Raw genomic sequence first — 122731 nt, 5'->3', positions numbered from 1 at the left:
GTGGCAGTGAGGTAAGAGTGGTGGTGGTAGTGGTGGCAGTGGTCGTCGTCGTCTTGGTTGTGTGGTGGTGTCAGTGGTAGTGATAGTGTTGGTGGCAATAATTGCCGCCCACTTCGTTATGTCGGTGACTGTATGCTGGTTGTGATAATGGTGGTGGTGGTGGTGGTGGTATGATGTAGGGGATGGTTGTGGTGATCATCGCCGTCGTCGTTGTCATCGTCTTAGCATCGTCATATTTATAGAGGTGAGATTGGTGACAACAGGTGAGAAGAAGCAGACAAGTTCACAGATTATAGAATGCACACGGAATTGGTATTTTACGAGGAAATGATTGACAGTTAAACCAAAGATTTAGCTTTGTGGCCTTTATCGGACTGTAAATTACTTTGGCTTTCCAAGTTTTATATATAGGCTTTATAATTCGTCTAGTGAAAGGAACAACGTAACTGCAAAGTAGGGTAAGGAAAACTATTAACATAAAAGGACAATTAGACATGGGACACATCTCGTCAGCTATGGAGTCTCAACATAGTTTCGGCATTTGGGGAGATTTTGCCCACAGTATCACTCTTCTGGATGTGCCGAGCGGTTATAAACATCACTGAGGTTGAGGACATTGCACAGAAGAAAATGTTAGAACTCGGAGGACTATAACATATGATGTGTGTGTGTGTGTGTCTTTTGTTGAAACTGAAACTGAGTTTGTCTCACGACTCGAAATCCACATCACAGCGACCCACAGGCGAATCTTTCAATGAAAAAAAACCATATCCTCTATAAGTATTGAGCAAGCCTTTCTCATTCGTTCAACATAAAGCAATACGTATATGTATGTGTATGGATTTATATATGTGTGTTTGTATGTATGTATGTATGTTACGTATGTATGTATGGATGGATGGATAGAAGGATAGACAGACATAGATAGATAGATAGACAGATAGGTAAAGTGTATTTATGCATTGATGTATACATATGTGATTATACAGACATATACACACACATATACATGCATATATAATATTTATATATGTATAGAGAGAGGGAAATACATACATATATGTACGAGGGGCGTTCAATAAGTAATGCCCCTGACCCAATTGCAGTTGTTTGATCTAGCTGAAATTTTGCACGTGCAATTATTTATATCTCTATAGATTAAGTGGCAAATTACAGCTCTGAACTAATTGTGGTTTCTGATTTACAGGTGTTTGAACTGAGTCAGGTGTGAAATGGAGCCTGTTGAGTGTCGAGCAGTGATCCGGTTTTTGTATTTGAAAGGACGCACACCACGGGAGACTTTTGATGAAATGAAAGTAACTTATGGTGATGATGCCCCATCCTATGACCTTGTAAACCGCTGGCTTCGTGAATTCAAACTTGGTCAGAAGTCTGTGGAAACAGCTCCCAGATCTGGTCGCCCCCCTTCTGCCATTGATGAGGCATCTGTCCATCAAGTTGAGGCTGCCATTTTGGAAGATCGACGCATGCGGCTATGAGCTTCTCCCCCATCCCCCTACTCTCCTGATCTTGCACCCTCTGATTTTCACCTCTTCCCACCCATGAAGTTGTGTTTGAAAGGAAAGCGTTTACCAGATGATGCAGCCTTGATTTCTGAAGTCACGTCGTGGTTGGAGGACCAAGCTGGGGTCTTCTACAAAAACGGTATCCAGAGCTGCATCAAACGATGGGAGAAATGCATAACTCTGGGTGGTTCCTATGTAGAAAAAGACTAATAACTGTGCCGAGTTTTGTTGCTCTACTACTATGGGAAGTGGGTCGGGGGCATTACTTATTGAACGCCCCTCGTATATGTATACACACACACACATATATATATATATATTCATATATATACGTATATATATTATATATACATACGTATATACATACGCACATGCATATATATGTATCTATATACATACGTATATATATATATATATATATATATACATATACACACACACATACACAAACACAAACGCACACACACAAACACGTAATACTGAAATAGTGGAGAAGATATGATATTGCTGTGGGGTCGCCCTAGGCAAAAAGTTTAAGTAAGGCATGTGTAAAATTTGAATGAAATTGGTTGCGTAGTTCTCAAGTTTTAGGGAAACACACAGACAGATAGACAGATAGACATTCTCAGTTTTATAATATATATATATATATTATATATATATATATATATTATATATATATATATATATATTATATATATATATATATATATATCAACACACATACTTATACATACATAATTAGTTAACATTTGTCTTCATGCATCCCCTCCCTCTATCTATCTTTCTCACACTCATTCATATAATGTTCTGTGGCTGTTTTCGTGTTTTGTATTTCTTCCCGTTTCTGCACAGATTGCACGCTGAAGTGACAGTTGCATATTTTTAGAAAAAAAACTAACAGTAGCAGGCGGGGGGGAGATGTTCTTCCACCTTTAGTAATTTCTTTGCTGGTTGTTATTCTGCTTTTATTTTTGTTATCGTTTCTTCCAGTTTTCTCTTCTGCTTTTTTTTTTTTACGAAATAAACAGGTGAAAAGTTTCACATGTGTCTTCCATCCACCATCTTTTTTTGTGCACATGTGAAAGATGGGAAGAGGAAGATATCATAAATACACACACATATATATAATACTGCGACAGAGAGAGAAGCAAGGAATTGATCAAAAGGTTGTTACTACATGATTTTTCAGAAGGTCTCGTCTGTTTGCATAACTGACAGAGATTTTCGTTGTGTTCTGTTTTTGTTTTTTGCTTTACAGCTATTTCAAGAGCTGTAGAGTTTTGATAATATCTGAGTAATAATAACAGTAGTAATAATCTTTTCTATTAGGCGCAGGAGTGGCTGTGTGGTAAGTAGCTTGCTTACCAACCACATGGTTCCGGGTTCAGTCCCACTGAAGACCTTGGGCAAGTGTCTTCTACTATAGCCTCGGGCCGACCAAAGTCTAGTGACGGAAACTGAAAGAAGCCCGTCGTATATATGTATATATATATGTATGTGTGTGTATATATTTGTGTGTCTGTGTTTGTTCCCCCAACATCGCTTGACAACCGATGCTGGTGTGTTTATGTCCCCGTAACTTAGCGGCTCGGAAAAAGAGACCGATAGAATAAGTACTGGGCTTACAGAGAATAAGTCCTGGGGTCAACTTGCTCGACTAAAGGCGGTGCTCCAGCATGGCCACAGTCAAATGACTGAAACAAGTAAAAGAGTAAAAGAGAGTAAGAGTAAAGGCACAAGACCTGAAATTTATGGAGAGGGGAACTAGTCGATTAGATCGACCCCAGTGTTTCACTGGTACTTAATTTATCGACTCCAGAAGGATGAAGGACCTCGGCAGCATTTGAAATCAGAACGTAAAGATGGACAAAAATGCCGCAAAGTATTTCGCCCGGTGTGCTAACGATTCTGCTAGCTTGCTGCCTAGTAATAATAATGGTTTCAAGTTTTGCCACAAATCCTGCAAGGTCATGCACTGTTTATCTTGATATGAGATCACCATGTCACGCACACATGGTTGTGATGCATGTGCCTAGTGTACCCATATCAGACGGGTAGTCATGATGGGTATACTGGGCTTCTTATATTTTACCCCAGTGTCACTTTGATGGCATGCACTGCTCTCTCACTCAATAATAATAATAATAATAATAATAATAATAATGAGGAGGAGACCCCTTTGGTCATAAATGACCATGAGATTGCACCTAGAAAGTTACCCTCCAAGGCACAAGTCAGGGCAAGATTGTTTTGTTGAGGGCTAGCAGTCGCCCATGCATACCAGCCTTCCGTCTCCACACCACCGATGTTATCCAAGGAAAAGGCAAAGGGGCCGATACAGCTTGGCACCAGTGATGTCACAACTCATTTCTACAGCTGAGTTAACTGAAGCAACGTGAAATAAAGTGTCTTGCTCAAGAACACAACTCGCAGCCGAGTCCGGGAATTGAACTTACAACCTCACGATCGTAAGCTGTATGCTCTAACCACTGAGCCATGCGCCATAATAATAATAATAATAATAATAATAATATGATAAGAAGAAGAATAACGAAACCAAAGAATAACGAAACCAACCTTCCAAAAAACTATCGGCCTATAACCTGTCTATCCACCACGTATAAAATCCTAACATCTATCCTGGCGGAGAAAACATATGCATTCATGAAGAAGAACGATAGTTTCCCCATTGAACAAAAAGGGTGCCGCCGAGGCTCTTACGGATGCAAAGATCAACTGCTAATCAATCGTATGATCCTTGAGAACTGTCACAACAAGCGCAGAAATCTCAGCACCGCATGGATTGACTATAAAAAGGCCTTCGACAGTATACCGCATCCATGGATCTTGAGATCGCTGGACATCTTCAAATTTCCCCTGTGATTTCAAACTTCCTGAAGCACAATATGTCATTGTGGAATACGAATCTCCAATTATACCACTCTAATGGAGTACTTGCCTCCAGAAAATATAAACATCAACTGTGGAATTTTTCAAGGTGACTCACTTTCACCTTTAATATTCTGCATAGCCCTAATACCCCTTACAAGTGAATAAACAGACAGGGTATGGGTATAAAATTGCCAATAAAAAAATAAGCCATCTATTTTATATGGATGACTTAAAACTTTATGGTAAAGACAATAATGAACTTGAAGGCCTATTGCGCACCATGAAAGCATTCAGCGATGACATCGGGATGGAGTTTGGACTTGAGAAGTGTGCCAAGGCCACTTTCCAGAAAGGGAAAGTGAAGACCACAAATTCAGTCGTGTTAGATGTTGACACAGTCATAAGAGAGCTTGAGCAAGAACAAACATACAAATATTTAGGGATAAATGAAGGCTCTGGTATTCAGTATGCAAGCATGAAAGAGAAGATCAGGAAGGAATGTTATAGGAGAGTTCGTGCAGTCCTGAAATCTGAACTAAATGCACGTAACAAGGTGTTAGCTATAAATTCCTTAGCAGTTCCAGTTGTTACTTATAGCTACAATGTGTTGAACTGGAATATGAGTGAAGTAAAGAATATAGATAGGAAAATACGCAAGCTGCTGAGTTGTAATAGGATGCACCACCCAAAGGCAGACGTAGATCGCCTTTACCTTCCCAGAGCCCAAGGAGGTTGAGGCCTGATCCAATTTGAACTAGCTTACAAAACAACCACAATTGGACTGGCCAAATATCTCAAAATATCGAATGACTGGATGCTAAAGCTCGTGGAAAATCACGAGAGACGAAAGAAGCTTCATTCTATTATAAAGGAAAGCAAAAAATTTGCTATTGATCTCGTGCAGGATACCCAAACTGAACAACCCGAGGGAAGTACGGCAACTATTGTTGCAAAGAAGGTGAAAATGATGGCAACAAAAAAAGCGCACGAGCAATTGGCTGATAGGTGGGAGGAGAACCTCTGCACGGCAAATATGTGACCCGCAGCAAACAAGCTGATGTGACCAGAAGCAAACCCATCAGTGGCTACGGAGCTCAGGGCTAAAAGCAGAGAGCGAAGGTTTCATCCTGGCTGCTCAAGATCAAAGCCTATTAACCCGGAACTACCAGGCCAATGTGATGAAAAATGGAGCAGACCCAAAATGCCGATTCTGCAACGACATGATTGAAACAGTGGACCACCTAATCTCTGGATGTAAAGTCTTAGCACCAGTGGAGTATAAATTAAGACATGACAGAGTTGGCCAATATCTACACTGGCTAATAAGTCGGCATTACAATATCAAAACTGCCGACAAGTGGTATAATCACCACCCTGAGGCTGTAACTGAAGGAGAAAATGTAACCATTCTGTGGGACTTTCCAGTACATACAGACCGAACCATCAAGGCCAATAAACCAGATATTGTTGTGAAAGACCAAAACAATAAAGTTTGCTTATTGATTGACATGAGCATCCCCTGTGATCATAATATCTCAGCGAAAGAGTTTGACAAGCTCAGAAAATATAAAGACCTACTCATTGAAATTGAGAAAATGTGGCATCTCAAGGCGGTTACAATACCAGTGATCGTAGGAGCACTAGGAATGATCAAGAAGGGAACCGAAAATTATATGAGAATGATCGTTGGCTTACCATCCCTGCAAGAAGTGCAAAAGATTGTCTTAACTGGTACATCACACATATTGAGAAGAGCATTGTCGATGTGAGAACTGTTGCTGCTCATGTATTTTAATTTAACTTAAAAAAAAAAAAATTTTTTTTAAATGAACCAACTATTGAGTTTGGTTTAATGGCCTACCAATGTATACTATGAGTTTCTTTGCCCTAGGAGTCGGGAAGACACTCGGCAAGAAATGGAAGCAAATTTGAAAGAAGAAGAAAAAAAAAAAAAAATAATAATAATAATAATAATGTGTATGGAAAACACTCGGCGAGAAACGGAAGAAAATTTGAAGAAAGAAGGAAAATAATAATAATAATAATAATAATAATAATAATCGTTTCTACTAAAGGCACAAGGCCTTAAGTTTTGCGGGAGGGGGCAAGCTGATTACACTGACACCAATGTTTCACTGGTACTTAATTTATCAACCCCAGAATGATTACAGGCAAAGTTGATCTCAACAGAATTTGAACTCAGAACATGAAAACAGACGAAATGTCACTAAACATTTTTCACAGCTTCCTAACGATTCTGCCATCTCGCCATCCTAATAATAAAGAAGGTGGGGAGGAAGGGGATCCAAATTCCGCTGGGGACGATTTTTGCCTAAAATCCGTTCGGGGGTCAATAAGATAAGTACCAGCTGAGTAGAAGGCGTTGATGCAATTGATTATCTCCCCCTTTCCACAAAATTTCAGACCTTGTGCCTTTAGTAACAATGATTGAGCAGGTATTCAAAACTAAAAAAAAAAAAGGGAGAGAAAGGAGAAAAAAAAGCAAATTTTTTATTTATTTCTAAAACAAATAAAATAATATATATAAAGGATATAACAAAAATATTAAAAGGTAAATTATGAAAATATTTTAAAAGATGAATTTACACACATCAACACATACACACACACATATATACATATAAACAGATACATATGCACACACACATACCATCATCATTTAACATCAGCCTTCCATACTGGCATGGGTGGGACATACATACACACACATATATATATATGTAAACATAAACATACACATATATCAAGATACACACATACATAAAAACAGACACACACACATATATATATCAACACACACATCAACACACATTTCATCAGAGACACAACAGGAATTCAAAGAGCCACATGTTATGAAAATATGAACTTGTATATAAAATAGCAGGTAAGCAGTGGACAGGTGGAGAAATAGTTTAATTTATGTGTGTGTGTTAAAAGGTAAATTATGAAAACAATTTAAAAGACATGAATTTACACACATCAATACACACACACACACACATACATATAAACAGATACATATGCATGCACACATACCATCATCATCACCATCATTTAACCCATATATACATATACATATATATATATATACATATATATATACATACATGCATATATATATACATACATAAATATATATACATACATAAATATATACATACATACATATATATATACATACATATATACATACATATATATATTTATATATTTCAGGGCATTATTTATATATGTGTGTGTGTGTGTGTGTGTGAGAGAGAGAGAGAGAGAGAGAGAGAGAGAGAAAGAATCCGGTTTTGTAAGTACTTACATTAGATAGTAATCTCAGACACGCAACTACACATACACAGAATATATACATGTACATAGTGATTCTTACACGTACATACATTTATACACGTACATATATTGTACATATACACATACATATGCACATAGACACACATATGTACAGGTTCTCATTGACAAATATGCACACACATACATATAGACACACATGCACACAGATGCAGACACATACACACATGTACTGGACTATCATTGGTAATAATATATATATATATATATATATATACACATACATATATATACATATATATATATACACATATATATATACACACAAATATACCTATATATATATACGCACAAATATACCTATATATATATACACACAAATATACCTATATATATACACACATATATACATAAATATATATATACACACACATATATACATAAATATATATATATATATACACATATATACACATATATATACACACACATATATACATATATATATACGTATATATATATATATACACACACACACACATATATACCAACTGCAAATACCAACTCTGACAATCTCAAACTAAGGGTGCAACCTATCAACAAGCAGATACGGTATATATGGGCAGAAAAAGAGAGCAACAGCATCTGACAGCAAACAGAGCTGTCCCAACAAATTTCGTGTGTCCCACCATACAAGCTTGGATGTTAAATAATAATGATGATATACATAATACACACACACACCATCATCATCATCGTCATCCAAACAAACATAAAATTCATACATTACACCTGCACATTCCATACTTAAATGCAATATATATAGTAAGTCACACATCTAACGATATTTCAATGAGAATCACCAGGTGAAAAACACAAAAGTGAATCAAGCAATAACAGTATTTTTTTTTCTTTTTCCCCTCCCCTTACCCCACCCCACCAAAACACTTATTTCAACATGCTTCTGTGATTAACAAACTCCTGCAGTGAAAACATAAAGGCAGCCACAAAAGGTTCTTTTATCTCCTTCCTTTTAAGAGACCAATGTTCTATTTCGCCCTCAGCTGACTCAGGTTCTCTGTGAATAGAAAAACAGAAATACATACCATAAATCCTCGGGTATAGTCCGCCCTTGAGTATAATACACAGGGGATTTTTAGGGGGCTGTACCTCTGAAAAACCTAAACCTTGTATATGATATGCACCCCTTCTCTAACTTGAGTCAAAGAGGTCTCTATAACGTCCTTGATTTGTAAAAACGTATACAGTGCACTAAGTAATCATCGTATTCGAATTTCGTTCACTTTTCAATGAATAACAGGCTTTTTAGATAGAGTTTTCAGAAATCGTTCCCAGTACTTACGTTTTAAAGTTTGGAACTTATTCTATTGATTACCGTAAATCCTCGAGTATAGTCTGCCCTTGAATATAATATGCAGGGGATTTTTAAGGGGCTGTACCTCTGCAAAACCTAAACCTTGTGTATAATACGCACCCCTTCTCTAACTTGAGTCAAGGAGGTCTATATAACGTCCTTGGTTTGTAAAAATGTATACGGTAACGTCCTTTATTATTATTGTATATATAACATAATTCAAATGTGTAGCTTTTTTGTGCATTTTGTTTGCAGAACATAAAGAAATAACAGTAATAACGTTTAACCCTTTAGTATTTAAACCGGCCATATCCGGCCAAAATAGCTAATCCGTTTTATGCTCAAACTGACCAGATCCAGACTCTCACACCTACCCCACAATGTTATTCTACATTAATTACACCATCAAGATCTTGAAGATATGAGATAATGCATGATTAATTCAAATCAATGGGAATCAATAGGCATTATGTTTGATAGAATAATCTGAACACTAAAGGGTTAATAAATGTTGCTAACTGCAAGTTATGGATGATTTAAGGTATTTTTGTGCCTGACCTCACAAAATGCCCTAACCACTGGGCCATTGCACCTCCACAAATATATATATTAAACAGTGAATAACAAACTCTAAAATATCAGTTTGAAAACCACTTCTATCAGAATCACTTTTGTAAACTTATAAACATCTGATTATTGAAGTGGAAAAATTATCAGAAAAACCATTTAAAATACTAATTCTTGCACTTCAATAATTAGATGTTTATAAGTTTATAGGAGGTGGCTCTGATAGGAGTGGTTTTCAAATTGATATTTTAAAGTTAGTTATTCACCGTTTAAATAGGGAGTGTTATATTACAAACATACATACTAAACCCACACACACATACATAAACACATAGAGCGATGTACACACATACATATACACACATAAGAACATAGCACCTTACACATAAATACACACAGACAGAGAAACACAAACACACATATACATGTATTCATTCACAGATATTCATACATAGATATATACACACAAAAAAAAATAGGGTGAGAGGAGAATTAAGCAGATCAGGAATTTAAAAAATGGAATTTTTTGATGTGAACATTTTGGTATGAAATGATTTTATTTATATATATATATAATATATATATATATATGCATAGACAGACAGATAGATATTCAGATATACACATTTTTATACAGGACATACTCACCCACTGAAACACACACACATATATATATACACACAATATCCATATACATGCATATATATGTATATGTATATACATATGTATGTATATATGCATATACATACACATACAGAGTGTGCGATTGGTAAATTGTCGCCATTTGATATTTTTATTTTCATGCATGCACATCGTTTGTTTTGATTTTGTCAATTACACTGTATTGGGCACTGTCTGTGAGAAAAACAGCACCATGACGCAATTCATTCTGCCAGAAATTTGGAAACGACATGCTGTACTGTTTGGCATTCAAACCAGAAACTCTAATACAAACATTTCAGAGTGGTTGGGTGTCAATCTGAGGATAGTGAAGAGGATTCGGAAAAAGGTGAATGAGTCTAATAGTGATAACAAAGGTACGGCAGATTAGAAAATTCTGATCACTCTGATAAAAAAAGAATTCCTGAATTTGTTGGTGAGATCCAGGCCATTATTGACAACGATCCCTCCAAGTCAGTCAGATCCATCGCCAAGGACATGGGAGGGTCTGCGTTTCTTATCAGGCAGGTAGTGGATGAAGACATTCGGTATTCCTCATACAAGATGAGAAAGGGCCAATTTTTATCCCAAGCCATCAAGGACAAAAGGAAAGACAGCGCGACGAAGCTTTTGAACAAACTCAAGCATCCCCTCCGACTGAACATGCTTTGGTTTGTCTCAGAGAAAAATTTCTGCCAGGATCAGATGGTGAACACACAGAACAACCATTGTTACAGTATTCCTCGTGTTCTGTCATCGGAATATGCCTCCCCCAACAAATGTCAAATCGTTACACGCATCCATAGGCTTGGTAAACTGCTATCATGTTTATGTCCCAAACATACACAAAACAAGGGCTCCCCTAAATGAGCTGTTAAAAGAGGATGCCAAATGTAACAAGAAGTGAGAGAAGATACAACTCCCACCAACGGCGGTGGCGGCTGTGCCGCCAATGCCACAAAGAATGAATGAGAAAGTGTGTGAAAGAGTGACGGAATGAGCTTCAATACTAACCAAGAACTTTCTTATAGATGCTTCTGATGTTTTCATAAGAATTCAAGTCTTTTCTGTTTCCCGGATCCACAGTCAGTTCATAACTCGGTCCATAAGTAATGTAATACTAAATTAACGAGAAAGAGAGAGAGAGAGAGGGAGAGAAAATTAAAATAGAAACACATTGTCAGAAGAGAAGAGATTTCGGTAAAATAAAAGCAAAACTTGCTTCCTTTAATTCAGTTCCCATGTTTGTCCTCCTCATCTATGATGATGACTGCAAACTAATAACCAAAAGAGCCTAATTGAAAATACAAGCAGCTGAAATGGCCCAAGGATGTTATGATAATATATTGCAGCTCACTGATGCCATATGTTATTGCATCATATGATATGTATCATTTCAAATCAATGAATGAAGACAGGTCATCTTACAATTTGTGCAATGGTCCATGGCAGCATTATATGATACCAGCTTGCAATGTGATGTGGTGGAGACTCCTGTCATAGATGACATGTGAGGGACATTCAATTTCTTGCGAAATAACCAACACAGACGATTTGTTTATCATCATCATTATTATCATTATCGTTTAACGTCCGCTTTCCATGTTAGCATGGGTTGGATAATTTGACTGAGGACTAGCGAACCAGATGGCTGTACCAGGCTCCAATCTTGATCTGGGAGAGTTTCTACAGCTGGATGCCCTTCCTAATGCCAACCACTCCGAGAGTGTAGTGGGTGCTTTTACGTGCCACTGGCACGAGGGCCAGTCAGGCGGTACTAGCAATGGCCATGAAAAATCGAGCTTTTTTTTTTTACATGTCATCTGCACACCAGCATAAACCTTTCATCAGAATTCCATGTTAGCTTATGCTCCAAAACTTAATAATGACAGTTATTTTACTGAATTCTTCATCATTTTCAAAATTTATTGCAACAAAGGTCGAGTATTTCAACAGAAATAATATAATAATAAAATACTTGTGCTATTCATTAGCTCACATTCACCTTCGAAATGACATTCCTGAAAGGTAGACAAGTGTGTCATTGTCAGGTGGAAATCTGGTCAAGGAAGAACATGAAATGAAGTGTTTTGCTCAAGAACGCATTACACCATCCAGTCTGGAAACTGAAACCACAATCTTGCAATCCAGTGTGGAACACTGTAACCACTAGACCATGCGCCTTCACAACATCGATAACTCGACAACATGTTGATGTTGTTAATAATAATAATAATAATAATAATAATATTAAAGAAGTCTCTAACAGCATGTCAAATTAACCACCAATGCTGGTCAGACCTGGCTGCAGACCGTGATGTCTGGCGCCACATGATCTTCAACGCAGTCAGCAAGTTTGAGGAACTTGGAAGAGACGCACTTAAAGACAAGAGACGCAGGAGGAATGCGCGAACCGCCTCTGACACCACACCGGATGTTACCTTCGTCTGTGGACACTGCTCATGGACCTGCCTTTCCCATATCGGACTTATCAGTCATGAGCGTGCATGCACGTGACGTGGACAGCCTTCCTGATCTTCGTTCGCGAAGCCAAGCCATGATGATGATGATGAATATTATAAGTAGTTGTGGTTGGTGAAAAAGGTGGTAGTAGTAGTACCAATAATTGTCAGAGCCCTGGGAACAGTGAGTAAAAATCTTGAGAAGTACGTGGAACAAATAGGGGTTGCAATAAGGGTGGAGCACTTGTAGAAAACAGCACTGCTTGGAACTGCTCGAATATTCCAAATGGTGCTCGAAAAGACATCACAAGACATCAACGAAATGAGACAATCATATGAGAAATTTAAACACTAATTACCTTGTGATCTGGTATGTTTGGAGACAGCTTCTTGCCAATTACTGCAGCAGTAATCAAAGTCCAGGTCTTTGATGTATTACAAAAATTATAACCTCCTGCAATTAGATAAATAAAGCAACCATCATTATCCTTTCTTCTATGGGCACAAAGGCCTGAAATTTGGGTGGAGAGGAGTAAGTTGGTTATATAAACCCCAGTGCCCTACTTGCACTTATTTCATCGACAACCTCAGCATAATTTGAACTCAGAACGTAAAGAGAGATGCAATGTTGCTGTGCATTTAAAGCAGCACACTAATAATTTTGCCACCTCCCCATCAAAATCATCATTATCATTTAAGGTCCACTTTTCCATACTTGCATGGGTTGGACAGAGTTTAACAAGGCAGATTTTCTATGGTCAGATTGATGCCTTTCCTATCACCAACCCCCTAGTGGTTTCCAAACAAGATATTTCCCCCATGGTCAAACATGTTTTTGCATAGAATGTAAAGACGGATGATATGCCACTAAGCATTTTGACCAGCGTGCAAACGATTCTGCCAACTCGCCCCCTTAATAATAATAATAATAATAATAATCCTTTCTGCTTATAGGCACAAGACCTGATATTTGGGGGGAGGGGACCAGTCGATTATATTGACTCCAGTGTTTTACTGGTACTTAATTTATCGACCCGAAAAGGATGAAAGGCAAAGTCAACCTCAGCGGAATTTGAACTCAGAACATAAAAGCAGATGAAATACCATTATGCATTTTGCTCGGTGTGCTAACAATTCTGCCAGCTTGCCACCTTAATAATAATAATATTATAAGCAGTTGTGGTTGGTGAAAAAGGTTGTAGTAGTAACAATAGTTGTCAGAGCCCTGGGAACAGTGAGTAAAAATCTTGAGAAGTACATGGAACAAATAGGGGCTGCAATAAGGGTGGAGCACTTGTAGAAAACAGCACTGCTTGAAACCGCTTGAATATTCCAAATGGTGCTCAAAAAATAAGGGGTGTTACCTTAGTTCAGAGCAAGTGAACAGCTGGCCCCATAGTACATCTCCAGTGTTAGAAGTTGGGCAAAAACAATAAATAATAAGAGCATTGCTGCTGCTGTGAATCTTCTTTTGTTTTCATTCATATTTTCTGTTTTCTTTTTTTCCTTCTTTCTTCCTTTTCTTTCTATCACATGACTTTGTAAATGAATAATCTGGAGTGTCTATTTTAATGGCCAACCAAAGTATACAGTGAGTTTCTTTGCCCTAGGTATTGGGAAGACACTCAGCAAGAAATGGAAACAAAATTGAAAGAAGATGATGATGATGATAATGATGATGATTTTAAATTTTGGCACAAGGCCAGTAATTTCAGGCCGGGGATACGCCAACTGCATCAACCCCAGTACTCAAAGGTACTTATTTTACGAACCCCAAAAGGATAAAAGACAATGTCGACTTCAGTGGGATTTGAACTCAAAACATAAAGCCGGACAAAATGCTGCTATGCATTTTTCCCAGCATGCTAACGATTCTGCCGGCTCGCCGCCCTAATAATAATAATAATAATCATCATGATCACGATGAAATGAAACTAACCTCCGCCCAGAAGCAACAAAGGAACTTTAAGCGTGGTGAAATAACGTACACAGCTCGTCAAACTCTGTGGGGTTAGGTTGAAGGAGTTCATTGGATCCCCAGCAATTCCGTCAGCTCCACATTGGCAGACAATAGCTTCCGGTGCAAAAACATCTATCACTTCAGACATTATCCTGTAAGAATAACAGATAAAAAGAAATCCTTCACAAGAAAAATGAAACCAAGTAGAGGTGCAGGAGTGGCTGTGTGGTAAGTAGCTTGTTTACCAACCACATGGTTCCGGGTTCAGTCCCACTGCGTGGCACCTTGGGCAAGAGTCTTCTACTATAGCCTCGGGCTAACCAAAGACTTGTGAGTGGATTTGGTAGACAGAAACTGAAAGAAGCCCGTCGTATATATGTATATATATGTGTATATATATATATATATACTTTATTTTAAGCAGCAGAAAATTCAACAAAATCTGTTACTCTGAGTTTCTCGTTGCCGTTCATCAGACAGTTTTTGCTAGAATGGAACTGACAAACGCTACACCTTTAAAAAGAAATGGACTTGTTTGATTGGCCCTTTAGAAAAAACGGTCAATCTTCGAGCGATAAACAAAAAGGTCAAAGATATATGTATATATATATAAAAACTTATAAAAATTATATATAAAAAACTTATAAAAATTATAAAATCCGAGGAAAAAACCATTGACGTTAATGAAGACAGTGCAAATTAATGCATAGAAATTAAACCTGTTATAAATACTGCAATACATATTTATATTAAAATCTACATATATATATCAACATACACAAAAGGATGCGCGTAAACGCCATACATACATATACAGACGTATGAATATAAATTTAAATATACACATAAAAGCATGTGTACATATATTCACGCAAACCGTCTCGCACGCAAGCTAAAATTCATCTATGTAGCAATTCTCATATACTGGGCAAGGAGGGGGAACGAAAGAAAGGGAGAGAGAGAAAAAGGAACGAAGGAGGGGTGGGGAAAAAAACGAAATAAGAAAAAAACCGCCACGAACGGATGGTGCTTTTACGTGTCACCGGCACGGGGCCAGGCGAGGCTGGCAACGGACACGAACGGATGGTGCTTTTACGTGCCACCAACATGGGGGCCAGACAGAGCTGGCAAACGGCCACGAAACGGATGGTGCTTTTACGTGTCACCGGCACGGGGTCCAGGCGAGGCTGGCAACGGACACGAACGGATGGTGCTTTTACATGCCACCGACACGGGGGCCAGACAGGGCTGGCAAACGGCCACGAACGGATGGTGCTTTTACATGTCACCGACATGGGGCCAGACAGGGCTGGCAACGGACACGAACAGATGGTGCTTTTACATGTCACCGACATGGGGGCCAGACAGGGCTGGCAAACGGCCACGAACGGATGGTGCTTTTACATGTCACCGGCACGGGGGCCAGACAGTGCTGGCAAACGGCCACAAACGGATGGTGCTCTTACGTGTCACCGGCACGGAGGCCAGGCCAGGCTGGCAACGAACACGAACGGATGGTGCCTTTACGTGCCACCGACACGGGGGCCAGACAGGGCTGGCAAACGGCTACGAACGGATGGTACTTTTACGTGTCACCTGCACGGGGGCCCTGATGTTGATCGACCTCAATTTGGTTTGATCTTGATTTTGACTGTTCTCACTGGTCTTGCCGGGTTTTCTCACGCACAGCATACCTCCAAAGGTCTCGGTCACTGGTCATTTCCTTGGTGAGACCTAAAGTTCGAAGGTCGTGCTTCACCGCCTCGACCCAGGTTTTCCTGGGTCTACCTCTTCCACAGGTCCCCTCAACTGCCAGGGTGTGGCACTTTCGCACACAACTATCTTCAGCCATTCTCATCACATGACCATACCAGCGCAAACGTCTCTCTTGCACACAACAACTGATGCTTCTTAGGTTCAACTTTTCTCTCAAGGTACTTACACTCTGTCGATTATGAACACTGACGTTACACATCCATCGGAGCATACTAGCTTCATTTCTTGCGAGCTTACGCAAATCCTCAGCAGTCACAGCCCAAGTTTCACTACCATGTAGCATGGCTGTACGTACACATGCATCATACAGTCTGCCTTTTACTTTGAGCGAGAGGCCTTTTGTCACCAGCAGGGGTAAGAGCTCTCTAAACTTTGCTCAGGCTATTCTTACTCTAGCAGTTATACTTTCAGCGCACCCGCCCCCGCTACTGACTTGGTCACCTAGGTAACGGAAACTATCAACTACTTCTAGCTTTTCTCCCTGGAAAGTGACGGAAGTTGGTCTCAGAGCATTTTCAGTGTTAATTGTTCCTGAGCATCTGCCACATACAAAAACCATCTTCCTAGTTAGCCTTCCTTTGACATTGCTGCACCTCTTATGTGTCCATAGCTTACACTTGGTGCATCTTATAGAGTTTCTACCTACACCTTTTCTACAGATCGAGCAGGGCCATCTACTTGAAGGCGTTTGTGATTGGTCTACCTTCCTACTTATTAGGACTTTGGTTTTGGCTAGGTTGATTCTAAGGCCCTTCGATTCTAAACCTTGTTTCCATACCTGAAACTTCTCCTCTAGTTCTGATAGAGACTCAGCAACTAGAGCAAGGTCATCAGCATAGAGGAGCTCCCAGGGGCATCCTGTCTTGAATTCCTCCGTTATTGCCTGGAGGACTATGATAAATAGGAGGGGACTGAGGACTGAACCTTGGTGGACCCCAACCTCTACCCTGAATTCTTCACTGTACTCGGTGCCAACCCTCACCTTACTAGCAGCGTCTCTGTACATGGCTTGTACAGCTTTCACTAACCATTCATCTATCCCTAGTTTCCTCATTGACCACCAGATGAGGGATCGGGGGACCCTGTCGAAGGCTTTCTCCATATCAACAAAAGCCAGGTATAGGGGTTGTCTCTGGCTAGGTATTTCTCTTGCAGCTGTCTTACCATGAAAATAGCATCAGTAGTACTTTTCCCTGGCACGAACCCAAACTGCATCTGATCTAGGCTAACTCTCTCTCTAATTAGTTGGGCTATAACCCTCTCCGTAACCTTCATTACCTGATCCAGCAGCTTGATACCCCTGTAGTTATTTGTATCTAGGGCGTCACCTTTACCTTTGTAGCAGCTGACTATTATGCTGCTACACCAGTCATTGGGAATGACTCCTTCGTGTATCACCTGGTTAACTATACGGGTGACTAGGCTATAGCCGACACTACCAGATATTTTGAGCATCTCTGCAGTAATTCCTGATGGGCCTGGGGCTTTTCCTGTCTTAATGCTTTTAATTGCCTTATCTACTAAAGGAACTGTCGACTCGGATTGCTGGTCCCTCTGTTGGGTCAACATTCGGCAGACTCTCTTTATCCCATTCATTTTCCTCATTCAGCAACCTTTCATAGTGGCTTCTCCAAACCTCTCTCTTTGCAGCCTCATTTAGCGCAAGTGAGCCGTCATCCGTGCGAACACATTTTTCTCCTACCACGTCACGATTCTCTCTCACACACTGTCTTGCTATACGAAATACCTCAAGTCTTTCATCCTCACGGCGCAGGACATTGGCAAATTTTTTCCTATCTGCTTCCCCTCTGGCTAAATAAACCTGCCTCCTAGCTTCCCTTCTTGCAGTCTGATACACTTCCCTGCTACCACCGTTCTTCCAGTCCTTCCAAGCCTGTTTCTTTTGTCTAATAGCCCTGTCAACAGTATTGTTCCACCACCACGTTATTTTGGGTCTTGTGGGGACTTTGCACCAGCCACAGATCTGGTCAGTGGCTTTCAGCAGGTTGTCCCTTAGAAGCGCCCAGTTATCTTCTACCCCATGTGTAGCTATGCCCCCTTCTATTTCGTCGAAGGCTTCGAGTAACATGTCTCTAAATCTCTGTCCATTAGCAGGGTCTTTAAGCTTCCAGACCCTTCTTCTCCATGTTGGTCGTCTTCTAGTCGTCCTCTTAGTCCTGATCCTAAAGTCACTGACTACCATTCTATGTTGTGGGGTACATTCTTCGCCTGGGAAGGTTTTGGCATTCATAAGCAGCCATCTTTCCCTTTTTCTGGCAAGGATGTAGTCGATTTGGCTAGTATGCTGGCCCGAACGGTAGGTGACCAAGTGGCTTGTTGGTTTCCTGAAGTTAGTGTTGCAAACCATAAGACTATTCGCATCACAGAACTCCAGCAGCCTGGTTCCCTCCTCATTGCGAGAACCATAACCATAGCCTCCATATAAATATATATATATATATAAATATATATATATATATATATATATATATATAAATATATATATATATATATATAAATAAATATATATATAATATATATAAATATATATATATATATATATAAATATACTTTATTTTAAGCAGCAGAAAATTCAACAAAATCTGTTACTCTGAGTTTCTCGTTGCCGTTCAAATTTAAAACTCGCTAAGAAGGTTTTGAAACCACCTGAAGAATGTCTAAGATGTGCTGACACGAAACAATCGTAGTGGTTATTCATATGTTAAATTTTAATTTATATAAATTATTTTATGTATTGGCTTAAGTCTTTCTTTGTTTGATTTGCATAATAGTGGTTTTGTCTCTAATTTGATATAATATAATATTTTACTATAAAATTGGATTCAATCTTAAATCTGATTTTTCCTTGTAAATTTGGATTTATTCCGATAGAATAAGTACTGGGCTTACAAAAGAGTAAGTCCCGGGGTCGAGTTGCTTGACTAAAGGCGGTGCTCCAGCATGGCCGCAGTCAAATGACTGAAACAAGTAAAAGAGTAAAGAGTATATATTCAACGAGCACTCCTCTTCAGTTATCCCTATACTAAGCTAACATCATCATCCTACTCGTTATCATTTAATGAATATGTTCTATGCTGGTAGGGGCAGGACAGTTTGACAGGCTCTGATGGGCTCAAGGGCAATATCATAATCCAGTGTCTTTGGTATAGTTTTTACAGCTGGATGCCCTTCCTAATACTCTTTACTCTCTCTCCCTTTTACTTGTTTCAGTCAGTTGACTGCGGCCATGCTGGAGCACCGCCTTTAGTCGAGCAGCTCGACCCCGGGACTTATTCTTTTGTAAGCCCAGTACTTATTCTATCAGTCTCTTTGCCGAACCGCTAAGTAACGTGGACATAAACACACCAGCATCAGTTGTCAAGCAATGCTAGGGGGACAAACACAGACACACACACGCATATATATAAATACATATATACGACGGGCTTCTTTCAGTTTCCGTCTACCAAATCCACTCAGAAGGCTTTGGTCGGCCTGAGGCTATAGTAGAAGACACTTGCCCAAGGTGCCACGCAGTGAGACTGAACCCGGAACCATGTGGTTCGTAAGCAAGCTACTTACCACACAGCCACTAATGAGGTTGAGAGGCAGACCCCAAAGAGAAGAAAGGGAACTTAGTATTCAGATTATTCTGGCTAATCTAATGCATATTTATCCACCTTGTTTTGAATGAATCGTGCCTTATCTCAGTTCTGGGATTTCAATGATGTGGTTGTTTAATTTTAGAATGACATTGTTGGGTAGCTGTGAAAGGCCATATCTGGTTGACTTGACTATAAAACAGGTAAAATATTTGGACCTGATATCATCATCATCATCATCACCTTTTAATGTCCACCTTCCATGCTGGCATGGGTTGGATGGTTTGACAGGAGCTGGCCAGGTAGAAAACTGCCACAGACTACTGTGTCTGTTCTGGCATGGTCTTTATGGCTGGATGCCCTTCCTAACACCAACCACCCTGCAAAGTGGACTGAGCGCTTTTTGCAAGGCACCAGCACAAGCGAGGTCAGTTTTAGCATGATTTTTACAGCTGGATGCCCTTCCAAATGCCAACCACTTCACAGTGTTGACTGGATGCTTTTCACATGGCACCAGCACTGGCAGGGTCACCAAATAACTTGCAAGACAAGGAATTTCGAGAGGCGGGGGGGGGGGGGGATTCATTGAAGGAGGTGATATGGCTGGTTTAAATGTTAAAGGGTTAAAGTTAGGAGACTAAAGAGTAGAGAGGGGTGAAGTATGAGAGAAAAGGTCCAGAGCAGAACAGGTTTCTTGCTGTTGAGAGGAACATGGCTACTCACATTTAGAAAAGGGGGAACAGGAAAGTGATATTGTTTCAGTTATTTGACTGCAGCCATGCTGGAGCACAGCCTTAAAGGCTTTTTAGTCAGAGAAATCAACCCCAGCACTTGTTCTTTGTAAGCCTAGTAGATGTTCTATCAGTCGTTTTTGCCAAACCACTAAGTTACAGAGACATAAACACACCAGCATCAGTTATCAAGTGATGGTGGTGGGGAACATACACAGATGCAAAGACACACACACATACACACACACATAAATATATATATATATATGACAGGCTTCTTTTTAGTTGCCATCTATCAAATCCACTCACAAGGCATAGTGGAAGACACTTGCCCAAGGTGCCATGCAGTGGGACTGAACCCAGATCCATGTGGTAGGGAAGCAAGCCTTTTACCACAACAGCCACACCTTCACCTAAATATTAAGAAATGAAAACAAAAAATATCTTTTTTTACATCATATCTCATTAGTACTTGAATGCAATTTAGACTAGTAATTAACACTATAACTAATTGGAAATTTACACTACTAACTTAATTAACAAATACCAAGAGTCTGTCATTTGCAGCAGTTATCATGATTATTTTTTAACATCCACTTTTCTATGCTTGCATGGATTAGACAGAGTCTATTTGAGGGAAATTTTCTTACAGCTGGATGCCCTTCCTGACACCATGCAAGGTCATATTTTTCCATGGCCAGATATCAGACTATGGATGACTTAATTACAACAGGTATATAGCCCACTGTCTGTATTATAGTGCATTGTTGTACCATTCAAAACTTTTTGTTCTTTACAAACAATACACAATGCTTCATGCGAACTACAATACTCTCCTATACATATATATATATATATATATATATATATATATATATATATATATATGCCATCATGAAAGGCAGACGTTAAATGATGATGATGATAGACACAGGTGTGGCTGAGTGGTAAGAAGCTTGCTTCCCAACCACATGATTTCAGGTTCAGTCCCACTGCATAGCACCTTAGGCAAATATCTTCTACTATAGCCTTGGGTTGACCAAAGCTTTGTGAGTGGATTGGAGTAGACGGAAACTCAAAGAAGCCCATTGTATATATACATATAAACTCAACTCAACTCCGTCTGTCAGAAATGACCATGGGTGCACCTAAGGGGTTCCCCTCCAGAGAACAAGTCTGAGTGGAAAGTTGCCTCACCAGCAAATGCATAATCTAGGGTTGTTTTTATTGAAGACTAGCAGTCGCCCATGCATACCAGCCTCCCCTCTTCATGCCACCGATGTTGTCCAAGAGAAAGAAAAGACCCATATGGCCTGGCACTAGTGACGTTGCAACTCATTTGTACAGCTTATTAAACTGGAGCAACGTGAAATAAAGTGTCTTGCTCAAGAACACAACATGCTGCCCAGTCCAGGAATTGAACTCACTACCTCATGATTGGAAACCTGACACTCTAACCACTGTGTGTATGTATGTATTTGTGTGTGTGTCCCCACCATTGCTGGACAACGAATGCTGGTGTGTTTTAGTCCCAATGACTTAACAGTTCGGCAAAAGGAATGAATAGAATAAGAACAAGGTTTACAAAGAATAAGTCTTGGGTGCAATTTCTTCAACTAAAACCCTTCAAGGTGGTACTCTACCATAGCTACAGTCAAATGACTGAAATAAGTAAAAGAGTAAAAATAGTAAAAAAGTATATAACATAGGCTTCTTTCAGTTTCCATCTACCAAATCTACTCACAAAGCACTATAGTAGATGATACCTACCAATGGTATCATGCAGTGGGACTGAACCCAGACCCATATGGTTGGGAAATAAGATCCTTAACCACACATCCCAGTCTGCCCCTATTGTCACATCTGTGTCTATAGCCACCTTGGCATCTTGTATATTTTCGTTTTTAAACAGAGGAAAGAATACACGTTTGGTTCAATTGGAAAACTTTTACCTTTTAAACAAGGCCACAAATTCTACGTCTTTTATTCCATCCATCAACGGAACATTGACACAATGATGAATTCCTTTACCAAAACCTACGTCGTCTATGCTGCCAGTTCCTGGATTGTCAAAGAGAAGAAAGGAAAAATATATTTTTAAAAAAAGCTCTAAAAAACATGGTAAAAGAATGGTAGTACACTCCAAAGTTTGTGGTTTCAGATGAAAGTAACTCTGAAGAGGAAGAGTCTATGTCGTTTGGGTGGGTGGGTGGGGAAGCATATATAGTCGGCAACTTCAAACAGATGGTGGTGGTGGTGGTGGTGGTGGTGGCAGTCTGGCTCTCCATCGGTTTCAACATCGAATGTTCCATTTAATCCAATCTACAGCTTATGAAATTAATGTGCAACTGGCTGAGCACTCCACAGACACGCGTACCCTTAACACAATTCTCAGGGAGTTTCAGCATGACATAGTGTGTGACAAAGCCGGCCCTTTGAACTAAAGCAACGGGAAATAAAGTGTCTTGTTCAAGGACACAATGCATCATTGGGAATTGAACTCACAACCTCGTGATTATGAGTCAAATACCCTAGTCACTAAGCCAAAATGTGTTCATTCTCCATAGCATTTCTCTCTTTCCACTTCTTACTTTTTTTAATCAGATTGTGTCATTAACGCAAAAAGACTCAATAAATTACAGTATGGTAATTGCTCTTCTTTCAGCATAACATAGAGGTGGCGAGCTGGCAGAAACGTTAGCACGCCAGGTGAAATGCGTAGCCATATTTCGTCTGCCATTACGTTCTGAGTTCAAATTTCACCGAGGTCAACTTTGCCTTTCATCCTTTCGGGGTCAATAAATTAAGTACCAGTTACGCACTGAGGTCAATATAATCGACTTAATCCGTTTGTCTGTCCTTGTTTGTCCTCTCTGTGTTTAGCCCCCTGTGGGTAGTAAAGAAATAGGTATTTCGTCTGCCACTATGTTCTGAGTTCAAATTCCGCCGAGGTCGACTTTGCCTTTCATCCTTTCAGGGTCGATAAATTAAGTACCAGGTACGCACTGGGGTCGATATAATCGACAATCCGTTTGTCTGTCCTTGTTTGTCCTCTCTGTGTTTAGCCCCTTGTGGGTAGTAAAGAAATAGGTAATTGCTCTTCTAAGCACATCACTCCGAACGGTAAGTCAAACTGTATGCAAAGCGATCCTTATCATCTTTGATCTCTCTGAACAAATCAGGTGGGATGGCACTGAAGTGATGATGCCCCCAGAACGGCAATTCTGCTGGCACCAGCGCAAGGCAGATATAATGGCCTGACAGCATGTGTCTTGAAGTAGAGAAGCTTTTGGAAAACAAATCAGCTCCGTCTATGGTTGCAGCTAAGAGGCGTTCAGCCATTACCTCTTGGAGGCAACCTAGTACTACTGTCCAGGCCATTGCTTTGATCCCACAGTTCCTCTCATGCTGGACAAGATAGTTGTAGCCAAGTTGACATTGCCAGCACCTACCTCAGGTCAGCAGAAATGTTGGTGGCAATGGACAACAAGCGAGCATGCTGCCACTGTGCACCAAACCTCTGACAACTCAGGGTACTAAGTTAATGATGGCTATGGTGGTAGTGTTAATGGTTGTAGTAGTGTTGGTGGTGGTGGTAACTGTAGCAGTAGTGGTGGTACTGGTCATCATGTTGACCATGGCAGTAGAACCAGTAGTAGCAGTAGAGTAGAACAACTGACCAGTCACATGACCCACTCACTGCTGACCAACCATAGTTAAATGCTATTCCTTAGAAGACTATAAGGTGAATTAAAAATTATAAATATAAGAAAAAAAAGAAACAAAACCATTTTCCTTAAATTTCCAAAATATGAAAAACAAAAAAATCTTACCAGGAAAGAACCCAGGCAACAGTTTATGAAAAGACACTGTAAACACTTTTGATGTGACTGCAAAAGCTTCTTCAACACCTGGGGAAAATAATAATAGTAACACTCGTTAAGGTCATCTCTACAGATTTTCTATAGAAATTAAAGCCAGAGGTCAAATGTAAATAACAATGGGATCGAAGATAAAAAATGGATAATGAGTGTATATGGGAGGAGTTTTCACTCCTTCATCAGCACCCAACCAACCCATTAATCATCCATGAACTCATTGCTTAAATGACCACAACATATACTCTCTCTTTTACTTGTTTCAATCATTTGATTGCGGCCATGCTGGAGCACCGCCTTTAGTCAAGCAAATCGACCCCAGGATTTATTCTTTGTGAGCCCAGTACTTATTCTATCGGTCTCTTTTGCCGAACCGCTAAGTGACAAGGACGTAAACACACCAGCATCGGTTGTCAAGCAATGCTAGGGGGATAAACACAGACACACAAACACACACATACATATATATATATATATTATATATATATATATATATATATATATATATATATATATAATATATATATATCTATATATATATATATATTATATATATATATATTATATATATATATATATATATATATATATATATATATATATATACATATATACGACAGGCTTCTTTCAGTTTCCGTCTACCAAATCCACTCAGAAGGCATTGGTCGGCGCGGGGCTATAGCAGAAGACACTTGCCCAAGATGCCACGCAGTGGGACTGAACCCGGAACCATGTGGTTGGTTAGCAAGCTACTTACCACACAGCCACTCCTGCGCCTATGGCAGTACAACATTATTGGATATCTCCATTTTACATATTAAACACATTTCTGAGAGCTGGTCTGTAAATCTTAATGACCCGTAGGGACATGATATTTTGTTACGTAACCATGATATACTACAAAGTGTAATAAACAATTTTATAAGTCGTTGCCATGTTCTACTGTGTTAGCAGTGCGCTCTACATCACTTTTTTATTCTTTTATTTGGACAGCTCCCTGGCTGGCCACCGTCTGTCAAACCGTCCAACCCATGCCAGCATGGAAAACGGATGTTAAACAATAGTGATTCAAAACCTGTTGCGAACAAAGTTTTTGACCATTGTTGGCATACCTTTGATTTCACTAAACTTTTCTACATCTTATAGAATGTATTGAGTACACTACAATATCGTTCTATAAAAACTACCGAAAAAATTTTTATGAAATTTAAAAAGAAAAGAAAGAGAAATCAGAAATATAAAAATATCAAAATTCTTACCATCTCCATGATGCAAATCGAGATCTACATAGAGGACGCGAGTGAAGGTTTTCCTTAATTCCAGAATTCCCAGAACACAGTCGTTGACGTAGCAAAATCCTGATGCAGAATCTCTGGAAGGGATCAAGAAGGAAAGAATTGACATACAGCAATCATCACCATCAACATTGTCAGTCGTCATTAGTCATCATAAACAATCACCATCACCATTATCATCAATCATCATCACTCACCATCCTTGATCATCATAACTGTTTTATCGTCCTCTTTTCAATGCTTGCATGGGTCAGATGGAATTTGTTGAAGCAGATTTTCTACGGCTGGATGTCCTTCCTATCTTCAACCCTCACCTGTTTCTGAGTAAAGTAATATTTCCTCATAGCCAGACATACCCCCAGAAGATTTGAAATGAAAGAGAGTGTTGACTGACCAAAGCTATGACCAGAGAATTTTCAACCATGACTCTCTCTTGATACACGTTGCTGTCTAAGAATACATTATGCAACATGTCCATAAAAAACACTAGTGTGTAATTTTAGCTATATGCAGCTGCTATTTCTAACAGCTAGAACAACCACTAAGAGGCTCTCATGCTTTGCAGATGATGGCAAAACAATGTATGGTAACAGTAGCAAGAATTACAATGATGCCATCATTATTGTCATCATTTTAACGTCTAGTTTTCTATGCTAGCATGGCTCAACCAGAATTTGTTTCTGTCACCAATCCTCACCTGTTTCCAAATCTCTATATATATAAAGCTGAAGTTGTCTGTGTATGGCAGATTTGGTAGCCTTCAACTAACACTATCTCCTCCAAGACCCTGCGGCGCAAGTTGACCAAAATTGAGAGTATGATAGAAGGCTTGCTCTTGCTTCCTTAGAAGAAAAAATTCAAATCAGACCATGTTAACACCAAAAATTATTTACATCAAAAAGGTGCTTTTTTTTCTATGAAAATCCCTATTTTTTTACAATTTTTTGACTGCTGTGATGCCATTTTTCGATGTGTTTCAACCAGAAAAATGTTCACTTAAAGAGAATAACAAGCTACATAATGCAAAATTTTTACTTTTCAAAAATTCCAAATTTAAAGGGTCAAAACAAACCCGAGCAACGCCAGGCGATATTGCTAGTAAGGGAACAGTTCTATATAATAATAATAATAATAATAATAATAATAATAATTGTGTACAGTGCTCAGGTGCACTACAACTCATCTAAAGTGTATATATAATCAGGTGTAGTTTCGGCGGATTTCGGAAAGCATGAGGGCCTTAAAGGATGCAGTGTCATGGCAGTCAACAACTGACGCAGGCAGTTTATTCCACGCTTCAGCAACCCTGAGCGTGAAAAAATGTTTCCGAAAGTCATGGGAGCTGTGTTGTTTTCTGACTTTGTAGGCATGTCCACGTGTGTTAGACACATGGAGATCAAAAAGGTGTTCAGTGTTGTTGTTGGTGAGGTGGTTGATAACCTTGTGGGTGTACAACCCTATACAACCCTTCGTTCAACCATTGAGCAAGTACCTCTCCATAATTTTCTGGTTATAGCTGGTGATCTGAATGCTAGACTAGGACCCGATGAGACCAAGTTTACTTTCAACTCTAAAACCAATCGGAACGGAGAAATGCTCAAAGACTTCTTGGAGGAATTTAATCTCTACACCTCCAACAATTCTTTTATGAAACCAAAAGGTCAACTTTGGACATTTGAGTCCCCACTTGGTGATAGGGCACAAATTGACTACCTCATCTTTCAAAAGAAATGGCGCAATAGTGTTAAGGACTCAAGATCCTACTCTTCCTTTAGTTCTGTCGGCTCTGACCACAGAATTGTATCAGCTACCGTTAAGCTTAGTCTTCGCTCATCCAAAAAACTAAGCCTCACCCGATCAAAATGATCGACTGGGAGGAAGTCTTATCTAACCCCGATATGTCCAAACAATTTACTATTGAGGTCTATAACAAATTTCAATCTCTGTCTACTTCTGAAATAGATGCTGAGAACATTGAGGAAGTATACAGCAGCCTCATCAAATCAACAGAGGAAGTTGCACTGGCTACTCTTCCCAAAAGGAAGAGTAGGGGCCAGAGCAAACCTTCTAATTCCCCAAATGTCATCGAAGCCAGAAACCATCTAAAGTCTATATCACTAGCTTACCACCGTTCTCCATCCCAGTCACTGAAGATCCAACTCATAGCTGCCAGGAAGAATCTTGATGAGGCTTACTTGAACGCCGAGGTCGAATTTATCAATGGCAAAATTAGTAAACTATCGAAAGAGCACATTAGTAAAAAACACCATCTCGCCTGGAAATCCATCAAAGACCTATCAGGCAAAAATTCTGGGTCATCAATTAGAATTAAAGGGGGATCAGCTAAGAAGCGTTTAGAAAATTGGTCAACCCATTTTAAAAACCTCCTTGGGAAGAATGCTAAAATCCCTGATAACCCCACTCTCCCAAGTGTGCCTATATCAGACACGCTGGACATCAACACCTCCCCTTTTACCATATTTGAACTAACAGCAGCCACCAAGCAACTAAAAGCCTCGAAAGCATTTGGTCCCGACAACATTCCGGCTGTGATTTGGAAGGATGATAGATTTCACACACTTTTGCTTAACCTCTGCAACCACACACTTTCCACCTTTGTCGCTCCAAAGATTTGGTACCAATCTCAAATCATTCCAATACCCAAAAAAGGCGATTTGTCCCTCGTCACCAACTACAGGGGCATATCTCTAATGTCAATTGCTGCAAAACTGTACAACAAACTGATCCTAAATCGTCTTGTCCTTTTTGTTGAACCTTTGCTCCGAAAGAGCCAAAATGGATTCAGACATGGGCGCTCAACGCTGAGCCAGATACTATGCCTGCGGAGACTTATTGAAGAATCAAAAGCATTTAATCGCGATCTTGCAATGGTATTTGTAGACTTTTCTAAAGCGTTCGATTCTGTAGATAGGTGCAAGATGTTTGAAATCCTTAAGCTCTATGGGATACCAGACAAAATTATTTCTGCCATCAAGGTCCTCTACACAGATACGTCTTCAACCATCTTAACCCCTGATGGAGAAACATCATCTTTCTCGATCGAGGCCGGAATACTGCAGGGAGACACACTCGCCCCATTTCTTTTCATCATTGTTGTTGATTATGTGCTACATATGTCAGTTGATACCATCTCTGGCAAGGGCTTTGAAATAAAACCAAGAAGAAGTTCCAGACACCCAGCTGAGTACTTGACAGACACTGACTTTGCTGACGACATCGCTCTTATCAGTGATTCTCTCTCCAATGCCCAGTCTCTTTTACAATCTCTTGAACAAGCCTCAAATTGTGTAGGTCTTTACCTCAATGAGACCAAAACTGAATACATAAACAAGTGCCTGTCCAACAGTGATTGCATCATCCACACTCTCAACAGTGCACCTTTAAATATGGTTTCTGATTATAAATATCTTGGGTCATACATATCATCATCTGGAAAAGACTTTCTAACTAGAAAGGGTATGGCCTGGTCAGCCTGTAATGACATGCATAAGATCTGGTCATCAAATCTAAGTAGAGACTTCAAACTTGAAATATTCAAAGCCACAGTCGAACCAATCCTACTATATGGCTCAGAAACCTGGACGTTATCAAAGAAGCTTGAGAGGCGGTTGGATGGAACCTACACTCGCCTCCTTATGAGAGCTCAAAATCTCTCGTGGAGGCGCCATCCAACTAAAATGCAAATATATGGGAAATTACCACCTGTGTCATCTCTTGTGAAAGGTAGGAGAGTCCAGTTTGCTGGACATTGTTGTAGAGCTGAAAAAGAAGTAATTTCTACTCTTCTCCTCTGGAAGCCATCTACTCGCAACACCAGAGGGCGCACACTCTCCTACCCTGATGTAATCTCCAGGGATACAGGCATGCAGCAACAGGACCTCCGTAATGCTATGATGGACCGTGAAGTCTGGCGCAACATGGTAAATTCCATTGTCTCGACCACGGTCGAACAATGATGAATGATGATGTGGGTATTTCTATGAATGAACATGATAGTGGCACTCTTTTATGACTATCACGCAATGGCAAGACAAAGAGATACAGATACACACACACACACATATACGAGAAGATGCTGAAAATTCCTGGCTTTGGGTAAAAGAAAATACAGGGGGGTCAGTTAATTATGATTTTATTCAACATATTCTCCTTCACAGATTCACACACTTATTGCAGTGTTCCTTCAGCTTTTTCAAGCCCTGTAAAAGAATTTGGAAGGTTGGGCCTCCAACCAGTCCTTTTGCAATGGGAACTTTTCAGCCCACCATGTATGTATGTGTGTGTACATATATATATATATATATATAGGGGGAGAATTCACAAAAAAACAAAAAACAAAGACAGGTGGTGTAGACAACAAACAGATGTATTAGTATAACGCTTAGGAAGTGAAAAAGTCTTTGTTTTGAGCCTGTGCTCTTCCAAAGGAAGGAACACAGAAAGAAACAAGGAGAGAAAATAAAGAATGTGTAGTGGCTAGCGATCTATCATGACATGTGTGTGTATATATATATATATATATATATATATAATATATATATATCATCATCACTTAACATCGATTGTCCATGCCAGCATGGGTTGGATATTTTGACCAGAGCTGGTAAGCTGGAAGGATGCACCAGACTCCAGTCTGATTTGGCATGGTTTTCAACACTTTGATGGCCTTCCTAACGCCAACCACTCTGAGAGAGTAAAGAGTGCTTTTACATGCCACTGGCACGGGTGCCATTTGCGTGACACCAGTATTTACCACAACTGCGATTGTGCTCAGCTTGATGGGTCTTCTTCTCACACACACAAGAAACTTTTTTTCAGTTTCCATCTACTAAATCCATTCACAAGGCTTTGGTCAACCCATGGCTAGATAGTAGAAGACGTTTTTCCCAAGGTACCATGCGGTGGGATTGAACCTAAAACGATGCAGTTGGGAAGCAAACTCCTGAATCACAAAGCCACTCCTGCACCTATATATACGGTAAAAGAGATTCACCCAGCTGTAGAAACATTGCCAGATCAGACTGGGATTGGGGCAGCCTTCTGGCTTCCCAGACCCCAGTTGAACTGTCCAAGCCATGCTAGCATGGAAAGCGGACGCTAAACGAAGATGATGATGATGATGATGATGGCATACTGTGGGACTGAACCCCACACCTCATGACTGTGAAGTGAATAAAATAGATCATTCAAGACAAAACCCTTACCTGTGAGCATGATGCCAACCTCCAAACCAGTTGATTGCTATTTGGCAAGGATTTTCTTTATCCACAAGACAGCGGGCCGCTTCAATGGTACTACCAGCGATGTGGCTCACGTAGTTGAAGACACCCTTCTCGGTGGGACAGTCATAACCTACAAAATGTGAAGGAAGCAAAACAAAAAAGTGTGATGTCTTCTGATTTGACCATTAATACAAAGGGAAATAATGTAAAGTATACTAGCCATCTCAATATGGCTAACCACTAAGGGTGGGTGTTACTGTAGCTTTTAGCCCCAGATCATTGTCACCAGCTGGCTTTAGGCACACTTTCTAAAAGCTACAGTAACACCCACCCTTAGTGGTTAGCCATATTGAGATGACTAGTATACTTTACGTTGTCGAGCGGTTACTGTTTACATTTCGTACGGAGATTTATTATTACAAAGGGAAATAGCTTTCAACAAACAAATTGGAAAATTTCTATAAGAAATCATCATCATCATCATCATCGTTTAACGTCCGCTTTCCATGCTAGCATGGGTTGGACGATTTTGACTGAGGGCTCGCGAACTAGAGGGCCACACCAGGCTCCAGTCTTGATCAGGCAGAGTTTCTACAGCTGGATGCCCTTCCTAACACCAACTACTCCAAGAGTGTAGTGGGTGCTTCTTACATGCCACCGGCATGGAGGCCAGTCGGGCGGTACTGGCAACGACCTCACTCGAATCTTTTTACACGTGCCAGTAAAGCGACGTTGGTAACGATCACGCTTGAATGGTGCCCTTTTACGTGCCACGGGTATGGAAGCCAGTTGGCTGCTCTGGCAACGATCACGCTCAGATGGTGCTCTTGGCACCCTACTAGCACAGGCATAAGTGCCAGTAAGGCGACAAGCGGTAACTATACCGAGAAATAATGCTTGTTGTCACTTCAACATGATTGTTCTGTACAAATCGACATTACTGCCATTTTTTAGCCCCCAAGAGGACACCACCTCTAGCTGGTTACCAATGTAACTTTCTCTTCACTATGTTGTTGTATTTCAGGATGGTCATTTTTTTTTTTTGCCAAATAAACACATGCACTATATATTTGTTCTTCAATTGTTTATTACTGAGAATAGAGTAAGTGGAGCAAGAGCACACACGAAAACAAAAAGTGTCGCCAAAGAGGTCACAGATGTGTGATGCAAGATTTCCGGACAGGAGTTAAAATAAGAACAGTAATAAAGGAGAGAAGAACGAATATACAGTGCGTGTGTTTATTTGGCAAAAAAAAATAGAAATAAAAATAACCATAGGCGCAGGAGTGGCTGTGTGGTAAGTAGCTTGTTTACCAACCACATGGTTCCAGGTTCAGTCCCACTGCATGGCATCTTGGGCAAGTGTCTTCTACTATAGTCTTGGGCCAACCAAAGCCTTGTGAGTGGATTTGGTAGACGGAAACTGAAAGAAGCCCGTCGTATATATGTATATATATATATATATATATATATATATATATGCGTGTGTGTGTTTGTGTCTGTGTTTGTCCCCTAGCATTGCTAGTCAACCGATGCTGGTGTGTTTATGTCCCCGTTACTTAGCAGTTCGGCAAAAAGAGACCAATAGAACAAGTACTGGGCTTACAAAAGAATAAGTCCCGGGGTCGAGTTGCTCAATTAAAGGCGGTGCTCCAGCATGGCCGCAGTCAAATGACTGAAACAAGTAAAAGAGTATCCCAAAATACAAAAATATCTGTTTCAACAAACAATTTCACATCAGGAATCTTGCAACACAAATTTCTCTTCACTGTAATCCTAAATTACCCTTATCTTTGTTCGTTTTCATTTTCCCTATTCATCTTACAGTCAAGAGTTCACCCCTCCTCCTCCTCCTCAACCCATGTCAATCCCATCTTTTATTCAAACATCAATGGTCAATCAACATCAATGGAATTTGTAGCTGTGATACCAGTGCCAGTGGCACATAAGAGAACCATCTGAACGTGACCATAGCCAGCGCCACCTCGACTGGCCTTCGTGCCGGTGGCATGTAAAAAGCACCATCCGATCGTGGCCGTTTGCCAGCCTCGTCTGGCACCTGTGCCTGTGGCACATAAAAAGCACCCACTACACTCTCGGAGTGGTTGGCGTTAGGAAGGGCATCCAGCTGTAGAAACACTGCCAGATCAGACTAGGCCTGGTGCAGCCTTCTGGGTTCCCAGACCCCAGTTGCACCGTCCAACCCATGCTAGCATGGAAAGCGGACGTTAAATGATGATGATGATGATGATGATAGTGGATAAAGTTCCTCTTCCAGGCACAAGTCCAGACAAGGTTGTTTCCGGAAGACTAGAAGTCGCCCATGCATACCAGCCTCCCCGCTCCACATCACTGATGTTATCCAAGAGAAAGGTAAAGGCCGATACAGCTTGGCACCAGTGACATCACATCGCAACTCATTACGATCGTGAACTCCCACATCATAAATAACAGCTGAAAGTTCTGCCACCTCTTATTGAACAACCTGCATGTTTGATTTCTTTATGGGGATCTTTTCGGTTTGAACGGCAGTTTTTTCTAGCGGTGTCATATGAAATTGTCACCCATAATTATGACCTTAGTATCAATCTATTGCATTTCAATCTGTTTTAGGGTTAGGGGTGGGGGAAGGATATCTTTTTTTCTTCACAAATGTAAATAAACCCAATCTGTTTCTTAAACGAGGGACATATTGATACGGCACAGAATGTTTTCACCTCAATAGACGTCAGTGATTGGTTGAAATTACAGAAATTGAAGAAAAAAACAACAACAAATGTCTTACAAACTATAGAATTTTCCCAATAAAGCCAAGAGAAAAAGATGTTTTATAAACACATTCTACCAGTATACGAAGTTTAAAAGTGTTTAGTTACGTGGAAATTATGTTAAAAACTGCCGTTCAGACCAAAAAGATCCCTTTATCATCATCATCATCATCATCGTTTAACGTCCGCTTTCCATGCTAGCATGGGTTGGACGGTTCAACTGGGGTCTGTGGAGCCCGAAGGCTGCACCAGGCCAGTCAGATCTGGCAGTGTTTCTACAGCTGGATGCCCTTCCTAACACCAACCACTCCGAGAGTGTAGTGGGTGATTTTATGTGCCACCGACACAGGTGCCAGACGAGGCTGGTGAACGGCCACGCTCGGATGGTGTTTTTTATGTGCCACTGACACAGGTGCCAGACGAGGCTGGCAGACGGCCACGCTCGGATGGTGTTTTTTATGTGCCACTGACACAGGTGCCAGACGAGGCTGGCGAACGGCCACGATCGGATGGTGTCCGTTACATGCCCACAGCACGGAGGCCAGTCGATGCGGTACTGGCTACGGCCACTTTCGGATGGTTTTCTTATGTGCCACAAGGATACAAATTCCATTGATGTTCATCTATTTTGATTTGGTTTGATTCTCACTTGCCTCAACAGGTCTTCACAAGTGTTACAAGAAGGAAGGTATGCACAGGTGGACTGACTACGTCCCAGGTAGGGGCCACGGGTTATGGCCTCACTAGTCTTGCCGGGTCTTCTCATGCACTGCATACTTCCATAGGTCTCGGTCTCTAGTCATTTCCTTGGTGAGACCTAAAGTTCGAAGGTCGTGCTTCACCACCTCGTCCCAGGTTTTCCTGGGTCTACCTCTTCCACAGGTTCCCTTAACTGCTAGGGTGTAGCACTTTTGCACACAACTATCTTCAGCCATTCTCGTCACATGACCATACCAGCGCAGCCGTCTCTCTTGCACACCACAACTGATGCTTCTTAGGTTCAACTTTTCTCTCAAGGTACTTACACTCTGTCGATTATGAACACTGACATTACACATCCATCGGAGCATACTGGCTTCATTTCTTGCGAGCTTACACATATCCTCAGCAGTCACGGCCCATGTTTCACTACCATGTAGCATGGCTGTACGTACACATGCATCATACAGTCTGCCTTTTACTCTGAGCGAGAGGCCTTTTGTCACCAGCAGGGGTAAGAGCTCTCTAAACTTTGCCCAGGCTATTCTTACTCTAGCCGTTACACTTTCAGCACACCCAACCCCGCTACTGACTTGGTCACCTAGGTAGCGGAAGCTATCAACTACTTCTAGTTTTTCTCCCTGGAACGTGGTAGAAGTTGGTCTCTACACATTTCCAGTGTTTATTGCTCCTGAGCATCTGCCACAGATAAAAACTATTTTCCTAGTTAGCCTTCCTTTGACATTGCTGCACCTCTTATGTGTCCATAGCTTACACTTGGCGCACCTTATAGAGTTTCTACCTACACCTTTTTTACAGATCGAGCAGGGCCATCTACCTGAAGTCGTTTGTGATTGGTCCACCTTCCTACTTATTAGGACTTTGGTTTTGGCTAGGTTGATTCTAAGGCCCTTCGATTCTAATCCTTGTTTCCACACCTGAAACTTCTCCTCCAGTTCTGATAGTGACTCAGCAATTAGAGCAAGGTCATCAGCATAGAGGAGCTCCCAGGGGCATCCTGTCTTGAATTCCTCCGTTATTGCCTGGAGGACTATGATAAATAGGAGGGGACTGAGGACTGAACTTTGGTGGACCCCAACCTCTACCCGGAATTCTTCACTGTACTCGTTGCCAACCCTCACCTTACTAGCAGCGTCTCTGCACATGGCTCGCACAGCTCTCACTAACCATTCATCTATCCCTAGTTTCCTCATTGACCACCAGATAAGGGATCGGGGGACCTTGTCAAAGGCTTTCTCCATGTCAACAAAAGCCAGGTACAAGGGCTTATCTTTGGCTAGGTATTTCTCCTGCAGCTGTCTTACCAGGAATATAGCATCAGTAGTACTTTTATGGTGATCAAATGTTATTGTTTACATAAGCTCGCTCCCCTCAGCAAATCAACAAGTGTGCCACATGTCAGATGCCAAAGTGAGCAGAGAGGAGAGTGAAACAAAGTATTCTGCTCAAGATCATAGCATCCCAAACCAAAAGACCATACTTGTTCACTCCTGTTTTTTATTCAGTCGTCATCACTGCTGTCACTGTCTTCATTTAATGTCCACTTTCCATGCTAACATTGGTTGGATGGTTTTAGATGAAAGGCAGTGAGCTGGCAGAAACGTTAGCACACCGGGCGAAATGTTTAGCAGTATTTTGTCTGTCTTTATGTTCTGAGTTTGAATTCTGCTATGGTAGACTTTGCCTTTCATCTTTTCGGGGTCAATAAATTAAGTACCAGTTACACACTGGGGTCGATGTAATCGACTTAATCCCTTTGTCTGTCCTTGTTTTTCCCCTCTATGTTTAGCCCCTTGTGGGCAATAAATAAATAAGAAATATAACCAGTGGTGATGAGATGACCAGTTGGGTCCTCATCCTCAACATACATCAATGGGTAACAAAATTAGGAGTGGTGGGCAGCAGGGGAAGACTCACTTAGTCCAAATTGTTCAGCTTCTTCACTGTATTTCTCTTCGTCATCGAACTTATTGATAGACTCCAGAAACTGCAGGTAATTCCGACAGTGAAATTCGGCCATTTCATCAAACGTGGCTTTCTTGGGAGAAACAATCCTGGCAAATAAAAATAGAAATAAGTACATTTGGTATCCTTCTTCATTTGGAGAACAGTTTAAAATATATAAGAGTTTATATGCTTTTCAATATCATCGTCATCATTTAACCCTTTCGTTACCAACCTGGCTGAAACCAGATCTGGCTATGAGTACAAATATCATGTTTTCATAAGGTTTGAATTAAAATCTTCCACCAAACCTTAGTCACAATTTATGTTCCTAACACTAGCTTAATGAGAGCTAAGTTATTTTACTAAATTCTTTGTTATATTGAAAGTAATTGAAAGAAACACAGAGCATCATCATCATCAACGTTTAACATCCGTTTTCCATGCTATCATGGGTTCGACGGTTCGACCAGGGTCTGGGAAGCCAGAAGGCTGCACCAGGCTCCAGTCTGATCAGGCACTGTTTCTACGGCTGGATGCCCTTCCTAACGCCAACCACTCCATGAGTGTAGTGGGTGCTTTTTATGTGTCACCGGCACAGGTGCGAGGGGAGGCTGGCAACAGCCACGATCGGTCATTACCATTTTTCTTTATTGCAATAAATATGACTTACAGCTGTTTCCAGGAGTCATTATAGGTTCGTTATTGATAGGTTTATTCAATCAGCCACTTGATCAGTTGAGAAAAACTGAACGACCTTAAAAGTAAATGCCACTGTCATCAGAGTCATTTCTGGTATATAATATATATATATATATCATCATCATCATCATCATCATCGTTTAACGTCCGTTTTCCGTGCTAGCACGGGTTGGACGGTTTGACCGGGGTCTGGGGAGCCAGGGGCTGCCCCAGGCTCCAGTCTGATCTGGCAGTGTTTCTACAGCTGGATGCCCTTCCTAACGCCAACCACTCCGCGAGTGTAGTGGGTGCTTTTTACGTGCCACCTGCACAGGTGCCAGAGGGGTCTGGCATCGGCAACGATCAGGTGGTGCTTTTTTTTTTTTTTTTTTTTTTTTTTTTTTATATATATATGTACTAGACAAGCCATGACTCACTGTAGAAATTTTGCCAGATCAGATTGAGCCTGGTGCAGCCTTCCTCAGTCAAACCATCCAACCCATGCCAGCATGGAAAGCGGATGATGATGACATACATGTATATTGGGTTGGCAACTAAGTTCCCGCCGTTTTTTTTAATTAAAATTTTTTAAAAGGTTTAATAAAAAATAACAACTAATTAATCAATAATGTATTCACCGTTGCTGTTTACAACTTCTTCCCAACGTTTAACAAGATTTTCAATACCTTGTTGGTAGAAATCACCCAATTTTGGACTCGAAAAATTGATCCAACCAAGCTCACAATTCTGCATAAGTATTGAACAAAACTCTGCGCATAGCATTTGAAAGAGATCAAAAGAGGTGGAAATCCATTGGTGCCAAATCAGGAGAGTACGGCGGGTGTGGCAGCACTTCCCAGCCATGCGTTTGAATGGCTTCCTTAGTCATATTGGCGATATGAAGGCGAGTGTTGTCATGCAGCAGAAGACTCCATGCTGACGATTAGGTCTTTTCTCTTGAATAGGCATGTTGAGCCGTTCAATCTGTTGAACATAGTTCCGCGTTGACCGTTTGGTTCCTTTCAAGCAATTCATAATAGATAATCCTTTCCCAGTCCCACCAAACGCACAACATCGTTTTACGCGGATGAAGATCTTGTTTCACGTATGGTGTCACTTGTTTACCGGGGCTAAGCCATTCCTCATGCTGTTTCATATTGATGTAGAGGCACCATTTTCCATCGCCAGTAACAATTTGGTAAAAAATCGTTGTTTGTGTCCATGAGTTGAGTGGTGACGAGCAAGCAAACCAGTGGAGATTGTGGCTCGTTGATTTTTGTTATTGTCACTTAAAGCATGCGGAACCCATGCTCGATACTTCTGAACCTTTGCCATTGAGTGTAGATGCTTCTCTATATCAGTGTGGGAGCATTCCATTTTCTTTGCCAGTTCCTTCATTGTTTGACAAAAATTTTCGTGCAAAGGTTGGTTTAAATAGCTCTTCATCAAAATCAACTGGACGGCCAGAATGAGGTGCGTCTTTGAGGTCAAAATTTCCATGTTTGAACTTGCCATGCCAATCAGGAGCGGTTCTTTCAGCTATGTCACCCTCTCCATACACAGCAGCTTTTACGACCTTAGAACCTTGATTAAAAGAAGGTGTCGGAAATGATCGATTTTCTTAACTTGACATTCCATTCTAATGATCTGAAAATAAACAAAAATTAACTAGAAAAAAAACAAAATAGATTCAAAAATGATTCAAAAATAGATTCCTAAATTTAAAAAAAAATGGCAGGAACTCAGTTGCCAACTCAATATATATATATATATATATATACACACACATACCTATGTATATTATACATACATACATATATATATATATATACATATATATACATACATACATATACATACATGTATATACATACATATATATACATAGATATATACATACATATATATATACATACATATATATACATACATATACATACATACATATACATACATACATATATACATATACATACATACATATATACATACATATATATACATACATATATATACATACATATACATACATATATATACATATATATACATACATATACATACATATACATATATATATATATATATATATATATATATATATATATATATGAACTTGAGTTTTATTGTTTGTCTATGAATACTGCCAAACGCGAGTTTTCTTTTCAGGTTCATGATGCTACTAGGTCCATGGCCTCCCACTTCCTCAGGGTTGGCACCCTCAACGTTGGCACACTGAAAGGCAGATCTGGTGAGATCGTCGAATTGCTTGAACGGAGGTGTGTAGGTATATGCTGTATTCAAGAGGTGAGGTGGAGAGGAGGTTCTGCTAGGTTCCTCACGGGTAAAGGACAGAGGTATAAGATTTTCTGGGCCGGGAATACTGAAGGGGTTGGGGGAGTGGGTATGCTTATTGCCGAAAAATGGGTAGATAAGGTTATCGAGGTAGTCAGAGTATGTGACAGAATACTGAAGATTAGATTAGTGCTCCATCATAGTTTAGCAACTATTATATCGGCCTATGCCCCTCAGCCAGGGTTACCCAATGGACAGAAAGACCGTTTCTATGACACCCTACTGCAGACCATCTCATTGACGAACAACAGGGACCTTCTCTTTGTGGCTGGTGACTTCAATGGGCATGTTGGACGATATGCTGAGGGCTTCTATGGCGTTCATGGAGGCTATGGTTATGGTTCTCGCAATGAGGAGGGAACCAGGCTGCCGGAGTTCTGTGATGCGAATAGTCTTATGGTTTGCAACACTAACTTCAGGAAACCAACAAGCCACTCGGTCACCATCCGTTCGGGCCAGCATACTAGCCAAATCGACTACATCCTTGCCAGAAAAAGGGAAAGATGGCTGCTTATAAATGCCAAAACCTTCCCAGGTGAAGAATGTACCCCACAACATAGAATGGTAGTCAGTGACTTTAGGATCAGGACTAAGAGGACGACTAGAAGACGACCAACATGGAGAAGAAGGGTCTGGAAGCTTAAAGACCCTGCAAATGGACAAAGATTTAGAGACATGTTACTTGAAGCCTTCGACGAAATAGAAGGGGGTATAGCTACACATGGGGTAGAAGATAACTGGGCGCTTCTAAGGGACAACCTGCTGAAAGCCACTGACCAGATCTGTGGCTGGTGCAAAGTCCCCACAAGACCCAAAATAACGTGGTGGTGGAACAATACTGTTGACAGGGCTATTAGACAAAAGAAACAGGCTTGGAAGGACTGGAAGAACGGTGGTAGCAGGGAAGTGTATCAGACTGCAAGAAGAGAAGCTAGGAAACAGGTTTATTTAGCCAGAGGGGAAGCAGATAAGAAAAAAATTTGCCAATGTCCTGCGCCGTGAGGATGAAAGACTTGAGGTATTTCGTATAGCAAGACAGTGTGTGAGAGAGAATCGTGACGTGGTAGGAGAAAAATGTGTTCGCACGGATGATGGCTCACTTGCGCTAAATGAGGATGCAAAGAGAGAGGTTTGGAGAAGCCACTATGAAAGGTTGCTGAATGAGGAAAATGAATGGGATAAAGAGAGTCTGCCGAATGTTGACCCAACAGAGGGACCAGCAATCTGAGTTGACAGTTCCTAAGTAGTTAAGGCAATTACAAGCATGAAAACAGGGAAAGCCCCAGGCCCATCAGGAATTACTGCAGAGATGCTCAAAATATCTGGTAGTGTCAGCTATAGCCTAGTCACCCGTATAGTTAACCAGGTGATACACGAAGGAGTCATTCCCAATGACTGGTGTAGCAGCATAATAGTCAACTGCTACAAAGGTAAAGGTGACGCCTAAGATACAAATAACTACAGGGGTATCAAGCTGCTGGATCAGGTAATGAAGGTTACGGAGAGGGTTATAGCCCAACTAATTAGAGAGAGAGTTAGCCTAGATCAGATGCAGTTTGGGTTCGTGCCAGGGAAAAGTACTACTGATGCTATTTTCATGGTAAGACAGCTGCAGGAAAAATACCTAGCCAAAGACAAGCCCCTATACCTGGCTTTTGTTGATATGGAGAAAGCCTTCGACAGGGTCCCCCGATCCCTTATCTGGTGGTCAATGAGGAAACTAGGGATAGATGAATGGTTAGTGAGAGCTGTACAAGCCATGTACAGAGACGCTGCTAGTAAGGTGAGGGTCGGCATCGAGTACAGTGAAGAATTCAGGGTAGAGGTTGGGGTCCACCAAGGTTCAGTCCTCAGTCCCCTCCTATTTATCATAGTCCTCCAGGCAATAACGGAGGAATTCAAGACAGGATGCCCCTGGGAGCTCCTCTATGCTGATGACCTTGCTCTAATTGCTGAGTCTCTATCAGAACTAGAGGCGAAGTTTCAGGTATGGAAGCAAGGTTTAGAATGAAGGGCCTTAGAATCAACCTGGCCAAAACCAAAGTCCTAATAAGTAGGAAGGTAGACCAATCACAAAAGCCTTCAGGTAGATGGCCCTGCTCGATCTGTAGAAAAGGCGTAGGTAGAAACTCTATAAGATGCACCAAATGTAAGCTATGGACACATAAGAGATGTAGTAATATCAAAGGAAGACTAACTAGGAAAATAGTTTTTATCTGTGGCAGATGCTCAGGAGCAATAAACTCTGAAAATATGCAGAGACCAACTTCTACCACGTTCCAGGGAGAAAAACTAGAAGTAGTTGATAGCTTCCGCTACCTAGGTGACCAAGTCAGTAGCGGGGTTGGGTGTGCTGAAAGTGTAACTGCTAGAGTAAGAATAGCCTGGGCAAAGTTTAGAGAGCTCTTACCCCTGCTGGTGACAAAAGGCCTCTCGCTCAAAGTAAAAGGCAGACTGTATGATGCATGTGTACGTACAGCCATGCTACATGGTAGTGAAACTTGGGCTGTGACTGCTGAGGATATGCGTAAGCTCGCAAGAAATGAAGCTAGTATGCTCCGATGGATGTGTAACGTCAGTGTTCATAATCGACAGAGTGTAAGTACCTTGAGAGAAAAGTTGAACCTAAGAAGCATCAGTTGTTGTGTGCAAGAGAGACGTTTGCGCTGGTATGGTCATGTGATGAGAATGGCTGAAGATAGTTGTGTGCGAAAGTGCCATACCCTGGCAGTTGAGGGGCCTGTGGAAGAGGTAGACCCAGGAAAACCTGGGTCGAGGTGGTGAAGCACAACCTTCGAACTTTAGGTCTCACCAAGGAAATGACCAGAGACCGAGACCTTTGGAAGTATGCTGTGCGTGAGAAAACCCGGCAAGACCAGTGAGAACAGTCAAAATCAAACCAAATCAATTCATATATCAGAAAGCAGAACCAAATTGTGGTCGATCAATATCAGTGGGAATTGCAGCTGTGGTTAAGCGAACCATCCGATCGTGGTTGTTGCTGGCCCCGCTCCGTCTAGCCTCCGTGTCGGTGGCATGTAAAAGCACCATCCGTTCGTGTCCGTTGCCAGCCTCGCCTGGCCCCCGTGCAGGTGACACGTAAAAGCACCATCCGTTCGTGGCCGTTTGCCAGCTCTGTCTGGCCCCCATGTCGGTGGCACATAAAAGCACCATCCGTTCGTGTTCGTTGCCAGCCTCGCCTGGCCCCCGTGCCGGTGACATGTAAAAGCACCATCCGTTCGTGGCCGTTTGCCAGCTCTGTCTGGCCCCCGTGTCGGTGGCACGTAAAAGCACCATCCGTTCGTGGCGGTTGCCAGCCTCACCTGGCCCCGTGCCGGTGACACGTAAAAGCACCATCCGTCTCGTGGCCGTTTGCCAGCTCTGTCTGGCCCCCGTGTTGGTGGCACGTAAAAGCACCATCCGTTCGTGTCAGTTGCCAGCCTCGCCTGGCCCCCGTGCCGGTGACACGTAAAAGCACCATCCGTTCATGGCCGTTTGCCAGCTCTGTCTGGCACCTGTGCGGGTGGCACATAAAAAGCACCCACTACACTCACGGAGTGGTTGGCGTTAGGAAGGGCATCCAGCCGTAGAAACACTGCCAGATCTGACTGGGCCTGATGAAGCCTTCCAGCTTCACAGACCCCAGTTGAACCGTCCAACCCATGCTAGCATGGAAAACGGACGCTAGATGATGATGATGATGATGATATATATATATATATATATATATATACATATATACAAACATACATGTATACAAACATACATTTATACATACATATACACAAACATACACACACACACACATACATATTGAGAAAAAGGAAGCATTTTGATTTTGATTTTGTCTTGACAAGTTAAAAACAAACACTAATAGAGGATTATCCAAAAAAGCAATAAAAAAGGCAATTAAAAAAAACATGATTATTTTTGATATCCGTTTAAGAGAAACATGACTATATCAGAAAATACACAAAACACAACTGATTAAAAATTAAAAACTTAATTACCTCATATGTTTTGTTAATCCATATGCTTCAATCAGACCATGAACTAGTTTACCCTGGAAGTAAAAATATTTAAACAGGTGTAATAAACAATGTTTTAATTAACACAAATGTAAAGGTAAAAAATCAATATGTCAGGGAACAGAAATGTGTATCCATTGATATATCTTGTATATGTTAATTCCTCATCATCATCATCATTTAATGTCCGTTTTCTGCGCTAGCACGGGTTGGACAGTTCGACCAGGGTCTGGGAAGCCAGGAGGCTGCACCAGGCTCCAGTCTGATCTGGCAGTGTTTCTACAGCTGGATGCCCTTCCTAACGCCAACCACTCCGCGAATGTAGTGGGTGCTTTTTACATGCCACCGGCACAGGTGCCAGGGGAGACTAGCATAGGCCACGATCGGTTGGTGCTTTAACGTGCCACTGGCATGGGAGCCAGTCAAGGCGGCGCTGGCATTGGCCACATTCGGATGGTGCTTTTTATGTGCCACCGGCACAGGAGCCAGTCGAGGCAGTGCTGGCATCGGCCACATTCGGATGTTTCAGTCATTTGACTGCAGCCATACTGGGGCATCACTTTCAAGTGCTTTATTATTTTATCAACCCTAATGGGATGAGAAGCCACATTGACCTCTGTTAGGTTGGAAATCAGAAAATGAAGCACCAGAAGAAATGTCGCTAAGCATTTCATCTGACACATTAACAATTCTTTATTTCTTTATTGCCCACAAGGGGCTAAACATAGAGGTGACAAGCAAGGACAGGCAAAGGGATTAGGTCGATTACATCGACCCCAGTACATAACTGGTACTTATTTAATCGACCCCGAAAGGATGAAAGGCAAAGTCTACCTCGGCGGAATTTGAACTCAGAACATAACAGCAGACAAAATACCTATTTCTTTATTGCCCACAAGGGGCTAAACATAGAGGTGACAAGCAAGGACAGGCAAAGGGATTAAGTCGATTACATCGACCCCAGTGTGTAACTAGTACTTAATTTATCGACCCCGAAAGGATGAAAGGCAAAGTCTACCTCGGTGGAATTTGAACTCAGCACGTAACGGCAGACAAAATACCTATTTCTTTATTGCCCACAAGGGGCTAAACATAGAGGGGACAAGCAAGGACAGGCAAAGGCATTAAGTCGATTACATCGACCCCAGTGTGTAACTAGTACTTAATTTATCGACCCCAAAAGGATGAAAGGCAAAGTCTACCTCGGTGGAATTTGAACTCAGCACGTAACGGCAGACAAAATACCTATTTCTTTATTGCCCACAAGGGGCTAAACATAGAGGGGACAAGCAAGGACAGGCAAAGGGATTAAGTCGATTACATCGACCCCAGTGTGTAACTGGTACTTAATTTATCGACCCCAAAAGGATGAAAGGCAAAATTTACCTCAGCAGAATTTGAACTCAGAACATAACGGCAGACGAAATACCGATAAGCATTTTGCCTGGCATACTAACGATTCTGCCAGCTCGCCACTTTAAGAAGACGATATACAAGGTGGTATCAAAAAGTTCCCAGACTAGTTCTGTAGTGTGCCAACAGATGGCAGCACATGGTTGCATGTGCAGTGAGACCTAAAGTGTTTTGCTCAAGAATACAACACAAAAATCAAAATCAAAATCGATCAACATCAATGGAAATTGTAGCTGTGATACCAGTGCCGATGGCATGTAAGAGAACCATCCGAACATGGCCGTTGCCAGCACCGCCCCGACTGGCCTCCGTGCCGGTGGCACATAAAATGCACCATCCGATTGTGGCTGTTGCCTGACTCGTCTGGCACGTAAAAAGCACCATCCGATCATGGCCGTTTGCCAGCCTTGTCTGGCACCTGTGCAGGTGGCACGTAAAAAGCACCCACTACATTCACGGAGTGGTTGGCGTTGGGAAGGGCATCCAGCTGTAGAAACACTGCCAGATCAGACTGGGCCTGGCGCAGCCTTCTGGCTTCCCAGACCCCAGTTGAACAGTCCAACCCATGCTAGCATGGAAAATGGACGTTAAACAATGATGATGATGATCCCGGTCCGAGAATCGAACTCACAACCTCACGATCATAAGCTCAACAATCTAACCACTGAGCCATATACCATCAAGACTTCTGACAGCTACACATGGGAACCTCCCAAAAACCACAGAACAGTCAGGCAAAGCACCCTATCCAATCTATAAGTGCATATTCAGAGTTTGCACGCTCACTCGGACCATTCTCGCCACTCTCATCCACTTATCAATAAATTGACCGGGAGGGGCAGTATCACTTTCTCCACTCTCATTTTCCTTTACAAAAGTTTACGAGGACTTGACCAAAGAGAAAAGTGTCTGTCTTCAGTCTTACTCTTTTACTTGTTGCAGTCATTTGAATGCGGCCATGCTGGAGCACCGCCTTTAATCGAGCAACTCAACCCCGGAACTTATTCTTTTGTAAGCCCAGTACTTATTCTATCAGTCTCTTTTGCCGAACTGCTAAGTAACGGGGATATAAACACACCAGCATCGGTTGTCAAGCAATGCTAGGAGGACAAACACAGACACACACGCATATATATATATAATATATATATATATATACGACGGGCTTCTTTCAGTTTCCATCTACCAAATCTACTCACAAGGTTTTGGTCAGCCCGAGGCTATAGTAGAAGACACTTGCCCAAGGTGCCACGCAGTGGGACTGAACCCGGAACCATGTGGTTGGTAAACAAGCTACTTACCACACAGCCACTCCTGTGTCTTGTCCATCCTCTTTTAACAAGGCCACCAAATAGGTTAACCACTGCCTGCCTGTCCTTGCTGGCCTAAGGATGATGACAGGACGATCTTTCGTGCTTTAAGCACCCCATACTACACTCTCGGAGTGGTTGGCATTAGGAAGGGCATCCAGCTGTAGAAACTCTGCCAGATCAAGATTGGAGCCTGGTGCAGCCATCTGGTTCGCCAGCCCTCAGTCAAAATCGTACAACCCATGCTAGCATGGAAAGCGGACGTTAAACGATGATAAAACCCCTTGTAACTTTTCTATCTTTTGGAATTTTCAGAAACATTTTGTGAATTTGTGTTCTACACAAGGGAATTCATATAATTATGCAATATAAAAAAAAATTGTGCGTGTGTGATTTTAGGGCGATTTAGCTGTTATTTTGAGTACTACTTAAATACAAAGGTCCCAACACATCTAACCCTAAAACTAACCTTAAACCCTAACCCTAAGCTAAACCCTAAACTCTAACCCTAACTTTAATAAGAGAGCATTGTAAAAACATTGTTATGTCAATGCGTCAGGAACTCTATATTTAAGTAGTGCTGTTATTTTGAGCACATCCCACGACCACCTGATACCTTCCTCGTTTCTTTGTCACTCTGACATGTATTGATGCTTTTCAATATTTTCCTCCCCATAAACACATTTAATGGAATGATGGTGCGCACAAGGACACTCCATTGCTGAGATTTAAGCAAAAAAATTGGGACTGTCTGTATTCAAAACTCTGATTTTTTTTTAAATTCAAAAAAGAGTAGAACTTTTAGGATTATGGTGGGGCAGGGTTTAGAAATTTTCGTTAATTTTTTTTTTTTTTGTAATTGTATAAATTCCAGTGTATAGAAAAGAAATTCGCAAAAATTTTCTGAAAAGTACAAAAAATAGAAAGTTCTGGAAACCAGAATTCCACCCACAATGGAACGCATTTGATAGATATATCAGTTCAACATTTTTGGATATGTTTTCGGCCAAAATTATCAATTATATTCTAATTGCTGTCAGCCGACATGGCATACCTACACAAGTGTGCCCCACTGATTTTGTTTCCTTGAAACTTTCAGAAAAATTTATATCTTTTAATGAAACTTTCTACAAATACCATTCAGATAATGAAGATTACGAGTACATTAGGATTTGTAGTGAAAAAATATTTTTTTCAGAAGTGAGGGGCAGGAGTTTCAGATAATTCACATGAGTTGCTTTGTTTCCTCATAACTTTAGGGGGAAAAAAGGGATATATTTTAATGACATTTTCTACAAATATCCTTCAAAGAATGTACAATAAGATTTATCGAAATTTGATATGGAAAAAAAGGTGGGTGTATACACATACATACTGACACACATCACATGTATGTCGACAAAAACTTGAAATTTTGAAAATTATATTGACCAATATTGTGAGGTGTGTCAGTATGTATGTGTGCATACCCTCAAATTATTTTTGTTTTCACATTAAATTGCTATATAATCGTAACCTACAATATCTAAAAAGGATCTTTTCGGTTTGACCGGCAGTTTTTAACATAATTTCCACGTAACTAAACACTTTTAAACTTCGTATACTGGTAGAATGTGTTTATAAAACATCTTTTTCTCTTGGCTTTATTGAGAAAATTCTAAAGTTTGTAAGATATTTGCTGTCTTTTTTTCCTTCAATTTCTGCAATTTCAACCAATGAATGACGTCTATTGGGGTAAAAAACATTCTGTGCCGTATGAATATGTCCTTCGTTTAAGAAACAGATTAGGTTTATTTACATTTCTGAAGAAAAAAAAGATACCCTTCCCCCCACCCCTAACCCTAAAACAGATTGCAATAGATCGATACTAGGGTCATAATTATGGGTGACAATTCTATAGTTTGTAAGCTATTTGTTGTTTAATTTCTTGCATTTCGGCAATTTCAACCAATCAATGACGTCCATTGAGGTAAAAAAAAAAACAACATTCTGTGCCGTATATGTCCCACGTTTAAGAAACAGATTGGGTTTATTTACATTTCTGAAGAAAAAAAAGATACCCTTCCCCCACCCCTAACCCTAAAACAGATTGAAATGTAATAGATCGATTCTGGGGTCATAATTATGGGTGACAATTTCATATAACACTGCTAGAAAAAACTACCGTTCAAACCGAAAAGATCCTCTAAAAAATATCTATAGAAAATTCCATTTAAAAATATCCATTCTGAGTGTTATGAGGAAACAAAGTCGAGAGGGGCACGATTGTGTAGGTATGCCTTGTATTTTGGAAATAATCTGCGAATGTAGATTGATTGGGTAAAAGTTCTGCATGAAATGGAACTGCATCTTTGTTTTTTCTTCAGTTTTGAAAACACTCCTGTTTCCATTCAATATCAAATAACAGAAAATAAAGGAAGTGAAGTAAATCGTTGAGAAACTTACTCTTTGTCGGACTTTCAAACCGAAGTTCGACCATTGCAGCAGAGAATCACTGAAAATATACGCAACCTTAGGAGGAAAATAATCGCTTTTACACGTATTCATTTGATTGAAACATTCTTTAAGGGTCTTCGTAGAGTCATCAGAGTCCTTTACGGGATCAGATTGTTTCGCTGATGCTGGGTTTGTTGTCATTTTATCAAAACAATGTTCGACGTTGGCCATTTTTTGAAAATCTTTTTCAAATTTACCGCAAGACTCCAAGGGAGGTAACTGTAGTTATGATTGGGAAAATGGTTTTGGCGCCCAAGAAACTGATTAAAAAATTTTAGATATTTCATTTATTTTGAACTAGCAGTATCGCCCGGCGTTGCTCGGGTTTGTAAGGGAAATAACTATATAAGCATTTTTAGAGAGGTATAGCCAAAAAATAGCAGAAAAATGCATTAAAAATGGAATAAAAAATGATGGTAATTTCTTTTTAAATCGTTGACTCATCGTAGACATTTTTAGAGAGCTACTTCCCTTATATAATAGCGAAAAAATGCATTAAAATGGAAAAAATTATGGTAAATTTTTTTTTTAATCGTAGACTCATCGTAGACGTGCGCTAATATCCAGAAGGGCTCGATATGAATAACGACTATAAGATACCCGGTTTTGGTTAAACTGCACCGCAAAATGTGGGAGTAGTTAGGAATCTAAATCGTAGGAGACAGACACACAACCTTACTTTTATATATTGTTTTGGTGTCTTCAAGACATGAAGTCGTTGTTCTAAAAGAACGCTGGTCTCCTTGACAACGCTTTACGGCGTTGAGTTCCTTACACTCCCTTCCCCACAACTTCACGAGGGAGGGAAGAAGGGGGAGAAGCAAACAGGTGCAGGTGTGACCATGGACGCCAACTCCGCCGCCATCGACACACGAAAAATTATGCATTAAAATGGAATAAAAAATTATGTTAAATTATTTTTAAAATCGTAGACTCATCGTAGACGCGCGATATTAATCACGACTATAAGAGGAGTTAGGAATCTAAATCGAAAGGGACAGACACTCACACAACTACAGTTTTATATATATAGATTAAGACCGGGGTTTATCCACTCTTAATGTTTTGCGGATATTTTCGGTTTGACCGGCAGTTTTTTAAATAATTTCCACGTAACTAAAAAAATTTTAATTTCGTATACTGGTAGAATGTGTTTATAAAACATCTTTTTCTCTTGGCTTTATTGAGAAAATTCTATAGTTTGTAAGATATTTGTTATTTTTTTTCTTCAATTTCTGCAATTTCAACCAATCAATGACCTCCATTGAGGTAAACAACATTCTGTGCCGTATGAATATGTCCATCGTTTTCGGTTTGAACGGCAGATTTTAAAATAATTTCCATGTAACTAAACACTTTTCAACTTCGTATACTGGTAGAATGTGTTTATAAAACATCTTTTTCTCTTGGCTTTATTGAGAAAATTCTATAGTTTGTAAGATATTTGTTATTTTTTTTCTTCAATTTCTGCAATTTCAACCAATCAATGACCTCCATTGAGGTAAACTACATTCTGTGCCGTATGAATATGTCCATCGTTTTCGGTTTGAACGGCAGATTTTAAAATAATTTCCATGTAACTAAACACTTTTCAACTTCGTATACTGGTAGAATGTGTTTATAAAACATATTTTTCTCTTGGCTTTATTGAGAAAATTCTATAGATTGTAAGATATTTGTTACCTAGAAATTATGTTAAAAACTGCCGTTCAAACCGAAAAGATCCGGTTAGAATATTTTAACATATTCTCCATCGAAAAAGTTAATACTTACACCATTCTGTTATTCCTGAATTTTAGATACTCTCTACTCTTTTACTTGTTTCAGTCATTTGACTGCGGCCATGCTGGAGCACCACCTTTAATCGAGCAATTCGACCCCGGGACTTATTCTTTGTAAGCCTAGTACTTATTCTATCGGTCTCTTTTGCCGAACCGCTAAGTAACGGGGACGTAAACACACCAGCATCGGTTGTCAAGCAATACTAGGGGGACAAACACAAACACGCATATGTATATATATATATATATATATATATATATATATATATATATAGATATAGATATATACGACGGGCTTCTTTCAGTTTCCGTCTACCAAATCTACTCACAAGGCTTTGGTTGGCCCGGGGCTATAGTAGAAGACACTTGCCCAAGGTGCCACGCAGTGGGACTGAACCCGGAACCATGTGGTTGGTAAATAAACCACACCTAAGATCTTACTGTTTTTTTTTTTAAATCAATAAGGAAATAGCATACCCTGCTATATTTTATTATTTAATCAGCACTAGGTATTAAGAAATTTAATAACATAGGCAAATTAAATAAAGTTGAATAAAAAAATTTTAAATTACATAAATTCTATATCTATATATATATAACTGTAGTTGTGTGAGTGTCTGTCTCCTACGATTTAGATTCCTAACTCCTCCCACATTTTGCGGTGCAGTTTAACCAAATTCGGGTATCTTATAGTCGTGATTAATATCGAGCCCGTCTGGCTATTAGCGCGCGTCTACGATGAGTCTACGATTTAAAAAATAATTTAACATCATTTTTTATTCCATTTTAATGCATAATTTTTCGTGTGTTGATGGAGGCGGAGTTGGTGTCCATGCTCAAACACCTGCACCTGTGTTTGCTTCTCCCCCTTCTTCCCTCCCTCGTGAAGCTGTGGGGAAGGGAGTGTAAGGAAATCAACGTCGTAATGCGTTGTCAAGGAGACCAGCGTTCTTTTAGAACAACGACTTCATGGCTTGAAGACGCCAAAACAGAAATGGCTAAGAAAGCTCGAATTGGCATCTATAAGGGAAGTAACTCTCTAAAAATGCTTATATAGTTATTTCCCTTACAAACCCAAGCAACGCCGGGCGATACTGCTAGTATCTAATGAAGTTATAAAGTTGTATACTTACTCCACAATAAGTTTTAAAGATTTGGTAATTTTCACATCTATTTCTACGAGAATTCTATTCCACCTAATCCTTTTCGATACTATAAATATTACCTTTATATAAGCCTAAATTATTATGCCCCATATAACAATACTTTTCTCTTAATATAAAATATAAGATTTCCATAAAAAATTAATTCTATTGCTCTATATTTTCATTTAAAAAATTTCATTTTGGTTACCTCCCTTCCATTGTATTTTAGGGATTTTGGCATGTCAGTCAATTAATCTCTTATCTACTGAGAATCTCTTCATAAAAAGATCTTCTAAATCTCCTTAATTAATGTTTAAAACCTGATAAAGAATAAATAATAATATCTAAGTTACTTAGTTTCTATTTCTCTAAAACAGCTCTAACCTCATGATCTTTATATGTATTAGAAAGCTTTACAAAAATAAATTATAAATGAATAAGTAAATAACATTTTATAAGTACCAATTAATAATTATAAATTATCATATAAGGATCTCTTTACTCTCTTTTACTTGTTCCAGTCATTTGACTGCAGCCATGCTGGAGCACTGCCTTTAGTCGAGCAAATCGACCCCGGGACTTATTCTTTTGTAAGCCCAGTACTTATTCTATCGGTCTCTTTTGCCGAACCGCTAAGTAACGGGGACATAAACACACCAGCATCAGTTGTCAAGCAATGCTAGGGGGACAAACACAGACACACAAATACACACACACATATATATATACATATATACGACGGGCTTCTTTCAGTTTCCATCTACCAAATCCACTCACAAGGATTTGGTTGGCCTGAGGCTAGGGGGACAAACACAGACACACAAACACACACACGCATATATATATATATAAATATGATGATGATGATGATGAATAATAGCATTTTCTTAAAACTATAATAAAACCTATAATTTTATAAAAGTTTTGTTAATAATATAATTTTTGCCCAATAACTTAATATTCACTTGATGGAGATAGTTGAGGAGGTGGAAACCTCTTCAAAAAAGGGCCGTAAAAGGAAGAATGTGAGCAACAATGGTTGCCCACCAAGGGATCCTAAGGCTACAGGAGGGAGGGAAAACTGGACAAAACGGAAGAACTCCACTCTCCCGTTGCACAAGGAAAAAGGGGAAAAAAAAAGATGAGAAATTGCTGGTGGTTATTAATATACTGCGGGCATGTCCCGAAACCCTGTCGGTGGGAATTGTGCCACCGACGGAGGATGCTATGGCCTCTACCAGTAGGGTAGAGGAGGAATTTTTAATCCTTTTTCACAAGGGAGGGACACTTGAGAACTTTTTTAAAAAGTTACCCAAAGGTCAGAGGTAAGGGGTTACAGCCTGTGCCAAGGGCCCTGATTGGCCCCCACAGGTAGCTGCGGAGGTCATATGGGAGACAGAATTATACAGGGCGATGAACTCCTTCCCCAAGGACACATTCCGGTTCATGGTAGAGTGCCCTGACTTAGCACCATCAAGGTGCTTGAATGAGGTATTAAGCCTAGTTGGGTAATGGAGATGAGGAAAAAAGAAGCCTCGTTATATGAATATGTAGGGAAAAAGGTAAGAGGCTTAGTGCCTCATTTGTAAGGACCTTGAGTGCAGCTTGAACTGTGTAAGATGTTTATTACCCCATTTTTGATGTAAAAAAAAAAACAAGGGAAGCAGTGATTGCCTTCCCTCATCAATATCATTTATTTTATTTATCATTCATCTCATTTGTGTTTTGTCCAGCCCGCAAATGCTTCTATCAATGTAAAGCCTTTATGGCTAATCTGATGAAATAAAAAAGCTTGGTTCTAGGTTCAGTCTCACCATGTGACATTGGGCAAGTGTCTTCTACCATAGCCTTGGACCAACTAAAGCCTTGTGAGTGGATTTGGTATATGGAAACTAGAAGAAGCCCGTCATACACACACACACATATATATATATATATATATATATATATATGTGTGTGTGGAGGAGAAGTTTCAGGTGTGGAAACAAGGATTAGAATCGAAGGGCCTCAGAGTCAATCTAGCTAAAACCAAAGTCGTAATCAGTAGGAAGGTAGACAAATCACAAACACCTTCAGGTAGATGGCCTGCTCGATCTGTAGAAAAGGTGTAGGTAGAAACTCTATAAGATGCACCAAGTGTAAGCTATGGACACATAAGAGATGCAGCAATGTCAAAGGAAGGCTAACTAGGAAGATGGTTTTTGTATGTGGCAGATGCTCAGGAACAATAAACACTGAAAATGCTCTGAGACCAACTTCCGTCACTTTCCAGGAGAGAAAAACTAGAAATAGTTGATAGTTTCCGTTACCTAGGTGACCAAGTCAGCAGCGGGGGCGGGTGTGCTGAAAGTGTAACTGCTAGAGTAAGAATAGCTTGGGCAAAGTTCAGAGAGCTCTTACCTCTGCTGGTGACAAAAGGCCTCTCGCACAGAGTGAAAGGCAGACTGTATGATGCGTGTGTACGAACAGCCATGCTACATGGCAGTGAAACATGGGCCGTGACTGCTGAGGATATGCGTAAGCTCGCTAGAAATGAAGCCAGTATGCTCCGATGGATGTGTAATGCCGGTACTCACACTCGGCAGAGTGTAAGTACTTGAGAGAAAAGCTGGACCTAAGAAGCATCAGTTGTGGTGTGCAAGAGAGACGTGTTGCGCTGGTATGGTCATGTGGCGAGAATGGCTGAAGATAGTTGTGTGAAAAGTGCCACACCCTAGCGGTTGAGGGAACCTGTGGAAGAGGCAGACCCAGGAAAACCTGGGACGAGGTGGTGAAGCACGACCTTCGAACTTTAGGTCTCACTGAGGAAATGACTAGAGACCGAGACCTCTGGAAGTGTGCTGTGCGCGAGAAGACCCAGCAGGACAAGTGAGTCCACAACCCGTGGCCTTCTACATGGGATGGAGCCAGCCTACGTATGCATACCTTCCCTTTGGACACAAAACTCTACTTGTGAAGACGTGTTGAGGCAAGTGAGGATCATAATCGAAATCGATCAATGGAAATTGCGGATGTGCTACCAGTGCCGGTGGCATGTAGAAACTCTGCTTGTGAAGACCCATTGAGGCAAGTGAGGATCAGAATCGAAATCGATCAATGGAAATCGATCAATGGAAATTGCAGATGTGTTACCAGTGCCGGTGGCATGTAAGAGAACTTTCCGTTTCGCGACCGTTGCCAGCACCGCCCCGTTTCGTGTCCGTTGCCAGCCTCGCCTGGCCCTCGTGCCGGTGGCACATAAAAAGCACCATCCGTTCGTGGCCGTTTGCCAGCTCTGTCTGGCACCAGTGCGGGTGGCACGTAAAAAGCACCCACTACACTCATGGAGTGGTTGGCGTAGGAAGGGCATCCAGCCGTAGAAACACTGCCAGATTTGACTGGGCCTGATGAAGCCTTCTGGCTTCACAGACCCCAGTAGAACCGTCCAACCCATGCTAGCATGGAAAACGGACGCTAAATGATGATGATGATGATGATGATGTGTGTGTGTGTGTGACCGCGTGTGTACCGTTGGCGATTTTTTCCCCTCAGTCTTGCCTTCTCTGGATCTTTCCTTCTCCTATGTTTCCGACGAAGAGCTCCGCTCGAAACGTTAAACCCTCCTTCTTTCCTGAGCGTCCAATAATACTATATTTGTTCCACGTCCTCACGTTGTTGTTGTTTTTTTGTGCTTTTTTGTTTGGATTAACTATATATATATAGAGAGAGAGAGAGAGAGAGACAGACAGACAGACAGACATGTATGTATTTGTCCTCCCACCATCACTTGACAACCGATGTTGGTGTATTTACGTTCCCGTAACTTAGTGGTTCGGCAAAAAGAAATCGATAGAACAAGTACTGGGCTTCCAAAGTATAAGTCCTTGGGTCGATTTGCTCGACTAAAGGCGGTGCTTCAGCATGGCCGCAGTCAAATGACTGAAACACGTAAAAGAATATGTGTACATGTATGTATGTTATATATGTATGTATTATATAATCGATAGATATTTATAGATATACATATAAATATATATAAATGCATATTTTTAAAACATGGCGCCAAAATTGTTAACTTCTTAAGGGGAGATACGACCGGAAGTAACCGAGACGAAAGCAACAAGGACTGGCAACTTTTCTGTTGCTTCTCCCGCCATAAGCAGCATTAAATTGCACAGTTAAAAATAATAATATAACGCTTCGTTATTTCAAAAATACATTAGCAATTGATTAAACAAAAAAATTATTTACTATATTATTATGAATAAAATATTAGTTATTTTTTTATTTACAAAATAGAATTAATCAAAAAAAAAACCGCCGATAAAAATAGTTTAACATCGACTAATCAATTTTGCTCTATGTCGTAAGTGCGGATATTAAAATCGACAACATCGAAATTGTTTGATAGTTTCTGATTAAATTGTTTCCTAATAAAATACGTTATTATTAAGTTTACTGTGTTTTTTCTGGAAGTAAGTCTTTATATCTATGTGTTTATCTCGATAAACAACCATAAATTGTCCGTTTTATTCACGGTTCACGAAGGAATTTCGTGTATACCATGAAGGAGGAGAGGGAACGGATATAATGCAATATAAACTTTAATAAATAGAAAATAAACATCTATTTTTTTTTACTCATCAAGTGTTTCTATTTAATATATTTGATTCCACTGCAATTAGAATAAATAAAAATTAAGAATACGGAAAAAAAATGTAGTTATATGTAAGTTTCAGGAAGCGCATGTTTGCGTTTTACATGTAACCCAACACGTATAAGTATAAACTTTATTCAGTGTTTGCGAAAACGAAAAGAAATCATTATAGCGTCTAATGTATATAATTTAAAACTATATAATAGATTTTATTTTCTTTATTCGAAATTTAAATATTAATCTTTATTTAGAATAAATGTCGTTAGTGAGTATTATATTGTAATTTTTTTTAAACCTTCGTGAGACATGACTAAGCGGTGTTGGTAACCGTTTCAGTTTTTGTAATAACCTTACAAGAAGCGCTTGACTTCTCTCATGTCATCGTGTCACGTCTTGGAAAAGTTTAACGAGTTTCATCTTGAAATATCTCCCGGATTTACTTATTTAGCGAGGAAACCATTTGGCTCGGAAGTTATTTTGTAAAAGGACGAATATTTTTAAAGAAAAAGACGGAACATTTAAAAAGTTTTAGGATTGTGTGAGGCCAAGGTTTTCGTTTGTACTTTGAAAATCTTTTGTTCTTCCCCCTCCAATGTGATTGTAGTTTCTTCATCCTTATTTGATCAAACAAACAAAGCATTTAATAATAAACAACAGCACCATGGCACTGTTTGATTTAACTAACCGTTTGTCGCAGTATTTCGACCGGCATCTCATCTTACCGTTCATGGAATTCCTGTCCGACAACAACGTGTACGACAATAAAGAATTAATTCGAGGGAAACTAGAAATTATCAGTAAAACTAAGATGGCCCGTTATGCCATAACCCTTCATCACGATCTCTACCCGTTGCAAGACATCCCCAAAAGTTACCACGAGAACTTAAATCGTGTCTTGGCCGAAGATAAAAAACTCAAGGAACGGGTCGAGAAAATCGCTGAAGTAATGAACGATCCTGAAGTTATGAAGACCATCAGTAATTTCAGAGATGGAAGCCAGTTGTACGAATATCTCACCACTCGTCATGATATCAGTAAAAATATTACAGAAGACATGTACAACTACGCCAAGTTCCAGTTCGAATGCGGTAACTACGAATTCACCAGCCAATATCTCTATTTCGTGCGTATTCTCCTACCAACCAACGACAAATTCTACCTCAACACATTATGGGGTATCCTGGCATCAGAAATACTTCTGCAGAACTTCGATGCCGCCCTGGAGGAATTAAACAGGTTGAGGGAATATATCGACACCAATGCAGCTTTTTGGCCTGCTTTGCAGACCTTACAGCAGAGAACCTGGTTCGTTCACTGGTCCTTGTTTGTGTTTTTTAACAATTTGGATGGCCTTGATCTTCTCGTAGATTTATTTCTTTATCAACCTCCATACCTGAATACAATCCAAACTGTTTGTCCTCACATCCTTCGATACCTGACCACAGCTGTTATTATCAACAAGAGTCGCCGGAGATCGGTTAGTTATATTTATTTATATGCTATTATAAACTAATATGTGTCTGATACTAACTCCTATTAATTAATTAAAGTACATACTCCATCTATACACACACACGCACTCTCTCTCTCTCTCTCTTAATTAAACCACCTATACACGTGTGTCAATATTTCGACCTATTTTACCTTATGCTAAGAATTAAAATGGTACGCTAAAAGCTAGGATTGCCGATATTTATTGTATAGGAATTTGTTTACAAACAATTACGAAACACTGTAATGATTCTGAGAATACTATAAATGAACCAACGAACGTTTCCATGTGGAACCATATTCGGTTAAAAGACTACGAGTTGCTCTGTTAGGCTTTGCCTGAAGCACAGTCAGTCCTCGTTGCCATGTTTTTTCTTACCCCACTCCCAGGAGTTTCACATCTCGTCAGTTCTAGTTTTAGAAAGTTCGTGAGCAACTTGCGACCCTGGGATTCTCAATATGGTATGCCAAACCAAAAAAAAATTACTATAAATTTTTTTTTATTTTTTCATAGTGTGGCTCACCTTATGATGATGTACGTCTCATGCGGCCCGCTTCTTGAAAAAAGAAGGGTTTGCTCAAATCTTTTTTACACCATTCTTCTATTTCAACTGTGTTTGCATTGAAGGAAACGCGACAAAATAAATTCACTCAAGGAATCTGTCAGTGGCTCCTGTTGCCCTTGGTTGTTCTCACCCGGATTCTATTAGGATGATTTTGACCATCCCACTTTAAAAAAAAAAAATTGGATCTTATTCAAATGCCACCAGGATCGACTCTGAATCTTTATCCTCTTGGGGGGGGGGCGACGAAATAAGTACCAGTTGTGCATTGTGGTTGACGTAATCGACTTAGCCATTTCTCTTAAATTGCTGTCCTTGTACCAAACTTTGAAATCCTTGTTGTTATTTAAGGCGGCGAACTGGTGGAATAGGTAAGCACGCCGATCAAAATGCTTAGCGACATTTCGTCTCTTCGTTCTAATTCCGATGAGGTCGACTTTTCCTTTCAGCCTTTCGGGGTCGATTAAATAAATACCAGTTACGCACTGGGGTCGATGTAATCGACTTAATCCGTTTGTCTGCCTTGTTTGTCCTCTCGTGTTTAGCCCCTTGTGGGTAGTAAAGAAATAGGTATTTCGTCTGCCGCTCTTCCTGATTCAAATTCGCCGAGATCGACTTGCCTTTCATCCTTCGGTCGATAAATTAAGTACGAAACATTGGGGGTCGATAAATTAAGTACCATTGAACATTGGGGGTCGATATAAGACTAGTCCCCTCCCACCAAATTTCATGCCCTCTACCTTTAGTAGAAAGGAATATTGTTATTAAGGCGGCAAGCTGGCAGAATCGTTAGCGCGCCGGGCAAAATGCTTAGCGGTATTTCTTCCGTCTTAGCATTCTGAGTTCAAATTCTGCTGAAGTCCACTCTATTTTCTATCCCTTCAGGGTTGATAAAATCAGTACCAGTTGATCATTGGGGCGATGTAAATGACTCATCCCTCCCACCAAAACTGCTGCCCTTGTAGCAAAATTTAAACCATATTATTATAAGTTCTGAATTAAAATCTTCCGCCAAACCTTAGTCACAGTTTATGTTCTGACTCTACTTAATGATAACTAAGTTATTTTACTAAAGTCTTTTTTTATATTTTAAATAATTGAAATAGACACAGAGCATCTCAAAATAAATACAGGACGGAAGGGTTAAGGCGGTGAGCTGGCAGAAACGTTAGCACGCCGGGCGAAATGCGTAGCTGTATTTCGTCTGCTGTTTATGTTCTGAGTTCAAATTCTGCTGAAGTCCACTCTATTTTCTATCCTTCAGGTTGATAAAATCAGTACCAGTTGATCATTGGGGCGATGTAAATGACTCATCCCTCCCACCAAAACTGCTGCCCTTGTAGCAAAATTTGAAACCATTATTATTATAAGTTCTGAATTAAAATCTTCCGCCAAACCTTAGTCACAGTTTATGTTTCTGACTCTAGCTTAATGATAACTAAGTTATTTTACTAAAGTCTTTTGTTATATTTTAAATAATTGAAATAGACACAGAGCATCTCAAAATAAATACAGGAACGGAAGGGTTAAGGCGGTGAGCTGGCAGAAACGTTAGCACGCCGGGCGAAATGCGTAGCTGTATTTCGTCTGCTGTTATGTTCTGAGTTCAAATTCCGCCGAGGCCGACTTTGCCTTTCATCTTTTCGGGGTCTATAAATTAAGTACCAGTTACACACTGGGGTCGATGTAATCGACGTAATCCGTTTGTCCTCTCTGTGTTTAGCCCCTTGTGGGTAGTAAAGAAATAGGTATTTCATCTGTCGCTACGTTCTGAGGTCAGCTTTACCTTTCATCTTTTCGGGGTTCATAAAATAAGTACCAGTGAAACACTGGGGTTGATGTAATCGACTAGTCCCCTCCTCTAAAATTTTAGGCCTTGTGCCTTTAGTAGAAAGGATTATTATTATCACTATCACTCGTGGTGTATTTGTACAAGTTCTTAATTACCAGGCTTTGAAAATAGTAAGTGCTGGGGGGGGGGGGCAGTACGTTTATTCTTTCATTCTTTTACTTGTTTCAGTCATTTGACTGTGGTCATGCTGGAGCACCACCTTTAGTTGAACACTAAGCCTAGTACTTATTCTATAGGTCTCTTTTGCTGAACCATTAAGTTATGGGAACATAGACACATCAACATCGGTTGTCAAGTAATGGTTGGAGGACAAACCCAGACAAGAATACATACATACATACATATATATATATATATATATAATCATCATCATCATCGTTTAACGTCCGTTTTCCATGCTAGCATGGGTTGGACGGTTCAACTGGGGTCTGGGAAGCCAGGAGGCTGCGCCAGGCCCAGTCTGATCTGGCAGTGTTTCTACAGCTGGATGCCCTTCCTAACGCCAACCACTCCGAGAGTGTAGTGGGTGCTTTTTATGTGCCACCTGCTAGGTGCCAGACGAGGCTGGCAAATGGCCACGATCGGATGGTGCTTTTTATGTGCCACCGGCACGGGGGCCAGACGAGGCTGGCAATATATATGACAGGCTTCTTTCAGTTTCTATCTGCCAAATCCATTCACAAGGCTTTGGTTGGCTCAAGGGTATAGTAGGAGACACTTGCCCAAGGTGCCAAGCATTGGGACTGAACCGGGAACCCTGTGGTTGAGAAGCAAGCTTCTTACCACACAGCCACTACTGACTAAAGATTCTTCAAAGTGGTGCCTCAGCATTGCTGCAGTCTAGTAAAAGATAAATACCTTTCAGTTGGTTTAGATTACACTTAGGAGGGGCACACTTGTGTAGGTATGCCTTTTAATCCTGCTTCTTTATTTAAAAGACAGAAATGGCAATACTACCATTCTTCTGTTCTTTTAAAATTTCCCAAAACCAAGTGGTGTAAATATTTGTAAATCTTGGCCTAGTCTACTGTCCAGATATTTTTGTAATGGCTCCGTAAGGAAGAAGAGCACAAAACTCGTATGAGAAAGTTCTCCTCTGTCTGGAGATAGGGTTCGAATTCTTGCAACAGAGTGGACCCCCCACCAAAAGCACCCAAGAATCAGGTTGTAGTGCTAAATTGAGCAACGGATTAAGTCTACCATTCAACTGGGTTTAGCTCCGACCATATGAGTCATAGGGCTCATGACAGACCAAGGTCCTAGTTGACTGATGCCCCCCAATTTCAAAATCCACGATATTAAATAGTACTTATTTATTACTAGTAATTACTGTTTTGAAGCAATATTTTAGGAATAAATACTTTACCGGGGTTCATTTGCCTGCTGGTTCGGTAGAGCATGTAATCCAAAGTATATTTTTTGAATGCTTGCTTTTATAAATTTTATAAATGGAATTCAAGCTTATTGTATTATGGTCAATTCTGCAGCCCCCGCCTTCAATCAGCGCCCGGGGCTCGTGCCCCCCAGTTACACCACTGCTTGCCAGACTAAGAAAAGACACTCAACTGAATGAGGTTGTAGTAGAGAAGGTGGCATTATGCCAGATATTAAGACATACAAACTCAAATTTAGATTTTAAAAAGAAACCTAAAATCTAAATCTAATTGGAATCAGGATTGTCATCATCATTTAACGTCTGCTTTCCATGCTGGCATGGGTTAGACAGTTTGACTGGAACTGGTAATTTTATTATGTAACTGATTAGTATTATGCAAGGAGGTGGAGGTGAGGGAAGAGAAACTGAAACCTGCCACCGAGGAAAAGTGTGGCTCAGAGAAAAAACTCAGCAACACCAATGGAGAGCAACTTGATTTCGAGCCGGGTCGTCTGCTGCTGGAGAAGACCGACCAAGTAAAGGACCTGGGTATCTTGGTGGATTCTTCCTTTTCGCCTTTGGTCCAATGCATCCATGCTGCCAACAAAGCACATGGAGTTCTGTTTTTGATCCGACGGTCATTCGGAATGCTCACAGCAGCCATATTCCTACCGCTCTATGTCACGCTGGTGAGACCCATATTAGAGTGCGGGAGTCAAGTCTCTTCTCCTTATCTCCTCAAAGACATACATCATCTCGAAAGAGTCCAGAAGCTGGCTACCTGCATGGTTCTTGGTCTCAAGCATTTGTCTTATGAAGAAAGGCTGAAGACGCTCGACCTTTATTCTCTCGAAAAACGACGACACCATGGTGATCTCATTCTTGCTCACAACATCATAAGCAGAAAGTGTAACCTCTCGAAAGAGCTGTTCTTCACTCCTGCTCCGAAAAGCTCTATCTACGTCGATTTCATCTCAATCAAAGGAGAAGGGCTTTCTCCGTCCGGGTTGCGGATCCGTGGAATAAGCTGCCTGACAAGATAGTGAAGATTCCGGCGACCGCTCGGTTCAAAGTTTCTCTTGACCAGAAATGGCCTGCACTCTTTGTATGACCACCCTCCCTGTACATAACTCCCTGTCCCCTTACATGGCCTTGCTTTTTGAGCCAATAAAAATTGAATTGAATGTGGATCTGTACAGCCGCAGCTGGCACAAAATTCTCCAGGCGCAAATCTCTGGTGTTTTGAGACAGTCAGATGCCTATCTGATTAGCCTTTAACCAAAATGTTTGGCCACAGGAATGGCGTCAGACCAAAGAAAATTGTTTCAGTGAATTCCATCTGAACTATGCAAGCATTAACCCTTTTGATACCAACCCGGCCAAAACCGCTTCTGGCTCTGTAGTACAAATGTCTTACTTTCATAAATATTGAATTAAAATCTTCCACCAAACCTTAGTCACAATTTATGTTCTGAACACTAGCCTAATGATAACTAAGTTCTTTTTCTAAATTCCTCGTTATAATTAAAATTAATTGAATGAAACACAGAACATCTCAAAATAAATACGGTAACGAAAGGGTTAAAGGAAAACTTTAAAATGATGAAGAGATGACTGCTATTTCTAGCATATATCTTTATATATAAAAGTGAAGTTGTGTGTCTGTCTCCTACGATTTAGATTCCTAACTACTCCCACATTTTGCGGTGCAGTGATTCTGGGTATTAGCGCATGTCTACGATTTAAAAAAAAATTTACCATAATTTTTTTTCATTTTAATGCATTTTTTCGCTATTATATAAGGGAAGTAACTCTCTAAAAATGTCTACGATGAGTCAACGATTTTTAAAAAAAATTACCATAATTTTTTTCCATTTTTAATTACTTTTTTTTGCTACTTTTTGGCTATAACTTTCTAAAAATGCTTATATAGTTATTTCCCTTACAAACCCGAGCAATGCCGGGCGATACTGCTAGTAAATAATAAATATAAAAAATTAGCTACTCTGTCTGAATTGAGATAGATTTACAAATGTAGTTTTGAAATTTCTTATGCCTTCATTGAAAATATTCTGATACATGTGTGTTAAGGTGATAACCAGTTCAATTTCCTGACCAGCAAATCATCTGTAATAACCTTTGTAAATTTTTAAACAATATGTTTTTGTTTTTTTTTCCTCCCCTTTCTCTCTGTATTTTCAGGTTCTCAAGGATTTGGTGAAAGTCATTCAACAAGAGAGCTATTCTTACAGAGACCCCATCACTGAGTTCGTTGAATGTCTCTATGTCAACTTTGATTTTGATGGTGCCCAGCAAAAACTACGGGAATGCGAAGCCGTCTTCTGTTACGATTTCTTCTTGAGCAATCTCGTAAACGAGTTCATTGAGAACGCCCGTCTCCTCATCTTTGAGATTTTCTGTCGGATCCACGAATGCATCAGCATCAACATGCTGTCGCAGAAGCTGAACATGACACCCGATGCTGCCGAGCAGTGGATTGTCAATTTGATCAGACATGCCCGACTCGATGCTAAAATAGACTCAAAGCTAGGTCACGTTGTCATGGGAACAAAAGCCATTTCCCCTTATCAGCAAGTAATCCAGAAAACCAAAGACTTGCACTCTCGTTCCCACTTCCTTGCACTAAATATACATAAGAAACTAGGATTGAAATTCCCTGAATCTGGCACTCAGTGGGGACAGGATTAATATAAAAATTTACAAATGTACAGTAAATTTATGAACATATATATGTGTGTATATATATATATAATATATATATATATATATATATATATATATATTATATATATATATATAAACAATAAATAAATAAATACATTGGGCTTTTGAATTCCTTTTTAATTTCAGTGTTTTTACTTCAATTTCATACAAGCAAGTTCAGTATACAATCACATTTTGATTTTTAACAAAAGTTAGTTTATTCTTATAATGTTAATGCTAAGGTTCATAGTTGTTTTATGTCTGTTTTCTATGCTGGCATGGGTTGGCAGGGTCAGTATGATAGGATCTGGTGAGCTACAGGGCACCATCATGCTTGCTCCAAGTCAGTTTCAGCATGGTTTTAACAGCTGGATGCTCATCCTAATGCCAACCATTTTTTGCTGTGTTTAGGCAAGTGAAATCGAAATCAAATTTGATGACTGGCATCTGTGCTAGGGGAGCGCTAAGAGCACCATCTGAGCGTGATTGTTACCAGAGCAGCAAACTGGCTTCCGTGCTGGTGGCACATAAAAAGCATCATTTGAGCGTGATCGTTACCAGTGTCGCCTTAGTGGCACGTGAAAAAACATTCAAGCGAGGTCATTGCCAGTGCTGCTGGACTGGATCTTGTTCAGGTGGCACATAAAAAACATCATTTGAGTGTGGCCGTTGTCAGTACTGCCTGACTGGCCCCCATGCTGGTGGCATGTAAAAGCACCCACTACACTCTCGGAGTGGTTGGCGTTAAGAAGGGTATCCAGCTGTAGAAACTTTGCCAGATCAGATTGGAGCCTGGTGCAGCCATCTGGTTCACCAGTCCTCAGTCAAATTGTCCAACCCATGCTAGCATGGAAAGCGGATGTTAAACGATGATCATCATCATCATCACTGCGTGCTTTTTTTTTTTGTGTGTGTGTGTGCCACCAGCACTAGTGGGATTTGCCAAGTAACATGGAAAACAAGAAAGGGAAAAAGAAACTAAATTGTGGTGGTGGTGTATTTGAAGGGGTAGAAAGGTGAATTTTATTAACAAGGACAAGCTAAAGATACATGGCTACCCTGGGCGTGTGAGAGTATAAGGGAAAAAGATAGGCTTGTGGTGATGGAGTACCAAAGCAAAACCTTCAGGAAGCAAGAGATGATACAGGCAGTAGATCATGAGATGGTGGGGGGAGCAGTTGTAAGAGTATGGGGGAAGAGTACCTGATGATTGGAGGTGAAATGTAGTGAGTGATGGACAGGAGTTCTATAGACATGAATATAACCACCCCATCATTGTTTCTCTTCTGTCTGGTCTTAAATTGAAGCCACCCATACTCAGCAGTGTTAACAACCTATTTCTCTATTACCAACAAGGACAGGCATAGGTATTAAGTCAATTACATCGACCCCAGTGCGTAACTGGTACTTAATTTATCGACCCCGAAAGGATGAAAGGCAAAGTCGACCTCCATGGAATTTGAACTCACAACATAACAGCAGACGAAATACTGCTAAGCATTTCGCCCAGCGTGCTAACGTTTCTGCCAGCTTGCCTGTCATCTGGTCATCCACCTTGGTCCTTTCCACAAGTTAGTTATCTACATGGAATCCTAGACACACTGGACATCACCTTCACTTAATAAACAGTTACCAAGAGCGAATACATCCTTCAAAGCAGTAACGTCAACAGCTCCAAGACAACAGCTTGGCACCAGTGACATTGCAACTCATTTCTACAGCTGAGTGAACTGGAGAAATGAAAAATAAAGCGTCTTGCTCAAGAACACAACACACAGCCCAGTCTGGGAACTGAACTACTACCTCTTATATATGTCTATACAAAACAAAACAAAAAAATTAAAATACATAACAAGAAAAAATGAAATATAGCAACAAAATTAATTCTTACAAGAATCCAGCAATATAAAAGTCAGACAGTCCAGGAGCACCATAAGCAATGTGAAATGAAGCATCTTGCTCAAGAACACAACACAGTCCGATCCCTGAATTGAACTCACAACCTCATGGTTGTGAGCCCGATGCTGTAACTACTGTACCATGTGCTTTCCCTCAGGAAAACATTACCTGGAACTAACAAGGGATGCAGAAGAGAGGACATCCTAAGAATAGCTAGGGGAGGGATACTGAAGCAGATCTGAAAAGAGGGGATCCAAATGAACAAAATTAGAAAAAACAGGTCAAGTAGAGAGAAGTTGTTATTGGCTTATGGTCCATAGGGAGAAAAGGGCTCAGGTAAGTATAACCCTTTTCAGACTGTCTGAGACATGTAGGAACTTATTCTCAAACTAAAGACCTATACTCACAATAAAGTGGACCCTGCTAATGGCATCCAAGAACCAGATGGTGGTTTAAACAGGGCATCACAACAAATTCCACCTCTCAAAAACAGGACAGGTCCCTTTGAGGGGGTTTCAATAGTTTCCATATATCAAATTTCACCGATAAATCTTCAGACAACTGCAAACTCAGACTCGTTATCATCATCATTTAACGTCCCTATGCTGGCATGGGTCGGATGGTTTGACAGGAGCTGAAGGGCTGTTCAGGCTCCATGTGTGTTTTGGCATGGTTTCTATGCCCTTCTTAATGCTAACCGCTCTACAGAGCGTACTGGGTGACCAGCATAGGTGCTTTTTACATGGCACCAGTACCCACGATCGGCAAGATTAGAGATGCTCAGCTGGAGGGTTGCAAGGAACAAGCCTGTGTGCAAGGGCAACCATGATTTTAATAGGCTTTTGATGTGTCTTTTCAAGCACAGCAAACCACTGAGTGTCTCAGTTCCCTGTCATCCCCTCTGTGTGTCCTAACGTTTGTAGATCCTTTCCTATCACTTCATCCCACATCTTCCTAGGTTTACCCCTTCGACATGTTCCCTTTACAATTAGAGATTGGCAGTTCTTGATGCAACTGTCCTCAGGAGTGGCTGTGTGGTAAGTAGCTTGCTTACGAACCACATGGTTCCAGGTTCAGTCCCACTGCGTGGCACCTTGGGCAAGTGTCTTCTACTATAGCCTCGGGCCGACCAAAGCCTTGTGAGTGGATTTGGTAGACAGAAACAGAACGAAGCCCGTTGTGTATATATATATATATATACTAGCAGAGATACCCGGTGTTGCTTGGTTATATTCAATTGAAGAATTAGACTTTTCTGTAATGAACTGGAATAACTATGTTTCGAATTTCATCATCATCTGCAGATGAGGGTTATTTCCCTCTTTACAAACGTTTGGTGAATTGGGCCATCACAGCAGCTGCCTTGCCAATGCGTATATTGAGCTCAGCATCAAGGGATAGGTTGTAGATGACGGTAGAGCCAAGATAGGTAAACTTCTCCACCTCCTGTCGTCTCCAATATGTATGTTTGGGATGTCCGATGTAGCCTGACCCATGATGTTGGTCTTCTTGAGGTTGATAACTAAGCCAAAGTTGATAAATGCCTGCTCAAAACTGTTGATGAGCCTTTGTAGGGCTTCTGTGTGTGATACCAGAGCGGCATCATCAGCAAATAGAATGTAGGAGCAAGGACACAACCTTGCTTTACCCCATTTTTTTATTTATTTAGAAGGCAGCTGATGTTGAACCATTATTCTGTATGGTGCCTTGCATATCATCATGGAAAGATTTGATAATCCTCAGCAGCTTTGGTGGACATCTGATTTTTTGGAGCAGGATGAAGAGGCTTTTTCTACTTACCAAGTCAAAGGCCTTTGTCAGATCAATGAAGGCCATATATAATGGCATTTTCTGGTCTCTGGACTTCTGAGAATATCATGTCAATAGTTGATCTACTTCTTCTAAAGCCACACTGCGATTCTGGATAAATTCGAGAAGCAAGCAGTTGTAGCCTGGACAGGATAATGCAAGCAAAGGCCTTTCCAACAGTGCTTAGAAGAGATATTCTACAGTAATTGTTACAATCACCACGGTCACCTTTGTTTTTGTAAAGCGTAATGATGTTAGCATCCCGCATATCCTGAGGGACTGTACCCTCTTCCCAGCACTGACACAGAAGCTCATGAAGGTGCCGAAGCAAGATGGTGTTTTTGCTGGTTTTGATGATCTCTAAGGGGATGCCATCTTTTCCTGGAGCCTTGTTACTTGCTAGGAAGTCAATAGCCTTGGTGAGCTCTGCTATAGATGGCAGACTGTCAAGTTCGCACATGACTGGCAAGATCTTGACTCCCTCGATTGCAGCCTCAGCTACCGTGGTCTCCCGTGAGTAGAGATCCTGGTAGTGCCCCACCCATCTATCCATTTGCTTGCTTTCGTCCTTGATGAGATCTCCAGTAGTTGATTTCAGAGGGGCTGACTTGGTTGCGGATGGACCGAGGGCCTTCTTCAAACCAGCATACATCCCACAGATGTCGCCACTGTCAGTCAGTTGGGTTTTATTTCTTGCCTTTCTGAGTTCTTCAAGTGATTTTGTAGAAGAATCCCTCTTGTATTGCATCAGAGCTGCACGCTTTGCTTCGATAACTGTTTTCAGCTCTGAGAGCCCAGCATTGAACCAATCTGGGTTTTGCCTTTCTCTCATGCCGAAAGTATCTATTGATGTGGTATACAAAGCTTCCGTGATATAATTCCACCTACTTTCAGCGGAGGAGGTTGGGCAGCTACTGAGGGCAACTTTGATAGAAACAGCAAAACATTGTCGCAGTGTAGGGTCCGAGGTTCTGGCAGTGTTAATGCATGGTCAGCCCATTTTCTTGGAGTGATGGACATTTTTAGGCAGAATCTTCACCCTGCTTCTTATTAGTGAATGATCTGTGTCACAATCCGTGCTGTGGTAACTACAGGTCAGTTGAACAGAATTCAGAAAGGATGTTCGTATAATGATGAGATCCAGCTGATGCCAGTGGTGAGATCTTTGATGTCTCCAAGATGCCTTGTGTGATGTCTTGTTGGCGAAGAATGTGTTAGTGATGCACAGGTTATGGTATGTGCAAAATTCAAGTCTCTGACCATTGTCGTTCATGTTGCCAATACCAAAACACATACACTTATATACATACATATATATACAATTGATTTGTTTCAGTTCCTGTCTACGAAATCCATATATATATATATATACACACACACACACACAAAGATAAACTGATAGATACAACTGAGTGGGCAAACAAAAATATGAGACACAATTGATTTCTTTCAGTTTCTGTCTACAAAATCCACTGACATGGCTTTGGTTGGTCTGAGGCTATAGCAGAAGACACATGCCAAGTTACCACACAGTGGGACTGAACTGAGGACCATGTGTTTTGGAACCAAGTTTGTTACCACACAGCCACACCTGCACCAATGTGTGTGTATGGGTGTATATATGTGTACATATTACATGTACATCTAGACATACATGTATATCTATAGAAATACATGTATACATATACAGCTATATATATACATGTATATATATATATACACACACATCCATATACATACACTAGAGAGATGTTTTTGTTTCACTTTTAACACGTAATACTGAAATAGTGAAGATATGATATTGCTGTGGGCTCGCCCACAGCAATATCATATGTATATATGTGTCTGTGTTTGTTCACCCCAACATTGCTTGACAACCGACGCTGGTGTGTTAGCGGTTCGGCAAAAGAGACCGATAGAATAGGTCTTGGGGTCGATTTCCTCGACTAAAGCCGATGCTCCAGTATGGCCGCAGTCAAATGACTGAAACAAGTAAAAGAGTATATCATCAAAAATTTCAGAGTTACAACGTAATACCCTTTTACTCTTGTTTCAGTCATTCGACTGCGGCCATGCTGGAGCACCGCCTTTAGTCGAGGAAATTGACCCCAGGACTTATTCTTTGTAAGCTTAGTACTTATTCTATCAGTCTCTTTTGCTGAACCGCTAAGTTACGACGACGTAAACACACCAGCATCGGTTGTCAAGCGATGTTGGGGGGACAAACACATATATATATATGACGGGCTTCTTTCAGTTTCCGCCTACCAAATCCACTCGATTAATTAAAAAACAACATGAATAAAAAAAGTATTATATTTGAATCTGAATGTTCAGCATTAAATAAAATATATAGAATCAGATGCAAAACCTCGCTTTTCCTGTGAGTTGACAGCAGTGTCAAGTGAATGTAATATGAAATATATGAAAGGAAATAAAAATGATATTGTAACTGCGTGGCACCTTGGGCAAGTGTCTTCTACTATAGCCTCGGGCCAACCAATGCCTTGTGAGTGGATTTGGTAGGCAGAAATTGAAAGAAGCCCGTTGTGTATATGTATATATATATATATATATATATATATATATACGTGTGTGTGTTTGTCCCCCTAGCATTGCTTGACAACCGATGCTGGTGTGTTTATGTCCCCGTTACTTAGCGGTTCGGCAAAAGTGACTGATAGAATAAGTACTGGGCTTACAAAAGAATAAGTCCCAGGGTCGAGTTGCTCGATTAAAGGTGGTGCTCCAGCATGGCCACAATCAAATGACTGAAACAAGTAAAAGAGTAAAGAGATTGGAAAGCTTATCCTTACACAATCATCATCATCATCGTCACCATCGTTTATTGCCCATTTTCCATACCAGCATAGGTTCTATAGTTTGACAAGCAAGTGAACTCTATCAAATTCTATTGTATGTTTTAGCATGGTTTCAACAGCTGGATGCCCTTCTTAATGCCAACCATTTTACAGAGTGTACAGGGTGCATGTTTCCATGGCATAAGCACCAGTGGAGTCATCAAGAAACTTGCAAAACAAGACAAAGTACCCTTGACCGGTGGTGATGCGGTGTTGTTAGTATTGAGGGAGGTGGCTTTCTGGCTGTTGATGAGAGGTTAAAAGAATAAGAAATCTTACAAAACCCCACCCAGCTATACTCCTAGTTCCCCTGTCCTTGTACCACAAGGTGCCACCAGGACTTGTGGAGGCACATGGCTTAATGGTTAGGGTGTTGGACCCATGATCATAAGATTATGGCTTCAAATCCTGGACCAGCTGGCAAAAATTAGTAATCCTGTGATGGACCAGCGTCCCATCCAGGTAGGGAATGTATACACTATGAAACTAGGGTACAAGCCCTTATGAGTCCGCATGACTCGAGAAGATAACTTTACCTTTTTTTTTACTACCTGGACTTGTAGTTCCTACTCACCCTCCTTCTCTTCTAAATGTGAATGACCATGAAGCTCCTCTACAACAAGAACCTGCTCACACCTTCCTCCCATCTCTCATACTTTAACCCCTTATCTACAAGCATAAAGGACCACTACCTTGGGTTTTGTTCTGCAAGCTGCTTAATGACCTTGCTGGTGCCAGTAGCATGAAAAAAGCACTAAGTACATGTAAAATGAAGCAATTGGCATTGGGAAAGACATATAGAAATCACGCTGAAGCATTATTCAGTCCTGGGAGCCACTGGATCCAGGATAGAAAATAGACGTTAAATTACAGCAATGATGATGGTAACAGAATAATGGTTAAATCAAAAATCCAAACCCCAAATTTACCAACATTATGTTCTTAGGAACAATGTTGCTTCTACCTGATCTGTCTTCGTGGAAAATTTTAAAACAGCATCTCTTCTGGCTTTAGGTCTTGATTCCAAATTCTGTCCAGTTCAGTTTTACTTTTCATCCTTTCAGGTTGATGGAATAAGTACCAGTTAGGCATTGCCAAATCTCAGGTCTTCTAGAAATGATTGTTTTCAAATTATCTGTGGAATTAACCAAATTAGTAGTTGTGGAATTGAAAATTTAATGTATTACGAACAGGTCGCGGTCTCAAAGCGACGAAAATATTTTGACAAATTAAACTTAAATGTTGAAGTGAATCGAATGGCTTTTGTGTGTTTCTTAACCCTTTCATTACCAACTCTGGCTCTGAGTACAAATGTCTTGTTTTCATAAGTTCTTAATTAAAACCTTCCACCAAACCTTTGTCATAATTTATGTTCCTAACACTAGCTGAATGATAACGAAGTTATTTTACGAAATTTTTTGTTATATTTAAAGTAATTGAAAGAAACACAGAGCATCTCAAAATAAATACAGTAACGAAAGGGTTAAATGGCTTACAAACACCTTCCACGCTGCAATTGTTTTCGTTTCAGCACACGATCTCAGATCAGGTCACTTGCTATGCAAGTACATCTCCGTAAATGTTACATTTTAGATTTAGTTCAAGTGAGGGTTGATACATTTTTACCAATTCTGATTCCATCATTATCAACATCATCATCATTTAACATCCATTTTTCCTTGTATGGGTTAGACAGAATTTGTTGAGATGTATTTTCTACAGCTGGGTACCTTTCCTGTTGCCAACTCTCATCTATTTCCAAGCAAGGTAATTTTTTCCTGTGACCAAACACGTTTTCATGAAAGACTAGAAATAAACAACAAACTTTTATAACCATCACATGATGTCAAGACAAGAGCATACACAAATATACAAACACACACACACATATCAGGTGGGCTTTTTTGTGTCTCTGTCTACCAAATCTACTCACAATGCTTTGGTCAGTCCTGTACTGTAGCAGAAGACACTTGCTCAAGGTGCCATGCCGTGGGACTGAACACAAGGCCACAATGTTAACCACACAGCCAGTTTTATCTTCAACAGAAAAATGGTGGCAAAAGGTTTTTTTTTTTTTTTTTGGTGCATGACCAGGAATGAATATGTAAAAACATATGCACATTTCAAATCTCATTCATAAATATCGGATCTTTTCGGTTTGAACGGCAGTTTTTTAAAATAATTTCCACGTAACTAAACACTTTTAAAGATCCTAAATATCTAAAACTCTTGTTTCGACCTTCCCTTAAAATATTGGAAATTCTTCCTTTACACTTCTTCGGCAGAGTTTATGAGAGAGCAATGTAAAGAAAGGGGGTCAGAAGTACGAGTTTGTGTGGGAGAGAGAGAGCGTGAGTGTGTGTATGAGAGAGAGAAAAAGTGTGTATGAGAGAGAGAAAAAGTGTGAGTGAAAGAGAGAGAGAGAAAAAGTGTGAGTGAAAGAGAGAGAGAGAGAGACGGTATGTGTGTGTGTGTGTTTTTTTTTTCTTCTGAAAATCGAAGCAGAGTTGCAGCACAGATGATCCGCCGATCGATTACTCCACTTCCACTACGGCGTAGGCGAACCTACATGGGCGCTTGATGTGCTAGAAATAGCAGCCAAATTGCCCTCTACTTACATTCTCGCGTCTTAAAAGAAAGAACAACATCGAATTATGTACAACAGCGTGAATCAGAGGAAACAAAATAAATGTAACTATTATAAAAAAGCTTCGCTGTTAATTAAATAGAAACACAAACACGTTTTTTTCTATACTACTATGATACAGTAAAATGAGAGAGAGAGTTCCTGGCGGACCGTTTCACAGTTCGTTGACACCAGAGAAAACCTACCCGGCTTCCTTCTCCAATGAATGGGGGAACTTAGTACATCAGCTGCTTATAAAAGCAGTCACGAATTAGGGTAGCACCGTGGTCGATAACCTAAATTTGTAAATTCGCATTAGAGAAGGGACGCAATTTCTATGTATGTATGTAATCCGTAATGTATTATCCCGAAGTAAAAAAAAAAAATAAACAAAAAAAAAGATGGGATGGGCACGACTGGAATGTCTTTGATCACAGATGTACTTATTCTGAGTTGAATTGGAGCTAAGCAACGACTCATTTAATGATCTTTGACATCGTTAAAATTACATTAATTAAACAGTCGGGTTTATTAAAAAAAATATTTATTTAATACGGAGATTAATTCGAAAGACCATGCTTACCGGTGGAAGAGACACGTGACTATCATCCACCATATGACATTAGCCATGTAATTAAGGAGAACCTACTAGTTGTTTCGTTTTCCGTTTTAATTGTTTTCATTTGTATCGAGCTAAAATCTATCCCTAAGTGTGAAAAAAAATTTTTAATATATTCCTTGTTATATTTTTTGCTTTATTTTATATTTACGAGGTTCTGATAAAGTTAAAATTTTTTTTCCCGTTCAGGAAAGGAAATACATATATAATTGCTAGTGGTCTGTTGCTTCACCGGAATCAGTGCGTGATTCCGGGTTTTGTAAACTACCCCGGCTATAATTCTTTTCCATTAGCGAGGTAGAGCAAACATGTCGAACTTCGATCTGCTCAGCCGGTTTTCACAGTATTTAGATCCGCATTTAATGCTGAAACTCTTGGAATTTGTACATTCCCAGAAGATATTCGATGAAAAACAAATACTGCGTGGAAAACTGGAGCTAATTAAGAAGACTAAGATGGTAGATTACGCCAAAAATCTACACGACAAAATGTATCCTTCACAAGATATAAGCAAAAGTTTTCAAGAAGAAAGAGAAAGCGTGTTGGAACAACTGGAAATATTGGAATCTCGTGTTGAAAACATTTCAAAATTGATGAATCTCCCTGAGGTTATAAACCAAATTGAAACTGTGCGAGATGGTAGTCATTTGTATGAATACCTCGTCACTCGTCACGGCATCAGCGAAAATATTACAGAAGACATGTACAATTATGCCAAATACCAGTTCGAATGTGGAAACTATGAATTCACTAGTCAATATCTCTACTTTGTCAGTACCCTACTACCAACTAATGACAAGCTCTACCTCAATTCACTGTGGGGTATCCTGGCTTCTGAAATTCTTCTAGAAAACTTCGACACGGCTCTCGAAGAATTAAACAGGTTGAGAGAATATATCGACAACAACGCCTCTTTCTGGCCAGCCTTGCAGACCTTACAGCAGAGAACCTGGTTCGTTCACTGGTCCCTGTTCGTCTTCTTCAAACATCGAGATGGTCTGGACCTCGTCATAGACCTACTTCTTTATCAACCACCTTATCTCAATACGGTACAAACTGTATGTCCTCATATTCTTCGATACCTAACCACAGCTGTTATTATCAACAAGAGTCGCCGAAGATCGGTGAGTTGACACACTTATTCTTTTTTTATTTCATTTTAAACGAAACTATGGTCGATCTAATTAATTTATACAATATTACATATGACTTACTCATGAAAAGACGTTTTAGTTAGAATATAAGTAGATTGAAAATACTACATTCTAGGAAATGTGTTCATCTCACTAAAAATACGGGAAATGACACGAGCCATTCAAAGCACCCCTGTAGTCGGTAGACTTGCTAGAAATAACAGTCACATCTTCCTCAACTCCCTGCTACGATCTTAAATGAGAGGGGATACATTGGATAATAGCTTAGAAGGGGACTACATTCTCGGAAATGTGTTCATTTCACTAAAAATACGGGAAGTGACACGAGCCATTCAGAGCACCCCTGTAGTCGGTAGACTTGCTAGAAATAACAGTCAAATCTTCCTCAACTCCCTGCTACGATCTTAAATGATAGCTTAGAAGGGGAAAACATTCTAATTATATTAGAAATAGATTAAATAATCTGCGTTCCAGGAAATGTGTTCATCTCACTAAAAATACGGGAATTGATACGTGCAATTTAAGGCGCCTCTGTAGTCGTTAGAAACTTTCTAGAAATAGCAGCCAAATTTCCTTCAGATCGCCTCCTATCATGTCAAAAAATGATGGATAACGTCGTTCTAGAGACACTACGCGTGAAAAAATTAAATGGCATGGTCGTAGTTGGATTGTCTGATCGTAAATCTGCTTAATTATCAATTAAAGGGGTTGAGCTGAGTGATTATGCAGCAACTGGGAATGCCGAGCTGGTGAGATGGTTTTTCAATGTCTTGTGACGTTTAAATTGGTGTCGTTAGGTGCACGATCGTTAAAATATATTAACCGCAAAATACCAGATTCCATTCGATTTTTCCCCCCTCATCTTCAGGCACCCAAATGGATCTCTTGTGCATCTGGCCAAAAGAAATCGCGGTAACTAAATAATAATCTACATCTAAACACACATTTGCATATACACTAATGAGTAATAACAGTTTCAACTTATTAATTAGATATCATACCTTGGTAACGTATTCCTAAGATGTCTATGACACTTATGATTTTGTGATATTTAAGGCATCATTCTTCATTGCATAGCTATCTCTCCACAGACTTGTACTGTCTCTGGATGTTCCCAGCTTTCACATTGTTCCAACTGTGACATAGTTACAAAAGTGTACCCCTCCCACTTGACTTTATTTCCTCATAACTTTTAGAAAAATTGGGATACTTTTAAATGAAATTTTCTGGAGATACCTCTCAGAAGGTGTAGATTAGGGTTATATCGGAAATTAATTCACTTGTATTTTTTTTAATTAGTGGACGAACACACATACTTACTGAAAACATTGTATACACACACACGTATATATATATATATATATATCATAGTTGAAATTTATAGAAAACAAAACCCGAAGACAGGTGGATAAACAACAAGCGGGTGTATTAGTTTGACGTTCGGGAAGGTGAGAAAGTCTTACGTTTTGAGATCATACACGAAATATTTGTGAAATTTAGAAAATAAAAATGTGATGTTTGTCAGTATGTATACATGTGCAACCATCAACTATTTTCTTTTTACATTAAATGCCGATATAATCATAATTAACACCATTTGAAACGAATTTGGTAAAAATTTAATTCAAAAATATCTATTTTTCTGAAAATTATGAGGAAACAAAGTCGATGGGGCGGGGATGTTCGCTTGTGTAGAAATACCCTAACCCTATTCTTCATTGCACACCTATCTTTGACGGGTTTGTGCTGTGTCTGGACATTTCCACCTTTCATATAAATCCAATTATTTTTTTACCTGATAAATATATTCTGGATCGAGTTATCGAGTTATATTCGGTAATTTTTAAGACGGTTGGGGAAAATTGGGAATAAATTTTGCTGCCTTTGTTGAGAGATTTTCTCATACATGTGGTGACTTGTGCTGTATATTTTATTGTGCACAGTCAAGTTGTGAAGTCAAGAAATATGCTCGTTACCATATAACATTGCAAACGATGGGGTTTTTATTTATTTAGTCATTTTCACCTGTTGGAAATAGTAAAGATCTACCTCAAAGTACACGGTAATATTTTTTTAAGCAAAAAAAAAAAAAAGATCTTTCGTTTTATGATCCAGAAAGTGAAACCTCTGAACTCGGAACTGAAATGATAGAAAGACATATTGGTTAATGTGTTAAGATACAATGTCTAGAGAAAAAATCGGGTCACCACTGCTGGAAAGTCTTCAATCGTAGATTTCTTTGGTCAGGACTAGTACGGATCTTAACCAATAGTTTTTGGTTTTTTTTATATAGGTTGATAAAAAATTTAAGAAAAGGGACCGGATAAGTTTCCTTTTTAAAGTTGTCCAACACTGTGGGAAAGAATATTACCTTTTGGATACAGACTTGATTTTATTTTCTCGTTAATAAAGGTAGTAAGCCAGTGAAACCATTAGCGCATCGGACAAAATGCTTTAGAGGCATTTCTTCTAGGTCTTTACGTTCTGAGTTCAAATCTCATGGAGGTCAACCTTTCATCTTCTCGGAGTCGATAAAATAAGATAGCAGTTGACTAGTGGGATCGATGTAATCGGCTTGCCAACAGTCAAAGCATCGAATCGCTGATCATGAAACATCGTCTTCGATGATCTGGACATGGAACAAGAATGGAAGAGTCGAGGTTCCTACGTCAGCGGGCTCACTTCAAGGAAAAGACCAGGGGTTTGCCCTTTTCGAAGACACAGGTATCAGCTCAAAACAACACTCAAAGCCACTGAACTTTAGCCTGTATCGTTTGAAACACAAGCCCGAGACCGTACCAAGTGGCGGTGTTCCATCACCACCGAAACCATCTTCGAAAGCTACAAGAAGAGAAAAGGAAGAATCAAACGACAGGAAAGAAAAACTCGATAAAATCAACCTCGTCTTCCAACATTACCTTGCACTCAGTGCCATCGACTCTTCTAGGCAAGAATTGGTTTACATGGTCATCGATGCTATCTCCCTAAAGGAAGCGGTCAGCAAAGAAACTAAGTTCTCAGATACGAGATAAAGTCGACGATGTTACTTAGACTTAGAGAGTCTTCACAGAATCGCTGGAGCTGCTAGAAATAGCAAGCAGATTCCCTAAACTAATTTAACCAACTTTAAGGAAAGAAAACATTGACATTAAAAAAAATTAAAAGCTGAGATAGCCACGGCTGGAATGCCTCTAATTATAGCTCACACACACACACACACCCACTCAATTAGGGCTGACTTGGGGCTAAACTGCTACTTTACTGAGAGAAACAGATTTGAAGTACTCGGGGAGAAGGGTTAGGGTTTTTGTTACGCCGAATACTGGTTGTGTGCTTATTCTTTACCTCCGTCGCACTCAGATAGCGCATAGCGAAAATCAGCTGATTTCGATGCTTTACTGCCATTTTTCCAACCCCGACTGAGATTCTACGAAGGAACCTCTTCTATATGGTCATTCGACTTGCTAAAAAGAGCAGCCACATTTACCCTACAGTAAAAAAAAAATCCTTTTGATATTTAAATCTGCATTGAATGTTTTAGGTTGTCAGATAAACTCGATTTTTTTTTTTTTTTGTCTGTTTGGGTTCAGTCCCGCTGCGTGTAGTACCTTGGGCATGTCTCGTACGCTATAACCCCGCATGACCAAAGCTTTGTGCGTGGATTTGGTAGACAGAAACTGAAACAAGCCCGTCGTGTGTGTCTTTCTTTGTCCCGTTAACCGCTCGATAACCAATGTGGGTTTGGTTGCGTCCCCGTAACATTGCGTTTCAGCAAAACGGGGCCGATATAATAAATATTAGGCTTTAAAATAATTACTAAGGTCGCTTTGTTCGGCCAAACCCTTCAAAGTAGTGCCGCAGTTCGTAAACGGAAACAAGTTAAAGATTGGCTCTCCATCGTCATATGATCCTTAAATCCTTAAAAATGTATTAGCCCGAAGGACGCGGCCATGCTGGGGCACCATTTATTAAAATTAAAAAAAAACTATATAGAGGAAGCATAAAGCAAAAAAAAAAAATTACTACGATAAAAACATTTTTCGTGTATTATGTGAATCATCACATAACGATGGAAAGGATTAAAAAGATTTAGAAGAAAAGCGAACGAATTTATCTGCCAACCCAACGGTAATTACATGATGTAGGGTGGGGGGATTCTTCCGCCGGGATCGACCTGGGGTTAAAACAGCATATGTATTGATTCGTTCTGGCAGGTGATGTAGTTTGGGAGGGCGGACGTGGAGCTTGTGCAGTCAATTCATCTTGCCTTGCACTACAGATTGCGACTGACCTGACTTTAGATATTCTCCGCACTGTCAGGTGCACGTGGCAGTCAGTCCGTCACTGCAACTGTAGCAGCTGCAATCAATATCAGCATCTCTGTGACTGCTTTGCTTCCAACAGAGGCAAAGGCAAGTGTTCCGCTTGATGGATCACCTCCCACAAGGTTTGGAAAGCACTACAGAACTAATACGAGTTATGTCCCTTTTAACACTTTTTTTCCCACTTTTTCCTGAAATTGGCTGGAAATAAAACTGATTCGATATAACGACAGATGTGGGTGTGTCTCCCCTGCCTTAGTTTCCTCGTTACTTTCTGAAAAATCGCGATTTTATTTTAAAAGATAAGTGTGGATATCGGATCTTTTCGGTTTGAACGGCAGATTTTTTAAATAATTTCCACGTAACTAAACACTTTTAAACTTCGTATACTGGTAGAGTGTGTTTATAAGACATCTTTTTCTCTTGGCTTTATTGAGAAAATTCTATAGTTTGTAAGATATTTGTTGTTGTTTTTCTGCAATTTCAACCAATCAATGACGTCTATTGAGGTGAAAATCATTCTGTGCTGTATGAATATGTCCCTCGTTTAAGAAACAGATTGGGTTTATTTACATTTCTGAAGAAAAAAAATATATCCTTCCCCCCACCCCTAACCCTAACCGTAAAACAGATTGAAATGTAATAGATCGATACTAGGGTCATAATTATGGGTGACAATTCTGTAGTTTGTAAGCTATTTGTTGTTTAATTTCTTGCATTTCGGCAATTTCAACCAATCAATAACGTCTATTGAGGTGAATACAATATCTCCGGATCTTTGTCAACAACAATTATTTGCAGTTGACACATTCTACCAGTATACGAAGTTTAAAAGTTTTTAGTTACAAAGAAATTATTTTAAAAATCTGCCGGTCAAAGCGGAAAGATTCTGGATATCTATTTTAAGATATTTGTGACTTCAGATACAAATATATAAAGCAGAAATTACATTGTGGGTACTTCACCTGACCTTGTTCTGTATAACTTGTAGGCGCCGGCGTGGCTGTGTGATAAGAAGTTTGCTTCCCAACCACATGGTTCCGGGTTCAATCCCAATGAGTGGCATCTTGAGCAAGTGCCTTCTACTATATATTCAGCCCGACCAAAGCCTTGTGAGTAGATTTGGTAGATGGAAACTGAAAGAAGTCCATTGTTTGTGTATGTGTCTTTGTGTCTGTGTTTGTCCCCCACCACTGCTTGAAAACCAGTGTTGGTGTGTTTACATCCCCGTAATTTAGCAGCTCAGCAAAACAGACCGATAGAATAAGTGCCAGGTACTTATTACAAAAAAATAATAAGTACTGGGGTTTATTTGTTGGTGCAAGTAAATCATAAAAGATTAAACGGATATTTTTTTTTTAAATAAAATTTTATATAAATGCATTTTTGATGTTGAATATTACAATTATTTCAGAATCTAATATGAAAAAAATGGGGCGGGGTTTATTTTTAGTATAACATTGTAGGGTAGCCGTGAGAGGTAGGATCTGGCAGTTAGGACATAAAACATGCAGAGCCTCATGAAATGCACTTGTGCCACTACTGCATAAATGCACCCAGCACACACTCTAATGAGGATGGCATAAGGAAGGACATCCAACCATATAAACCATTCCACAACAGACAATTTGAGTCTGGACAGCTCCCCGGCTGGCTAGCTCCGTATCAAACCATCCAACCCATGCCAGCGTAGAAAATGGACGTTAACCCTTTCGTTACCAACCTGGCTGAAACCGCCTCTGGCTCTGTAGTACAAATGTCTTGCTTTCATAAGTTTTGAATTAAAATTTTCCACCAAACCTTAGTCACAATTAATATTCCTAACACTAGCTGAATGATAACTAAGTTATTTTACTAAATTCTTTGTTATATTTAAAATAACTGAGAGTAAAACAGAGCATCTCAAAATAAATACAGTTCCGGGTTCAGTCCCACTGCATGGCACCTTGGGCAAGTGTCTTCTACTGTAGCCTCAGGCCGACCAAAGCCTTGTGAGTGGATTTGGTAGACAGAAACTGAAAAAAAAAGCCCGTCGTATATATATATATATATATATATGCGTTTGTGTGTCCCCCTAGCATTGCTTGACAACCGATGCTGGTGTGTTTATGTCCCTGTTACTTAGCGGTTCGGCAAAAGAGACCGATAGAATAAGTACTGGGCTTATAAAAAGAATAAGTCCCGGGGGTTGAGTTGCTCGATTAAAGGCGGTGCTCCAGCATGGCCGCAGTCAAATGACTGAAACAACTAAAAGTGTAAAAGTGAGTAATGAAAGGGTTAAATGATGATAGATATTTTGACCGGATACGGTCAGTTTAAATACTAAAGTCTTTTGTCTTAGCCAGGTTGTATATTTCATAAGTAGCTCATTGCTGAAAACACTCGTTTTCCACAGTGCAAAGGCTTTTCTTTAATAGATGACAACTACTATATACTGATTCATAAGCCTGTGTATTTGTTTGCCAGAAACTTTGGATGTAATTGTTACTTCCTGTTTAACAATTATGCTATTTCATCTTCATTCTCATCAAACCAGTCTTGGTGTTTGCATTCTATTTTCCTTGAGACTTTGTATGACAGTGTTCTAAAATTTGATCCATTTATCCTCAGCAGAGAGAGAGTTGAGTTGTCCATTGTCTCTAATAAGTGGCTTAGTGTATCTTCAAACTCGATATGCTTATCTTTGGGCTTGAGAGCCAATATCATTGATTTGCCTTGGAGTTGTCTGCCCTTTTTTATTTCAAATTTGCACTTGAGATTTGGACAGTTTGACAGGAGCAGGTCAGGCTCCTTGTTCCGTTCTGGCATGGTTTCTATGGCTGGATGCCCTTCCTAATGAAAACATGGAAGGATATAGGTAATAAGTGTGTGTGTATTAGTTTGTGTCTTTTTGTTTTGTCATTGTTTGATGGTTGTAAAAGAGTGTCACTGTCATAGAAGCAGTGTCGTTCATGTCCAGTATCTTGCAAGAATGCTCCTGGTCATGGGGGGGGGCAGGTGAGGGGTGGCAACAGGATGGATATCTGGCCATAGAAAATTTACCTCAGTAAGCTCCATCTGACCCAAGCAAGAATAGAAAAATGGGCATTAAAATGATGATAATTTCCTTTCTAAACAAAAGAAATTTCCCAGTGTCTTCTATCATCTTTCACAAGATACAGTCCTTGAGTGGCTGGAGAAGATACAAGTTTTATCTCTTGGAAAAGGATTTCTTTCGATCATGCACAAAATCAATGTTGTAAAAAACTTAAAAACATTGCGCAGGAGTGGCTGTATGATAAGTAGCTTGCTTACCAACCACATGATTCCGGGTTCGTTCCCACTGCATGGCACCTTGGGCAAGTACCTTCTACTATAGCCTCGGGCCGACCAAAGTCTTGTGAGTGGATTTGGTAGACGGAAGTTGAAAGAAGCCTGTCGTATATATATATATATATATATATAAATATATATATATATATATATATATATGCGTTGTGTGTCCCCCTAGCATTGCTTGACAACCGATGCTGGTGTGTTTATGTCCCTGTTACTTAGCGGTTCGGCAAAAGAGACCGATAGAATAAGTACTGGGCTTATAAAAAGAATAAGTCCCGGGGGTCGAGTTGCTCGATTAAAGGCGGTGCTCCAGCATGGCCGCAGTCAAATGACTGAAACAACTAAAAGTGTAAAAGTGAGTAATGAAAGGGTTAAATGATGATAGATATTTTGACCGGATACGGTCAGTTTAAATACTAAAGTCTTTTGTCTTAGCCAGGTTGTATATTTCATAAGTAGCTCATTGCTGAAAACACTCGTTTTCCACAGTGCAAAGGCTTTTCTTTAATAGATGACAACTACTATATACTGATTCATAAGCCTGTGTATTTGTTTGCCAGAAACTTTGGATGTAATTGTTACTTCCTGTTTAACAATTATGCTATTTTATCTTCATTCTCATCAAACCAGTCTTGGTGTTTGCATTCTATTTTCCTTGAGACTTTGTATGACAGTGTTCTAAAATTTGATCCATTTATCCTCAGCAGAGAGAGAGTTGAGTTGTCCATTGTCTCTAATAAGTGGCTTAGTGTATCTTCAAACTCGATATGCTTATCTTTGGGCTTGAGAGCCAATATCATTGATTTGCCTTGGAGTTGTCTGCCCTTTTTTATTTCAAATTTGCACTTGAGATTTGGACAGTTTGACAGGAGCAGGTCAGGCTCCTTGTTCCGTTCTGGCATGGTTTCTATGGCTGGATGCCCTTCCTAATGAAAACATGGAAGGATATAGGTAATAAGTGTGTGTGTATTAGTTTGTGTCTTTTTGTTTTGTCATTGTTTGATGGTTGTAAAAGAGTGTCACTGTCATAGAAGCAGTGTCGTTCATGTCCAGTATCTTGCAAGAATGCTCCTGGTCATGGGGGGGGGCAGGTGAGGGGTGGCAACAGGATGGATATCTGGCCATAGAAAATTTACCTCAGTAAGCTCCATCTGACCCAAGCAAGAATAGAAAAATGGGCATTAAAATGATGATAATTTCCTTTCTAAACAAAAGAAATTTCCCAGTGTCTTCTATCATCTTTCACAAGATACAGTCCTTGAGTGGCTGGAGAAGATACAAGTTTTATCTCTTGGAAAAGGATTTCTTTCGATCATGCACAAAATCAATGTTGTAAAAAACTTAAAAACATTGCGCAGGAGTGGCTGTATGATAAGTAGCTTGCTTACCAACCACATGATTCCGGGTTCGTTCCCACTGCATGGCACCTTGGGCAAGTACCTTCTACTATAGCCTCGGGCCGACCAAAGTCTTGTGAGTGGATTTGGTAGACGGAAGTTGAAAGAAGCCTGTCGTATATATATATATATATATATATAAATATATATATATATAATATATATATATATATGTGTGTGTGTGTCTGTGTTTGTCCCCCTAGCATTGCTTGACAACCGATGCTGGTGTGTTTATGTCCCCATTACTTAGTGGTTCGGCAAAAGAGACCGATAGAATAAGTACTGGGCTTCCAAAGAATAAGTCCCGGGGTCTATTTGCTCGACTAAAGGCGGTGCTCCAGCATGGCTGCAGTCAAATGACTGAAACAAGTAAAGGAGAGTATATGTTTGTGTGTCTGTGTTTGAGCCCCCAACATCGCTTGACAACCAATGCTGGTGTGTTTATGTCCCCGTAACTTAGCGGTTCAGCAAAAGAGACCAATAGAATAAGTACTAGGCTTCCAAGAATAGGTCCTGGGGTCGATGTGCTCAACTAAAAGGCGGTACTCCAGCATGGCTGCAGTCAAATGACTGAAACAAGTAAAAGAGTATTGCTCAAAGTAGGACCCAAATCTTCATTTTCGTTTAGCTTATCGAGCCTTTATTACTAAATTTATAACTAAATTAAATTTTTTTTTGTCTTTGGTCAGTGTTTTTTTTTGTTTTTGGTTGGTTTTTGTAATTAACAATTAATCTCTATTTTTTATTTATAGGTTCTCAAGGATTTGGTCAAAGTGATCCAACAAGAGAGTTATTCCTACAGAGACCCCATCACCGAATTTATTGAATGTCTCTATGTCAATTTTGATTTCGATGGTGCCCAGCATAAACTTCTTGAATGTGAATCTGTTCTTTGCTACGATTTCTTCTTGAGCAATCTCGTAAACGAGTTCATTGAGAACGCCCGTCTCCTCATCTTTGAGATTTTCTGTCGGATCCACGAATGCATCAGCATCAACATGCTGTCGCAGAAGCTGAACATGACACCCGATGCCGCTGAACAGTGGATTGTCAATTTGATCCGACATGCCCGACTCGATGCTAAAATAGACTCTAAACTAGGTCACGTTGTCATGGGAACAAAAGCCATTTCCCCTTACCAGCAAGTAATCGAGAAAACCAAAAATTTGAACTCTCGTTCCCACTTCCTTGCACTAAATATACATAAGAAACTAGGATTAAAAATCCCGGAATCCAGTACTCAGTGGGGACAGGATTATTATTAATATTTGAGAAAATGACGGATACTTAATATATTATCTACGTATCTGTCTGTCTATGTATCGATGTATCTATCTATCTATTTATATATATATATTGTGTGTGTGTGTCTGTGTTTGTCCCCCTAGCATTGCTTGACAACCGATGCTGGTGTGTTTATGTCCCCATTACTTAGTGGTTCGGCAAAAGAGACCGATAGAATAAGTACTGGGCTTCCAAAGAATAAGTCCCGGGGTCTATTTGCTCGACTAAAGGCGGTGCTCCAGCATGGCTGCAGTCAAATGACTGAAACAAGTAAGGAGAGTATATGTTTGTGTGTCTGTGTTTGAGCCCCCAACATCGCTTGACAACCAATGCTGGTGTGTTTATGTCCCCGTAACTTAGCGGTTCAGCAAAAGAGACCAATAGAATAAGTACTAGGCTTCCAAAGAATAGGTCCTGGGGTCGATGTGCTCAACTAAAAGGCGGTACTCCAGCATGGCTGCAGTCAAATGACTGAAACAAGTAAAAGAGTATTGCTCAAAGTAGGACCCAAATCTTCATTTTCGTTTAGCTTATCGAGCCTTTATTACTAAATTTATAACTAAATTAAATTTTTTTTTGTCTTTGGTCAGTGTTTTTTTTTGTTTTTGGTTGGTTTTTGTAATTAACAATTAATCTCTATTTTTTATTTATAGGTTCTCAAGGATTTGGTCAAAGTGATCCAACAAGAGAGTTATTCCTACAGAGACCCCATCACCGAATTTATTGAATGTCTCTATGTCAATTTTGATTTCGATGGTGCCCAGCATAAACTTCTTGAATGTGAATCTGTTCTTTGCTACGATTTCTTCTTGAGCAATCTCGTAAACGAGTTCATTGAGAACGCCCGTCTCCTCATCTTTGAGATTTTCTGTCGGATCCACGAATGCATCAGCATCAACATGCTGTCGCAGAAGCTGAACATGACACCCGATGCCGCTGAACAGTGGATTGTCAATTTGATCCGACATGCCCGACTCGATGCTAAAATAGACTCTAAACTAGGTCACGTTGTCATGGGAACAAAAGCCATTTCCCCTTACCAGCAAGTAATCGAGAAAACCAAAAATTTGAACTCTCGTTCCCACTTCCTTGCACTAAATATACATAAGAAACTAGGATTAAAAATCCCGGAATCCAGTACTCAGTGGGGACAGGATTATTATTAATATTTGAGAAAATGACGGATACTTAATATATTATCTACGTATCTGTCTGTCTATGTATCGATGTATCTATCTATCTATTTATATATATATATGGATACACGTGTGTGATACACACACATACATATATATATACATATATATACGAGTGTGTATGTGTACATATATAAATGTATATTTATCCACACATACAGCACAAATAAATATATATTAAACTGTAGATCTTCTTTTCCAAATTATTTTATTTTCTTTCTTTTACCTTTATCTCTGTTATCAATATATGTTGCAACTTTGATCATTGTGTTTATTATTGATCTTGACAGACAAGTCACCTATTAGAAGCTTGTAGAACCATGTACGACTATTTAAGAATTTTTATAATAAACATGTTGTTCTGGGTGTGATCTCACTGTGCAGCATGTTGTGTTGATGGGTTGTTAGAAAACTCGTCTCACGTGTTTTATTTTGGCTAAGTTTATACAATTTGATGCCCTTTCTAATGCCAAATCCTTTACCGAATGATCTGGATGTGCTTTTCAAAGAGGTAGCTATATCTTCGACATGACCAAGGAGGCCACACGACTCTATGTCTCTGCTCACTCGTCTGCCACTTTACAGAGCAAGAAAGACGAGTGACAGAGGCTGAAGATGTGCAGGAGAAAAGGAATATGAATATGATGATAGACACAAGATGGTACAGGAGGGGAGGGTGAGCGCAGAGCAGCATGGACACGAGTATAGTTCATTGTAGCCAAACACACACACATACATGCATGATTGGACTCTCCTGTTAGACGAGGGTCCAACAGTTTCTTACAGATGATTTGTTTATATTGATCAATTGTTTGTGTAGACATAAGCTCACTCTCTCCATCAGATCGACATTACCTGTACAGGTGCAACTGGATGCTACGTGCGAGATGTCAAAATGATGGCAGAGCAGCATGAAATGAAGTGCTTTGCTCAAGAACACAATGCAACGCCCGGTCTGGGAATCAAACCCAAAATCTCACAGTCGTGAGTGCAGCACCTTAACCAACAGCATTCGGCGCTGGAATAAGGAGTGGTTGGAGATCACGCGGTCGTTAGCCTCAAATCACCAGGCCTGATCAGCGTTTATGAGAGATGCAGTATTGAGGATGAATGAAGCCAGCTCAACCCACCCCGGGTGAATACTGTCAAGTCTAAAGTCTAAGTCTCTAACACCTTAACCACTAAGCCATGGTTATATATATATATATATACACACACACACATACTCTTGAGTGAAGAACATAGGCTCGAAATGTCAAAGATTTCGATTTTTCCTGAGTGTCAAACAATTACACCATGTCTGTTGCCTCACGTTTCTCTCTCTCTCTTTCTCTCTCTCTCTCTTGTGGTTTGGCATTATTTTGAAGCATATGTATGTGAGAGGGAAAGAATCTATATACTCACATGTATGATCAATTACAAATCTTATTGTTTTGTATTAATATTCTTTATGAATATTTGTATTATTCAAATATTTACATTAAATGAATTTTGTCACATCTGTTCGACTATAAACATTTTACTACTACTGCTGTGCTATATTTTCATAATTTTTTGATATATTACACTGAACTTAACTAACAAAGCAACAAAAAAATTCTGTGGGTTTCACAAGTGAACTCTGAGAACATCAGTTGCCTGCTGTTATTGTGATAACAAAGAAAACGGTAAATATCAGGCAAGATAGGTAGCGAGTGTGTGTGTATGTAAGGCAATTTAGGCAGCAGAAAGCCACAGATAGATTGTAAGTGCCCTGAGAGATATATGTATTTATTATCATTGTGTCAATTTTTTTCTGTGCAAAATAATATCAGCTGGTTGTGAGTTCTTGCTGAACGGTTTTTATTTCAGGTACTTCCATTTAGATGGTTTGTCTTCACTCTGACTGGTGTGCACCATCCACCCTTTATAATATTGGATGGCCATTATTAACTTTCCCGAATTCCTCCGCTCTTTCATGGGTCTTGTTTTTCTTCTTGTAGGATGTCCAAAAATCACCCTCCTCACCGAGCAAGCCAGCTTGTCTGGTTGCCTGTTTAGTTGCTGATGACCTGACCATGCAACAGGTTGTATTGGATTTTGTTGTTTCAGTGTTCTGTTCAGGATCATAAACCAATGGTTTCAATCCCTGGACATTGTGCCCCCAAGCAAGGCAGTTTATTTCACATGGCTTCAGCTATAATGAATATCAGGTGGGTGCTGGTACAGCCCTCTCTCCCTCTTGCTGTCAAATACTGGATGCTCTGCTGGTTCATGAGGGCATCTGTTTGCTCATAATTGCATAATCTAATTTTGGTAAACAATTAGCAAAAGTATGGCACCTGTTGAGAAGCTTACCTCCTATGTGGTCTCAGGTTCAGTCCTACTGAATCAGAAGAATTAAAATACATTTAAATATTACAAAGTTTAGCTGTGCTTTAAGTATGAAAAATGTAAGTATTTCTATACCTTTGGTATGTATAAAAAAAGAAGAGGTAGGAGTTTCCTGATGCACCATTTCACAGTTTGTTGATTGCTCCTCAGAGAAGGTTTTGTTTACTATGGAGACCAAGTATGCCTTCACACATTCATTTTGGTCATTTTTTTTGTATTGTTTTTTTAAGATCCCTGGAGTAATGTAACTTGATGGTGTGTAGCTTGGAGGTCAGGGAGATTCCTCTAGGTTGAGCTGCTATTTCTCAGCAGTTACAAATCAGGTACTATAGACATTTGGTTAGAATGGTGCAGGAAAGGGATCTTTTCGGTTTGACCGGCAGTTTTTAAAAATAATTTCCACGTAATTAAACACTCTTAAACTTTGTATACTGGTAGAATGTGTTTATAAAACATCTTTTTCTCTTGGCTTTATTGAGAAAATTCTATAGTTTGTAAGATATTTGTTGTTTTTCTGCAATTTCAACCAATCACTGACGTCTATTGAGGTGAAAACATTCTGTGCCGTATGAATATGTCCCTCATTTAAGAAATTGATTGGGTTTATTTACATTTCTGAAGAAAAAAAGATACCCTTCCCCCTAACACTAACTCTAACCCTAAAACAGACTGAAATGCAATAGATTGATACTAGGGTCATAATTATGGGTGACAATTTCATATGACATCGCTAGAAAAAACTGCCGTTCAAACCGAAAAGATCCAAACTTGATATTAACAGTATCAATTCTTCGGCGGAGGTAAAGAATACGTACACCACCCGTTTTCGGCGTAACGAAAACCCTAAACACCGGGTCTACGTATTCTTTACTTTCGCCAATCTTTCCAACTTCGGACGGTCTAATAAAAATTGTAAACGATGTTTCCCCGCTTTAACTTATTTTGTTTTAACGTGAGATAACAACTGAGGCTAGAAAAAGAGTTGTGGAAAGTCAATTTGGAAAGCAATGCTTGTCATCACCCCCAACCGTGGAAAAGAGTAAAGAAAAGTTAATATTTTTGAAGAAACATGCATTTTGCTTGCTGAACTTAAAAGAGTTCTTCGGAAACGCTCCACCAGTGTAGAGAATGGGAGAAGTTTCATCTGCGAATGTATGTTGTTTATCAAGAACTGGGACAATCGTCACCAACGGAGCCACAAGTGTTAAATCTAATTTTGTCTCAGTTTACAATGTTTTTAGTGGTTAATGTTTTTTTTTCTCGGTCACGAGTGGACAGTCATCGTAAATATGTAACTGAGGCAGTATATGACAAACTGAGAACTAAAGAGAAAGGCTGGGAAAGAAGAGATCACCAGAGTGAAGGAGTTGACTGAGAGAAAATGAAGACTGAACGGGAGTGATGAAAGATGGATCTTTTCTTTTTGAACGGCAGTTTTCAACACAATTTCTAGTTAACTAAACACTTTTAAACTTCGTAAACTGGTAGAATGTGTCAAAATAAAACATTTTTTTCTCTTAGCTTTCTTGAGAAAATTGTAATTTGTAAATTTAACGTAGTTTAATTTTTCGAATTTTAACCAATCGATCGCCTCTGTTGAGCTAAAATCATTTGCTGCGTTTAAAACAAACAACTGCCGTTCAAAAGGAAAAGATCACGAAAGATTAATTCAGAGAAAGAAAAAGAACAAAAGAGAATAACGGACACACGAATAAACAGCTAGAAAGAGAAGGCAGAGAGAAACCATAAGTGAGACAGAGAAGGATAGGACATAGAGGATTGGTTAGGTCAATGGACAGGGTGAAAGAGAAGGATGTGGAGAGGGAGATTAGACAAGCACATACTGAACTCTGGTTAGATCAACAGACAAGAGATTAATAGAGATGACGGATTTTATTAAATAGACAAAGGACAATGAAACAGAGAAGATATAGACAGGGAAAGAAAACAAAAGGATAAAGAGAGGGAGAGATTACACAAGCAGATGGAGATGGAGAGAAGTAAGTCAGGATAGCAATTAAGGCGGGAGGGAGCTGGCAGAAAGGTTAGCACGCCGGGCGAAATGCTTAGCGGTATTTCGTCTGCCGTTACGTGCTGAGTTCAAATTCCGCCGAGGTCGACTTTGCCTTTCATCCTTTCGGGGTCGATAAATTAAGTACCAATTACGCACTGGGGTCGATGTAATCGACTTAATACCAATGTTTGTCCCCTCTATGTTTAGCCTCCTGTGGGCAATAAGGAAATAGGATAGCAACGGGGGGAGGAAGTGAGAATTACACAGAGAGGGGAATGTCATTAGACAGATACAGAGAATGGAGATAGAGATAATTACAAAGAAAGGGTGAGAGAAGAAGGGACAGCGTCAGAGGAATAGAAAGAGAGAAAATTAGACGGGCAAACAGATAGAGAGAGGAGAAGAGATTAGACGGGTTGACAGACGACAAGAGAGCTGATTAGATTGAAAGAGAAAATAAGGGTTGCAGCAGAGAAAAGGGAGAGATAGAAAGAGCGAAGATGAGAATGAGAGAAATTAGACAGGCAGACAGATAAACAGAGTGAGAGAGATGGTTAGAGAGAAAGAGAAGTAAAGATCGAGACAGAGAAAAAAAGAGAGAAAGAGTTAACAGGGAAAGAGAGTTATTGGATTGATAGAGAGAGGAGAGAGATTAGATAGGCAGACAGGTAACAAGAGAGAGAGAGAGAGTGAGAGAAAAGATTAAACAGAGCGTAAGAGAGATTAGATAGGCAGACATAGAATGAGAGTACGAGAGAGAGTGGGGTTAGATAGGCAGGCAAAGAGACTGAGTGAGAGTGGGAGAGGGAGATTCGACAGGCAGGCAGAGAAAACGGGAGAGGGAGGTTAGATGGGCAGACAGTGGAAAGAGTGAGAGTAGGAAAGAGATTAGACAGGAAGACAGATAGAGTGAGACTGGGAGAGGGAGATTCGACAGGCAGGCAGAGAGAATGGGAGAGGGAGGTTAGATGGGCAGACAGTGGAAAGAGTGAGAGTATGAGAGAGATTAGACAGGAAGATAGATAGAGTGAGAGTGGGAGAGAACTGTGTCAGCGAATGTGAGATGAGAGAGAGAGAGAAAGAGTAATGTAACTACTTCCGATATTATTTCAGATTGTTTTGGGACGTTTTCCAAAGAAACATCTCTAGATAGACACAGGTTGACATTAGACGACAAGACACAGGTGGTGTCTTTTATTATTCACTACGTAGAATAATATACTACAACAGGTTACAACACGGTTATATCTTGGATAGAATCGGTCTTGGAATGAGATGTCTTTTATGCCGGACATCCTTCGTTTTGGTGTTGCTTTAGCATTTCTCACGTCTGCGATCCACTCCCAGGATGAGCAACATGTGCCTTACAGAACCTATCACACGTTTACCCTTAAATTGAAACTCGATTATCCTCTCCATACCCTTAATGACCGATTCCTGTCAGTAACATTGGATTCTGGTCTTCTGAGAGACAAATGGGCCCATTTCGATACCAGGTAAATATATAAATATTTATGCTTCTCTATGTTTGTTTAGATAAGTTTAACAAAATACACTTATTTACATACACAATTTTCTATGTGAATGCATGAATACGTTCACCACTCCTGCTTTTGTTTATCTGAATTTATATAGTCATATATATATATAATTAGAGAAGAACCACCTTTTATCAATTCAACAATGGAATAACAATGATATAATTAAATTATACCATATACAAAAAAATTAGATACACAATAAAAACATATACCAATAATTAAATAAAGTATTGGTATATCTATTATTTTTTCTATATGGTTTAATTTAATTATATCATTGTTATTTCATTGTTGAATTGATAAAAGGCGGTTCTTCTCTAATTAATATACATATATTGGCTAAACTGGCAAAATGATCATTCCTAAATACAACAATTATGAAATTTGATTTAGTATTACTAAATTGAATTTCCCCTGTAAGTTTGTAATTATATTCCCTAATATTATATATATATATATAAGGGAAGAAAAAGAAAATGTAGATAGCGAAGTTAATAAATGTTTATCAAAACAAATTACTCATCCCATACAGTTGTATAAACATTTATTAACTTCACTATTTCCATTTTTCTTCTTCCTATATATGAATACAAACTACATGGTTTATATATATATATAATACTTAATAATTAGGGTTCAGCAAAGATTTGCTTTACCACATACCGAAGTTTAGAAATAGCTAAGGTTTTGGCTGCTATTTCTAAACTTCTGTATGTGGTAAAGCAAAGTATTACTTAGGTTTACCGTGAAATGGTCCTTTTTTCATGCCGAATTTTACTTGGTGAAATTATTGATTACTTCTTAATTAATTAATTTTACCCTTTGTTATTATTGATATATATATATATATATATATATATATATATATATATATATACACGAATATATACCTATTATTTTAAAGAAATCGATCCCCCCAAAATATTAGGTATTGAACCGGTATTTCCTTGGATGACACCATCCCGTCATGAGGCTAACATAACCTCTGATCGAATTATATTTATATACACACTCTGTCGTGTGACCAATGGTTTCGCATACATACACGAAAAAATATTCTTATTTTGGTCGACTCATTCTTTTGTTACTACCAAGTTTCTGCTGGTGGTGCAATACAAGACGTGTGTGTAAAATAGAGTTTTGCGTGCTGCTCCGGATTTGTGTATTTCTACGAACGATCATATATATATATATATATAGAGAGAGAGAGATACGAGTGAGTGGACAAACAAAAGAAAGGTGCGCTTAACACCTTTGGTAGAAGTTATATTATTATTTAGAACTTTAATTTGGCTCCATGCAACTTTAAGTTTTGTAGGCTAGTCTCTGAAACTTACCCTGACGAGTGAAGTTCCTGTGACTGGCCCCACGAAACTTTAAATTGCATGAGGCCGAATCAATTATAGAAGGATGAACAGCAAAGAAAATGTTGGTAAGATATAAACTTAAAACACTGTATTTTTCATGATGTGAGTCGATCACATCTGTTTTCCATGCTGGCATCAGTTGGCCGGTTTGACCGGAGCTGGCCAGCTGGGAGTTGTCCAGATTCCAATTGTTTGTTGTTGCGTGGTTTCTACAGCTGGATGCCCTTCCTGATGTCAACCACTTAACAGAGAGTACTGGGTGCGTTTACACGATTATGATGTATATATTACATACCGTGGAGGCGCAATGGAGCAGTGGTTAGGGCAGCGAACTCGTGGTCGTAGGATCGCGGTTTCGATTCCCAGACCGGGCGTTGTGAGTGTTTATTGAGCGAAAACACCTAAAGCTCCACGAGGCTCCGGCAGGGTGGTGGTGGCGAACCCTGCTGTACTCTTTCGCCACAACTTTCTCTCACTCTTTCTTCTGCTCGCTTAGCCAGTGGGGTGGCGTCATTTGAAGGCTAAAACAATGCAAAGCGCATTGTGACCAGCGATGTGTAGCAACATCTGATAGCCTGGTCGATCACGGTGATCACAGTGATATTACATACCACGTGATGCGTATGGATGAGGGCAGCTGCGTAAAAAAGTGCTAATCTGTAACTGTGGAGGAAATTTGTTCAAACGTACCCAGAAAGAAGTGGGATGATGTGGTGAGAAAGGATCTGTAGATTCTGGGCCTCACTGAGGAAAATAACAAGGACCCAGGAGTTGTGGCGATTAGCTGCACTTGATAAGACGTGTTAAGCTAAGTAAAATCACTGTCGTTCATACATACAGGTATTTCCTTTACAGGTGCCGGTGCCATGCAAAAAGCACTCGAGTCGGTGCTGTGTAAACGCACCCAGTACTCTCTTTTAAGTGGTTGACATCAGGAAGGACATCCAGCTGTAGAAACATTTGCTCTAGCCTCATGTCTTTCTTAATGCCAACCACTTTACAAAGTGTATTGGACATTCTTTTCCGTGGCAACCACACTGGTGAGGTCACCAGGTACTTGCAAAACAAGATCCCTATCCCTCAACAGAGTGGGGTGTAGCATTGAGGGATATGAAAGTACGATAAAGGAACAGGGGGTCTTGTTAAAGAGGTGAGTACAGCCATAGCCAAAAGTTTGAAGAATTTCTTTAAAACATTAAAATTGTTATTCCCAAGTACAATTCTATTCAAATATATACAACGTAGAGCAGTGGTTCCCAAACTTTTTAGAGTCACAACCCACTATTTATCACACCAGTTTATGACAATCCACTTATAAGTCTTGAACTATCTCGATAGACAGCAGTTAATCAAAGCTAATGCGTAATTTTATAACTTTTTGCGATCCACTAAGATTCCGTTTGCGACTGTTTGCATCTGTGGGTCGTGACTCATAGTTTGGGAACCACTGATGTAGAGGTATATTTACCTAACAACAGATCCATTTCTTCAATTCTAACTTTCAGACCTATGTTCTAAACTTTTGGCCAAGTAATAATATATTGCAAATTGAATATAACTTTGGGTATTTAATATAAAAACTCTAGCTTTCAGACTTTAGTTCCAAACTTTTTGCCATGACTGTTCATGGCTTCCTTAGTAGCACTGGTAGGACCATCAGTGGGAGGTGTCATATTAAAGGTGGTGGCTATGTGTCAGGTTGTAGCATGATAGATAGGTGGATAGATGGTCTGTCTTGCTGTAGAAGAGAGACATGGCTACCCCAGTTGGAAAAAGAAAGAGGAGAGACAGAGAAGATGGTGAAAAAGATTTGTCAGGTGGTTCTCCTGAGTTACAAGGAGGTGCACATAAAGTGGTGCAAAGGGTTGAATAGGGTGGATGGGCAGGTCAGGTCCAGAGGATGTGAAAGGAAATAAGTTGGAGTAGAGTTTCTTCACCCGGATGCAATTCTTGTCACCAATCCTAGCCTCTTTATAATCTCCCAGTCTAACGAATAACAAACAACCCAGACATGGAACACACACACATACGTGGCATTTCTTTCAGTTAGTTTCTGCTTACCAAATCTACTCAGAAGGCCTTGGCTTGTATGGGACTAAAGTAGCAAATACTGAAATTCTCATGTGTAATCATGCTTGTACATACATGCATGCATGCATGCATGTATGTATGTATGCATGCATGCATGCATGCATCTATGTATGTGAAGGCTCATGGATCAGTGGTTAGAGCGTTGAGCTTACAATTGTGAGGTTGTGAGTTCGAATCCCGGACCGGGCTGCATGTTGTTTTCTTGAGCAAGACACTTTATTTCACATTGCTCCAGTTCACTCAGCTGCAGAAATGAGTTGCGATGTCACTGGTGCCAAGCTGTATCAGCCTTTGCCTTTCCCTTTGATAACATCAGTGGTGTGGAGAGGGGAAGCTGGTATGCATGGGCGACTGCCGGTCTTTCATAAACAACCTTGCCCAGACTTGTGCCTGGGAGGGTAACTTTCTAGGTGCAATCCCATGGTCAGTCATGACCAAAGGGGGCCTCAGCAGCAATGTATGTGTGTGTGTATGTATGTATGTATGTATGTATGTATGTATGCATGCATGCATGCACATACACATACACACACACACATGTATGTATATGTATCTTTTACCTTTTATCTTGTTTCAGTCATTAGACTGTGGCCATGCTAGGGCAATGCTTTGAAGAGTTTTTAGTTCAACAAATCAACCCCAGTATTTTTTTCAAGCATGTGGTACTTATTCTAGTCTCTTCAGGCAAGCCACTAAGTAATGGTGGTGGGGAAAAAATGCAGACATACACACACACACACATGCATACATGCTACAGGCTTCAGTTTTCATCTGCCAAATTCACTCATAAGGCTTTTGGTTGGCCTGTGGCTGTTGTAGAAACACTTGCCCAAGGTGCCACACAGTGGGACTGAACCCAGAACCATGTGGTTGGGGAGCAAGTTTCTTACCACACACAGCCATGCCTGTGCCTACATGTATATATCTAAAGACACACACATATTGTTTTAGTGATTGGACTGCAGCCAACCTGGGGGAACTGCCTCGAAGTGTTTCAGTTGAATAAAATCGACCCCAGTACTCACTATTTTTGAATCTGATACTTATTCTGTCAGTCTCTTTTGCTGAACTGCTAAGTTATTGGTAAGTAAACAAACCAACATTGGTTATCAAGCAGTGGTAGGGAAGAAGCACAATAATAGACACACACACATGTGCATGCACACATATAAACATTACTTATGTAACAAGAAACTGGGTTGCATCACCTGAAGAGGTGAGATGCACTGTAATTCATTATATAGTTTCCTACCCACGAGGGAGCAATGCAGGATGTGTTGAAACAATTGTTGTGATAAAGTTTCCAAGATACTCTATTATCTGCATCCGTTGTTTCCACTAATATATATATATATATATATATATATATATTACGGAGATGTATTTGCATAGCAAGTGATTTGATCTGAGATCGTGTGCTGAAACGAAATATATGTATATATATATATATATCATCATCATCATCATCATCATCGTTTAGCGTCCGCTTTCCATGCTAGCATGGGTTGGACGGGTCAACTGGGGTCTGTGAAGCTGGAAGGCTTCGTCAGGCCCAGTCAGATCTGGCAGTGTTTCTACGGCTGGATGCCCTTCCTAATGCCGACCACTCCGCGAGTGTAGTGGGTGTTTTTTACGTGCCACCTGCACAGGTGCCAGACAGAGCTGGCGAACGGCCACGAACGGATGGTGCTTTTACGTGTCACCGACACGGGGCCAGACAGAGCTGGCAAACGGCCACAAACGGATGGTGCTTTTACGTGCCACCGACACGGGGCCAGACAAAGCTGGCAAACGGCCACGAACGGACGGTGCTTTTACGTGTCACCGGCACGGGGCCAGGCGAGGCTGGCAACGAACACGAACGGATGGTGCTTTTACGTGCCACCGACACGGGGCCAGGCAGAGCTGGCAAACGGCCACGAGCGAATGGTGCTTTTACGTATCACTGGCACGGGTGCCAGACGAGGCTGACAGCGGACACGAACGGATGGGTCACTTAACCCCTGCTTTCTGATATATGATTTGATTTTGATTGTTCTCACTGGTTTTGCCGGGTCTTCTCACGTACAGCATACTTCCATAGGTCTCGGTCTCTGGTCATTTCCTTGGTGAGACCTAGAGTTCGAAGGTCGTGCTTCACCACCTCGACCCAGGTTTTCCTGGGTCTACCTCTTCCACAGGTCCCCTCAACTGCCAGGGTGTGGCACTTTTTCACACACCTATCTTCATCCATTCTCACCACATGACCATACCAGCGCAATCGTCTCTCTTGCACACATCTGATTCCTCTTAGGTCCAACTTTTCTCTCAAGGTACTTACACTCTGTCGACTATGAACACTGACATTACACATCCAACGGAGCATACTAGCTTCATTTCTCGCGAGCTTATGCATGTCCTCAGCAGTCACGGCCCATGTTTCACTGCCATGTAGCATGGCTGTTCGTACACATGCATCATACAGTCTGCCTTTTACTCTGAGCGAGAGGCCTTTAGTCACCAACAGAGGTAAGAGCTCCCTAAACTTTGCCCAGGCTATTCTTACTCTAGCTGTTACACTTTCAGCACACCCACCCCCACTACTGACTTGGTCACCAAGATAACGGAAGCTATCAACTACTTCTAGTTTTTCCCCCTGGAAAGTGACGGAAGTTGTTTTCTGCAGATTTTCAGAGGTTAATGCTCCCGAGCATCTGCCACATACAAAAACCATCTTCCTAGTTAGCCTTCCTATGACATTGCTGCACCTCTTATGTGTCCATAGCTTACACTTGGTGCATCTTATAGAGTTTCTACCTACACCTTTTCTACAGATCGAGCAGGGCCATCTACCTGAAGGCGTTTGTGATTTGTCTACCTTCCTACTTATTAGGACTTTGGTTTTAGCTAGGTTGACTCTAAGGCCCTTCGATTCTAAACCATGCTTCCACACCTGAAACTTCTTCTCCAGTTCTGATAATGACTCAGCAATTAGAGCAAGGTCATCAGCATAGAGGAGCTCCCAGGGGCATCCTGTCTTGAATTCCTCCGTTATTGCCTGGAGGACTATGATAAATAGGAGGGGGCTGAGGACTGAGCCTTGGTGGACCCCTACCTCTACCCGGAATTCTTCACTGTACTCATTGCCAACCCTCACCTTACTAGCAGCGTCCCTGTACATGGCTTGCACAGCTCTCACTAACCATTCATCTATTCCTAGTTTCCTCATTGACCACCAGATAAGGGATCGGGGGACCCTGTCGAAGGCTTTCTCCATGTCAACAAAAGCCAGGTACAGGGGCTTATCTTTGGCTAGGTATTTCTCCTGCAGCTGCCTTACCAGGAATATAGCATCAGTGGCACGAAACCAAACTGCATCTCATCTAAACTAACTCTCTCTCTAATTAGTTGGCTTATGACCCTCTCTGTAACCTTCATCACCTGATCCAACAGCTTGATACCTCTGTAATTATTTGTATCTAGGGCATCACCTTTACCTTTGTAGCAGTTGACTATTATGCTGCTACACCAGTCATTGGGTATGACTCCTTCATGTATCACCTGATTAACTATACAGGTGACTAGGCTATAGCCAACACTACCAGATATTTTGAGCATCTCTGCAGTGATGCCTGATGGGCCTGGGGCTTTCCCTGTCTTCATGCTTCTAATTGCCTTAGCTACTAAGGAACTATCAACCCTGATTGCTGGTCCCTCTGTTGGGTCAACGTTCGGCAGACTCTCTTTATCCCATTCATTTTCTTTATTCAGCAACCTTTCATAGTGGCGTTTCCAAGCCTCTCTCTTTGCATTCTCGTTTAGCGCAAGTGAACCATCTTCCATGCGAACACACTTCTCTCCCACCACATCACAATTCTCTCTCACACACTGTCTTGCAACGCGAAACACCTCCAGTCTTTGGTCCTCACGGCGCAGAACATTGGCAAATTTTTTCTTATCTGCTTCCCCTCTGGCTAGATAATACATATATATATATATATATATATATATATATATATATATATATATGTACACACAAACACTCACACGCACATAAATATACATATATTTATGCATATATACCTATACATTCATAAAAAGTTACTTTTTCTTTCCATCTTCTTTTCAGCTCGAAGAAATTGCTTACTCTCGCCAGAGGACTTTCACCTGCATATTTAAGAGTTGGTGGCACCTCTGCTGATTTCCTTATCTTCAGAGAAACTTCAGATGTGACAGAAAACATTGATTTTGCCAACAATAACAGTACCGAAAATGGTGGTTTGGATGGCGGCAAAATGGATCTCTTTAACATGACAAGTTTGTTGTTTTATCTATTTACTTGCACCTTTCACCCTCAAAATGTCATCATCATCCTCATTCTAATATCCACTTTTCTGTGCTCTCATGGGTTGGATAGAATTTTATTGAGGCAGCTTTTTCTGTAGCCAGATGCCCTTCTTATCACTGTCCCTCACCTTTACTCTTTTACTCTTTTCCTTGTTTCAGTCATTTGACTGCGGCCATGCTGGAGCACCACCTTTAGTCGAACAAATCGACCCTGGGACTTAGCCAAGTAATTATTCTATCGGTCTCTATTGCCGAACCGCTAAGTGACGGGGACATAAACACACCAGCATCGGTTGTCAAGCGATGTTGGGGGCACAAACACGGACACACAAACATACACACACATATATACGACAGGCTTCTTTCAGTTTCCGTCTACCAAATCCACTCACAAGGCTTTGGTCAGCCTGAGGCTGTTATAGTATAAGACACTTGCCCAAGATGCCACGCAGTGGGACTGAACCCGGAACCATGTGGTTGGTAAGCAAGCTACTTACCACACAGCCACTCCTGCGCCTATGTCAAATAAGGTAATATTTTGCCATGGATTTGCTTTCATCCTTTTAGGGTCGATAAAATAAGTACCAGTTGTGCACTGGGGTTGATGTAATTGACTTAGCCCCCCTCCCTTTGAAATTGCTGGCCTTATGCCTAAATTTGAAACCAATATTTTGCCATGACTGGACATGTTTCCGCAGAAGATTGGAAATCAAGAATTCTGCTTGTATGACGATGACACCTGCTTACAAATATCACTCAGTGTCTAAAACAAGGTGGCAGTAACACACATGCATACACACACACTCGCATTCACGCACACACATGCACAGGTGCAAGTGTAGCTGTCTGATAAGAAGCTTGCTTCCCAACCACATGGTTCCAGTTTCAGTCCCACTGCGTGGTACCTTGGGCAAGTGTTTTTTTACTTATAGCTTTGGGCTGACGAAAGCCTTGTGAGTGGATTTGATAGACAGAAACTGAAAGAAGTGCATCATAGTTAAGCCATTGCTTGGACCCTTTCAGGTGCTGCTGCTGTGGATCAGAGTAAACATGGGAGCAATAATGGCTATGAGGTGGTTCCACACTCCTCAGAAACTTGGAACTCCTTTACTAGGGCCCCACTAGCGGATGTAGGGGAAAATCATACCCAAGACAATACATGTATGTGTGTGTGTGTGTTATGTATGTATGTATGTATATATATATATATATATATATATATATATATATATATATATATATAAAGCAAAAAAACCAATCCATTCTTGTTGCTTCTTTCTCGTATATATATATATATATATATATATATATATATATATATAAAGTTAATCCAAACATGAAAACAAAGAGAAAACACAACAACGTGAGGACGTTGAACAAATATAGTATTATTGGACGCTCAGGAAGGAAGGAAAGAATGAGGGTTTAACGTTTTGAGCGGAGCTCTTCGTCAGAAACATAGGAAAAGGAAAGATCCAGAGAAGGGAAGACGGACGAAAAAAATCGCCAATGGTACACGCGCGGTCACATTTTATATATATTGTATTTTTGCCAAATAAACACATGAACTGTATATTCATTCTGAACTTATTTATTGTTGTTCTTATTGTAACTCATGTCCATTGTCCAGCAATCTTTCGTCACACATCTGTGACCTCTTCTGTCGTTGTGTGTGCTCTTGAACAGAATGGACCAAGTGAAGCAAAAGCACGCTCAAGGACAGAAAGCGTCGCTGAAGAATTCACAGATGTGTGACAAAAGATTTCTGAACAATGGACATAAATTAGAATAAGAACAATAATAAACACCATGATGTTTGAACATATATTTATATCCGCTGTAAGCTATGGACACATAAAAGGTACAGCAATATCAAAGAAAGGTTAAGTAATATTGGTGAGCTGGCAGAATCATTAGCACGCCGGACAAAATGCTTAATGGTATTTCGTCTGTCAATACGTTGATGTAATCGACTCATTCCCTCTCCCAAAATGGCTACCCTTGTGGAAAAATCTGGAACCATTATTACTATTATTATTATTATTATTATTATTATTATTATATTATTATTATTATTATTGATGTTATTATTAAGACGGTTAGCTGGCAAAATTGTTAGCATGCTACGTGAAGTGCTTAGAGGTATTTTGTCTGGCAGAAACGTTAGCACACCGGGCGAAATGCGTAGCCGTATTTCGTCTGCCGTTATGTTCTGTGTTCAAATTCCGCCAAGGTCGACTTTGCCTTTCATCCTTTCGGGGTCGATAAATTAAGTACCAGTTACGCACTGGGGTCGATGTAATCGACTTAATCCGTTTGTCTGTCCTTGTTTGTCCTCCTCTATGTTTAGCCCCTTGTGGGTAGTAAAGAAATAGGTATTTCGTCTGCCTCTACATTCTGAGTTCAAATTCCACCGAGGTCGACTTCACCTTCCATCCTTTTGGGGTCGATAAATTAAGTACCAGTTACGCACTGGGGTCGATGTAATCGACTTAATCCGTTTGTCTGTCCTTGTTTGTCCCCCTCTATGTTTAGCCCCTTGTGGGTAGTAAAGAAATAGGTATTTTGTCTGCCTCTACATTCTGAGTTCAAATTCCACCGAGGTCGACTTCACCTTCCATCCTTTTGGGGTCGATAAATTAAGTACCAGTTACGCACTGGGGTCGATGTAATCGACTTAATCCGTTTGTCTGTCCTTGTTTGTCCCCCTCTATGTTTAGCCCCTTGTGGGTAGTAAAGAAATAGGTATTTTGTCTGCCTCTACATTCTGAGTTCAAATTCCACCGAGGTCGACTTCACCTTCCATCCTTTTGGGGTCGATAAATTAAGTACCAGTGAAACTCTGGGGTTGATGTAATTGACTTAATCCCTTCCCCCAAATTTGAGGCCTTGTGCTTCCTATAGAAAGGATAGGACTGAACCTCAAACCACAAATTTGCACAATAAACTTCCTAACACAGGCTTGTCTATACCTGTGGAAATATTCTTCATAGAAAATGGGACAGGATGTTGCTCCTCGGTGGGTTAGAGTGCTCAAGTTTATAAATAGAGCTCATCAATTTAAGGAGTGTACAACAGGTTTGGTTTAGTAGACTAGATTAGTAAAATATGTGTGTGTGAGTTCACATGCATGTATATATGTGGGGGTTTTCTTTTCTGGTTGCTTAATAAGCAAGCTATTTGACACTGGATATTGATGAATTTTTCCCATAGCCCACCAAATTTAATTCTTAAACATACCACAAACACTAGTAATTTGCTCTCTGTCTGTCTGTCTGTCTCTCTCTCTTTTTCTATCTATCTATCTATTTATCTATCTATCTTTCTATCTATTTATCTGTCTGTCTGTCTGTCTATCTATCTATTTTAAGCCTTGAACCACTTTCAGCCAATCAAGAATTTTAAAATATATGTATTCATGCATTCATCATCATCATCATTTAACGTCCGTTCTCCATGCTAGCATGGGTTGGACGGTTCGAGCATGGAGAACGGACGTTAAACGATGATGATGATGATGATGATGATGATGAATGCATGAATACATATATTTTTAAATTCTTAATTTCCATTTATCTTATTTGTCCTATGGAATTTACACACACACATACACACATGTAAACATATGAGTGTGTGTGTGTTCAGACACATACGACACACACACACACACATTCATTTATGCGTGTGTGTGTGTGTGTATTTATATATATATATATATAATATATATATATATATATATATATATATATTCGCAAATGATTTTTTCTCGTGAATTATTTTCCTGTATTGAAATATACACACACACACATATACAGGGTGCAATGGGCAAATTGTTGCCATTTTATAATTTTAATTTTATGCATGTGCATTGTTTCTTTTTGATTTTGTCAACTACACAGTATAGTAGGGTCAGTTGGGCACCATGACATAATTGCTAGAAATTTGCAAACGACATACTGTATTGCTCAGCATTCATGCCAGAAGCTACAGTACGAACATTTCAAAGTGTTTGGGTGGTCAATCTGAGGATATGTACTGAGAATAATAAAAATCAAGCATCCCGTGAACATCATGGTGTTTGGAGTGATCACTAGTGATGGCGATATTATGCCTCCATTCATCTTCCCAAGCAGTCTCAGACTCAACATGAAGGCCTACATCAAGTGCCTGGAGGAGATAGTGCTGTTGTGGGTCAACAGGGTGACTGCTGGAAAACCCTATGTCTGGCAACATGCCACACAAGCAGGAGAACTCAGTCATCGCTGTCAGACAATTTCTGCAACCATATAACCCTTAACATATGGCCACCTAACTCCCCAGACTGCAACCCTCTTGATTATTTATTATGTGTGGGGTGCAGTTGAGCGAGGGACCAACAAAACTCCTTGTAAGACCAAAGATAAACGGAAGGCAAGGATTATGGCAGCATTCACGAAGGAGACTGTCCAGAAGAGTTGCAGAAGATTCTGAAGTCGTCTAGAGACTGTGGTTGAAGCCAGTAGCGATTTTATTGAATAAATTTCCTCTTTAGTATTTCAAGATTTATTTATGCAATTTTGGTAAAAAATATCTGTTAAAATGAAATGTCAATGTTATTTTCATTTTTGCGTAATTTAGACAACAATTCATTCATCGCACCCTGTATGTGTGTGTGTGGTGCATGTATATATACAAGCACATACATGTATGTGTGTGTATATCTACTACATATGTGGGAAATTCTGTCTGTGAGTGTGTTTGCAGAGTTGTTAGCTAACTCTTCCTATATTGTTTTATCGATTTTGATGAAACTTGACACGTGAGTACAACTCCTGTCTGGAAACCTCATGGCATACTTAGATTGTTGAAAAAAAAAATCGATAATAGGGCTCCTGGAAGGGATCCTTACATATAGCTAAGGGAAATAACCCAATCATTTTGCTAAATTATTTGGTAGAAATGAAATTGAGTATGCTTATTTCTTAGCATTTGAACTGTTAGAGTTATTTTCGCAATTTATCCAGTACAACCCTTAAACAAGTAAATAGTATTTTCCTAATCAATAGATCCACTTATTTCAGTTAGTGACTTATTTATGAATATACCAACAGTAGCACCCCTGAGGGTAATATTCTCTGGGGACACACAAAAGCCCTTTTCAGAGCTATTTACTTTGAATTGTTATTGTCTCATATCTGATTAGCCTTTTATTATGTAACATGCAGCACGATATAATTATACATACCTTATTAGTATTTCCTCCAATGTTCTATATACTCTGGGAACATATTAAAGCCCTTTTCGGGGCTACTTTATTTGAATTCTTACTATCGGGTAACTAATTTCATGTTATTATATAAATGATTTCACAATTTGGGTATTCAAAACTTATTGGGAATTTCTAAAAACAAGATCCTGTGTAAGCCAGTTCGGCATTCTCTGTAAATGCACAAAAACCGTTTTAAGGGTTACATATTTTGTATTGTTGTTATTGGACTAGCGAAACAGTTATGAGAACGAAACCAAGGGATAAGCCCCGCTTTCCTGGGAATTACCAGGTATGTCAGCTAGTATATATATATATATATATAGGGGTAAAATATGAAAAATCAATGAAAATGCACATTGTAAATAAAAAAAGGCTTTTTATGAAAGGTAATGACAAATATATACATTTAGATGGACTGAGGTAGTAATAAAAGTCATTAATTATGAGATGATTAAAAAGTCAGAAAACAAAGCATACCATGGTTTCCGCAAAGCTATTCATCACTTTGTATACACTGGCTAATAGATGTATAATAGGCTATATATTTATATATTTTTATATATATATATATATATATATATATATATTATATGTTATAGGCTTCAGAAATTCTGGTTTGGTGTCCAGCATGATGGAAGACCACTGCGAGTGAGGCACCGCTCAGCTTTTGTTTAAAGCAAGTCTCTAGGAGGTCACTCTGATATAAAAACTAGATGCACAGGGAATGATACTGGACATTATGGAGGACCCTTTTCTTGTACTTATGATCACGGCATTCCCACATTCCTGAGCCTTTGACCCATGTTGGCACTAGGTATCTTGTCTCTGAATCATGTCATCTGGATGGAGAGGGTCTCTGAGGTGTTGTGCAAGCCTTATTTGGACCTAAAATGTTGCACAGTTGTTGCTGATATTTTCCATGGATATTGCTGCTTGAGTGCACAATGTTCTTAATGGTCAGCGATGGTCTTGCCCTCTCAGAAGTGGACAGCCATGAAATATATACACGTGTATATGTATGTATGCACGTACTCTTACTCTTTTACTTGTTTCAATCATGTGACTGTGGCCATGCTGGAGCACTGCCTTTTAGTTGATCAAATCGACCCCAGGACTTATTCTTTGTAAGCCTAGTACTTATTTTATCGGTCTGTTTTTTGCCGAACCACTAAGTGACAGGGACATAAACACACCAGCATCGGTTGTCAAGTGATGTTGGGGGGACAAACACAGACACACAAACACGCACATACATATATATATATATATACATATATATGACGGGCTTCTTTCAGTTTCCGTCTACCAAATCCACTCACAAGGCTTTGGTCGGTCCGAGGCTATAGTAGAAGACACTTGCCCAAGGTGCTCCACAGTGGGACTGAACCCGGAACCATGTGGTTGGTAAGCAAGCTATTTACCACACAGCCACTCCTACACGTATATACTTTTATTCTTTTACTTGTTCCAGTTATTTGGCTGCAGCCATGCTGGAGCACTGTCTTGAAGGATTTTAGCTGAAATTGACACCAGGACTTACCTCTTAAGCCTAGTACTTACTCTGTCGGTCGTTTTTGCCAAACTACTAAGTTATGGGGATATAAACACACCAACAGTGGTTGTCAAGTGGTGATGGGGAAATACACACACTCACATATGACAGGCTTCTTCCAGTTTCCATCTACCAAATCCACACACAAGGTTTTAGTCAGCCCGAGGCTATTGGAGAAGACACTTGCCTAAGGGGCCACGCAGTAGGACTGAACCTGGAACCATGTGGTTGAGAAGCAAGCTTCTTACCACACAGCCATGCTGGAGCACTGCCTTGAAGAATTTTTAGTCGAATGTATTGACCTCAATACTTATATTTTTCAAGTCTGATACTTATTCTATTGGTCTCTTTTGCTGAACTGCTGAGTTACAGGGATATAAACACACCAGCACTGGTTGTCAAGCGATGGAGGTGGGGAACAAATACACACAAAAACACACACACATGCAGGAGTGGCTGTGTAGTAAGTAGCTTGCTTACCAACCACATGGTTCCGGGTTCAGTCCTACTGCGTGGCACCTTGGGCATGTGTCTTCTACTATAGCCTCGGGCCGACCAATGCCTTGTGAGTGGATTTAGTAGACGGAAACTGAAAGAAGACCGTCGTATATATGTATATATATATATATGCGTATGTGTGTTTGTCCTCCTAGCATTGCTTGAAAACCGATGCTGGTGTGTTTATGTCCCTGTTACTTAGCGGTTTGGCAAAAGAGACCGATAGAATAAGTACTGGGCTTACAAAGAATAAGTCCCAGGGTCGAGTTGCTCGATTAAAGGTGGTGCTCCAGCATGACCGCAGTCAAATGACTGAAACAAGTAAAAAGAGAAAAAAAGAGTAAAGAGATATATATACTGGGATTGCTTTGTTTGACTAAAATTCTTCTGGGCGATGCCCCAGCCTGGCCACAGTCTATTGACTGACACTAGTGAAAGACAAAAGATATAAATGAGACTTCTTTTTTTTTCGTGTTCTATTTATTTCATTTGAATATTTCTTGCAGCGTTCGACTGGACCTACTTGAACGACTTTGTACACTCGGTCCCTGGATGGGAGTTAATTTTTGATCTGAACTTACTACAGAGAACTAACAACTCTTGGGACCCTAACATCAATGCGTCAGAACTTCTGAAGCTATCTCAGAAGAAAGGGTTCCCTCTTGCAGGACTGGAACTTGGAAACGGTAAGTAATAATCACTGTCTTTAAATCATGTAAATTGTCTTCTTCTAAATTTACTCTGTTGTTGTTTAGCTCCAGGTCAGCTCAGATCCAGCAAACTTTACCTGGTACTCCATCAGTTACGACAAGAGGCCTCTAGTGCAGTGATTTTCAACCAGGGTTCCGCCAGTACAGTCCAGGGGTTCCGCAAGAAGTTACAAAACTGCTAAAATCGGCAGTAATTTTTAATTCTCCTGTGCAGATATATGTGCATAAGACTATTAAATTATTGCTCAGGGGTTCCTCGAGCCAGTGGAATATTTCCTTGGGGTTCCGCTCCAGCAAAAGGTTTGAAAAGCACTGCTCTAGTGGAATGGCCTGCTTGTGAAATTAATGTGCAAGTGTGTGAGCATTCCACAAAGATGTGTAACCTTAACTTAGTTCTCAGGGAGATTCAGTGTGGCATAGAATGTGACAAGGCTGGCCCTTTGAAATACAGGTACTACTCATTTTTGCCAGCTGAGCGGATTGGACGTGAAATAAAGAAACTTTCTCAGGGACACCAAGCACTGCCAGATATTGAACTCATGACCTTATGATCGTGAACTGAATACTGTAACCACTAAGCCATGTACCTTCCCGCAAACCTATGGTGATAGAAGTTCCACCTATGACTATTCAGCCCCCTTTTTTTTTTTTGCTTTGCTTTGTTTCTAATGAGTGGCTGTGTGGTAAGTAGCTCGCTAACCAACCACATGGTTCCGGGTTCAGTCCCACTGCGTGGCATCTTGGGCAAGTGTCTTCTGCTATAGCCCCGGGCCAACCAATGTCTTGTGAGTGGATTTGGTAGACGGAAACTGAAAGAAGCCTGTCGTATATATGTATATATATGTGTGTGTATGTGTTTGTATGTCTGTGTTTGTCCCCCTAACATTGCTTGACAACCGATGCTGGTGTGTTTACGTCCCCGTCACTTAGTGGTTTGGCAAAAGAGACCGATAGAATAAGTACTGGGCTTACAAAGAATAAGTCCCGGGGGTCGATTTGCTCGACTAAAGACAGTGCTCCAGCATGGCCGCAGTCAAATGACTGAAACAAGTAAAAGAGTAAGACTGCATTTTTCAATCTATCCTTGTTTTTGGAAGGTTGAGCTCTGAAAGAGCTTTGACTATTATTTCTACCAGTCAAGGTGTCTCTTTGGCTTCAGAAAATGTTGTTGTTGTTTCCACCGAGGTCAACCCTGATTTAACTGCTGTGTCACTAAAGGTATTTTTACTGTGTTCAGTCTGTTAGTTTTCCTTCAGGCACAATGTATCTAGTACTATATTATCTAATGTGTCCTTATTCTTTAACTATAATTAATGGAACTAAAAGAATTCTTTTCTTTTCTTTTCTTTTCTCAGAACCAGATCACTACCGGCACCTTGTTGGTCATGCCATTGACCCTGTTGTTTTAAGTAAGGATTTTGACAAACTCAAAGAGCTGAAGAACTCTTTCCCATTATATAAGAAGTCCCTTATTGTTGGACCTGATGTCACTGATGGGTGTTTGAGGAAAGCATACAAGGAGAAATACTTTATCAAGTAAGAGATCAATTATTTGTTTTAGGTGCTTTTGTGAGGATTTAGAAAAATTTTTTAGGATGTATGATGAGGGAAGATGAGGGTGTATAGATTAGTAGTAGGCTCATAATCGCGCACGCGTGTGTATATATATATATTCTCTTTTACTCTCTTTTACTTGTTTCAGTCATTTGACTGCGGCCATGCTGGAGCACCGCCTTTAGTCGAGCAAATCGACCCCGGGACTTTGTAAGCCCAGTACTTATTCTATCGGTCTCTTTTGCCGAACCGCTAAGTAACAGGGACGTAAACACACCAGCATCGGTTGTCAAGCAATGCTAGGGAGACAAACACATACACACACATATATATATACATATATACGACAGGCTTCTTTCAGTTTCCGTCTACCAAATCCACTCACAAGGCATTGGTCGGCCCGTGGCTATAGCAGAAGACACTTGCCCAAGATGCCACGCAGTGGGACTGAACCCGGAACCATGTAGTTGGTTAGCAAGCTACTTACCACGGTCACAATGCATTTGCATTGTTTTAGCCTTCGAATGACGCCACCCTGCTGGCTAAGCGAGTAGGCCAACAGAAGAAAGAATGGGAGAAAGAGTGGTGAAAGAGTACAGCAGGGATCACCACCCCCTGCCGGAGCCTCGTGGAGCTTTTAGGTGTTTTCGCTCAATAAACACTCACATTGCCCGGTCTGGGAATCAAAACCGCAATTCTACGACCGCGAGTCTGCTGCCCTAACCACTGGGCCATTGTGCCTCCATATATATATATATATATATCATCATCATCATCATCATCGTTTAACGTCCGTTCTCCATGCTAGCATGGGTTGGACGGTTCGACCGGGGTTCTGGGAAGCCAGAAGGCTGCACCAGGCTCCAGTCTAATCTGGCAATGTTTCTACAGCTGGATGCCCTTCCTAACGCCAAGATGTATATATATGTTTGTATACATATATGTGTGTGTGTACACATATATGCACACATGCATAGATAGATAGATGAATATTTATATATGTATCCATGTATATATTGAAATAAGCATATTTTTTTAACTTTTCCAGATTCCTAGAACACTCCAGGGACACAGTAGATGTTGTAACTGTCCACCAGTAAGTGACCATGCCTTTTCTAAAACATTTAAATGACTAACTGGTAGCACTTCATGCAGTGGTCAGGTTGCTACCTCAAATTGTCCATCACATGACCATGAAAACATGACCTGTCCCTCTTTTTTTTTTGTTGATTTTTTTTTTTGATTGGTCAGTATTCATGTATTACTCAATCAATTTGTCCATTAACGGATGAATTCTGAGCCACATTCCTACTTCAAAAACAAACTATTTTTATAACAGTTTCCAGAATAGACATAATTTGCGACAAAGTGTATGTATGTATGTATGACTGGGAGAACAATGCCTGTCATCGCCACAGATGGAGGAAGCAGGTTAAGGAGGGGATCAACACTTTTGAGAGAGAACGTATCCAGCATGAAGAACTTAAGCGAGTTGCGCGAAAGCGCACGGCTCGTATAGTGAATGGGGAAAGCTTGGTCTGCAATGTTTGCAGTCGTGTATGCTTGTCAAGAGCAGGGTTCATTAGCCACCAACGGAGCCGCAAATGCAAAATATAAGTTAGTCCTAGAGCGCACAATGTTCCTGAAGGTCAGCAATGGTCTTCCTCAGTCACAAGTGGATGGCCATCATGTATGTATGTATGAATGCATGCATGTATGTATGTATAATTTGGGGTGGTTGATAGTGGATCTCAAAGCACATACAGCTATAAATAACAGCATATAAATATTAGGTTGAAAAACATCTTTAGTATAGAAATAGTCGAAGGCTTCCTGTGGAACATGAATCATTATCTCTTGTAGCCATGGTGGGTTTGTGAGCCAGGAGCCCCTTTTGACTTTTTTTTTATCCAAAGGGGTTGTTCAACCTAATATATACATGCCCTTATTTATAGCTTCATCTTCTGTGAGATCCGTTCTTCCCAAAAAATTATTTTACCTTCTCACGAGAGTTTAGAAATTCTTATGACAGCATTTACATTGATATATATATATATATATATATATTATATATATATATAAAATTAGAGATAAAACCACTATTAGGCCAATCAAACAGTGAAAATCATAAACCAATACATAGAAATAAAATAATTAATAAAAAAATATTTATTAATTCATTTTATTTCTTTGTATTGGTTTATGTTTTCACTGTTTGATTTGCCTAATAGTGGTTTGATCTCTAATTTAATATATATATTTATACTATAAAATTAGATTTAATCCTAAATCTAATTTTTCCTTGTGAGTTTGGATTTACTCCCTAATATTATTATTATTATTATATATATATATATATGGCTGTTTAGTTATTTGACTAACAAAATACATTATTCCATTTTCAAGGTATTACCTAAATGGACACAATACCAATGCTGAGCAATTTCTCAGCACATGGGAGATGGAGAAGTTTGGTGATCAATTGGACACTGCTTTTGGAATGCTGCATAAATATTCCAGGGACAAGGATCTCTGGCTTGGTGAGACCAGTTCTGCTTATGGCGGTGGTGCTCCTGGACTGTCTGACTCTTATATTGCTGGATTCTTGTAAGAATTAATTTTCTTGTTTATTTTTCATTTTTTCTATTGTATATATATATATATAGAGAGAGAGAGAGAGAGAGTGGTTGTATACTGTCAACCTAACGTGACAGTCCTGTAAGGGAATTTCACCACCGCTATATAGCCCTAGGAAGCATCGACGCTTCCTGTCAGCCTTGACATTTCCTGTGTCCTTATATATTTACGAAGGGGAGACAAATACCCCCAACAGCTAGGCCTGTAAATATATAAGGACACAGGAAATGTGTCAAAGCTGACAGGAAGCGTTGATGCTTCCTAGGGCTAAACAGTGGTGGTGAAATTCCCTTACAGGACTGTCACGTTAGGTTGACAGTATACAACCATTCTATCGCTCCACCACCATACATGTCTCTATGAGATATTTAGAAATTTAATATTTCTGATATGCTACTGAAGCATAAAAACTTTCACTCACAAAAACTTATTCACACCACCGCAAAGCATTTCAATCTCAATCCTGTCTTCTTTTCTGCCGCCTAAACCCCATCTTCTCCCAATGCGCGGTGTCACTATGTCGCTCTCTCCTCTCGCTATGTGGTGTCGGTTCTCCCTCTGTTTTCACTGTCTCTCTCTCTCTCTCTCTCTCTCGTAATATATCTCACCTTCACCGCTTTCCACACAACCAGCTAGCCAATACGCAGGATGAAAAACATCACTAAGTTCCCGACCTGTTTCCTCTCTTTTTTGTTTTTGCAAGCCTTATTGTTTATGGTATTCCATATCGTTGTCTTTTCGTCGCAAATGCTAGCTGAAGCATAAAAACTTTCACACTCACAAAAACTTATTCACACCACCGCAAAGCATTTCATCTCAATCCTGTCTTCTTCTGGCCGCCTAAAACCCCATCTTCTCCCAGCGCGGTTCGCCCGCCCTCCCTCCCCCCACCACCAATACCGTAACACTGGTTTCCCCATCTACGCCGGATTACTCCCTCTTATGTTTCTCTATCTGTCTAACTATTTATCAATTTCTCTATCTATCTAATTCTTTTATCTATCTATCTATCTATCTATCTTCATTCGTCTAAAATCAAACTTCGTATCCTTCGCGCCATCTTGAGTATGTCCCCTCTAATACACATATTTCTCTCTCTCTCTCTCTCACTCTCTCATTCATCTACAAGCTGTAGTCCTGAGTGCAGATAAGTTGAATGCTTAATTTTCACTTCGGTTACCATTTATTTATTTTCTCTATCTGTCTAACTATTTATCAAATTTCTCTATCTATCTATTCTCTATCTATCTATCTATCTTCATTCGTCTAAAATCAAACTTCGTATCTTCGCGCCATCTGAAGTATGTCCCCCTATAACACATGTTTCTCTCTCTCTCTCTCTCCCTCTCTCCTCATTCATCTCCAAGCTTAGTCCTGATGCAATAAGTTGAATGCTTAATTTTCACTTACTTCGGTTACCATTTATTTATGTTTCTCTATCTGTCTAACTATTTATCAAATTTCTCTATCTATCTAATGTCTCTATCTATCTTCATTCGTCTAAAATCAAACTTCGTATCTTCGCGGTGCACCCACCCTGCCCACCCCCCCACCATCAATACCGATATCTCTATATTTGTGCTCCATCTATACCGGATGTCGCTCTCCCACCACCATTATAGGTGTCTACTCTCTCGAACCCCCCGCTTCAATACGCTATTTCACCATGCATTACCCCTCTCCTCGATATCCCTACGTTCTACTTGCCTAGAACCTGTCATCATTTCTCTGAACCACTCCTCCCCACTGGTGCGTCCCCTATATTTTGCAACCCCCCCCCATAAAAAAGCACCATCCGAACGTGGCCGATGCCATACCCCTCCTGGCACCTGTGCAGTGGCACGTAAAAAACACCCACTACACTCGCGGAGTGTTGGCGTTAGGAGGGCATCCAGCTTAGAAACACTGCCAGACTAGACTGGAGCCTGGGGCAGTCCGCGAGCTCCCCAGACCCCGGTCGAAACCGTCCAACCCGTGCTAGCGCGGAAAACGGACGTTAAACATGATGATGATGATGATGATGATATATATATATATATATAATATATATATATATATACATATATATAAAATTGAATAGGGTAGAAATTGATATTAATCAATTAAAACCAGTGGCCTAGCATATTAAAGAAATAACAGATTAAAATATTTTTTACATACAAAATTTAAAGGACTGACCACTAAAGTGGAACGGTCAATATGCTAGATATAGACGTCAAAATCACTATTTTCCACGAAGAATGTGATCTCAAGTAAAAACTCAGCACAAAACCAGTGTAAAAAATAAGCAAGACAAATGAAAATATACGAAATAATAACGATTACCTATGTACTGATCAGTTTCGCTTGTTAATATCCACGCATACGGACACGTGAAAATCTGCAAGCTCATCAGCATAGTCTGTCGTATACAAACATAATTTCCAGAACTAGATACAAAAACGCTTGACCGGAGTCCTGCAAGCATAGAGTTCAGCAAATTATATTTCGTATATTTTCATTTGTATTGCTTATTTTTTACACTTTGGTTTTGTGCTGAGTTTTTACTTGAGAACACATTCTTCATGAAAAATAGCGATTTTGACGTCTATATCTAGCATATTGACTGTCCACTTTTAGTAGTCAGTCCTTTAAATTATATATATATATATATATTATATATATATATCATCATCATCATTTAGGCATGGAAACGGAACGCTAAATGATGATGATGATATATATATTAGAAGGTTTGGAGGTGATGTACAGGTATTATATATATAAAAGAAATAGGGTACTCAGAAATCTGGATGGTTTAATGGTTACAGATTTTTATTGATATGTCACATGTTTTTATAAATTATATATTAGCGCTTGTATCTATTTTAGTAGACTCTTCAGATTTGAATGTGAAGAGTCTACTAGAGTAGATGCAAGCCCTAATATAGGATTTATAAAAACATGTGACATATTAATAAAAATCTGTAAATATAAAACCATCCAGATTTCTGAGTACCCTATTTCTTTAATGCATATATACACACACGCACACACACACACATGTATATGACGACGAATGATAATATATATATCTATATATGTATACACACACACACACACACATGTACATAATGGGTTTCTGCTTAGTTTCTAGCCACCAAATTCTGTTCAAAAAGCATATATCAACCTGAGGCCTTAATGGAAAATCTACCCAAGATGCCATGTAGTGGGATTAAACCCAGAACCATGTGGTTGTGAGTATATATATATTATATATATATATATATATATATATATATATATATATATATATATATACATATATATATCTTAACCACACAGCCATGCCAGGTTGGCTTTTTCCTTTTTTTTTCTTTCTAATATATTTGTCATTTTTTTCTTGTTTTCCCTTATAATGCTTTTTCATTTAAACTCTGTAGCATTTGAACCAGTCACATCTGGCCAAAATATTCTACCTGTTTTAATGGTCAAACCAGCCAGATCTAGCTTTTCACACTTACCCTACAATGTCATTCTTTAAAGAAATAGTCACATCATCGAAATCTCAAAGCCACGCAATAACGCACGACTACTTCAAAACAATGTGAATAAATAAGCAATACATTTGATGGAGTAATCTGAATGCTAAAGAGTGAAACTGTCTTTTTCATCATCATCGTCATCGTTTAACGTCCACTTTCCATGCTAGCATGGGTTGGACAGTTCGACTGGTGTCTAGGAAGCCAGGAGGCTACACCAGGCCCAGTCTGATCTGACAGTGTTTCTACAGCTGGATGCCCTTCCTAATGCCAACCACTCCAGCACAGGTACCAGGTGAGGTACATGCCACCAGCACAGGTACCAGGTGAGGCTGGCAACGGCCACGATCGGTTGGTGCTTTTTCCGTGCCACCGGCATGGAGGCCAGTTGGGACGGTGCTGGCAATGACCACATTCAGATGGTTCTTTTACATGCCACCGGCACTGGTATCACAACTACAATTTCCATTGATTTTTGAGCGATTTCGATTTCACTTGCCTCAACAGGTCTTCGCAAGCAGAGTTTTGTTTCCCAAGAAGGAAAGGTATGCATAAGTGGGCTGGCTACATCCCAGGTAGAGGCCATGGGTTATGATAATTTTTAAATTTAAACTTCCAGGTGGATGGACAAGCTTGGAATGTCAGCTCGCAAAGGAGCTAAAGTGGTAATGAGGCAATCATTTTATAAAGGAAGTTACGCATTGCTGGACTTCAGGACTCTTGACCCTCGGCCAGTGAGTACGCCATTCTTTTCTTTAGGGAGTTTCTTTAGCAAACACAACTGTTACATTACATTTGCAATAAAGACAGCAAACTGACAGAATCGTCAGCATGCTGGACAAAATACTTAACCCATTTTAACCAACTGTCCTCATTTGAGGGCAATTGTATTTGGTTTGTTTACTACAACAAAGGTTAACTGGACGTAAAATAGTGCTTGTATTTATTTAACCATTGTATTTGGTTTATTGACTGCAATAAAGGTTAACTGGACGCTTCCATATCTCTCTTTTCACTCTTTTACTTGTTTCAGTCATTTGACTGCAGCCATGCTGGAGCACCGCCTTTAATCGAGCAACTCGACCCCGGGACTTATTCTTTTGTAAGCCCAGTACTTATTCTATCGGTCTCTTTTGCCGAACTGCTAAGTAACGGGGACATAAACACACCAGCATCAGTTGTCAAGCAATGCTAGGGGGACAAACACAGACACACAAACACACACACACATATATATATATATATACATATATACGACGGTCTTCTTTCAGTTTCCGTCTACCAAATCCACTCACAAGGCTTTGGTCGGCCCGAGGCTATAGTAGAAGACACTTGCCCAAGGTGCCACGCAGTAGGACTGAACCCGGAACCATGTGGTTGGTAAACAAGCTACTTACCACATAGCCACTCCTATATATATATATGTTTTTTTTTTATCTCTGTTTATATAACTGTCTTCAAAATTTAACTGGGTTAAAATGGGTTAATAGCATTTCATGTGTCTTTACATTCTGAGTTCAAATTTCACTTAGATCAACTTTGCCTTTCAGTTTTTTAGGGTCAATAAAATAAGTACCAGCTGACCACTGGGGTCAGTGTAATTGATTTGACCCCTTCCTTAAAATTCCCTATAATAGATAGAAAGAAGAAAAAAAAAACTACATGTTCAAGAAATGATTTCTAGTCAGTCAAAGAGGATAACATGCACCATCATCATTTAACGTCCAGTGAGTGGATTAGGTAAACAGAAACTGAAAGAAGCTCATTGTGTGTGTTTCTGTGTTTGTCCCCCACCACTACCACCACCACCACCACCTGACAACCAGTGTTGGTGTGTTTACTTCCCCTGTAACTTGGCATTTTGGCAAAAAGAAGACCAATAGAATAACTATCAGGCTTAAAAAAAAAGAGAGATACGTACTGGGGTCAGTTCATTGGACCGAAAATTCTTCAAGGCGTTGCTCCAGCATGGCCACAGTCTAATGACTGAAACTAGTAAAGAAAAAAAGATGTATTTTTTTGTTTTACTTTCTTTCTTTCAGGATTACTGGCTGAGTCTTCTGTATAAGAGACTTGTTGGAAAGAAAGTTCTTCAGGTGAGCTACACAGATTTGGACCACAAGTTGCGTGTTTATGCACATTGTTCTAAGGATCAAAGGTGAGTACTGCAGAAAACAGTTAACCTTTAGCAGACTGATTTGTCCCTAGAAGGCGGTGGTCCCCAAAAGGCAGTGAGCTGGCAGAAACGTTAGCACGCCGGGCGAAATGCATAGCTGTATTTTGTCTGCCGTTACGTTCTGAGTTCAAATTCTGCCGAGGTCAACTTTGCCTTTCATCCTTTTGGAGTCGATTAAATAAGTACCAGTTACACACTGGGGTCGATATAATCAACTTAATCCATTTGTCTGTCCTTGTTTGTCCTCTCTGTGTTTAGCCCCTTGTGGGTAGTAAAGAATTAGATTTGTCCCTAGAATAGTTTCCCCCTGTCACTGTATTATTTTTGAGGAAACAAAAAGTCACGAGAACCTACTGTTTTAAAATTGTTATAACCTTCGTTGTATTGTGTGTAAAGTTAAAAGGGCAAAGACCCCCCTTTGATCATGAATAACCATGGTATTGCACCTAGAAAGTTCCCCTCTGAAGCACAAGTTCGGGCAAGGTTGTTTATGGAAGACCAGCAGTTGCCGATGCATACCAGATTCCCCTCTCCACGCCACCAGTGTTATCCAAGGGAAAGGCAAAGGGGCCGATACAGCTTAGCACCAGTGATATCACACCTCATTTCTACAGCTGAGTGAACTGGAGCAATATGAAATAAAGTGTCTTGCTCAAGAATACAACAATAGCCCAGTCCAGGAATCGAACTCACTACTTCATGACTGTGAGCCTGACGATCTTACCCCTGACCCATGCTCCTGTATTGTGTGGACAGACTTGAATTTCTTTTGGTATACTAATAAAGGAATGGATAAATAATATTTTTCTGTAATGCATTAACCCTTTAGCATTCAGATTATTCAATCAAACATAATGCCTATTGATTCCCATTGATTTGAATTAATCATGCATTATCTCATATCTTCAAGATCTTGATGGTGTAATTAATGTAGAATAACATTGTAGGGTAGGTGTGAGAACCTGGATCTGGTCAGTTTGAACATAAAACAGATTAGCTATTTTGCCCGGATATGGCCGGTTTAAATACTTAAAGGGTTAAGGAATAGACAAAAGATTTGGCCCTCATTAATGTACCTCCTTGGGGCCAGTACTTTCCTTAAATTAGCCAGCCTTGGATGATAGCATCCGCTCAGTACATCGTTCTTAATATAACTCTAAGCACAGTCTACGTCCTCATCATCACCTTGAATAGTTTCACCATTGATATCTGCTTGCGTATATCCTTCAAAATTGTCATTTTAGTCAGAATCAAACAAGATTTCTTGTAAGAAAGCTTCAAATGCAGGAGCGGCCATTTTCAATTGATAAAAAAATCTGAAAAACTAAGTTCAGTTTCAAAGCTTGATTATCTCGTGGTTAGGATATGAACAAGAAAATGGCATCAGAAAACAGAAGTTTAACCTCATTCTGAATTGAAAATAGCCTGTTTACAGCTTCAAGTACTGGAAATAAATGTTGCAGTGTGTTCGTTTTAAGCACCCTTCTAAAGGTGACAAAATGTGCCTGCAGCCACAGGGGAGAAAACTCATGGATGACAAATTTCGACAACAGCATGGAGAAGGTTAAAATAGTATTCCTACATTTCACGCTTGTGGTTGTTGTTGTTTGGTTCCACATCAACCTGATCAAGTAAATCTATGAGTTGTCATTTATTTCTTCTTTTTCTGTGGTTTTCAACAGTGGTCTCTGATCCTCACCCCCACCCCCATCCTGCCCAATGGTTCCCTCACTACCACAACTAACATCAGTCCTAACACCAAGGCTTGTACTAAATATAACACTGAGTTAACCTCAGGTAATCATAATCCCACAAACTCTGCCTTAGCATCCTCTGAAAGTCTATGCAGCTGTAGACACCCCACCTCTTGTCTCTTGGAAAATAAATGCCTCATGAAACATATAGTATACAAGTGTACAGTCTCCACAAAAGATTCCAAATATGTATATATTGGCTCATGCAGCACCACCTTCAAAGTTCAAATTACTAACCACTATTCTAGCTTTAGATCTCAAACAAAAACTTATAATACCTCATTATTTAGGTTCATTCATAACCTAAAAAAAACTCAGTTGTTTAAAGTGGTCCATTTTTACCCCTGCCAAACTGTATAACAGCTATAACAACAAATGCGATCTCTGCATCACAGAAGTCTTATCTATTATGCAATGCAGCGACTGCCTTAATGAACGAAGTGATCTTATTTTTAATTGTCAGCACAAATTATGTAACACCTTAAGGTACAAATAATAATGCCTTCCGCTATAATTTCCTAGCTAATCCGCCTACACTCACTTCCCCGAATTTCTTCAATGTATTTATAACAGATACTTTTTTAATGCTATCTTTATATATTTCCATAACTTTGTGATCTCTTTATATCTCCCTTTTTGCATACAGAAATATGCATGCATGTGTATGCCTATGCTGTTACTGTGGGCATGGGTGCACCAAAACACTGTACACACAGTAAAATGATCCCTGCTTAGTATACACCAAGAACCCTTCCCCTAAAGTCAGCATCCATCTACACTACATCCCCTTTCTTCCTGGGAAACTGGTAAGACTAGGCAGCTGCTGGTCTTCCATAAACAACCTTGCCTGGACTTGTGCCTCGGAGGGGAACTTTCTAGGTGCAATCCCATGGTCATTCATGACCAAAGGGAGTCTTTATTCATTTTATATTTTAGCAAAATAATCTGAATACTAAAGGGTTACAATAATTATCCATTTCTGTTATTTTATATCAATTCTCATACATATTAATTTAATCTCTTCTTTTTCTTTTTCTTTTTTACAGTTTATCCATCAACCAATCAGTGACATTGTACGCAATGAACCTTCATTCTGTAGATGTTGCTGTTACTCTTCCGCAAGTGTCTTCTTCTAAACCCATCCACTTCTATCTCCTGGAACCTTATGGACCTGAAGGGCTGCTCTCTGGGTAAGCTTTGACATTTCTTATTGCTCTGTTATGTGTTGTGGTTGTGACAGCAATATCCTTAGAATATTTGAGACCCACTAATTTTGATAAGAATAACAACCCAGCCATCTTCTCTGCCTGCTATTCCTGGAAGGGTTGCAGGGGTAAAATCCCCAAGCATCTCCTCCATAGGATCCTGTCAGAGACCATTGTCATTACACTTTATTGCTGGATTCTCCAGCATGACCAACTGAGAATATAGTTATTCTTGAGTCACTTCTGGGTCTCCTGTCAGTTGTCTCAGCTCGAAGAATCCATTTTGCAATTTTTTCCTGCAACATTCTAATCTCATGTTTGCAGTGCCAGAATTGTGACCTCTCAATGCAGAGAAATAGCAGTTCAACTAGGAAAGATTCTCTGATCTCCAAGCCATGCACCTTGTCATGTGAAGGTGAGGGAGCAGAGTTCTCACTCATCTTGTCCATAGCGTCTTATCAGAAGCAACTGTCATTATACTTTCTTACTGGATCTCCAAGCATGACCAACTGAAAATATGGTTATAATTCAACCATCTCATTTGTGATCTACTCCTAAGGCAGCAAGCTGGCAGAATCGTTAGCACGCCGGGCGAAATGCTTAGCGGTATTTCGTCTGCCATTACGTTCTGAGTTCAAATTCCGCTGAGGTCAACTTTGCCTTTCATCCTTTCGGGGTCGATTAAATAAGTACCAGTTACGCACTGGGGTCGATATAATCGACTTAATCCATTTATCTGTCCTTGTTTGTTCCATCTGTGTTTAGCCCCTTGTGGGTAGTAAAGAAATACGTATTTCGACTGTCTTTACGCTCTGAGTTCAAATTCCATTGAGGTCGATTTTGCCTTTCATCCTTTCGGGGTCGATTAAATAAGTACCAGTTAAGCACTGGGGTCGATATAATCGACTTAATCCGTTTATCTGTCCTTGTTTGTCCTCTCTGTGTTTAACCCCTTGTGGGTAGTAAAGAAATAGGTATTTCATCAGGCTTTATGTTCTGAGTTCAAATTTCGCCAAGGTCGACTTTGCCTTTCATCCTTTCAGGGTTGATAAATGAAGTACCAGTTGCTTACTGGGGTTAATCTAGTCGACTGCCACCCCTCCACTAAA

The 122731-nt window shown here is 40.0% G+C and overlaps 5 protein-coding genes across 5 annotated transcripts in view; 4 read left to right on the top strand and 1 right to left on the bottom strand.

The window, feature by feature from the left end:
* Window positions 1–8271: 8271 nt before the first annotated feature.
* On the bottom strand, window positions 8272–49215 carry LOC115223266 (histone deacetylase 8-like). Its single transcript, XM_029793771.2, has 11 exons — window positions 48953–49215; window positions 43767–43819; window positions 36694–36830; window positions 31271–31418; window positions 26010–26122; window positions 24706–24783; window positions 22825–22933; window positions 14743–14915; window positions 13163–13257; window positions 11356–11461; window positions 8272–8817 (listed from the first exon to the last, which is right to left on the bottom strand). The coding sequence occupies exons 1-11, from the start codon at window positions 49172–49174 to the stop codon at window positions 8789–8791; spliced, it is 1263 nt and encodes a 420-aa protein (XP_029649631.2). The 5' UTR covers window positions 49175–49215; the 3' UTR covers window positions 8272–8788.
* Window positions 49216–56910: 7695 nt separating this feature from the next.
* Window positions 56911–64563, top strand: LOC115223333 (eukaryotic translation initiation factor 3 subunit E). The gene is made up of 2 exons (XM_029793853.2): window positions 56911–58042; window positions 64049–64563. Exons 1-2 carry the CDS (start codon window positions 57227–57229, stop codon window positions 64553–64555), a joined length of 1323 nt encoding a protein of 440 aa, XP_029649713.1. The 5' UTR covers window positions 56911–57226; the 3' UTR covers window positions 64556–64563.
* Window positions 64564–74614: 10051 nt separating this feature from the next.
* LOC115223332 (eukaryotic translation initiation factor 3 subunit E) lies at window positions 74615–85931 on the top strand. Its single transcript, XM_029793852.2, has 2 exons — window positions 74615–75508; window positions 85328–85931. The coding sequence occupies exons 1-2, from the start codon at window positions 74693–74695 to the stop codon at window positions 85838–85840; spliced, it is 1329 nt and encodes a 442-aa protein (XP_029649712.1). The 5' UTR covers window positions 74615–74692; the 3' UTR covers window positions 85841–85931.
* Window positions 85932–86512: 581 nt separating this feature from the next.
* LOC115223086 (eukaryotic translation initiation factor 3 subunit E-like) lies at window positions 86513–87144 on the top strand (the record flags this gene model as incomplete). Its single annotated transcript, XM_029793500.2, has 1 exon — window positions 86513–87144. A coding segment is annotated over one exon (513 nt), but the record flags the coding sequence as incomplete, so codon positions are not given.
* A 5330-nt stretch (window positions 87145–92474) lies between these two features.
* LOC115223331 (heparanase) overlaps window positions 92475–122731 on the top strand; it is a 58099-nt gene continuing 27842 nt past the window's right edge. Inside the window, exons 1-9 of the mRNA XM_029793851.2 lie at window positions 92475–92938; window positions 100550–100737; window positions 108572–108751; window positions 110131–110311; window positions 111378–111425; window positions 112736–112936; window positions 117107–117221; window positions 118530–118645; window positions 121464–121607. Coding sequence (XP_029649711.2) covers window positions 92718–92938; window positions 100550–100737; window positions 108572–108751; window positions 110131–110311; window positions 111378–111425; window positions 112736–112936; window positions 117107–117221; window positions 118530–118645; window positions 121464–121607 — 1394 coding nt within the window. The 5' untranslated portion in view covers window positions 92475–92717. The remainder of the gene's footprint in view (window positions 92939–100549; window positions 100738–108571; window positions 108752–110130; window positions 110312–111377; window positions 111426–112735; window positions 112937–117106; window positions 117222–118529; window positions 118646–121463; window positions 121608–122731) is intronic.

The sequence above is a fragment of the Octopus sinensis genome, linkage group LG22, assembly GCF_006345805.1.
Source record: "Octopus sinensis linkage group LG22, ASM634580v1, whole genome shotgun sequence".
NCBI lineage: Eukaryota > Metazoa > Mollusca > Cephalopoda > Octopoda > Octopodidae > Octopus > Octopus sinensis.
Note: the sequence above shows the minus strand (reverse complement) of the source record. Positions and strands in the feature narration are given on the sequence as shown.

Coding starts and splice junctions, on each gene's coding strand:
- LOC115223266 (XM_029793771.2), bottom strand. CDS start 49,174: ATGGCCAACGTCGAACATTGTTTTGATAAAATGACAACAAACCCAGCA. Junction 24,784..26,009: donor CGATTTGCATCATGGAGATG/GTAAGAATTTTG, acceptor TATTTTCCCCAG/GTGTTGAAGAAGCTTTTGCA. Junction 11,462..13,162: donor CAAACATACCAGATCACAAG/GTAATTAGTGTT, acceptor TCGTTAATTTAG/TATTACATTACTTATGGACC.
- LOC115223333 (XM_029793853.2), top strand. CDS start 57,227: ATGGCACTGTTTGATTTAACTAACCGTTTGTCGCAGTATTTCGACCGG. Junction 58,043..64,048: donor ACAAGAGTCGCCGGAGATCG/GTTAGTTATATT, acceptor CTGTATTTTCAG/GTTCTCAAGGATTTGGTGAA.
- LOC115223332 (XM_029793852.2), top strand. CDS start 74,693: ATGTCGAACTTCGATCTGCTCAGCCGGTTTTCACAGTATTTAGATCCG. Junction 75,509..85,327: donor ACAAGAGTCGCCGAAGATCG/GTGAGTTGACAC, acceptor TTTTATTTATAG/GTTCTCAAGGATTTGGTCAA.